Raw genomic sequence first — 106,240 nt, 5'->3', positions numbered from 1 at the left:
ACAACCTTGTCTCCTGAGTATCCTGCTCTGCAGGCAGATTTTGTACTGCTGAGCCACTGGGGAAGTCCTAGTTGCCAGAGGAGTCTGGGTCAATTATTAACCTCATTTTACAGGTATTTAAACTGAAGATTTATTGTAACCCAGTTCTGGGACCAGAACAAAGACTTAAATCGACCAATATGGAACAGAAGTGCATGCACACACAGCATGCTGGACAAACGTGTGTGCTTCGTTGCTCCATGCAGTTGAGTTTAGTTGTTCATTTGTGTCTGACTCTTTGTGACCCCATGGACTGCAGCACGCCAGGCTTCCCTGCCCAACATCAACTCCCAGAGCTTGCTCAAACTCATATCCATCGAACTGGTAATGCCATCCAACCATCTCATCCTCTGTTGCCCCCTTCTCCTTCAGCCTTCAATCCTTCCCAGCATCAAGGTCTTTTCAAGTGAATTAGTTCTTTGCATCAGGTGGCCAAAATATTGGAGTTTCAGCTTTAGCATCAGCCCTTCCAATGAATATTCAGGACTGATTTCCTTTAGGATTGACTGGTTGGATCTCCTTGCAGTCCAAGAAACTCTTAAGAGTCTTCTCCAACTCCACAGTTCAAAAGCATCAATTCTTTGGTGCTCAGCTTTCTTTATAGTCCAACTCTTACATCCATACATGACTACTGGAAAAATCATAGCTTAACTAGATGGATATAGTTGGCAAAATAATGTCTCTGCTTTTGAATATGCTATCTAGGTTGGTCATTAACTTTTCTTCTGAGGAGCAAGTGTCTTAATTTCATGGCTGCAATCACCATCTGTAGTGATTTTGGAGCCCCCCAAAATAAAGTCTGTCACTGTTTCCATTGTTTTCCCATCTATTTGCCAAGAAGTGATGGAACCGGATGCTATGATCTTAGTTTTCTGAATGTTGAGTTTTAAGCCACCCTTTTCACTCTCCTCTTTCACTTTCATCAAGAGGCTCTTTAGTTCTTCTTCGCTTTCTGCCATAAGGGTGGTATCATCAGTGTATCTGAGGTTATTGATATTTCTCCTGGCAATCTTGATTCCAGCTTGTGCTTTATCCAGCTTGGCATTTCTCACAATGTGCTCTGCATAGAAGTTAAACAAGCAGGGTGACAATATACAGCCTTGGTGTACTTGTTTCCGAATTTGGAACCCGTCTGTTGTTCCATGTCCGGTTCTAACTGTTGCTTCTTGACCTGTATACAGGTTTCTCAGGAGATAGGTCAGGTGGTCTGGAATTCCCATCTATTTAATAATTTTCCATAGTTTGATGTGATCCACACAGTCAAAGGTTTGGCATAGTCAATAGAGCAGAAGTAGATGTATTTCTGGAACTCTCTTGCTTTTTTGATAATCCATCAAATGTTGGCAACTTGATCTCTGGTTCCTCTGCTTTTTCTAAATCCAGCTTGAACATCTGCAAGTTCATGCTTCACATACTGTTGAAGCCTGACTTGGAGAATTTTGAGCATTACTCTGCTAGAGTGTGAGATGAGTGCAATTGTGCAGTAGTTTGAACATTCTTTGGCATTGCCTTTCTTTGGGAATGGAATGAAAACTGACCTTTTCCAGTCCTGTGGCCTCTGCGGAGTTTTCCAAATTTGCTGGCATAATGAGTGCAACACTTTCATAGCATCATCTTTTAGGATTTGAAATAGCTCAACAGGAATTCCATCACCTCCACTAGCTTTGTTTGTAATGATGCTTCCTACGGCCCACTTGACTTCACATTCCAGGATATCTGGCTCTAGGTGAGTGATCACACCATCGTGGTTATCTGGGTCATGAAGATCCTTTTTGTATAGATCTTCCACATATTCTTGTCACCTTTTCTTAATATCTTCAGCTTCTTTTAGGTCCATACCATTTCTATCCTTTATTGTGCTCATCTTTGCACGAAATATTCCCTTGGTATCTCTAATTTTCTTGAAGACATTTCTAGTCTTTCCCATTCTATTGTTTTCCTCTATTTCTTTGCATTGATTAGTGAAGAAGGCTTTCTTATCTCTCCTTGCTATTCTTTGAAACTCTGCGTTCAGATGGGTATATCTTTCTTTTTCTCCTTTGCCTTTAGCTTCTCTTCTTTTCTAAGCTATTTATAAGGTCTCCTCAGACAATCATTTTGCATTTTTTTCCCCCTTGGGAATGGTCTTGATCACTGCCTCCTGTACAATGTCATGAATCTCTTTCCAAGTTCTTTGGTACTCTGTCTATCAGATCTAATCCCTTGAATCTATTTCTCACTTCTACTGTATAATCATAAGGGTTTTGATTTAAGTCATACCTGAATAGTCTAGTGGTTTCCCCTACTTTCTTCAATTTAAGTCTGAATTTGGCAATAAGGAGTTCATGATCTGAGCCACAGTCAGCTCCCAGTCTTGTTTTTGCTGCCTGTATAGAGCTTCTCCATCTTCGGCTGCAAAGAATATAATCAATCTGATTTCAGTATTGACCATCTGGTGATGTCCATGCGTAGAGTCCTCTCTTGTGTTGTTGGAAGAGGGTGTTTGCTATCACCAGCGCATTCTCTTGGCAAAACTATGTTAGCCTTTGCCCTACTTTAGTTTGTATTCCAAGGCCAAATTTGCCTATTACTCTAGGTATCTTTTGACTTTCTACTTTTGCATTCCAGTCCCCTATGATGAAAAGGACATTTTTTTTGGGTGTTAGTTCTAGAAGGTCTTGTAGGTCTTCATAGAGCCATTCAACTTCAGCTTATTTGGCATTAGTGGTTGGGCCATAGACTTGGATTACTGTGATATTGAATGGTTTGCCTTGAAAATGAACAGAGATCATTCTATCATTTTTGAGATTGTATCCAAGTACTGCATTTTTGACTCTTGTTGACTATGATGGTTACTCCATTTCATCTAAGGGATTCTTGCCCACAGAGGTAGATATAACGGTCATCTGAATAAAATTCGCTCATTCCAGTACATTTTAGTTCACTGATTTCTAAAATGTTGATGTTCACTCTTGCCATCTCCTGTTTAACCACTTCCAATTTACCCTGATATATTGACCTGCCTCTTGAGAAACCTATATGCAGGTCAGGAAGCAAGAGTTAGAACAGGACATGGAACAACAGACTGGTTACAAATAGGAAAAGGAGTACGTCAAGGCTGCATATTGTCACCCTGCTTATTTAACTTCTATGCAGAGTACATCATGAGAAACACTGGGCTGCAAGAAGCACAAGTTGAATCAAGATTGCTGGGAGAAATATCAATCACCTCAGATATGCAGATGACACCACCCTTATGGCAGAAAGCGAAGAGGAACTAAAGAGCCTCTTGATGAAAGTGAAAGAGGAGAGTGAAAAAGTTGGCTTAAAACTCAACATTCAGAAAACTAAGATCATGACATCTGGTCCCATCACTTCATGGAAAATAGATGGGGAAACAGTGGAAACAGTGACAGACTTTATTTTGGGGGGCTCCAAAATCGCTGCAGATGGTGACTGCAGCCATGAAATTAAAAGACGCTTACTCCTTGGAAGGAAAGTTAATGACCAACCTAGACAGCATATTAAAAAGCAGAGACATTACTTTGCCAACAAAGGTCTGTCTAGTCAGGGCTATGGTTTTTCCAGTAGTCATGTATGGATGTGAGAGTTGGACTGTGCAGAAAGCTGAGCACCGAAGAATTGATGCTTTTGAACTGTGGTGTTGGAGAAGACTCTTGAGAGTCCCTTGGACTGCAAGGAGATCCAACCAGTCCATTCTAAAAGAGATCAGCCCTGGGTGTTCTTTGGAAGGAATGATGCTAAAGCTGAAACTCCAGTATTTTGGCCACCTCATGCGAAGAGATGACTCATTGGAAAAGACTCTGATGCTGGGAGGATTGGGGGCAGGAGGAGAAGGGGACGACAGAGGATGAGATGGCTGAATGGCATCACTGACTCGATGGACGTGAGTTTGGGTGAACTCTGGGAGTTGGTGATGGATGGGGGGCCTGGATGGTGCAGTTCATGGGGTCGCAAAGAGTCGGACATGACTGAGTGACTCAACTGAACTGAACTGAACTGATGGACCAATTACCTAACTTTCCAGATTCCTATGCAATATTGTTCTTTATAACATTGTACTTTATTTCCATCGCCAGGCACATGTACACCTGGGTGTTATTTTCGCTTTGGCTCCATCTCTTCATTCTTTCTGGAGTTATTTCTCTGTTCTTCTCCATTAGCAAATTGGGCACCAATCAGTTGTTCAGTCATGTCCAACTGAATGCCTAAGCATACACTTTTGTACAGGATACTAATCCTTGAAGCTAGTTCTTGAAGCTTTGGGCTGAATCTTGGTCATTCTATTTGAATAAAATCTGCATAATCCATTTAAACTAATGATCCATTTTGTCTTGCCCTCACCCAAGGCTGTTTTTGGGGCAGTACTCAGGGAGGCAGTTAAGGATGGAGACAGGTAGGGAGAGAAATGAGCTGACTCTTTGCATGGGTACAAGCAGCACCAGATCCCTTGAGCAGGGACTTCCCCTCTATTCCCTGCCTGTGTGCCAGGCTTCTGAAAGCTGCTCTTCAGTCCAGAGCACAGGTCTGCTTTTGCCCATGTTTTTTCCGCTGAGGTCTCAACTGAGACTTAACTTCCGCTCAGAATGGAGTGTAGAATGGAAGTCTCCTTATGGTAGGGGGAGCACCAGGCAGGAGCAGAGCTGACTTCCTGCCCACCACCTACTAGTCGTGTGAGTTTTGGGGAAGAAATGGGAGCTCAGTGTCCTAGTCCGTCCTGCTGGCAGGGTGGGTGAGCATTAAGTACACATTAGCTGGATCAACATGATCAGCACTGCCTCCCACGAGCCTTCTCAGTGGGCTGTCTGCTTCTTGTACCTCTCTCAGCCAGTCCAACCTCCTCACTGTGACTAGCTTGATCTTTCTAAATTAGGAATCTAATCCTGTCATCTCCCATGCTCAAGAACTACCAACAACTTCTTCCTGTCTAAAGAATAAAGTCTCTGTCAAGTGCCAAGACCTTCCATCAGGCCCTAGTCTCTTCTCCTGCTCTCACATCTATCGTTCCACTCCAGTTTGGTTGCCAGGTACCCCAGTGGTCAGTGCTAACCTCAGACATGCCAGCTTTTCATATAGGATCCCCAGATGTCTACCATCATATGTCTACATCTTCCTATAATCTGAGCCCCTGCCCCATAGCAAATATTGCTTTAAACAAGACTGTCTCCATTGATCCACCAGTCCGTTGATCTCCAGTTGATCCTACCCATCCACCCCTAATTTTATAAACTAGGTGATGCACCCTTGAGTGGAGCAGGCCTTTGAAGTCAGGTGCAAATGCTGCCTGAAATGTTAGAATTTGCTTGTCTTTGAGCCACACAGTTTATATAAAAAGGAATTTGGGGTCACTTATGCTTTAGTGCTTAGCCCATGAATTGCTGTTAGACCACTCTTCCTAACAGCAGTGACCACTCTGAGCCCCCTAGAGGAGTTCCTCTGGTCTTCTCTCTGAGCACACTCTGAGCATTCACCACCATGTCTAATACGCCTGCTGGAACAGGCAAATCCTCAACCCCTATGCAACCCGGGACCCAGCTCTCTTGGTGGGCCCACAGGACTGCCCCAGCATCATCCACCTCTGACTGTGCCACACCTCACCTGGAGCCACGGAAACCGAAGCACTATTGTCTTTATCTTGTTTCAACTATGAAATCTACCACAGGAGCAAAAGAGTGTTTAAAATATGAATGTTCAGTATCTTCCAGAAATCAATCACAGGAGGTAAGGAAACAACATTACCAGGAACTTTGAAGCTACTCATGGGCCCCTCTTTAGTAGCACACTCTTGTAGCCAGACTTTGGTTAGTCATTCCTTCTTTTTTGTTAGTTTTACCAACTGTGTATATGTTTCTAAATAAGATATTGTTTAGTTTAGCCATTTTTGAACTTTAAATAAATAGAAACATACGTGTGGTACCTTCTGTGGCCCACTGAGTATGCTCCCCAGAGCTGGAGCCCAGTCTTCTTCACTGCTGTGCAGCAGTCCCTCACATGACTATACCACAACTTATACACACTGCTGTCAATTGGCATTTTGGGTTGCTTCCGGCTTTTGACCAGTGTGGACAATACTGGTATGAACAATACTGGTATGAACAGTCTTGAGCATGACTTGTGATGAGTGTGCATAGGGTGTGTCCAGGACTTAATCGGACCTGAGGCATGTTGAGCATGGCTTTTGATGAGTGTGTATAGGTTGTGTCCAGGACTTGACAGCACCTGAGGCATGTTGAGTATGACTTCTGATGAGTGTGTGTAGTGTGTGTCCAGGACTTTAGAGGACATGAGGCATGTTGAGCATGACTATTGCTGAGTGTGTATAGAGTGTGTCCAGGACTTGATAGGACCTGAGGCATGCATAAGTTCATTTTTACTGGGTGCTGGTGAATGTTTTTTCAAAGTGATTATACACATTTTTCCTCCTATTGAAAAGTTTACATTGCCTTCCATCCTTTCTACCAATCCAAGAGGTGCAAATAGGTATCTCACTATGGTTTAAATTTGCATTTTCATGACTAGTCATTACTTTACCATATTTTCCTGTATCTTAAGCTATTTGTATTCATTCTTTTGTGAGTAGAGTGAGTGTCTCTTGCCCATTTTTCTGTTGGGTTGTTTGTCTCTTTCTTATTAATTGTATGAGTTCTTTACATATTTTGAACACTGATCCTTAAATCTTTACAAGTTCGACTATATTTTCTCCCAGTTTGAGGCTGGCTTTTCATTCTTCTTGTGTGTGCTGGTTGCTCAGTTGTCCAGCTCTTTTGACCCCACTGACTGGATGAAGCTAGTTTCTTCTGTTCTCGGATTTCTCCAGGCAAGAATACTGGAGTGGGTTGCCATTCCCTTCTCCAGGATATCTTCATGACCCAGGGGCCGAACCCAGGTCTCCTGCATTGCACTCAGATTTTTTAGCATCCGAGCCACCATGCAAGCTCCATATCTTGGTCCCCCATCTTGGTAGACGGGACAGTAAATCCTTCTGTTTTCTGTTTCAGGAATGTCGTGGCTATTCTTAACTCATTCTATGTACATGTTAGAATCATTTTGCCAAATTTCATTAAAAATTCTGTTTAGGTTTTAATATGAACTACATTAAACTTATAGGTTAATTTAGGGAGAATTGGTATTTTTATTGTTTCCTATTCTAAAGACATGGTATATCCCTTTATTTAGTTTTATCTTCTAAAAGTAGCTCAATAAAATTTTGTAATTTTTTTCATAAAGATCTTATACATTTCTTATGATACTTATTCCTAGGTTTTTAATTTTTGGTAAATTTTATCCTTTTTAAAAATTAAAGTTTTTCATTAATTGTTGCTAGTGTATAATAATGTCAGTGATGTTTGGATATAGATGTTATGCTCAGAAACTTTTCCAATCTTCTTGTTAATTTCAGTGGTTATTCTACAGAAAGTTCTATGTAGACAATCATATCGTCTCCATGAATGTGTTGTATATTACGAACCTTATGACCTTTGTTTAATTTTCTTGTTGTCTGCACCTCCAGTATGGTGGTAAATAAAAACAGTGACAGTGGGCATCTTTATTTTGTTTCTGGCCGGATAGATGTTTGCAACAGTCAATCTTAAGTATGCTATTTATTGTAGGGTTCTTGTAGATCCCTTTTATAAGACAAAGGGAGTTTCTTTCTATTCCTAATTTGCCGAGAGTTTTCATAAGAAGGACTGTGATGCAAAATAAATGAGTCACCAGCATGAAATGTACAGTGTCAATAACAATGTTGTATCTTTGTATGGTGACATATAACTAGACTTATTATATGATCATTTTGAAATATATGGAAATATCAGATCACTATGTCACTTAATGGGAACTAAATTAGTGTTGAAGGTCAATTATACTTCAAAAACACCCAAGCAAACTCACAGAAAAAGAGTTCAGATTTGTGGTGTGGTTTTCAGGGGCAGGGCCTTGATAAGATGGTGGAGTAGAAGGACGTGCGCTCATCTTCTCCTGTAAGAACTCCAAAGTTACAACACACTGCTGAACAACCATCGACAGGAGAATGTTGGATCCACCAAAAAAGATACTCCACATCCAAGGGCAAAGGACAAGCCCCAGCAAGATGGTAGGAGGGGCAAAATCGAGTTTTGAATCAAACCCTGAACCCATCAGAGACTCTCAGAGGGCTCAAACAAAACCTTGTGCTCACCAGGACGCCACAGAGACTGAGCCAGACCTGCCTTTGAGTGTTTCAGAGTCTCCTGCAGAGGTACAGGTCAGCAGTGGCCTGCCACATGGGCAGGGGCTCTGGGTGCAGCAGACCTGGATCACACAGCATGTGGCACAAGCTCTCTTCAAGGAGGTCACCATTCCCCACCATAGAGCTGCCAAGAACACGACCCACAAACTGCAGAACAATTATACCAAATAAATTCTCGCACTGTTAAAAAAGTTCTAGGACCCACAACTGATTTCCCAACCTGGAGATCTGGCAAAGGGACTGAAAATTCCCAGGGAATTTGACATTGGAGGCTGGTGGGATTTGATTACAGAACTTAAACAGGACTGGGGAAACAGGCTTTTGGAGGGCACAAACAAAACCTTGTGCACACCAGGACCCAGGAGACAGGAGCAGTGAGCTCACAAGAGACTGAGCCAGACTTGCCTGTGAGTGTCCAGGAGTCTCCAGCAGAGACATGGGTCAGCAGTGGCCTGCTGCAGGGTCGGGGGCACTGAGTGCAGCAGTGCCTGCATGGGACCTTTGAAAGAGATCACCATTCTCTTCATTACCTCTGCCATGGTTTGGTCTCAGGTCAAACAACATGGAGGGGACACAGCCCCGCCCATCAACAGAAAGTTGAATTAAAAATTTACTGAGCATGGCCCTGCCCATCAGAACAAGTCCCAGTTTCCCCCACAGTCAGTCTATCCCATCAGGAAGCTTCCATAAGCCTTTTATTCTGATCGGAAGCCAGACAGAATGAAAACCACAATCACAGAAAACTAATCAAACTGATCACATGGACCACAGCCTTGTCTAACTCAAAGAAACTATGAGCCATGCTGTGTAGGGTCACCCAAGACAGATGGGTCATGGTGGAGAGTTCTGACAACACATGGTCCACTGAAGAAGGGAATGGCAAACCACTTCATTATTCTCACCTTGAGGACCCCACAAAAAGGCAAAAAGATAGGACACAGAAAGATGAACTCCCCAGGTCGGTAGGTGCCCAATATGCTACTGGAGAAGAGTGGAGACATAACTCCAGAAAGAATGAAGAGACGGAACCAAAGCAAAAATAACTGTGAATGTGACTGGGGATGGAAGTAAAGTCCAATGCTGTGAAGAACAATATTGTATAGGAACCTGGAGTGTTAGGTCTACGAATCAAGGCAAACTGGAAGTGGCCAAACAAGAGACGGCAGGAGTGACACCAACATTTTAGGAACCAGTGACCTAACATCGACTGGAACGGGCAAACTTAATGCAGATGACCATCATATCTACTACTGTGGGCAAGAATCCCTTAGAAGAAATGCAGTAGCCCTCATAGTCAACAAAAAAGGCCTGAAAAATGCAGTACTTGGATGCAGTCTCAAAAATGATAGAATGATCTCTATTCATTTTCAAGGCAATATCACAATAATCCAAGTCTATGCCCCAACAACTAATGCCAAAGAAGCTGAAGTTGAACGGTTCTATGAAGACTTACAAGACCTTCTAGAACTAACACCCAAAAAAGATATCCTTTTCATTATAGGGGACTGGAATGCAACAGTAGGTCAAGAGATACCTGGAGTAACAGGCAAATTTGGCCTTGGTGTACAAAATGAAGCAGGGCAAAGGCTAACAGAGTTTTGCCAAGAAACCCCACTGGTCAGAGCAAATACCCACTTCCAATAACACAAGAGATGACTCTACATATGGACATCACCAGATGGTCAATACTGAAACCAGACTGATTATATTCTTTGCAGCTGAAGATGGAGAAGCTCTATACAGGCAACAAAAATAAGACCAGGAGCTGACTATGGCTCAGATCATGAACTCCTTATTGTAAAATTCAGACTTAAATTGAAGAAAGTAGGGAAAACCACTAGACCACTGAGTTATGACCTAAATCAAATCCCTTATGATTATACAGTGGAAGTGAGTAATAGATTCAAGGGATTAGATATGATAGGCAGAGTGCCTGAAGAACTATGGACAGAGGTTCATGACTTTATAGAGGAGGCAATGATCAAGACCATCCCCAAGGAAAAAAATGCAAAAAGGCAAAATGTTTGTCTGAGTAGGCCTTGAAATATCTGAGAAAAGAAGAGAAGCTAAAGGCAAAGGAGAAAAGGAAAGATATACCCATTTGAATGCAGAGTTCCAGAGAATAGCAAGGAGAGATAAGAAAGCCTTCCTAAGTGATCAGTTCAAGGAAATGGAGGAAAACAATAAAATGGGGAAGACTAGCGATCTCTTCAAGAAAATTAGAGATAACAAGGGAATATTTCATGAAAAGATGGGCACAATAAAGGACAGAAATGGTATGGACCTAACAGAAGCTGAAGATATTAAGAAAAGGTGACAAGAATATATGGAAGATCTATACAAAAAAGATCTTCACAACCCAGATAATCACGATGGTGTGATCACTCACCTAGAGCCAGACATCCTGAAATGCAAAGTCAAGTGGGCCTTAGGAAGCATCACTACAAACAAAGCCAGTGGAGGTGATGGAATTCCAGTTGAGCTATTTCAAATCCTAAAAGATGATGCTGTGAAAGTGCTGCACTCAATATGCTAGCAAATTTGGAAACTCAGCAGTGGCCACAGGACTGGAAAAGGTCAGTTTTCATTCCAATCCCAAAGAAAGGCAATGCCAAAGAATGTTCAAACTACTGCACAACTGCACTCATTTCACACTCTAGCACAGTAATGTTCAAAATCCTCCAAGCCAGGCTTCAGCAATATATGATCTGTGAACTTCCAGATGTTCAAGCTGGATTTAGAAAAAGCAGAGGAACCAGAGATCAAATTGCCAACATCTGTTGCATCATCAAAAAAGCAGGAGAGTTCCAGAAAAACATCTACTTCTGCTTTATTGACTACAACAAAGCTGACTGTGTGGATCACAACGAACTGTGGAAAATTCTTAGAGTGATGGGAATCCCACACCATCTTACCTATTTCCTGACAAATCTGTATGACGGTCAAGAAGCAACAGTTAGAATCGGACATGGAACAACACACTGGTTCCAAATAGGGAAAAGAGTACATCAAGGCTGTATATTGTCACCCTGTTTATTTAACTTATATGCAGTGTATCATGGGAAATGTTTGGCTGGATGAAGTGGGAGCTGGAATCAAAATTGCCGGGAGAAATGTCAGTAACCTCAGATATGCTGATGATACCACTCTTGTGGCAGAAAGTGAAGAACTAAAAAGCCTCTTGATGAAAATGAAAAAGGAGTGTGAAAAAGTTGGCATAAAATTCAACATTCAGAAAACTAAGATTATAGCATCTGGTCCCATCACTTCATGGCAAATAGATGGGGAAATAATGTAGACAGTGACAGACTGTTTTGGGGGGGCTCCTAAATCACTGCAGATGGTGACTGCAGCCATGAAATTAAAAAACGCTTGCTCCTTAGAGGAAAAGTTAATGACCAACCTAGACAGCATAATACAAAAGCAGAGACATCAGTTGGCTGACAAAGTTCTGTCTGGTCAAAGCTATGGATTTTCTAGTGGTCATGTATGGCTGTGAGAGCTGGACCATAAAGAAGGCTGAGTGCTGAAGAACGGATGCTTTTGAACTGTGGTGTTGGAGAAGACTCTTGAGAGTCCTTTGCACTTCAAGGAGATCAAACCAGTCGCTCTTAAAGGAAATCAACCCTGAATATTCATTGAAAGACGGATGCTGAAGCTGAAACCCCATACTTTGGCCACCTGATGCAAAGAACGAATTCACTGGAAAAGACCTTGATGCTGGGAATGACTGAAGGCAGGAGGAGAAGGGGATGACAGAGGATGAGTTGGTTGGATGGCATCACCGACTCGATGGACATGAGTTTGAACAAGCTCCGGGAATTGGTGATAGACGGTGAAGTCTGGTGTGCTGCAGTCCATGGGGTCGCAAGGAGTCAGACATGACTGAGCGGCTGAACTGAACTGAGTGAGGCAGGGATGGGGGAAGAGGGAATTAGATGAAGACAGTCTAAAAATATAAACTTCCAGTTATAAGATAAATAAGTACTGGGGATGTAATGTACAACATGATAAATACAAATAACACTGCTGAATGTTACATATGAAAGTTTAGAGAATAAATCCTGAGTTTATCACAAGGAAAATATTTTTTGTGTTTCTTTAGCTTTGCACCTATATGAGATGATATTCACTAAATTTTTGTGATAATTGTTCCATGGTGTCGATCAAATCATTATGTTGTACACTTGTATACAATGCTGTATATCAATTATATCTCAAAGCTGTAAGAAAAAAATCTAAGGAATAAAGCTGAGACATTGTAATGTTCTAGAAAATAAGTAGAAGGGCTGTGAATTTTATCATATGGTTTTCATTTATAACACTTTTTGCTTTTATTCTCATAACATAGTAAATTACAGTCCTCAGTTTTCTCTCTTAAGCTCATCTTGCATTCCTAGGGCAAGTCTGAGTCTTGATAGCTTACAGTTTTTGTATATTACTGGATATGGTTAATATTGTGTCTCGTGTTTTTGCACTTATTTATTAATGAATAAGATGGGCCTGTATGTTTTCTTTCTTACATTCTAGGATGTCCTTGCCATTTCTTGCTGTCTTCTAGGCTTAAACTGAATTTTGCTAAACTTATAAAATGAGTTGGAGAGGTTCTATCTTTCCATTCTCTGAGTTTCATTGAAGGACTCATCTATTTCTTGAGTGTTTGTGCCATACTTTCACAGAGGATGATTTGTAACTGCTAATTAAATGTCTCTTTGTGGTTACAGGACTGTTGAATTTTCTAGTTTTCCTTTAGTAGATTGATGGCTGAAACTCTATTATTCTCTGGGCCAAAGTTCTTCCCTTCCTCCTCAGTGAATCTAAGAGTTGTATCTGGTGGCACTAGAGCCTGCTTTTATTTACTCAGAGTACAGTATCCTGTGCTTCTGGTACAGCCTTCATTTGAGATAAAGTTGGGGAGGTTACTGGTTCTCTCTTCTTCCCATCTGCCCCTCCCAAGTGGCCCTGGAGAGGATTGGGTCAGGTTGCACACCCATAATCTCAGAAGTCAGTGGGGTGGACTCAGATTGTTGAAGGTCCCATGGACAGTTACAAGTCTCCTGGAAAGGCAGCCCATCTAGACACACCATCCTTACCTCCTCCCACTAAAGAGTTCTCAGATACCCCCAGGGATCTCCAGGGGGTTCAGGCTCAAAGAACTAGCCTCCCCTATGCCTCTCTGCTTCCTTCCTTTGCCCTGACCCCAACTCCTACCCAGAAGGCAAAAGCCTCTGGATGCCACTCTCCCTCCAGTGTAAGACCTGGGAAACACTTGCAACCCTTGACCCTAGGGCCCGCTATTGATGAGTTTGGGGAAAACTGGAAGGGATTGTGGCTAAGGGATGAGCACCATGAGAGCTACAAATGGAGAGGTATGGAAAGGCATTTTAGATAGAGCTGCTTCTAAGAGGCTAGCGGAGGCCATATCAGGAGTTGGGGGCTGCTAAAGGACCCCTGGACACCCCTGCCGTGTCATGCTGCCCGGGCAGCTAGTCATACAGTACTTTTGCTAAGCATCTTCACCGGATGCCACCACACAGGTCAGTGTGGAGTCCCTTCCAACAAGCACTCCTGGAGTTCATTCCACCTTTCTCTGCTGTTAAGAAAACCCATTTCCTCATGTTTAGATCTTGGTGCAAAGTGAAAATAGCCAGTCATATATTAATTAAGCCAATAATTAACTCAGTCATTCAGACAAAAAAGTGTTTTTTAAATACATCTCAAGTAGAAAAGCATAGCTTCTGAAAGCTGACTGTTCAGATTCCCTTGGGCCTTGCCTCATTTTATTTAGCACTGGGAGTAGGGAGAAGAAAACACACAGACTTTCCTGGCACTCCCCTCTCCTCCTTGGCCCCCACCATACAGCATGTGAAATCTTGGGCGTTTAGGATGGCCCCACCATCATCCACTTCAGAGTCTCTTTGCTATTTCCAGCTGTTGCCTGAGCCAATAGCAAACTGACAGCTCAAAGCAGCCAGGACCCCAGGCTTAGCTGAGGATGTCCTCCCAGTCCTCCCATCCTCTCAGCCCCTTCATTTCCTGGAGACCATGCTCCAAGAAAGGACACCGAAGGGGCAACCTCAGAAGGAGAGGCACCTGGATGAAAAGGGCAGAGGGACTCAGTGTCCATAACTTCCATCATCACTGTGACTTGCCCTTGGCTTTCCTCTGAGACAAAACAGCTGTGGTACTGGGGAGCCAGACCAGTCTAAACCAGCCCAGACCACAGGCCTTGGGTCTTGTTTTCCTTAAGGTCCTTCCTAGCATTAAATATGAGAGCCTGGAGCTATAGTAATAATTCACGAAGCTTATTTGGACCTCTGTAGGTCTGGAAAACTTCACCCTATTGATTTTTAAAGTAAGCCCTCAATTAACACTCTTGGCTTCTCTGTGTCCATGTGTAAGTCTTGGGCTCCCTTCCAGTGTACAACCCAAGGCTCCTTCACTCACCCTTGCCCCCCTGAAAGGCAGACTTCAAATATGAGGAGCTCAGACTGTGTAACACGAGCCAGGGCAGGATTTGAAGCCAGACATCTGGAACCCCTAAAGTCAGAGTACGGAGAGATTGTCACCCCGTCTTGTTCCTACCACTGTCACCCAGACTGAAAAGTGACTTGATAAGGCAGAACGTATACTAGGCTTTACCTCGGCCTCCCTGTGCGGCCTTGGGCAAGTCACTTCTGATCCTGAGTCATTAGTGTCCTGCTGTACAGCGGGTGGTGAGACTTACTGGCCACAACCAGCCACCACCAACCACCAAACACCTCTTCCCAGGAAACAGCATGGGGAGGCCAGAACCTCCTTTTGGCTTAAACATTTCCCCCTCACTCTGTTCTCCCAACTGAACGGCCACTTTTAATATAAGTCTTGAGCTGAATGTTGGGAACATGCCCTGTGAATTTCTCCTACACACACACACACACACACACACACGCATAGGAAATTTGTGCTTCCTTGGCCAAGCAAAGGAGCTGCAACACTAGAATGGGGATTTTCCATTGCCCTTCATGCTAGAATCTGTCTTAACATATTTCTCAGGGTCTCCATCTCCGCTAGCAGACTTCAACCAGGCCTTCCCTGCCCTTGCCTCTGCCCTGTTCCACATCTGCAGGGGCAGCCTCAGAGCCAAAGCCAGCCAACAGCTGAGCATAATGTTCTGGCTGTGCTCCAGAGCATCCTTGGAGTGATTCAGAGGTCACTGGCCTCTGGGGGACATCCAGACCTCCACTCCCCAGTGGTGGAGCGATCTCTCAGCACACCAGTCCTCAAATGCCTTGAAACAATCTCTCTCCAATCCTTTAATCCAGGAGGTTGGACCATTTTCTATTAAGAGACAGTGACCTCAGTGGAAAAAACAAAACATCCGTGGGTCATATAATCACATAAAATTGCTTAAGTTAGGTGTGGATGCTGCTGCTGCTCCTTTTTAGCTTAAAGAGATGTATAAGCATTAAACACACCTAATTTTAAAAGGTAAACAAAGCTATACTAAATAATCAATGTTTTTAAATACGTCTTTAATCTAAAGTTTGGTTAGTTGAAACGATACGACTTGAAATAATGTGAAGGAAAGCACAAATAAGAAATTTGTGATGGAAGAAAAGAAAGAAAAATAAAGGGTAAGAAAAAAGGTGAAGCAGTGAGAAAAGTCAGGGAGGAAGAGGGAGATGGAATTAGGAGAGAGCAGGGAAGACTTGTTAGGACAACTGCTAATAATGCCTCACCTTCTGAGCTTCATGTTCCCGGTCATCCCTAACCTTATTAAGCTTGTTTCTAAATTACTACCCGGATTATAATTTACCATTCGTAAAGAGTCAACATGGTAGATGCTTATTTCTATCATATCATTTAATTTCATAAAAATTCTAAAAATGAGATCTTTTACAAATGAAGAAATTAAGACCCAGAAAATTTGTCCAAGTTCACACACTACTAATAATTAGAATCAGGACTCAAATTCATCCTTTGTTTTAAAACTCTATATACTATGCATCTTTTATGGGCTATCTCACTATCAGCTCCCTATTGAACACTTGTTTCCCATGACACAGTTACTCTCCCCTCCCTCTAGTCCTCACAGCCTTTAAACTCGCTCCATCTCTCTTCCCGCATTCCCCAATCTCAGAGCTTTGTGTTCCCCTCTTCACGGACTGCTCTCTTTGCCTTTCTGTGGCCACTCATGCTCATCCTTCAGGTCTTTCCTTAAGACCCACTTCTTCAGAGAGCCCTGGCACTCATTTTCCAGTTACACTATCACATCATTCTGACTTATTCTTTATCATGGCACTTACCACTAACTGATGTTTTCCTTGCTTATCATCTGTTTCCCTGGGTGAGAATAAAATCTCTACCTGAGTAAGAACTTAGCAGTCTTATTACTCTATCTCCAGCATCTAACATTATTTCTGGCACATGGAAGATACTTAATAATTGTTTGTTGAATGAATGGATGGGTGAATGAATGAATGAACGAATGGATGTTATCCCTTTATATACTGCTTTTAGCAGAGAGATGAATTTTTCCCAGAGAACCAATAAAATTAAGTCCTAGGCTGCATTTCCCACATCATTTCAAGTTTCCCCCTACAACTTTAATCAAAACTCACCCATTCCACAAACTTTACAGGATCTCTGCTAAGACTGTGGATGGAGATAAATGAGATTTGGGCCCCAGACACAAGGCTTGATCTCCTGGAGTTTATAGAACTAGAAGGGGCAACATGCATGCCTGAAGCATTATACTCCAAGATTAAAATGCCAGAAAGAATGAAAGAGGAACAAAGTAAACATGTTCAAAGGGAAGAGAAATTTTCTTTGGTTGGGTGCTGGGTGAGGGCTTTAACAGAGGTGCCAGCACTGAGACTGAGCCTTGGATGTGGGTTCAGATCCTCCTCAATCTCAGAGGCAGAGCATTACCCAGGCAAGGACTGAGTGCCAGGATCCCCAGGGCACAGCCAGACTGACTGGACATGGCACACGCAAAGGAGGCACACACAAGACAATGATGGAAGTAGAGGTTGGGGCCAGATTGTGCAAGGTCGTGGACTGGACCTAGCCAGGGGGGAGTGAGCCACAGTGCGCCTTGACCTAGAAGCAAAGCGAGCAAGTGCAGCCAGTTTCCCTTCCCCCATCAGTGGATGGGTGGGGGGAGGGTGGGCAGAGGAGGGTCTTCACTTGCAGTCATGCGGGGGCTGAACTGGCTTCTCTCTGAGAAGTTCAGTGAGACACATTTCTCTTCTTCAAGCAGTGTGAAAAACAAGCTGGTCGACATACACGATTTCTCAACAGTAAGAAATTAAGCAACAGTTTTTGAGACAACATCCTGCCTTGAGAGAGGGCAAGGTGCCAGAATAATTTTGCTCTGTAGTCAATCCTGTTTTTGAAAGCAGTTTTCTTTGTAAGGGTGCTAGTCTGTCTGGGAAGGGGCGGAGACCTGGGGCTGGAGACAGGGATGGAAACTAAGAGTGATCTGTATGGAGTTGGCATGGACAGTGGGTATTCTGGTGGAAGAAGACTAGGGTGTGAAGGGCGGGGGAGAGGTGAAGTTGAAGGTGAAGTTGAAGTTCAAGGAGACTCGGGGAGTCTCACGGGAGATCCACCAGATCAGGAATAATTCCAAGCCTCTGCATCCTTTCTCTTCACCTTCCAGAGGCTCATGGCCCCTCCCATAGACTCAGCCATACTCCCAGTTTCAGAGACCAGCAGACATTTTCAGCTCCTTCTCCTGGGTCCATCTCTACAACTGCTTTACCACATTGTGCTGTAATTACAGGTTCATACACATGCTCACACACACTGTGAGCTCCTGAGGGCAGGGGCCGTGTCCTCCTCCTCTGGTGTCTCTAGCATCTGTGCAGCCAAGCCTGTAGGCTGGACAAAGTGTTTGGCTGAATGAAGTGGCTCCAGCTGCACCTTCTGGGTGCTACTATCTCTGCCTGATCTCTAACCATCACGGGGCTTGGACAAGGGCTGGCTGCCCTTCCATCCCTGGAAGATCTCATCCATTCTCATGGCTTTAAATAGCATGTTTATGCTAATGACACCCATACTTCTATCTCTGTAGTCCAAGGCTCCCCTCTGAGCTCCAGACATATATATCCATAAGCCTTCATGTTATTTCCACCCAGAGGAAGTGTAAACAGCTCATCTTTACCATGTCTGAAACAGAACTCTTTACTCTAAAACCTATCCTCACCCCAAATATTCCTCACTTTAGAAAATTACCACAATCCTCTCCAAGTTGCTAGAAGTCCAAGGTGGTTCCTGATTCCTTCTTTTCCATCATCCATTTACATCCAACTCATCAGTAAGTTTGTTAATTCTCCTCCAATAAATGTCTAGAATTTGCCCACTTACCTCCATTTCCATCTCTACCAGCCTGGTGCAGGCCTTGATGTCTCTTGCTTCGACTCTTTAATAGCTATTTATGTTCTTACTTCTTTCCACTCTATATCTATTCTTTACAGAGCAACAAGAGTGGCTTTTAAAAACACAAATCCTACCACATACCTCTTTGCTTAAACATTCAGTGTCATCTGATTGCACACAGAGTAAACTCCCCCCATGGGTTACAAGGTCCCCCTGACCCAGAGCTTCCTCTCTCTCTCCACTGGGCTTCCTGCCTCTGTGCCCCTTGGCTCAGTCTGCCATAGCCACAGTGACTGTCTCTTTCTCTTACTTAAAAAATAAAATATCAAAGCTGTTTCTCACTCCTGGGACTTCACATATGGTATTATCTACCTAGCTCACTTTCCCATTTCTTGGCATGGCTAACTTCCTATCCCTCAGATTTAAGCTTAAGCTCACCTCTCCAGAGAGACCTCCCTGGCCATGCAGGGTAAAGTAAGTCCCTCCATGCACTCATCACTCCTACCCACACTGCTTAGCCCAGGACTTGGCACCTAATAGGGCTCAGCAATTACTTCCTGAAAGGATGGTAGGTGCAGCCCTGGGTCCCATATCCTGTGAGTTCTTTTCTTCCTCCTTCCATACCACCAGGGATTCAGCACTCTCCCCCACATTTTTACAGTTTCTCAAACCTGCCCACACAAGCACCATATTGTAGGATTTCTTTCTCCTCCAAAATTAGCTGCAAAATTGGACAAAGACTCCTTTGCTATCTGCTTCCTGGCCGTCACCTTCAGTTTCAGGTTTAAAAGCTAGTCACTGCAGGGAAACAGTGGGGAGAATGGAAAATCACCAACAGGGAGAAGTGGCTGAGTCCAGAGCCCGATGCAGTTCCCGGAGACGTGGTCGTGCTCTATAGTTAGCTCCTGACTGCCTCTCTTGGCAAGACCCCACCAGTTATCTAGGACAGCCCTGATTTCCACCGATCTGTTCTAGTGTTTGACTATGTACCATGAGCCTTCTTACCATGCGGTCATTCTAACCTTTTCCTGCTCTTCTCCCAAGACAGCAGGCTTTCTTAAACCACCCCCACTCTCAGTAGTTGAAAGGCCACAGTCTGGTCCAAACCCTTGTTCTGCCACATTAAAATCTGCATGACTTTGGGGAAATTACTTATCCTCTTCATGTCTCAGTTTGCTCATTTGCGAAATAAGGATAAGAACAATACCTCCATTCCAGGAACTGCCAAAGCCGTGACTGGCATAATAAGTGTCAAGTATTTGGAACCCATAAAAGTGCCCCCATTTCCCTCAGAATGGATAAATGGTATGACAGAATCCTAGGCTCTAGTGAACACTTTAGTGCTTTGACCAGTCTACACATGATATGGCATTGGATGACTGTTACATTCCTGCAGGCTGGGTTGTGAGCCAGGTCACGTCTATAGGTCAGGAGTTCGGTCTCCCTGAGGAGAGGAAGAAAGTGTGGGGACTTTTTCTTCTAGGGACTCAGGTTTGCACTTTAGTGGGGAAAGGGCAAATCTTTATTGGAAATCAGAGCTCCTAAGACTGGTCTTAGGCAGACAATAAAGGATCTCCAGTCTTTTGGGCATGGTTCTCTTAACCCCAGCTCAGGAACAGGGGTGCATCCCTGAAAAGTGGTTGTGAGATGGCACCCTTCCTACAGCATCAGCAGGAGACCATAGCTGGAAGGTCTGCTTCCTGTGGAATCCATCGCTTAGTGCTCACTTCCCTTTGACACCCCGGAGCCGCCCCTAACGTCTTAGTTGAATCCAGTGGCTCAGACCCAACTCTGCAGAGGGAAGGCGTGCCACCTCCTGGGCTAGAGTATTCATTGAGGGACAACCAGTGTCCCAAGGCCACTTTGCTGATAGCCTCTCAAGGTGGGATCACGTAGTCCAGTTGCCCTTCTGGAATTCCTCCAGCGCCAACTCAGGCAGTCCTGCTTGAAGTTTGCTTTTATTAAGGGAGCTGCAATGGCCCCTTCAACATTCCAGGGGCATTCATTTCACACTGCGCAGGTTTTACCTCCCAAGGCTTTGCAGGAGAACCCTCACTTTCAGGCATGGCCTCATAGTCCCTGAGCTCAGGTCTGCTTTATGCTGTGCCTGTTGGAACAAAACTGAAGTCTGGGCTCTAGGGCAGGCTTTGTCACAGCGGAGGAATGACCTGGGAATTCACCTATTCTATTTCCTTGTTGCTAGTTGGAGAAAACAACCTCTGTGTTAGTTTCCTACTGCTTCTGTAACAAATTACCACAAACTTTAGTAGCATATTTATTCTCTTACAGTTCTAGAGGTAAATTCTGTGGTGCTAGAATCAAGGCATCAGCAGGACTGTACTCCTTCTAGAGGCTTTGGGGTAGAATCCATTTTCTTGCCTTTTTACTGTCAACAAGCCACGGCATTCCTGGGTCTGTGGCCCCTTCCTCCATCTTCAGAGCTGATCACTCCAACCTCTGCTTCCATCATCACATCCCCTTTTCTGTGTTTGAAGGATTATTATGATTACATCAGGCCCACCCAGATAATCCAGAGTAATCTCCCCATTGCACAATTCTTGATTTAGACACATCTTCAAAGCTCTTTTTGTGTGTAAGGTGCTGTATTCCCAGGTTCAAGAATCAGGACGTGGGTATCTTTGGGGAACCCATATTCTGTTTACTGCAATGTCTTAGTGTATAAGCTATTCTTTTCAAACTTCATCTATTTCCCAGGCTCCAAAAGAGATTTTGTTATCTTAGTCCAAAGTGCCTGGCTTAAGATTCTAAGAATGGAGGATCTATCTGATGCTGGGAGGTATTGGGGGCAGGAGGAGAAGGGGACGACAGAGGATGAGATGGCTGGATGGCATCACTGACTCGATGGACGTGAATCTGAGTGAACTCCGGGAGTTGGTGATGGACAGGGAGGCCTGGCGTGCTGCAATTCATGGGGTCGCAAAGAGTTGGACATGACTGAGTGACTGATCTCTGATAGATGTTTCTAGTTGCCTGTTTTAGTGTTGAAAGCCCTTAAAGGAACCATCTCCTGGCTATGGTATAAGAGATCCATGTAGCTCTGCATTCACTCTCTCACACAAATGGATTGAATATTGTACTTGGATGAAAAAGGCTCTACAATCCTACCCCATCTTTTGATTAACCAGAACCATGTAATCTTATTATTGCAGATGATAGTCTATTAATCATAATTACAAATTAGTTTTCCTTGTGTCTACTAAAGGCCCCTGCTATAAGCTGAAAAATCAGAAATTCAGTCTTCTGAAAGAAATAACTAACAAAGGAACGTCAATAAAACAAAACAAAACCCTGAATCTGGTTGGTACTCTTGACTTGAACCCCATAGGACATACACTCACAGGTACAGTTCAGTTCAGTTCAGTCATTCAGTCGTGTCCGACTCTTTGTGACCCCATGAATCGCGGCACGCCAGGCCTCCCTGTCCATCACCAACTCCCAGAGTTCACTCAAACTCACGTCCATTGAGTCAGTGATGCCATCCAGCCATCTCATCCTCTGTTGTCCCCTTCCCCTCCTGCCCCCAATCCCTCCCAGCATCAGCGTCTTTTCCAATGAGTCAACTCTTCGCATGAGGTGGCCAAAGTACTGGAGTTTCAGCTTTAGCATCAGTCCTTCCAAAGAACACCAGGGCTGATCTCCTTTAGAACAGACTGGTTGGATCTCCTTGCAGTCCAAGGGACTCTCAAGAGTCTTCTCCAACACCACAGTTCAAAAGCATCAATTCTTCGGTGCTCAGCTTTCTTCACAGTCCAACTCTCACATCCATACATGACCACTGGAAAAGCCATAGCCTTGACTAAACGGACCTTTGTTGGCAAAGTAATGTCTCTGCTTTTCAATATGCTGTCTAGGTTGGTCATAACTCTCCTTCCAAGGAGTAAGCATTTTTAATTTCATAGCTGCAATCACCATCTGCAGTGATTTTGGAGCCCAGAAAAATAAAGTCTGACACTGAAACAGTGTCACTTCTATGAAATGATGGGACCAGATGCCATGATCTTCGTTTTCTGAATGTTGAGCTTTAAGCCAACTTTTTCACTCTCCTCTTTCACTTTCATCAAGAGGCTTTTTAGTTCCTCTTCACTTTCTGCCATAAGGGTGGTGTCATCTGCATATCTGAGGTTATTGATATTTTTCCGGGCAATCTTGATTCCAGCTTGTGCTTCTTCCAGCCCAGCGTTTCTCACGATGTACTCTGCATATAAGTTAAATAAGTAGGGTGACAATACACACCTTTTTATACACACCAAATAGGAAAAGGACGTACTCCTTTTCTTATTTGGAACCAGTCTGTTGTTCCATGTCCAGTTCTAACTGTTGCTTCCTGACCTATGTATAGGTTTCTCAAGAAGCAGGTCAGGTGGTCTGGTATTCCCATCTCTTTCAGAATTTTCCACAGTTTATTGTGATCCACACAGTCAAAGGCTTTGGCATAGTCAATAAAGCAGAAATAGATGTTTTTCTGGAATTCTCTTGCTTTTTCCATGATCCAGCAGATGTTGGCAATTTGATCTCTGGTTCCTCTGCCTTTTCTAAAACCAGCTTGAACATCCGGAAGTTTACGGTTCACGTATTGCTGAGGCCTGGCTTGGAGAATTTTAAGCATTACTTTACTAGCCTGTGAGATGAGTGCAATTGTACGGTCGTTTGAGCATTCTTTGGCATTGCCTTTCTTTGGGATTGGAATGAAAACTGACCTTTTCCAGTCCTGTGGCCAATGCTGGGTTTTCCAAATTTGCTGGCATATTGAGTGCAGCACTTTCACAGCATCATCTTTCGGGATTTGAAATAGCTCAACTGGAATTCCATCACCTCCACTAGCTTTGTTCGTAGTGATGCTTTCTAAGGCCCACTTGACTTCACATTCCAGGATGTCTGGCTCTAGATCAGTGATCACGCTATCGTGATTATCTGGGTCATGAAGATCTTTTTTGTACAGTTCTTCTGTGTATTCTTGCCACCTCTTGTTAATATCTTCTGCTTCTGTTAGGTCCATACCATTTCTGTCCTTTTTCGAGCCCATCTTTGCATGAAATGTTCCCTTGGTATCTCTAATTTTCTTGAAGAGATCTCCAGTCTTTCCCATTCTGTTGTTTTCCTCTATTTCTTTGCATTGATCTCCCTAAATAAATGGACATCCTTACCATAGGCCTATCAGGCTGAGCCAAGTCACCAAGTCAGACTTTCTAGAGTGACTTTGGTCTAGATTTGAATAAGGGTCAGCAAATTATGGCCCTCAGGAGAAATCCAACTAGCTGTTTGTTTTTGTAAATAACGCTTTTTTGGAACATAGTCACGCTCATTGAGGGGTTTTCCTGGTAGGTCACTGTTAAAAAAAAATCCCCCTACCATGCAGGAGTTACAAGAGATGCAGGTTCCATCCATGGGTAGAGAAGATCCCTTGGAGAAGGAGATGGCAACCAACATCATTATTCTTACCTGGAAAAATCCCATGGACAGAGCAGCTTGGCAGGCTACACTCCATGGGGTTGCAAAAGAGTCAGATAGGACTTAGTGACTGAACAACAACATGCTCGTTGAGTCACTGTTATCTATGGCTCACTTCCCACAACAGCAGAATTCAGTGGTTACATACAAGGTATGCAACTCACCTAAAAGTATAAAACTTTGTAGAAATAGACTGCTGCTGTGGCTAAGTCACTCAGCAGCAACCAACTCTTTGCAATCCTATGGACTGTAGCCCATCAGGGGTCCATGGGATTCTCCAGGCAAGAAAACAGGAGTGGGTTGCCACTTCCTTCTCCAGAAATAGACTACCTAACCCCAGATCAATAAAATTAAAATGAATTACCTACAGTTAAATAGACTAAATGGACTGATCTCATATTATTAACATTTATATTAATTGGCATAAGGGTAAAACCCTTCTTTTTAATCTATTTATTACCCTCAACTTAGAATATACTTAACTTTTAAATAATATACTTTATTTAACCCTATGTAATCCATAATATTAACATTCCAACATATAATCAATGCAAAAAATATTACAGATAGCCTATATTTTAAATTCTTTGTCTTCAGTTTTATTTTAAATCTAGTGTTTATTTTTATACTTTAGAGCCTACCGAATCACATTTTGAATGTCATTTTGTCCCAACTGAACTTTCAGATTTCAAAAGGAAAAAAAATAATACCTGACTTATCTTAAAATGGATTATAAGCTGATATATCATTAGCACAATTTAAAAAGAACAATGTTGTAAATTATAATGATCTGTATTGATGGGGCTTGTCTACAGAACAATGATAACACAGGTTAAATAGTATGGAAAGTGCCTTTACTGATTTCCTATACTTTTCATGGCCAAATTCCGTATTTTATAAGTTTGAGGCAATGTAACCAAACTGATATAGCTTATTTACCTTTACAGATCATGTAGATTATTTATATAGGCTCAGTAAGAATCTATCCATTTTTCCTACCAGAATATAATTGAATATTGACTATGCCAAAAATTCCACTTAATTAGGTGTGATAAGCCCTTTTTAAAGGAACAAAGATTATATTTTACATGTAAGGATGACATGAAGTCTTCTCAGGAAAAGTTTTCTGGGACAGCTTTATGGTTTGTGAAATTCAAAAATTTCATTTACTGGCAGACATATTAACAAATATGGGAATTTAAGAGAAAAAAATACTAATAAGGATGGTAAAATTTCTCTGACACATAAAAGTAATTCCCAGCCTAGGAGTTTCACAAGCCTCCAGACAGAAGTTCATTATATGGATATAAATCAAAAACAACAGGCTATCCTGACTGGTTTCAGACTCCAAAATAGTAAATTCTGACTATTTCTCATAAATATGGACTTTGGACAAAAGCTATTTTCTCCTTGATTTTTACCATGCTAACAAGTGAAGATAAACTGAATATGATGGACACTTAAGAAAGCTGCTGATTTCTACTATGAACATAGTAGCCTTAGTCATCTTTTTTCACTTTTTAAATACTTGTTGCAATTTGTATTCAACAAAGCTTTCTTTCTTAAGTTACTTTTGCAATTGTTTACTTGTCCAGATGTTTCTGTGTCTGAGTCTTTGATAGCATTTACTATGTGCTGGCACTAATACCATGCTGGAGCCGAGGATTTGGAAATGAATTTGAGGAAGAGACCTGCCTGTGAATAAAGAACTTCCCCTCAAATACTTGGTAGGATGTTAACATCACCTTCATTTGTTCTGACGCTCCATGCAAAAGGAAAGGATCCTCAAAACAGTTATGCCTGAGAGGCTATCCCTGGGATCCAGAAAGTTGTCCTCTGACATGGTTCTGTCTGCCCACAGCCTCCTGATCCAGCCTTATCTGTGCCTCCCTTGCCCTACTTTGCTCTTCAAAGTGAAAGAAAGAAAGCGAAAGGCGTTCAGTAGTGTCCTACTCTTTGTGACCCCATGGACTGTAGCCTGCCAGGCTTCTCTGTCCCTGGAATTCTCTGAGCAAAAATACTGGAGTTGTTATGTTAGCCACTCCCTTCTCCATGGGGTGTTTCTGTCCCAGGGATCAAACCCAGTTCTGCATTGCAGGCAGATTTTTTACTGTCTGGGCCACCAAGGTGCCTCCCTTACCCTACTTCGTGCTTCAACCTCTTAAATCCATGCAGATCCTGGAACATGGCAGCCTCTTCCCATCACGGGCTTTTTCTGTTTCTCCTGCCTCATATGTTTTTGCCAGGTTAGCACCTGTTCTTCCCCTTCCAACTGAAACATCATTTCCCAAGGAAGACTTCCCTGACCACCCACAGCATTTGTAAACTCTCCTAACCCTCAGAAGTACTTTGTTGAACTTTTCACAGTTGTAATAAATAACTGATTTATATGAGCCGCTGTTTAATGTCCATCTTCTTTGCAGACCACGTGCTTCATGAGGACAGGCGCTGACTCTCTGATTTCACTGTTTTCTGCCTCCACCGCCTCCCACAGTACAGGGCAACTGTAAGTGCTCAATTAGCATTGGTTGCACGAGTAAATGAAGGATAAGAGCAGACGATTAGAATGACTGGATCAGGGAAAAATTGTCAGGGTGCTTTCTTTGGGTTTTCATTGTACCTCCCGAGTTGGTTATTCACAAGGTGACATAACTATTGAAAAGATGAAATTTCTAGCACCTTCGGTTCCAAACTCAAAGCAGAAGAGTTTGAAGTTTTGTACCATCCTGAGATCATTTTTTAATTTATTCAGTCACTTAATAAATACTTCCCTAAGCATCTACTATGTGGCAGGCACTAGGGATGAACACAAACGTGAGTAGAACAGGACCGCGTCTTTGCCTTTACTGAGTTTATAGACTAGTGAGGGAGGCAGACATCAATGACATCCGCACTCACACACAAGATGTAAGATTATAACAGAGTCATGCGCTAGGAGGAGAGGTACAAAGTACTCTGACAGCCCCAGTAGGGATCTTCCCTCACAGGGGAATCTGCCTTTTCTGAAGGTGCTTGCTGAGCTGCAGTCTGAAGGATGCGTAAGTGTGTTAAGTTGAGAATATGCAGATTATGACCTGCAGACCGAGGAGGCATGAGCCATGCACACAGGGTGGGCAGGAGGCTCCTTCACTATCAGCTACGACTTTGGGGAAATGAAAACCCTGGGGCTGTTTTGATTGAAGGTACGGTTTCAATACACAAAGAAAGTGAAGTGACAGGATTACTTACAGACTCCAGAAACAGAGGAGGGAGGCGTGCAAGGAGCTGGGGCCAGTGCAAGGAGCAGTGCTCTGTCCTAGGTCACAAGCCGGCAGGAGACAGAGAGCAAGCACCTTTTACTTACAAGGTGGTTGAGGAGCACCACTTACTTTTCGAGGGCTCAACTTTAAAATTTTATTTTAAAAGGTGCCCAGGGAAATGCAAAGCAGGACCTTGTGGCTGGAATCCTAAACTCAGGTTCTTATCTAAATTGCCAGATTCTGGGTGTGAGTAGAGTTGTCATACTGTAAAATGCTTAGGCAGCAACTCAAATAGCTGCCTCATCACAAGAAATGATGCAAACATGGAGTTCATGCTGCTTGTTGTGACATGAAAAGTCCTTTGTCTCTGCCCTAAGGTTCTGTGTCTTCTGCCGGAATCCATAAGACTGGCTGTCTATCTCATTAGCTTGCAAGTAGTAGAAAATCTCAGGCCCTTCATCGTTACTGACATGCAAGTAGACGGCATATGCAAAAGCTGTGTGGTGGATGAGAGCAGAGCAAATATAAGAAAGTTCAAGAAGGAGGGCATTGGGACTTCCCTGGTGGTCCAGCAATGAAAATTCTGTGCTTCCATTGGTTTCCAACCCTGGTCAGGGAACTAAGAGCCCACATGCCACGTGGCGCGGACATAAAGTAAAAAAAGAAAGATGGAATGAATGGATGGGTTACAGGGGCTGAAGCGGGCAGGACATGAGATGAGGTTGGGAGGTGCTCTGGGACCCTCGGCCAGTCATGCTGGGGCAGCCCCAGGCAATGTCTTGGCCTCTTCTGGCCACATTCATGCACGACATGTGGAACCGATGAACTGGGTTTAGGGGAGCACAGGATAAAGCTTGGGCCAATCTAAGCCTATGAAATAATTTTTAACAAAGGAGGAGAGTGAAAGTAGGTGTTTTCTTAACATCCTGCACCCTGTTATGAAAATTTTTACATACCTACCACTGTAATATTTCTATTAGACTTAGAAGAAGTCTATTTCCCAGTGCCCCAAACAAAGAAAGGTTATTATGAACTATCATTTCTGTCAATTATCTAGGGTACAAAAGAAGGCTATTCACCTTAAGAGGGTGAAGCAATGACCCTTTAGTGTTCATGAGTATGACTCTGGACAAACTGCTCTCTGATCGTTTCTTTCAGTGAAGAGTTGTTTCAGTTCTACAGGGAGAGGAAGGAAGAGAAGTGCACAGAGAGATAGACCTCACCAAGAGAGGGCTGTGAAACCAGTGTGGCTAACATCAGATTAGTACCGAATGTTAGTGTCAAAGTAAAGGTATCTATTGAGAAGCCCTCTGACCTCTTCCAGCAACTGGAGTTCTGAATTTTTCACTCCCTGCCTATTAATTCATTTGTAGCCTACAAAGAATGGAGTTGTCTAGGATCTTTGGATCAAAGTGTATCCACAAATAAGACAAATCATGCAGAGCCTTGTTAAGAAGTTTTGTTCTTATCTGAAGAGTGACCAAAAAAAAAAAAAAAAAATCACCGAGGGATCTAGAAAGGGGTGGTATCATTACACTTGGGTTTCAAAAGAGAGGAGCTGAGGGAATGGGGGTTATTGATCTTCTGAGATTATCTGCTCCTGGGGGAAACTGAGTAGTCTGCATTTTTACTTCTTGGTACTTCAGCGAAGCCTCAGACTTGCCAAATTCTTTCTCATTCATTGTAACTGGCATTTCAAAAGGAGGGAAAGCAGCAGCAGGTCTCAGAGTGCCACTCAGCACTTCCTACTCCTCTCTAGCTTTTCTTGTTAAACAATCAGCATGTCAGTCGCTGAAAGGCTCTCTGGCCCTCACCTTGACCTTCAGGCTGCTATGGGAAGCAGGCTTGGAGAGGAGGAGAGGAGGTCAGGCAGGGTGATGCCGGGGTCAGGGAGAGAAGAAATAACAGCCTTGTTTGGAGGTGCTGCGGGTTGCAGAATTCAATTGTGCCCAGTTTCAGCCTGGCCAAAGGCCTGGACAGAGGGCTGGAGAGGCAAAGGTAGGGGTTGCCAGAAAAGCAGGGGAACTGCTGACTTTTGGAGAAAAGTGAGTGGGAGGCTGAGTCACTGGGCCCAGGAACCCCCAGATCATCCCTCTAATGGCTGTTCTACTGGCAGATGCCTCAGGAAGACTTGGCCCAAGTTTTCAAGACTCTCCAGGGTTTCCCAATCCGCCTCTCGTGGCCCACAGTGCTCCTCCCCCGCCACTTCACAGTCTGCCAGTTCCTTCACTGACACACAGCTCGGTTTCCAGTAAAGGGAGGATTGCGGTGCAGGGGAGTGGAGAAGGGTACGTATAAGAGGAAGCTGGAGGCCCAGGAAGCGTCCTGCTCAGGCAGCTGGGGAGCAGGAACCTGAAGGCACAGGAAGAGGCCGCGCCATGCCCTCCTCTGCTGCAGCCAGGATGGGGCTGAGGGCGGCTCAGACAGGTCTCTGGGTTGGCCGCAGAGCTACTGCTTGCAGAGACTGGCCTCCTACCTGCTGTGGGGAGAGGCAGTGGGTGGGAGAAGGGGTGGTGCAGAGCCAGGGGGGAGAGAGGAGGTGCCTGGTGTGAGGAGGCCCTGGATTCCATGGTGGTGGCGGGGCAGGTGCAGGGAGCAGGAGGGAGGACCAGAGGTGCTTGCAGGGGGTCTCATCCTGGATTTCCCTTCAGGTTTTGTGGTCCTGGTGCTGCTCCAGAGCTGTAAGTAACCTTCTTTTAACTCATGGAAGGTGGGGGTGTGGTGAGGGCTATATGGAAGGGAACTTGGCACTTTTCCCCAGTTTCTTCTGTGATGCAAATGGCTCAGAAACATTAGCATTTGTTAAACCAAGGTGATGAGTATATAGATGTTTATTATACTACTCTCTACTTTTCTGTATATTTAATATTTTTCAAAATTAAAAACTTTCAAAGGCTCAGGTTCAATGAAGGCTTCAACCAATAGCCTAGTGGGAACCACTAATAGGAGCCCAGGAACAGTGTGCATGAGTGATGCCCACTCCAATCAAGAGGGCAGAAGAGGCCTGCTCTGCAGCAGCAGAAATTAGAAAAAGAAGAGAGCGGGAACTTTCCAGTCCACTGGGTTATTGTGTCTCAGCTAGGGGGATGGACTGAGGGGCCGGAGACTGCCATTCTGGGTGGGTTACGAGTCAGGGGTACCTTCCCCATGAAGGCAGAGAAGAGACAGGCCAGAGCCTCTCAGATCAAGGACTCCTGAAAGGCAAAGGTCTTCTAACACTGGCTGTTTGGAGCTAGGCCACTCCTTTCCTTCAAGGCCTCCAGGGAACCTTACTTACTTGTACCAAGTCCCATCTCATCTTTATTCATTAAAGCCTCCTCACTCCATGCAGTGTTCTGTTCTTAGTCTGCAGTATATTTATATACTTTGATCTTTCCTAAGCATTTTCAAAATAGGTTTTATTTTCACCAGACAGAGAACTCCCTTGAGCCAGCTGCTTTCACTGAGAATTTTAACTATGCTCACAATTCTACCCATCCATCCCACCCCTCCCCAAAACCCCACTGGTGCTCAGCTCAGGGCCCCAGCCAGAGGGTCCCTGGCTCAACCTTGGCCCAGGGCTCACCCTAGCCTTCTCCTCAGGTGCTGCATACAAGCTGATCTGCTACTACACCAGCTGGTCCCAGTACCGGGAGGGTGATGGGAGCTGCTTCCCAGACGCCATCGACCCCTTCCTGTGCACCCATGTCATCTACAGCTTTGCCAACATAAGCAACAATGAGATCGACACCTGGGAGTGGAATGACGTGACGCTCTATGACACACTGAACACACTCAAGAACAGGTTGGGCCACTGACTAGCCAGGGCAGGAGAAAGATGGAGGTCAGGAGGGCTGGTTTCAGGGTAGAGTGCGCCTGCTCAAGGGGATGGGCAAGGTCTCCGGGACTCACTTCTGGGTAGAGAATTGGAGGGCCTTGGCTCAAATGGGAGGAAGTGATGAGGGCAGAGGTCAGGGTATAGAAGAAGCCTGCAGAAAAAGGCATAGATGAACTCCCCTGGGAGAAGGAACTCTCTCTGTCCCCTGTGGGTGCCTCTCCACAGAGAAAATGTTCATGGTTCTATTTTGCCATATCGTGGCTTCCCACTGGAGGGAACAAAAATGGGCAACACATCTCAGAATACATGCCACAAATACTTAGAAAACCTTAGAATAGTGAATTTCAAGGTTGGAAGGGCCTTGGAGGCCTGATTCAGCCTCTACCCAAAGCTAGAAGCCTACTACAGCTTCCTAAACATGGGGCCACCCCATATCATGGCAACTTCACTCAACCCCAGCCTTCCTGCCTCTCTGTGCCCCACAGGAACCCCAACCTGAAGACCCTCCTATCTGTTGGAGGATGGAACTTCGGTTCTCAAAGGTAGGATGCATCCCCCAGAGGATGATGGGATAAGAGGAAGCATAGGTTTCTCTACACCCATGGGATGAAGGTCACAGGGACCCCAGAATGGTCAGGCACAGGGACGTGAATGGTTGTCAGGAGTTTGCATCACGTGCAATCATGAAACCAGAGACCAGAAAGGGGAAGGAACTTGCCAAGAGACACACAGCAAGATGGCAGTCAATGTTCTGATTGCTTGCCAATGCTCTTTTTACTACTTCTCAGACATGAAAACAAAGAAATTTGAGGGGATACTGTCCTAAGGGTTGGAAGGAGCAAGATGGAATGAATGGGAATTTGGGAGTGGAGACCCTGGGAGGACTTCCTGGAGTGGGTAGAGTTGGAGCAGCTTTAAAAAGAGTTAAAGTAATGGCTATAACAGCTCTCATTTATTGAGTGGTTGCTATGTGTCAGGCATCCTGTCCAACCACTATCACATGTAATCCTCATAATAGCACTGTGAGATATTACATTTATGCCTGTTTTACAGATGAGGAAACTAAGGCTCAGGTTATAATCTGCTCAAAATGGCTTGGCTACTAGGTGATAGAGCCAGGGATATCTGATTATAATGCACATGTTCTTTCTATTAATAAGATGATTAGAAGTGGGTCCTGTCCAAACCATGCCCTCCTATAGCTGTGTGAGTTCAGGCTCCCAGCTGCACATGCCCCAGAGACCACTCCAAGGGGCCAAGGCACCCAGCATTTTGGTGCTGAGCACTCTACTGTGGTGATTTTGGTTCTAGATTTTCCAAGATAGCTTCCAAGACCCAGAGTCGCAGGACTTTCATCAAGTCGGTGCCACCATTTCTGCGGACCCATGGCTTTGATGGACTGGACCTAGCATGGCTCTACCCCGGGTGGAGAGACAAGCGGCATCTCACCACTCTGGTCAAGGTGCTGGTCGGGTCGGGGAAAGGGGCAGGGAGGTGGGGAGCACCAAGGAGTAAGGAGGGCAGAAGCTATCTTTGGGCATGTTCTCCCGAGGCAGGCAAAAGGAGACTAAAGCCTCCTTGCTGCAGAGTCCTGAGATCTGGACCAAAGGTAAGACAAACAGGCCTGTGTCCTGAGGTCTGACACAGCAGGGAAGACATCCGCTGAAAACAGGGGAGGTGGGCTGGGGTTCTAAGAGGCAGCGTTCACTAACCAGGGCGCCTACTCCTCACTGCCACTTAGTCGAGCATCATTGTCCTCTATTCATTCTCAAACTGACACTGCGCACTCCCGAGCATGCACTAAATCAGGGATACTCAACTCCATCTGGGGGCAGCCCAAGCATCTCTAGTTACCCTAGGGGCAGAGCAATCAAACAAACTGTTCACAGTATCAGTAACATTTGCTGGATCATAGAGAAAGCAAGGGAATTCCAGAAAAACATCTACTTCTTTTTCATTGACTACAATAAAGCCTTCCACTGTGTGAATCATAACAAACTGTGGAAAACTCTTAAATAGATGGGAATACCAGACCATCTTACCTGTCTCTTGAGAAACTATGTGGGTCAATAAGCAACAGTTAGAATCTCAACAACTGACTGGTACAAAATCGAGAAAGGAGTATGACAAGGCTGTATATTGTCACCCTGTTTATTTCACTTATATGCAGAACACATCATGCAAAATGCTGGGCTGGCTGAATTACAAACTGGAATCAAGATTTCTGGGAGAAATATCAACAACCTCAGATACGCAGATGATACCACTCTAATGGCAGTAAGCAAAGAGGAACCAAAGAGCCTCTCGATGATGGTGAAAGAGGAGAGTGAAAAAGCTGGCTTAAAACTCAATATTAAAAAGAAGAAGATCATGGCATCCAGTCCCATCACTTCATGGCAAACAAAAGGGGAAAGGTGGAAGCAGTGACAGATTTCCTCTTCCTGAGCTCTAAAATCACTGTGGATGGTGACTGCAGCCGTGAGATTAGAAGATGGTTGCTTCTTGGAAGGAAAGCTATGACAAACCTAGACAGTGTATTAAAAAGCAAAGACATCACATTGCCGACAACGGTCCATATAATTAAGGCTATGGTCTTTCCAGTAGTCATGTATGAATGTGAGAGTTGGACCAGAAAGAGGGCAGAGCACTGAAGAATTGATGGTTCAAACTGTTGTGTTGGAGAAGACTCTTGAGAGTCCCTTGCACTGCAAGGATATCAAATCAGTCAATTCTAAAGGAAATTGATCCTAAATATTCATTAGAAGTACTGACACTGAAGCTGAAGCTCCAATACTTTGGCCACCTGATGTAAAGAGCCGACTCAATGGAAAAGACCCTATGCTGGGAAAGACTGAAGGCAGAGGAGAAGGGGGTGACAGAGGATGAGATAGATGGATGGCATCATTGATTCAATGGACATGAACTTGGGCAAACTCCAAGAGATGGTGAGGGACGGACAAGCCTGGTGTGCGACAGTCCATGGGGTCGCAAACAGTCAGACACAGCCTGGTGACTAAACAGCGTAGAACAACAGACTGAACAACAATCAATATGAATCACTTTAACTTTGTGTTCTCATTTACTACCTTAAACAAAGCAGAGACCGACAGGCAAATGTCTTCCAGCTCTATCTGTGGACTAAGCGGGATCACTCTTTATTCTCATGGTCCCTGCAGGACAAAGAAAAATGGAATATTGATGAGTACACACGGGGTGTAGGGATGAGATCGGCCCGAACTGTTTTTAGGAAAAGGATGGGTGAGCCTGCAGATGGGACCACTTTATCATTCCCACTAAGCTCCGGTCTGGTTGGAGATTACAGCAGACAGGGAAGGCCAATGACATCCTCAAAGATCTTTCTCCACAAGGCTTGCTGTCACTCACCTGCCTCTCTCCCAACCAGGAAATGAAGGCTGAGTTTGTAAGGGAAGTCCAAGCAGGCACAGAGCAGCTCCTGCTCAGCGCAGCAGTGCCTGCAGGGAAGATTGCTATTGACAGAGGCTATGACATCGCCCAGATATCCCGGTGAGTCTCCTGATCTACTCTGCCTTAGCAATCTGTGTACAATCAGAATACTGGGCTTTTGGTCCCAATTTCTCCAGAGATGAGTGACTTTGAGCAAGTCACATCACTTCTCTGTGCCTCAGTCTTCCTATCTGTCAAAAGGGATATAATAATCCCTATCTTTCCTTTTCACTTGGGATATTGTGCTGACCAGTTGAGAAAATTGCTATGAATGTACGTTTGTGGGAAAAGAAGTAGAGAGAGTTATACAAATGAGCCAGTCACTAGTCTCTGGAAGGGCAAAGCAGCAGTTAAAAATACCTTTCATTTCTAGCCTGCTGGAGAGTCCTCAAGGGACTCTGTCTTGCAGAGACTCCCCTTTCTTGTTCACCTGTCCCTTCTCCTTGCCTTGCCTCCTTATGCATGTGGCGATGAGCAGTCTCCAGCCAAGCAGCTTGATTTCTTGGTGGAACAAGACATGGATCTTAGGAAACCCAAGAGTAAGAGACAAAGACTCTTCACTCTGACTAGAATCTTCTTTAGGGTCTCAGGCACATGTAGATTCATTGTTTTAATTGCTTTAATTGATCAGTTCAGTCACTCAGTCGTGTCTGACTTTTTGCAACCCCATTGACTGCAGCATGCCAGGCTTCCCTGTCCATTACCAAACTCAGGTCCATCAAGTTGCTAATGCCATACAACTATCTTATCTTCTGTTATCCCCTTTTCCTCCTGCCTTCAATTATTCCCAGTATCAGGGTCTTTTCAAATGAGTTAATTCTTCCCATCAGGTGGCCAAAGTATTGGAGCTTCAGCTTCAGTGGCAGCAACTGTCCTTCCAATGAATATTCAGCACTGATTTCCTTTAGGATGGACTGATTGGAACTCCTTGCAGTCCAAGGGACTCTCAGTTCAAAGGCATCAACGCTTCAGCACTCAGCTTTCCTTATAGTCCAACTCTCACATCCATACATGACTACTGGAAAAAAACATAGCTTTGACTAGATGGACCTTTGTTGGCAAAGTAACGTCTCTGCTTTTTAATATGCTGTCTAGGATTGATGATAGCTTTTCTTTCAAGGAGCAAGCATCTTTTAATTTCATGACTGCAGTCACCATCTGCAGTGATTTTGTAGCCCCAAATATAAAGTCTCTCACTGTTTCCATTGTTTCCCCATCTATTTGCCATGAAGTGATGGGACCGGATGCCATGATCTTAGTTTTTTGAATTTTGAGTTTTAAACCAGCTTTTTCACTCTCCTCTTTCATTTTCATCAAGAAGCTCTTTATTTCTTCTTCCCTGGTGGTGTCATCTGCATATCTGAGGTTGTTGATATTTCTTCCAGCAGTCTTGATTCCAGCTTGTGCCTCATCCAACCCAGCATTTCACATGATGTACTCTGGATATAAGTTAAATAAGCAGGGTGACAATATAGAACCTGACATACTCCTTTCCCTATTTGGAAACAGTCTGTTGTTCCATGTCCAGTTCTATTGCTTCTTGACCTGCATATAGATTTCTCAGGAATCAGGTAAGTTGGGCTGGTATTCCCACCTCTTTAAGAATTTTCCACAGTTTGCTGTGATCCACACAGTCAAAGGCTTTGGCATACTCAATAAAGCAGAAGTAGATGTGTTTCTGGAACTCTCTTGCTTTTTCGATGATCCAACAGATATTGGAATTTGATCTCTGGTTCCTCTGCCTTGTCTAAATCCAGCTTGAATATCTGAAAGTTCACAGTTCATGTACTGTTGAAGCCTGGCTTGGAGAATTTTGAGCATTACTTTACTAGCGTGTGGAATGAATGCAGTTGTGTGGTAGTTTGAACATTCTTTGGCATTGCCTTTCTTTGGGACTGGAGTGAAAACTGACCTTTTCCAATCCTGTGGCCACTGTTGAGTTTTCCAAATTTGCTGGCATATTGAGTGCAGCACTTTCACAGCATCATCTTTTAGGATTTGAAATAGCTCAACTGGAATTCTATCACCTCCACTAGCTTTGTTCATAGTGATGTTTCCTAAGGCCCACTTGACTTTACACTCCAGGATGTCTGGCTCTAGGTGAGTGATCACACCATTGTGGTTATCTGGGTCATGGAGATCTTTTTGTGTACATCTTCTGTGTATTCCTGCCGCCTCTTCTTAATATCTTCAGCTTCTATTAGGTCCATACCATTTCTGTCCTTTATTGTGCCTATCTTTGCATGAAATATTCCCTTGGTATCTCTAATTTTCCTCAAGAGATCTTTAGTCCTTCCCATTCTATTGTTTTTCTCTATTTCTTTGCCTTGATCACTGAGGGTGGTCAAGTGATCATTGATCACTTAGAGGGTGGGAATGAGGTGGCTCTCAATCATTTGTCCCAAACACCTAAAGCTCATATTCATGCAATCCACCTGGAGACCCCTAATCTGTGTGTGTAGAAAGCTTACTCCATATTACAAGGAATCATAGTTTCAGGCCATCCTTTGGTCCTGCTCTTTCCCCACAAGGCTAGTTACTGATGATATTAATCTGCTTTCTCGAAGATGAATGTGGTTGGAGAGCAGGGATTGAGATGTGCTGGAGGGCAGCTCCCAGTTGTGTCCTGGGTGCAGACAGGAAGAGCCCTGTTCTTGCTTTGAATGCTCCTTTGGGACCCTGAGCAGGAGCCTAGGTCCAGCAGCCTAGTCTGGTCACTGGGTTCTACCAGATTTTGGATTAATGACTGCCTGTTCTTCTTGCTCACATCCTGTTGGGGTGGTGTGCTTTTAAACTTTTCTCCTTGCCCTGCATCCACTCTTCTATAGACACCTGGACTTCATCAGCCTTTTGACCTATGACTTTCACGGAGCCTGGCGCCAGACAGTCGGACATCACAGCCCCCTGTTTCGAGGCCAGGAAGATGCAAGTTCTGACAGATTCAGTAACGCTGTGAGTGTCCCAAAGGAGGGAAGGCTGAGAGGGGGCCACAAATGCCTGCCGCCTGCCAGAGCTCACACACCAACCTCTCCACTGCTTAGTAATCCTGTAAGGGAGGGGTTAGGGGCCCACTTCACAGATGAGGAATCCGAGGCGCAAAGTTCATGCATCCTCCGTGGCTCTGGGAACTGAGGAGGTGATATGTACATACAGAATCAAGATATCTCCTGACGGGCCTATAGGGTGAAGGCACAGGGCAGGTGGGAGAGGGCAAAAGAGGGCTGGGGGCTGAGAAGCCAAGAGTCTGGTCTAGCCCTGCCATTTGCTTGCTGTGAAATGTGAGCCAGTCACCTGATTTCTGCAACTATGAAACAGCATCTTCTCCTATACCTAAGAGGATTTCTTTGAGATGGAAACTGTACAGTGTTTTTTAGACTGACATTATAAGTTCCCGGAAGGAAGGGAATTCCAGGTGCATCTAGATCTGGAACTCCCTTCAAGGCAGCAATGGGAATTGCACGACCTTTTCCCTCCTAGACTACCTGCTCAAACTGTCCTGCCCTTCCCACACCCAGGACTACGCTGTGAGCTACATGCTGAGGCTGGGGGCTCCAGCCAATAAGCTGGTGATGGGTATCCCCACTTTTGGGAGGAGCTACACTCTGGCCTCTTCCAAGACAGATGTGGGAGCCCCCATCTCAGGGCCAGGAATTCCAGGCCAGTTCACCAAGGAGAAAGGGATCCTTGCCTATTATGAGGTATGAGCTAGGAAGAAGGTAAGATTTCCCACAGCATCGGCAGCCCTGGGGAAGGTGACCCTCCAAATCATCCTCATTTTACTCCTTTGAAAATTAAAAAAATTAAAAAAAATTCCAGCAGACTTAGCACTCTAGAGAAGAGGGAGGAGGAGGGCAGGCACATCACGTCTTCATCCCCTCTGGCCACCAAGTTGGGGCCTTCCTTTCAGCCCAGGAAAAAGCAACGGCCAAGAGGTAGGTTTTGTTTTGTTTTGACCCAACTTCTGCTGCTCTGAGTTGCCTTGGCCAGTCCTCAGTGTCAGTGGAGAGCAGCCACAGAACCCCAGGATATTTGCATCTATTTTAAGTAAAGTTGCGTGAAATCTGCAGGTTCTAGGGGCAGGTGCAACCTGCAGGATGAAGCAAGGGGCTGCAATAGATTTGGGGGGTAACATCCCCCCAGTGACCGGCAACATCTCAGCACAGCTCTCCAGTCACCCCTGCCCTGTTCTCTGCTCAGATCTGTGACTTCCTCCACGGAGCCATCACCCACAGATTCCGTGACCAGCAGGTCCCCTATGCCACCAAGGGCAACCAGTGGGTGGCGTATGATGACCAGGAGAGTGTCAAAAACAAGGTATATTCACAAGGCCACACCCCCCAGATGAAAAGCGAGAGGGATGCCCCCTGCACCGAGGGTGGGACTTGGCTACAGGGGTGTTTTGGGTCCCAGTGTCATCTAGATAGCATGCCCCCATGTGCACCCTGGCACGGGAACCCAGCCACGCCCGCCTTGGGTCTCCCCACCAGGCACGGTACCTGAAGAACAGGCAGCTGGCTGGCGCCATGGTGTGGGCCCTGGACTTGGATGACTTCCGGGGCACCTTCTGTGGGCAGAACCTGGCCTTTCCTCTCACAAGTGCCATCAAAGATGTGCTTGCTGAGGTGTAGCCTTCTGCCCTTGGGCTCACAGTGGGGCAGAGACGCCTCTCACACTTGGCTCTGACTGACCAGAAGCCTGATCTCCTGCCCTGCTGGGGCCCCGCTGAGCCTCAGCCTCCCTTCCTTGGGCCCATGTGAGGGCCACGGCTCCGCAGTCTGAGCTCAGCTCTGGTTGAGGGGCAGGCCGGGGTGGGGCTGTGGGGCCAGCACAGCGCACAGTGCAGGGTCAGCACGTACCTGCTGACGAACAAGAATGCTCAGCAGCGCCAAGCCCGACACCGGGAGATTTCTTCCCCTTGCTTACTCTGGGGCCTGATGCCTAAGGACGCCATTTTGGCAAGCTCTGCTGCCACACAGCCTTATAAGAAGCAGCAACCACACTAATTACACTGTCTGCAAGGCCTGGCTTGAAACCTTTTCCCGGGAACATAACTGTATCTCCATCCCACTTCCCCTTGCTGGTTCTGGATCTGCTCAATAAAGCACCAGGGTTCACCCGTTGTTGGCGCTTGCTTCAGTATCTGTGGCCCCACTGGGCTCACCTCCCACCTCTCTTCTGGAATCCTTTCTCTCAGACTTGGGAGCCCTGAGGTGCAGAAAGTGAGACCACCCTGTCCTCTGCTGCCTCCAGGGCATCCCCCAAAGCGGCAAGCATCACCAGATTCATCGGTTGTGGGCTTAACCCAAGAGTGCTGGAGGCCTTCTAGATCTTAAATTCATTGTCATCCAGACTTCTCTATATGGTTCTTTGTTGAAAGAAGCCTTTTCTGTTTCCAGGGGCTAGCAGGCACTAGGAAGGAAACCCTTTAATCCCAGCCCTTCATCTCTTCTCACCCTGGGGAGGGGTAGGAGCCAATATAGGGCCAGGTTAGAGAGAGCCCTGACCCTGGACTCAGAGGTAGGAGACACCAGTGTTACCTCACACACTGTCCCACAATCACTGGTCTAGAGTCTCTGCAGATCTTGAGAGCTGGCCTTCCAAGCTCCCCTCACACTCTCAGTGAGCAGTTGCTCATCACCTTAGAAGAGCCCTTTTCATTGCTGGACTGAAATTGGTCAGATGTCATAGGGCTGTAGCCTAGCCCTCTGTCTCTCTCCTCTCAGGACACACTTAGCCCTCAGCCCATGCAGAAATCAAGGCTCCTTGGCCCAGCCTGGGACACGAGGTGGGGGCCAGATGAGACAGTGTGGGTCAGATAGGATGAGCTCAGATCAGCCAGGCTTCCAGTCTTCATGAAGTAGAGATGCTCTTAACAGTTTCTGCACACTCCAAGAGCCTTGGACAAGCTTTGTATCCCGAGTTCATCTGCATGCTCCAAAATCAAAGAGAATTTATTCATGGATTCCCGGCTGTTTGAATTATCTGTGACTTGGCCCAGTGGTTTGTGGCACTACTTTGAGGTGTGGGGAAAGGAAATACCTATCGGCCTCCCTGAAATCTGAACTAGCTGGAGCAGGGCAGAAGCAACTAATCCCAAGGTCACTGCCAAGCTAAAGGCAAAGAGTGAGAACTTGGCCAGAGCTTCAGGGTTGCCTGGCATTTCACTGCAGGCCAGTGGGCCCAGCATTCCCAATCTGTGCCTACAGCCCTCCCACCACACTGGGGTCTTTGAAATGCCAGGAGCTGTGAATCCTCCAGTGCAGCTACCCCCCTCCCCATCTCCCCCGGCCACCCTTCCCCCATCCTGGGACAGGCTCTGCAGGGCTGACTCAGGGTCCTACAGAGTTAGTCACATTCACTTATAGCTGCAGAGTCAGAGCCCAGGGATGGGGATCGGGTCTCCGGACCTAAATCCCGCCCGGCAGGACTCTGACTCACCCAGCAGAGGGCTCGGGCACCCAAGCAGGGCAGGATGAAGAGGCTCCTGAGGCCCTCCACTGCCTTTCCCAACAAGGACAGCCACCATGGGACGTGGCCACCACACTCCTGTGCTCTCAGCGCTGGGGAAGGGGCAGAGTGTGAATGCGACTGATGGCTTGAAATAAATTACACGGGCATTGATTTTAAAACGGTAGGATATATCATACATGCTGAAGAGTGCACAAAATGTATTTTCTTTTTTTTAATTTAAAGAATTACTATATAGTGAAAGGCTGTATAACTACTACTCAGGACAGGAAACAAGACCTCATTTGTGCCTCTGAAACTCCATATCTCTGTCCCTCCACCCAGAGGCAAGCACTATCCTAATCTTCCTTGCCTTCTTTTGTGGTCTTATCACCTAAAGATGCCCCCTGAAGAAGAGAGCTGGTGCTGCCCGTGTTTGAATTGAGTATGAATGAGGTCGCATCACTCTCTGTGCCCAGCTTCTTTCGCTCCCTGTTATGTCTGTTAGATCAACCGAGTAGCTGAAGTTTGCTCATTTTATTCCACTTTTGGTTTATAGGTGCACATATACGCCACTTATTTATGCATTCCTCTGTTGAGGCAGAGCTGTGCTCTCCAACTTTAATGTTATACACAATGCTGCTGTGAATGTTTACATGCATGTTTCTAGGACTGTAACTGCTCGGTCACACACTTTCAGTTTGACTAGATACCATCTCACTTTTTTCAAAGAGATTGCTCCCATCTACACTCCCGCCAGCAACAAATCTTAATGTTTTATTGGATGAATGACTCAGTGACTAGAAATCTGGCCATACCTGCCTCATTTCCCCCGTGGCACACAAATGTCCATGCCATGTTCTGCTTCGAGGACTCTAGAAGTCTCTGAGTGCTGTCCTCCTCCAAGATCGCTTCCAGATCTGTCTTACGACTTGATTTCACCCCAAGGGCTAGGGGACTGTCATAGTGTCCTCTGTAACAGACAAGGAAACTGAGGTCCAGAGCAGGAATTTGAGAGGCTGGGTAACCTGGGGCCTTGGACTCCCTTCCTGGGGTCCCATTGTTAGAAGACTTCCTGCAATCCAGCCCACTTTGGGCATCTCAGCTCCCTCCCTCTCTAGGCCCTCAGCCTCATACAGCCCAAGTGAAAATTCCCAGGGAATGTGAGGGCTAGGGGAGTGCAGGAGCCCAGGAACACAGTTGGGAGTGCTCTAAGAGAAGGCTGTTGCAGGCTGTGTGCACCCAAGCCGAGAAGCCCTGAGCACAAGTGGCCCCACAGAGGCCAAACACACAGAGACTGATCTGGGTTCATTATCCAGATGGAAGCTCTGGTTCCCAATGCCCTGACCCCTGGCACAGCCTCCTGGCAATGTCCCATCTCACTGATCTGTGCCCTCCTCCCATCTGGGCACAAGAACCCTGTCTCTAAGATTCAATCGGGATGATGGACGAGGTTGTGTGCTCCTCAAGGGACCCTTGCAGTTCCTCCCCCAGAGCTATTCCTGGCCTATGCGCCTCCCTCTCCCTTCAGTCCCCCTGCCTGACCTGACCCCACAGCTGGGAACATTTGCTTGGGGGTGGGGCAGCCCCCTGACTATATAAGACTGAACCTAGGTAGTCCCAGGCACCCTGGAAGCACAGCTCCTCCAGTGCTAATCCCTGCACACTCCAGCTTGACCCTCCAGCGGGCACTGCAATGACAGAAAAAGCCACCTCGGAGGCCCCTGCCTGTGGTCTGGAGGAGACCACCTCTGAGTCTGCACATGTGCCCCTTACAGAGCTCTTTGGAGACACGGCAGCTCCGCAGGCTCCTGGGGGGGAGCAGGCTCCCGGGGGACAGCAGGCTTCTGACCCACAGGAGTCTGCCCGTCAGCCTCCTGACCCCGCAGCCTCTGCAGCCCCCGCAGGCCCTGCAGCCACTGACCCTGCACTTCCACGTGAAGGTGATGAGAGCTGGGGTGGGCGGAGGGGGGAGGCAGTCATGGCAGGGAGCGGTGGGGGGCGAGGTCTCGGCTGCAAACCCCTTCACCGCCCCCTGCTTCTCCCTCAGATGTCCCCAGTGCCCCGCTGCTGCTGGCTGTGGAGGATGTGAGTGACAGCTCGGTGACTGTGAGCTGGGAGCCTCCAGAGAGGCTGGGGAGGCTGGGGCTTCAGGGCTATGTGCTGGAACTCCGTCGAGAGGGAGGTGAGCTCCGGGTTAAGCCCTCATATACGGAGGGGAGGTGGGCCTGGGGGGCAGTAGGGACAAGACCCCAGACTCTGCAGTTGAGTCAGAACAGAGGGAGACGCAGAGGGGGAGTGGAGGCAGTCTGCTTAAGCCTCATGGACAGCGTCTTGCTCACCTACACATCTCTGAAAGCAGGAGGGCATCCAAGGGGCCTCAGCAGGTGCCTTGTCCTCCAGCTTCAGGAAGCCTCTGAGTAACAAGGGTAAAATGGTCGGTGACACTGCGGTTCTCCTCTGTAAGAATTAAGGAGGTCCTGAGTCTCAGAGGACCCTGCTTGTAAAGAAGTTGAGGGAGAGGGCTAAGTTAGAACAAGAGACAGTGAGGAGAAGGAGCGGGGCTGTGGCCAAACTCCTGATGCCGCCATCTTGTCCGCTGCCGTCTTGTCCACCTCCGCGGCAGGCAAGTTCAGTCTGGCTCCTGCCTTTGCCTCCGCCTTGCTGTGTGACTTGGTGAACGTGTCCAAGCCTCTCTGGGCTTCAGAAAACCCGTTTCTGGCCACCACTCAAAGGTTCTGATACAAGGTGTCTTTGATGCCATTTGATACATGAGAAGTCAAGGAGGGACAGCGGAAGGAAAATAAGGCTCGGAAAGGGAGGCCAGCTTCCCCAGACCGTCAGTGAGCAGGGAAGCCCCACTGAGAAAGGGTGCTGGCGGCCATGGGGCCAGGCAGGACCTTGTACTGTCTTCATTCCTCTCAGCCTTGGACTGGGTGCCTGTGAATGCCCGGCCCATGATGGTGACCCAGCAGACCTTGCGGAACCTGGCTGTAGGTGACAAGTTCTTCGTGCGCGTGGCTGCAGTGAGCTCTGCAGGGGCTGGCCCACCGGCGGTGCTGGAGCGGCTCATCCACATCCAGGAGACCATCGGTAAAGCCCATCCCTGCTCCCCAGTCCTTCCCAGGCGCCTTAGCTAAAGGATGGAGAAAAGGAGGCCAATGGATAGAGTCGCTTCCCCACACTCACGTGCACAAGCCACCTGCTGGCGCCATCTTGCCTTAAGAAAGTTCCAGGTTCCTCAGCAGCAAGGAGTCTCTGGAGGTCAAAGAGGTCAATTTTCTGGGTGGTCCGGCTTGCAAGCATTGGAGGAAGGACTTCCCGACCCCCAGAAACGAAAGTTCACGCTGCCCCGGTCACCTGCTCAGAGTCCCAACACTTAAGAGTCATTTCATTCTTCCTATCTAATCGTAATCCCTTCAGCGGCCATAGAAGCTCATTTTCTGCTCATTTCATATGACCTGGGTTCCAGATTCTCCCAAAGGTTTTGGAATAGAGAAAAATCTTTGTTTGCCTCTTACTGTACCAAGTCCCTAGTGGAAAGAAGACGAACACCCTGCAAAAGACCTGTGAAAGTTTCTCCATCCCCAGAGGCCAGTGCTGAACTGGAAACCTGGGAGGCCAGCTGCTGTCTCCTTGCTAAGATTTCTATTTGTAGGGTGCATTAGCCTCAAGCCTACCCTTGCTCCCCTCCCAAGGCTGGTCGGGTTTCAGTCTGTTAATGGCAGTGAGTCATTTGGTCTGATCCAAGGTCTCTGGGGACAGCCCAGAGCCCCAGAGTGACAAGAGACATGGGCCAGCAGGTGGCCCGAGGCCTGCTCCACCTTCCTGCTTGTCCTGCCCTCCTCTCTCCCAGAGGCAGAGGGGCACCCCGCAGCTCTGGACAAGGCCACCAGAAAGAGGGGGCTTCATGGCCACAGAAGGGAGTCAAGTTTGGATTCAAGGAAATACTTTTCAGCTTTAAGGCCTGAGAGATGTGGGAACCACAGGGCTAGGCAATATAGAATTATAGATTGTCATGGCTGGTCCATCCAAGCCAAGACACCCCAGGACTCCCTTGAGGTCACCCAAACTATTAGTGGCAGTTCCAGAACTGACTCCCACAGAGGACCATTCCTGTCCCACCAGGTGGCAAGCAATCTTTTCTGGTGAATTTCAAAACCAGAGGACATGTCCATCCTTTGAGTCTGGGTGAGACATGGTCCCACCTGGCAGCTCAGTGTGATTCTAGCCTGGAAGTGGCGGGGAGACCTCCTGGTTGGGAAGGGGGCGTTGGCAGGCATGCTGGACCCTCCCTGATGGCACAAGGAGTTTGGACTCTGAGAGCTTGTTGGAGCCAGGACCTTCGACTTCAAGGCCTAACGTTGGAGGAGTCGGCTAGACTCGGCACCCACTACTCCATTAAAATTCCTCTGGCAGGAAAGAAGGGGATTTCCTGGAGAGAAGCGGGCAGGAGGAGGTCGTGAATAAACAGGGAGCAGCCAGGCCCTTCTTAGGGGCAGGGCAGGGTGGGGACCCTGTCTAGAGTCCTCAGCTGCTCAGCTGTCCCTCTTCAGCCACCTGGAGCTGCCAAGCATTCCTGGCCCCCTGCAGCTGCCTCTGGAACATTCCACCCCTGGTGCTCCCAGGGCCAAGTGCCTGCGCAGCTAGTCCTCAGAGACACTGTGTTCCTTCTCACTGTCCCCTGCCTCTCCGCCCTGCACGCCACTAACCACCTGCTGCCACCTGTTTGTCACTGAGGGGCCTCAGCCACCCCCACCCCCACCCCGCCTAGGCAGAGAGTTGCGAGGGTGTTGCAGCTCCCCGTGGAATGCCCAACAGCTTCAGTGGTTGCACCTGATGAGGTGATGGTCAGGAATGTGGTTCTCCACTGGAGCACGGGTCGGAAGTAAGGTGTCAGGAAGGACCTCCCAACCGCAGACTGAAAGGTAGTGGGAGGGAAAAGAGAAGGAAGCGGGTATGCCTGCTCTGGCTCCCTTTAGCAAGGGAAAGACCCCAGTTCTCTCACCTGGACTGGGGACAGAACAGTGTGCAAATGGGTCTCACGGGGCGTCTCTGAAGGCCTGGGCTGGTGCGAGGCAGAAGGGCAGAGGCATTAGGAAGGAGACAGTTGGCCATCCTTCTTGGGAATGCAGGCGACAGGTGCACATGCACTGCCCACCAGGGGGAGCCCGGGAGCCAGCAGGGCCCATCTGGAGTCCAGGAATGCCAGGGCTGCAGGGCAAATCCCAGCCTGGCAGGGTTGGAGCACCAAGGGAGTGCCTAGGATGCCTACCAGTTCACACCGTGGAGGTCCTGCCCTCCTGGAACCTCCTGTCTCTCAACTCCCCAAGGGCCTCAGGGGATTCTGGCTCCTGAATCTGGGGAGTGAGCTTTGCCCTGCCCACAAGGAGGCAGTCTCAGAGCATCCCAGGAGCCCTGCGGGGCGCAGCCTCACTGTTTGTCACGTCCCCTGCTGCAGAAGCCTCTCAGCAGCCCCCCTGCTGTGCTAAGCCTAGACTCTGGTTCTAATGCAGAGGCCCCCAAGATCCGTGTTCCCCGCCACCTTCGTCAGACCTACATTCGCCAGGTGGGAGAGTCGATTAACCTGCAAATCCCCTTCCAGGTGGGTATGCCTCCCTCCCAGGGTAAGAGCATGGGTGGAAATACAGGGCCCCGCCTGAGGTGTATCGGAGGAGCCCAGAAAATGTCAGGGTTCCCTTGGAGGTCTGCTGAGACCCACCCATCAAGATGCGCGTGACTCAGTCGATTCTCCAGCTGGCGAATAGGACAGGTGGCCCCGGGGCCGGCTGGACAACCGGATGATGAGGGTCTAGGAAGCACCTGTGGCTCTAGCCGCTGCTGCCCTTCCTAGGCAAGGCTGGTGCGGTCAGCTCCCTTGAGCACAGCTCCAGAGAACCCTGGAGCGGTGGTGGGGGCCTGCCACCTTCTGCTCCCATTCAGAGTTTCTCCCTCCCAGGGGAATCCCAAGCCTCAGGCTTTGTGGACCCACAACGGTCATGCCCTGGACAGCCAGCGGGTGAGCGTGCGCACTGGGGACCAGGACTCCATCCTCTTCATCCGCTCCGCCCAGCGCTCTGACTCAGGCTGCTATGAGCTCACTGTGCAGCTGAAAGACCTGGAGGCCAAGGCAGCCATCAACATCCTGGTGATTGGTATGGGACCGGGGGAGGCAAGGGCTGAGGTTCCCCTGCCCCAGGACTGATGGTCAGGGGGGTCAGGCCAAGAGAGAGCGATAGCAGCCCGATCGTGTTGAGGGAGGGGTTGCTGCGAGCCCAGCCCTCCTCCTTACTCTGTGGTCCTGCAGAGAAACCTGGACCCCCCAGGAGTATCAGATTGCTGGATGTCTGGAACTGCAACGCTACCCTCGAGTGGACACCGCCCCAGGACACAGGCAACACAGAGCTCCTGGGCTACACGGTGCAGAAGGCAGACAAAAAGACAGGGGTGAGGCCTGTTCGAGCAGGGTGTTAGGGAGGAGGGTCTGACTAGAGGTGGGTCTGGGGGAGAGGAAGTGGCCGAGGTGGTGGGGAAGGCCTGTCCACAGAGAGTACAGGAACTGAGGCCTTCTGGTCTGCCCACTGCCATCCTGACTCGCTGTGTGGGTTTTGGCAAATCTCTTTAAACTCTGGACTTCAGTTTCCTTCTGAAGACTGCAAGGACTGTTCTCTGGGGCCCTTCAAGCTCTAAAGCAGTGCTTCTGAAAATGTAATGTACATGTGAATTACCTAGGAATTTTGCTAAAATGCAGGTCTTAATTCAGTGGGTCTGAGGTGGGGACTGAGATCCTACACGTCTCTGAAGGTCCCAGGTGATTCTTTGCAGGTCATCTGGCCACACTTGGACCAGTAAGGTTCTAGAATTCTCTGAGGTCCCCAGAGAGGTCGCCTTCTCCCAGGAGTTGCTTCTCCGCACTCCAAGCCCCTCAGAGGAGAAGGCCCCAGGGGGCGCAGGGAGGGCGAGGGCATGGGGAGTGAGGACAGCTGGGCCGGGCTCTTGCAGCAATGGTTCACAGTGCTCGAGCGCTGCCACCCCACCAGCTGCACTGTCTCCGACCTCATCGTGGGCAACTCCTACTCCTTCCGAGTTTTCTCAGAAAACCTGTGTGGACTCAGCGCCTCAGCAGCTGTCACCAAGGAGCTCGCCCACATCGTAAAGACAGGTAGGTCTGGGTCCAAGACCAGAAAGCAAGCCAGGCATTGCCATGCCCGTCTCTTCCATCCCTTGGAGTGTCGGCACCCCTCCCTGGGTGCATCTCACGGGAGTCCACTTGCCAGAACTTTGGCTGCTTCTCCACACCCAGGCCACCGCTATGCAGACACACACATTCACAGAGTGACTGTAAAAGATGGATGTGGTTGACTGATCGTAACAAACACATCAGAGTAAACCACGCAAATGAGCAGCACCCCTTGGGAGACTGCACTTATGCTAAAGATGCCATGTGGTTGCCAACATCATAGCAGTCACTGGGTCTCATGTACAGCGTCCCAAGAGAACCACTCTGAAGGACAGTGTGTGTGGTTAGGTAGACTGGCGAGTTTGCTAAAAGCAAACTCCCAACCCTAATATAGCACCACGTAGATGGACAACAGAGATATGGTTATTTACTGTTTCTACATAGACACATTGTCCTCTTGTGTCAAATGTGAAATTCCCGGTCCTTTCTCCCTGTCACCTGTGTCACCTGGACGTTGGGCCTAAGGGCCCCACACAGTCCGTGTGGGCCACAGAAAGCACACTCTTTTAAACACCAGCCTAAGTTGCACAGAATTAGGAAAAAGGTTTTGTTTAAAAATAGAAAGCCAGTAAAGTCTCCAAAGACAAAGAGAAATAACATGTGGACTTGCTGGGTTTTAGTCCCCACCCTCAGTCAGCCACCCCCCTCCCTGCCTCCCTGTGACTCGCCCAGCCATGGTTTTGGCTTTCCTCTGCCTCTCTGAGATACTCTGTCTTTGCTCCTGCATGTTGGCTGTGCCTGGCTTCCCAAAGATCTCAGGAGCCTGGGGTCCTGCCATGGGGCTCCAGAGGTGGAGGCAGGGGTGAAGTGGGCTGTCGCCTGCCCTCAGCCTTCCTCCAGACCACTGGCTCTCTGCTCAAAGAGCCACGACCAGCACGTGGCCTTCCACCTCTTAAGCCACAAACTCACTGTGTGAGATTGGCAAGTCCCTCATCCATGAAGGGTCTTAGTTTTCCATCTGTTAGCTGGGGTGATAAACGTACCCTTCCAAAGGAATGCTGTGTAGATTAAATGGGATACCTAGGTGTAAACTATAGTGATTATTTCAGGAAAACAGATGAGGTCAGTCTTAAGAGGTCTCGTCCTGTAACCTCAAACTCATCCCCTCTTTCTCCTCTGAAACCAGATATTGTTGCCAAACCTAAAAGCTTTGTTGAGCGAGACTTCTCAGAAGCCCCCTCGTTCACTCAGCCCCTGGCTGACCACACCTCCACCCCCGGCTACAGCACACAGCTCTCCTGCAGTGTCCGAGCTTCACCCAAGGTGAGGTGAAGAATCTTTCCAGACAACTCTGCCTAAGCCTGAGGGTGGCCTTCGGGGGCTTCATCCTGGCCCACACCCTTCCCAGCTCTCTCTGACCTTGCCCCCCCAGCCCAAGATCATCTGGATGAAAAACAAGATGGACATCCAGGGTGATCCCAAATACCGAGCTCTCTCTGAGCAGGGTGTCTGCACCCTAGAGATCCGGAAACCCAGCCCCTTCGATTCCGGAGTTTACACCTGCAAGGCCATCAATGTGCTGGGGGAGGCGTCTGTGGACTGCCGGCTGGAGGTGAAAGGTGAGGCCTGAGAGAGGCTGCTTTTTAGGAATCTTCTGATGCATGGGAGACCAGGAGAAGCCATCTTTTCTCCTGCTGGACTAGATGAGGCTGAGCGCTGAAAATCAAGGCAAGATGAGGATAGTAAAGATAGAAGTCAGGCTCTCAGGAGGACTTTCCAAATGTGGGAAAAGGAGGGCTGGAGTCTGCCTCTCAGACACACGGCTCACTGGGTGAGGGCTTGAGACTCACTACCTCCCACCCTGCACTTGGGTCCCCAGCAGACACCCGCCCCCTCCCTGAGCTCTAACCTTCAGGTCTCTCCCAGCCTCAGCCACACACTGAGGAGCCTCTGGTGGAAGCTGTGAAGAGGAGAAAGGTAACTGCATGCACCCCCTCTCCTGCCTCTGGGGGTGGAGGCCTGGAGCAGGGGTGGGCTTAAGAAGGGAGGGTGGCAGTCAGCTCTGAGTATAAATCTGCAGTCACAGGCAAGATACCTGCACAGTCCTGGTGGTGCTCTGGAGACCCAGCACAGTAGGGTGATGCTGGCAAGGCCTGGAAGGCTTGGGCATCCAGGGGACGGGCACAGGACAGAGTCTAGTCCCGACTCTGAATGACCTTAGGCTGGGGCATCCCCGTGGGATAATTTCCTCAGCCAGAAAAGTAGCAGAAACAACCATGCCCTGACTGCCCTTCCCAGGTGGATCTGAGGTTCTGGACGGGTGAGGGTATATCCTAGAGCTGCGGGAGGCAGAGCTGGAGCCCGGGCTGCGGGTCTAGGGCCTGAGGGGAGGGGGGCCCGGAAGGGAGGCCTTCTCCCCCTTATCATCTCTTCAGCAGGCGCACGTCTCCCACCTCTGCCTACCAGCGGGGCTCGTGAAACGTTCTTTGCCAGGTGCCACAGGCCTGAGGGGTCAGGGCTTCCAGGCCCAGAATCAAGCGCCTCAGAGGCCCGAGGTATTCACCCCACAGCGACAGTTGATGGCTTTGCTCCTTGGTACCTGCCTCGCCTCTGTCCCTCCGCTGGGAGTGGGCCTAGCAGGCCTCTGGACAGGCTTCTAGACACCAGGAGCCCTGGAAGTTGCAAAGATCGGAGCTCTCCTGCAAAGAGTCGTATGCTGGGCGGGAAGCACTTGAATAAAGGTGTTTGGTGTTATGCTGCAGCGCCTCTGTGACAGTGAGAGTCAGCGTGACGGGCGCTGTGTCCCCAGGAGGGTGGGCTGAATGTGTCCCCATGATGGAGTCTCCACCTCTGACACTGTGAGGAAGGTCCAGTGGGAGGGGACCCGTGATCTCATGGGGGTTTTCCAGATATGAGATCTTTTAGGATCTTGTTTCACATTCAGTTTGCTGACCTTAGAGGATAACTACAGGAACAGACACACCCTTCTCTGGAACCCTCCTTGCTCCAAATGCCTCCATGCCCTCCCGATTCCCTTCATTTCTCCCCAGACACCACCACTGATTTCTATCTGTTGAGGTTGCCTGTTGCCCTCAGTGGTGGAGTGCATTCTCCATGAGGGTTGACGGTCTTTTATTAGTCAAGTGACCTCCCTGGGAGCCAGGGGACATTCCACCTGAGAGAGGGAAGGGCCTGGAATCAGCCCTGGAGTTGCTGTTCACACTTAGAACCTGGGCCCTCACTCCTCTGTATGAGGAGCTTTGGTTTGGGCCAGGAGTAGGCCCTTGCCGAAGGGTCTAGTCTAAAGGCCTAGACTCTGCAACAGAGCCTCAAAGCCCGTGAATATAGTACTAAGTGCCTGGGGTGCTTAGGGTACTTAAAATCTGGTAAGACCTTCCTGTCCACACACTCCAGAGGGGCATCTCCTCCGGCCTGAGCAGCCTGTCACACTCATCCCACAGTGCCCATGGCAGCCCACTTTCCCTTGTTCGTCTCCTCCCCAGGCAGGCAGCATGTTCCCAAGAGTTGACAGGTCTGGAGTTCCCCAGAAGCAGCAAAGAGGGGTGTCACCTAGGAGGGTGCCCAGCACAGAGGACTGGAGGAGCTGGTAGAGCTGGTGGCCCAGATGACAAGCCGCAACGCTTCATTCTCTTACTTGGGATGCTCAGGGCAAGAGTCAGGGCTCAATGCTTCTGCCTCGTGGCTGTCTGAGGCCGACACCTGCCATTCCACACTAGTTCCAGGGAGCATGGAGCTCCCACTCAGGGACCAAGGGCTAGTGGAGAATGAAGCAAACACTGGAAATGATTTCTGGACCCGTTCTTTCTGCCTCTCACAAGTATAACCTTGGAATCCCGGGGGCGAGGAGAGCAGGCACCCTGGCAAGCATCATGGTCAGGAACACAGGGTTGTGGGAGGTGGGGACTAAAGGCTCCTTGATTCCTGCCTGTCAGTGGCTCTGGCCACCTTCTTCTGCAGAACAGGAGAGAAAACAAGGCCAGGACATCCACTTTCTCTCCTTCTCTCTGTCTTGGCAGGGAGCTTCTCTCCTTAAGCTGGGTCCCAGGGCTGCAATCCCAGCACCTGTCAGACAAGCCGCTGTCCTGCCTGCTGTGGGAGCTGAGCTTGCTCTTCTGGCCTACGTGGTCCCACGGCAGTCTCAGGGTCTCAGGCCCACTCAGGCCGTGGCACTGGGCTGCCTTGGGTTGATCAGGCAGATGGGGAGGCCCAAGCCACTTTCCTCTTTCCCTCAGGTTACCTGGTTCTCTCCCCATAGACTGACCTCCCAAACCTCCCCCAGGACCGTGAGGGGCGGGTCACAGCCACAGCCCACAGCAGGGAGAGACCAGGGAGACGAGTGGGATAGCAGGGAGGGGAGCCCTGGGCTGAGACACCCCAGATGCGGGCAAGGGGGGGTGGCGGGTGGAGTCTAGTCATCGGGTCTCTCTGCTGGGGCATCCTCATCAACGGGGGGCGCAGGCTGGCAGCGGAAGTGGTCATTCCAGATCTTAAGGAAGGTCACTCGAAACTTCTGGATGCGGAAGGCGTAGACGATGGGGTTCATGGCCGAGTTGCCGTGTGAGAGGAAGATGGCGATGTATATGAGGATCCTGGGCATGTGGCAGGAAGGGCAGAAGAGGGTGATACAGTTGAGGATGTGCAAGGGCAGCCAGCTGAGGGCGAAGAGGAAGAGGATGAGGGCCAGCGACTTGGCGATCTTCAGCTCCTTCCCATAGTACTTCTGCGGGTCTCCGGAGGAGGCCGACACCTTCTTGCTGAGCTGCTTGCGGATCAGATAGAAGACCTCCATGTAGATGAGGACCATGAGCAGCAGCGGGGGCAGCACCCACACGAAGAAGTTGAAGTAGACCATGTACTCCATGCTGATGACCTTCTCGAACTGGCATTCAATCACAGGCTCGCCCACGCTGCCATTGGCCAGCCAGTCCCGCTCCACCGCGCTCAGGTTGTTCCAGCCGAACATGGGCGTCAGGCCCACCACGAAGGAGAGAATCCAGCAGCCAGTGATGGCCACCACAGCCCTTCGAGGAGTCACCACTGTCTTGTACCTGAGGGAGAGGAGGGCAGAGTGTGAGGCCCCCTTCTCGGTTCACCCAGCCCCGGGGGTCTCTAAGAGAAGCTCCTTGCTCAGCCAGGGCCCAGTAAGTGGGGAGGTGCATGTCTTTGGCTAGAGGGCAAAGTCTTTGGGATCTAAAATTTAGGCCAGAACTTGCAATGCACTGGCTCATGTCGCCTGCTGAGGGTGGGAAAAATCTAGAAGGAAATAACAGATGAACTCCTTTAGGAGTTTTACTAAAATTACCAAAGTAAAAATTGTTCATATGCACTTGGAACACCCCCACTGGTGACCTTATCATGGCTTCATGACAGTCCCCACATGGTAGAAAAACACCACCAGAATGAGGGCCCATTTGACAGCTGAGAAGACTGATGTTCAAGGTAATCAGGTGTTCTTCCTGAGGCCACACGGAGGGTGCAGGCTATCCTGTGCTTCCTAGCTTACCACACAACAAAATGATTAACAAACCACCCCTCCCCTTGGGCCAGCTGACTCACTATCATAAAAAGCTCTCCCACACCCGCCTCCCATGGCTCCGTCCCATCTCCCCAGCTCCATCCTAACCTCCCCTCCTTTTACAGTCATTGTACAATGCTTATCTCCTGAAGGGTTTATCTCAAGAACCAGCTCTCCTCCCCCAAACTAATTGGGAATTATTCTCAAGAAAGAGAACTGACGGTTCCTGAGGACTGCATGCAGGGGACCTCAGTTTAGGCCTGCATGCCTGGGCAAGGTCATCCATTTTCTGAGTGCTTTCTGAGTGCCAGGTGTTGGTCCCTGTGCTGGGACCAAGATAAAGAACCCCTTCCTCTACACAGCTCACATTTTGAGTGAAGAAACAGAAAACATAAAAGAAAGAAAGAAAGAATACAGCTACAGGTTGTGATATGTCCTTTGAAGAAAATGAACAGGACCATATTAAGGGACAGAGCCCCCAACCCTCTTCAGGCCATAACCTACACAGATATGAAACCATTAGGAGGGCCCTGAGAATGGACGCGGCTGACCGTGGGCCATGCCTCTCTCTCTGCCACTGTCCCCACGGTGGAGGAGATGCAGTCTAGAGGGGCTCCCCGCTTCCCTTTAAACCAATTCAGCCAGTAGCCAGCATGTCCTTGGCCCACGCACTGGCCTTGGGATGAGTGCCAAAGGCTGGGGCCTGCCTGGCTCTGGGCCAGCAGCTTGCCCAGTTGTTATTTTCCGATGCAGTTTCTGAGATGGATGGAGTGGCCTCATGAGCATGTAAACAGCTACTGAGGCCCACGGGTGTGAAGGCGGAGGCCTCCTTCTAGCTCCATTTTCTTCTGTCCTCTGCCTGGGGAATCTGCAGCTTTGTCCTCCACAGCAATATTTACTTTACTGGAGTGGAAAGGGGGATGATTTGGGGGATGTGAGAAGCTGGACCCACTCCCACCCCGCCTAAAAAATGAGCACTAGAAGGGACCCTGGGAACCTCGTTTCCAATCTCATCATCCCAGTGGGGAAACTGAGGCCCTTAGAACACTCCAACACCACAGCGTGGTTCCCCTCCCCTACTCTGTAATCTTGTGTCCCCAGAGCTCTGAGGAGTCTTGAAAGCTGCCCAGATTGCTTGTGCCTATCTGAAGTTATGGTTTTTCCTGTGGTCATGTATGGATGTGAGAAATAACTTGGACTAGAAAGAAACCTGAGCATCGAAGAATGATGCTTTTGAACTGTGGTGTTGGAGAAGACTCTTGAGAGTCCCTTGGACTGCAAAGAGATCCAACCAGTCCATCCTAAAGGAGATCAGTCCTGGGTGTTCATTGGAAGGACTGATGTTGAAGCTGAAACTCCAATGCTTTGTGGCCACCTGATGGGAAGAAGTGACCCATTTGAAAAGACCCTGATGCTGGGAAAGATTGAAGGTGGGAAGGGAAGGGGATGACAGAGGATGAGATAGCTGGATGGCATCACAGACTCAATGAACATGAGTTTGAGCAAGTTCTGGGAGTTGGTGATGGACAGGAGGGTCACAAAGAGTCGGACACGACTGAGTGACTGAACTGAATCCTTGCATTCTTGCTGTAACTAAAGCCTATTTCTGCCTCTTGAATCCCCAGCAGAATAGCAAGCCTGGTGCATACTTTGGAGCCACAGATCCATATCTGAGTCCCAGGTCTGCAACCTACTTGGTCAATTCTTCCTCTGTAAGATGAGAGTATGGGACCTACTTCGGATGAGTTAATATATGTGAAATGCTCTGTAAGCACCCCACCAACATTCCTGTGCCTGAGCTCCTACCCCTCCAAAGCTCCTGAAAACACACACACCTGGGAAACCCTGCTATCTTTAGATGTTCAGCAAACGTAGCCCAACGTGTCTGCAATCATCTGGCTCAGGATTTGTTTCTGATGAGCTCCAATTGCTTTCCCATGTGTCCCATGGTGAAAGAAGTTCTGGCAGAGTCTATGGGCTGTGACTAAAGGACTGAAGATCATTCTACAAAAGAGAAAGGCACTCTGTCACAGCTGTCACAAGCAGGGGGCAGGGCCCTGGGGTGAGCCTCAGCAGGGCCAAATGGGGCTGCAGCTGCAGAAGGAAGGGTGGAGGCAGGCGTCCCCTGTCACAGTTTATCACCTCTGTGTTCACATCACGTGTGCCACTTATAAGGTGCTTTCACATTCATGTCTCAGGTCATCCGCACAACCACCCTGCAGGCTGACTATGGGTTGTTTAGTTGTGGATGATAAGCAGATTCGGAATATCCCTTTCTGACAAGCTTTAAAATGCCTGTCCACAGGTGGTACTACCCGGAGAAGGAAGGGTAGACACGGTGAGCTCTGGTATTGCCATCCAGCCTGAGGACTGGAGGCGGGGGTGCCTAGCCCAGGACTCACATCTGGGCAATGATGACCCACCAAGAGAGGACCTGAACTCTGACAGTGTCCCAGATGGGAGACAAGGAGGAGGCAGCTTCTGTCTAAAGAGGTGCCCCCCTTTTCTCCTTCCCGCACCTTTCTCAACTGCCTGGAGCCCTGGGGTTAAAGCTTTCCTGGGGCTCCTCCAGGACCAGGTCCCAGCAGACCCTGCAGCCTACGGTATCAGTTCTCATCTGTTTTTCTTGCTATTTTTTCCATAGTGGGAAAGGATTAGACTCAGAACCTTGGTGGGGTAGGGGCAGGCATTCACAGGAAGGGCTATCTCCCGGGGCTGGGAGAAAAACTCACTTCTCCTTACATGTGGGAAAGAGCAGCAGAGGCTGCAAGTTCTGGGGTGCACATAGAGTGGGACATGTTCAATAGGACAAGCGCTTGTCCCCCTCAAGTCATGGTCTAAGGCCTCATCACCCCTGGGGCTGTGCTGAGAGCTAGTCAGAGAGATGACTGCCTCAGACAAAGGGGAAGCAATAGCGTCGAGGCACTGAAACACCATGTGGGGCCCCACCGCAGGCAAGCAGGGTGGGCAGCCCTTCGAAGACATCACTGAAGGAACCAGGGAGAGCCCTGCCCACCCCTGTAGCCTAGTGAGGGCAAGACACAGGGCAGGGCAGTCAGAGCTGTGGTCTGGGGCAGCCCCCTGGGCTGGGCAGGTCACATGAAACATTTCAAGGTTTTGTTCTTGTGCAGGGAAAGCCGTTGTAAGCAAAGCAAGAATATAATCCAATTTCGGTTTTTAAAAGATACCTCGCGTTGCGGTGTGGAGTGTGCTTTGTGCAGCGGGGAAAGCAAGAACACCACAGGGAGCCTATTTCAGCTGTCCAGGCAAGAGGCAGGGATTCCCTATTCCATGGTGGCTCAGTGGTAAAGAACTCACCTGCCAATGTAGGATACATGAGAGACGTGGTTTGATGAAAAGATCCCTTGGAGGGCATGGAACCCACTGCAGTGTTCTTGCATGGAGAATCCCACTGACAGAGGAGCCTGGTGGGCTCCAGTCCATGGGGTCACAAAGAGTCGGACATGACTGAAGTGACTTACACGCATGAAGGCGAGAGGCGAGGTGGTGACCTCGGGTAGGTGACGGTGGGGGTGGGGAGGAGCTCCCGGCTGTCAGAGGTGTTGGGAGCACAGCCCACAGGACCTGCTGCTGAGTTTGGATGTCCAAGTGAGAGAGAGCACCATCAGGCTGAGACTCAGTTTCTGATCCCTACCACTGAGGGAACAGTGGTACCCCGCCTTGAGCCTGACCCCTCTCTCACCAGGGGCCCTTCTCCTCTCCCAACCCCTCAACGTGAATAAATACACGTAAAAATGGACACATGAATCCATATATCCATTTATTCAATCTTTATGATTTATGCAGTGGCAACCACATTTTATTCAGCAACAAATAAAAACGACTTATTTGACCATTCATGATTGATTGAGGACAAGGGCCTCTTCTGAGCAGTATGAGTGAGTGCCACCAGGCCACCAGCCAGGCTCCAACACACACAGCAGTCCTGCTCCCAACACACATTGAGACCAGCAGAGGCTTCCCCAGCTGGAACCAGTCTCCCCAGAGTCTCCCAGAGCATTTCCATCTCAAGCTAAATTCCAGCAGGAGCTATGAGCATGCCTGAGCTCTGCATTGGCCCTTTGCATTATGAATAAGCCCTCTTCATGGGTTGGAGACCCGACTGCAGAGAGGCCTGGCCTCTGCCTGCCTACAGCGTCATAGGACGGCTCTTCAGGGACACCATTGTGGACTAATTTTTAGGCAGACTCTGATACCATGAACAATAAGCTCCTTAGAACAGGAAAAGCTTAGAATGCCACCAGGTGATAAAGAGACCCGGGGACCTAGGCAGGAAAGATGCACTGGACAAAGAAGAGAGAAGGGAGGAAAACAGATCCTCAAAAAGTCTTTGGTGGACAAAGAACTGGCCAACAGAGCAAGGCGCTCAGAGAAGCTGCTCCAGCCCTGCACAGACTAGACAGGTGTGCTGTCCTCAGGCTGGGCACCCTACCCGCCCCACACCCCCGGCCCTGCCCTGTTCTGAGTCACAGGGGATGGGGGCTAACTCCTGAAGCCTGCATCTCCCAAGGGCCTGGGTCACTCGGTTCATCGAAGGCATTGGACTGCTGGAAGGAGGAGACGGAAGGATGTTTCCACCCACCTCTCTGTCACAGGAGGGTCTCAGGCAGAGGTTAAATCTCTTCCTTGGCTCCACCTCTGGCTATCAGGCCCACTGTGGTTCCAGCTTCCACTAACCGCCCACAGCCCCTGGGTTCTGGGACCACCTCCTTTTTTGTCCTTCAGCCTAGGGGTAGCTTCTTTGTTGCTAATGTCTGAGTTACCTCACTATCCCCTCTTTGACTTTTCAGATGCTTCATGGCCTATGTTACCAGTTCCTAATGAAGGCATTAAAAGCCCTCGGTTGTAAACACCTAATACTTTCTGTGTTCCAGGTTAGATCCCAATGGTTCAGGAGTAAAGCTGGAGCAGGAACAATTGAGTATAGTTATCACAAAGAACTCCCTGCTAGAGAGACGAAAGACCTGGCCAGACTTTTAATAAATATGTGTTAACTCAAAAGAAGAGAGATAATCCAAAGAATGAGTGTGGAAAAGGCTACACATGGTTCTGTTTGGAGGCAGGGGTGACGAAGTGTCCTGTGAACTGCTGAGACCAGGGCAGGGTCCGCAGGCCATCGTCACCTGCTTCTCACCAAGGCCTTAGGCATGCAGACTGAGTAGGGGACTGGAAGGGGCCCACACCTTTCTGCAACATGCAGTTTGGATAGTCTGAGGCTGAATCCTCCATCTTCCCTTCCCTTTCTTGCCGTGTGAGAAGGAGTCATATTCCACAGCTCGGGTTACCTCCTTCCTTGCCTCCCTTCTTATCATAGATCTTAGCTACTTATAAATGGAAACTTGGATCTCAAGATCAGGGACGTAAGACTTTCAGACTATTAAACTGCTTCCTGCAGAGAAATTCTCCCTTTCAAAGGAAACAGGAAACCATATACAATGAAAAGCACACTCCAGGGACAAAATATTTAATAGTAACATTCCCCCGGGAGTCTGGATCAGAAGCCCCAGGGAAGGACCAGGATGTCTGGGTCCTAATTATCCTGCCTTGAATATTGTTTGCTTTAGGCCCTGTGGCATTACCCACCACCTCTAAATATCAGTGTCACCAATCCCCAAAAAGAGGATCCATCTGAAACCCTCAGGGCTACTTTGCAGAGCTACAGACAGTAGGGGAAGACACTAAACTCCTTGAAAGAACAGAGCTGGATAAATTAATTATGCTAGTAGGGTAATGGACCTTGGAAATAACTCCTGGTCATGTTCTGAGGACAAACAATTCAACAGACCGGTAGGAAAAACAATTATATCTATGTATGTGACCCAGTTGGAGAAGGAAATGGCAACCCACTCCAGTGTTCTTGCCTGGAGAATCCCAGGGATGGTGGAGCCTGGTAGGCTGCCGTCTGTGGGGTCACACAGAGTTGGACACGACTGACGCGACTTAGCAGCAGCAGCAGCAGCATGTGACCCAGTAACGTCCTCTATTCTGAAACAACTTCCTCCACCCTCTCTGCTTCAGATTCAGAGCTTCCTTGAATCTGGGAATGAGTGGAAGACACATGCTATTCTCTGCCCCAAGGGAACTCCCCTTCTGACAGGGGAGGTATAGCTCCTAAATCTCTGATGGAAGAGCAGTCCAGGCTAAATAAAACATACAAGGCCAATAAAAGTTCCTGGCCTCAGCCCCAGACTCAAAAGCAGTCCAGATAACTGACATCACAAGCTCCTCTAGAGGCCTAGGAGCCTGTGACAAAGCCCCTCTCCTCTCTGGCTGTGTCCTCTCATCCTCACGAAGAGGGGTTGGGATTTGTTCAGAGCATCTGATGCGGAGGACCCTGCAGGGGTAGGGTGATTCAGGGAAGGCATGCTCTCAAAGTATGAAGGTGAAAGTGTTAGTCACTAAGTCGTATCCTACTCTTTGCGATCTCAGGAACTGTAGCCCGCCAGGCTCCTCTCCATGGGATTCTCCAGGCAAGAATACCGGAGTGGGTTGCCATTCTCTTCTCCAGGGGAATCTTTCTGACCCAGGGATTGAACCTGGGTCTCCTGCAGTGCAGGAAGATTCTCTACTGTCTGAGCCCCCAGGGAACCTTGCCTACATCCCCAACCCTTTCCTGCAGTCCAGGGCATATCAGAACATCCCTACACAAGCAGCAGGAGACCCGGGACTGTGCTCTGACACAGTCCCCTGGGTGACTTTGAGATGCTGTCACTTCCTCCCCAGCCCAGTACTCTGACTCCTGAGACCAGTGAAGCCCCACATCCCAGGAACAGGGTGGTCTTCAGGGAGGAGAGTGTCTTACCTGAACTTCAAACTCAGGAAAACAGGACCCAGACCTCAGCATTCCTGGCCATTTCCTGCTCTCAGATTTGATTGTCTCCAGTTCTTGGGGGTAAGTCCAGGATGGTGAAAACATCAAGGCCAGATAGCCCCACCTGCTGTGGGAGACTTTCTGACTCATTCGGTGGCATGGGAAAAAAAAATCCTGTCTGCATATACATTTGATGACCTATGAGTGGTTGGCACGGTGAGGCCTTCCTGGTTTGACCACGGTGGTAAAGGGTGTCAAATTCTTTTCCAACAGAGTGGAAAGACCTGATGTTATAGGAAAATGGAGCTGAGTTCTGGTCCAGGCTTTGCAGGAGGGAATGAGCTTGGGTGAAACTCTTTTCCAATGAATGAAGAATGCTATGGAGTCAGATCTGAGTTTAAGCTTTGGCACTACCAGTTAACAGTCTGTGGCCTTGGCCAAGTAACAATTCCTTGAGCCTTGCTTTGTCCTCAGCACACTGGCACAAGAGGACCTACTTGGCAAGCTCACTGTGACCACAAGGCCCCTCTGTGAATAGTAGCAACTGGTGCCTCCTCTTACCACCGCCCCTCTCCCAAGGACACCCCTGGCTCTACCAGAAAACACAGTCAGCTCCTGAAGAGAAACAAATCAGGTTGCAGCAACTCAGAGAAACAAAAAGTTACTTGTTTCACTTCAGCTCCCCTCCTGAATTCAGCCTTGGTACAGAACTAGTCTGTGTCCCCTGATCTGACTAGTGTCTGAGTCTTTGGGTGGGGAATGGACGGGCATGGGGAACTTGCTGAGCCCAGCACTACACCCCACACAAGGCCCTGGAGAAACCTTAATTCCTGGCTAAGTCCAGTAAAGCTCTCGCAAGTAAGCGGCCAGTGCAGAGAGTGGAGACGGGGGGACAGTCTTGGGGGGCTCCGGCGCTGTCTCCCACCCTCCTCTGCTCATCTTCTAGTCTGTCTGGAACTGTAGAGTACTCAATATCTGCCCGAAGGCCTGTTTCCCTCGAGGGGCCATGACCCATCCTGGGTAGAGAGACAGTGAGCAGAGTCAAGAGCAGCCCGAAGGGGGTAGCCCACTGAGACCAGAGAGCAGACCAGAGCGTGGAGTCACAGGGGTGCCCCCCAGGCCTCCCCTGGCCTGGGGGTGGTGGTGCTTGCCCTGCAGAGGCTGCTGCTCTCAGAGGACTTGGGTCCTTACTCTGCTTTAGCCGCCTGGGCCTCATTGGTGTTGTTTAGTCATTAAGTCATGTCCAGCTCTTTTGTGACCCCATGGACTGTAGCCCACCAGGATCCTCTGTTCATGGGATTTCCTGGGCAAAAATACTGGAGTGGGTGGCTATTTCCTTCTCCAGAGGATCTTGCCAACCGAGGGATTGAACCCAAGTCTCCTGCAGTGCAGGCGATTCTTTACCAGTGAACCACCAAGAAAGCCACTTTGGCTTTCAGGGTCCCCTAAGTCACAGCATCAGCCCTCTAGGAAAGATGCAACAGATGTGGGAGGAGGACAGGAGAACAGGGAGACCCTCCTCTGTGGAAATCTTTCCAAAGAGAGGTCCCATCTCACCCACAGGCCTTTATTCCATAGCTTGTACTTTTACACCAGAAAGTCCTACCCAGGATCTAACTTCAGTCCCTCCTGCTGTATCCCAACCCAAGGAAGTACTGCTCTTGGGACCTGGAAGAAGCTGCAGTCATATTTTCCCAGGTCCTGTCCTTGCTCCCGCCTCACGTTCAGGTTGGTGGAAATTTGGAGCCCCAATTACAGCAGTAAGAACTCCAGCACTCAGCAGCTTCCCATCGTCCCTCCTTTGTGCCTCTTCACGCTTCCTTTGTCTTGAGCCCCACCACAGGCCTACTCACTGATCCCCGCAGTGTGCAGGACATTCACACGAAGCTGCAGGCCAGGCCCAGTCCCGGAGCCAGCGCAGCCACTCGGGCAGCAGCACACAGCAAAGTTCAGCAACGGCTGCCAGCCCTGAGCCCTGTCCCACCCTGCCTTTCCGACTTTTTGGACTGGAGGCTTTTCTCCTCTTTTCTGTAGCACCTCCAGAGATGGGCTGGGGAGAAGGAGGGTCCTGATGCAGTGAGAGACGGGGAAGCACCCAGCATTGCCCAGGTGCCCTTCCCAGGCCTTCTCGCAGTCGGCTCACCTGGATCAAGGTGGAGGCTGATACCGTCCTCTTCGCCATGCGGGGCATCACTAAAACTATGCTTTCCTCCCTGAGCATATAACTGCAAGTTCCCCAGTGACGGGAGTCAGGTCTGGTTCAATGTTGTATTCCTGGCACCGGCCATGGTACTGGTACACAGTAGGCACCCAATAATATTTTTAGAAAGGAAAATAGATTCACATAAAATGCTCAATGAAAACCAGAGACGTCAGAAAAACAGAAGGCGGGAGAGAAACAACAAACTCAGTGAATAGAAAACAGGCACTAACATGGTAGATATGTTATCATGGTAGATATGATATCATTGGCCATTTTAAATGGGAATAAAGCAGGAAGGAGAGGAAGAGGAAGCTGCTCTGAGGCTTTCTGCTTCTTGCCACAACATCCCTTCTGGAAGGAGAAGAACAGAACATGCACCCAGCCCACCAGCTGAGGAACCTCCCATAGACTCCTTGAGATTTCCAGTCCTAAGTTTCTGCCCCAGTTACCCAGCCCACTTTCCATTCTAAGTCACCCAGCGTAATACATTAAGCTACTTAATTAGGCGATTCTAGCCTATTTAGAGTCTAACTACACTTCCTCCTGCTGCAAGGCTAGCCTTTCTCCTTACAGCTGCTCCTGGGTGGAAGCAGGGGACAGTCTGTTCTCAGCAAGCTGGCCTACCTCCCCGTGACTTGCATCAGGATAACGGAGCAGTATGGAGCCACTGGCAGCATCCCAGAGCAGGGACCTGGTGAGGCAGCTTCTCGGAGCCTTGATCAATGACCTCATTTTCAGTCACTTCTGCCACTTCTGCAAAGCCTAATAAATCACTCACATCTGCCACAACCCTGGATGAGGGAATCTCACATTATGATGTATGTGGGAGAGGAGGAAGCTTATTAAAAATCAAAGCCTTTTTTCCTGTCTACCATTCACAAAAACTTCCAAGTGCTGGGCTCAGAGCCGCAAAAAGTAAAGGCAGATTGTGGGCAATAATGGACCCTGGGGACTCAACCAAGCAAGAATTAGGTGGGAGAGGCATACCAGGCACGTGGCGGGGACCCCACAGTGGCTTCCTCTCCCAGCTGATGTTGATATCAACAGTCTGGGCCATTTGAAAGTTCCAACTCAAGTGCCCCACCAAGGGACCTGACCACCCACTACTGCCCCTCTCCTGGGGAAGCCGCTACCAGTATCTGCAACAGAGTCACACTAGTTGGCCAGGGAAGCAAGAAGCTCAAGATAACAAAGCACTGGCAGGCATGTGACAGGCATCAGAGGGCCGGGGTTCGAGTCAGACTCAAACCTGCTGTGTTAGCAGATTGCATCACCTCTCAGAATCTTAGCAAGGCAGATATCAAACGGAGCTGATATCTCCGGAGCTGCCTCACCCACCTTCCAGTGTTTCCACAGTAACTACTTGGCACTGAGCCTTCCGTGCAGTCTCTCCTTTCCCCTTTTCAAAATCCTCCTGGGAAGAAGGCAGCATCTCCACAGATTAGACTGGGTACTCTCTCAAAGTCATACAGCTGGTGGTCAGAACTGGGATTGTATCTCAGGCCAGCTCCCTCCAAGACCAGGGTTTGGTGTCTCACACAGTCATATCCCCATGAGGCAGGGCAGACCCTGAGAGCAGGGACTGTAGCCTTACGTCCCCAGTGTCCCTCACCGTCCAAGCTTCTCAGACTTCAGTGTGTGTCGAAGGAGCAAGGCCCAGTGGTATTCAGCCGAATGGTTGGCACAAAAAGTTACCCTTCCCACTGTTGTTTGTGCAAAAGCCTGTCTGAGGAGCCCAGGAAAAAGAAAGGCATATGTCTTGGATCCTGTAGGAAATAGGAACTCAAATCCATGCCAAGTCCCCTGCAAACCACCAGTGTGACTTGCTTCTCTTTATGGAGAGCCACCTCCACCATATGGAGGGAGCAAAGGCAGGGAGCCAGAACGGGAGAAAGAAGGGCAAGAGGCTTCCACCTCAGCGAAATGACAGTGGGGCGGAGCACCTCCAACCAAGGATCCTCCCTGTTGCACACATTATCTTGTCTGACCAAAAGGATAGCTTTTGTTGTTGACATTTCACAGGTAGGGAAACTGAGGCCTAAGAGGGTTCAGCCATGCAAGGCTGGTATAAACATCATTTTGACAAATAAAGACTTAACCAGGTTCCTCTGACTGTGGCCCAGTGCTCTTTACAGGGTTCCTGCTACCAGCGGGTGGCAGAGGAAGTTTCCCAGAATCTCTCACAACACTAAGCCCTAGGACCAAGCTCAGCGTCTGCTGGGCTGCCTCTTTAGCCCATCTCCTCCATCTCACTTCCACAGACCTCACTGGACTATTTCTACTGCCACGAGGCTAGCAACACTTCCTGATTTAGCTTCCTTGCACTTGTGATTGAAGTAGCTGTGCAGATGAGCACACGCAGGCTCTGGAACCTGAGAGAAAGCAGACAGGGCCTAAAGGAAACCAGACGGTGGGTCATGCCAGGCCTGTGCCCACTGCTAGCAGCCCCTGTCCTGGAAGTCTCAGCCCTCTCAGCCAGTTTCTCTTATCTGAAAAATCTTGTGTGTTCCAGCTCCGTCTCAGCCTAGAAGCTCTCTGAGGACAGGGACTGCGGTTCCCCTGGAAATCCCTGAGCACAGTGGCCGGGTAAGTGGGTGTATCACAAATAGCATTCACTTTGGTGTCTGGCAGGCAGGTGTTCAAGCTCCACTTTTGCTAATTACTAGTTGGATAACAATTTTCAAGTTCCTTTACCTCCTTGGTTCTCTATTTCTTTATTTGTAGAAATGATGTTTATACCAGCCTTGCACAGCTAAATAAAATTGAATATGCTGCCAAAGAAGTCACTCAATGCTGCTCCTGACATTGAGGAGACACTTAGCACGCAGCTGCCTCCCCTTCCCTCAAGATCACACGCCTCCTTCCTCGGGACCCTTTGTCAGACAGCCTCGGGGCTCATGGAAGAGCTTCAGGCAGAGGGAGGAGCCCTGGGCACTGTACCCGGAACAGTGACGGAGCACCACCTCACACTCAGCGCACCTCCCAGCCTGCCGCAGCCACCTCCCCAAGGTAAAGACGGGACGCTTGTGAAGGAGCCCTCAAGAAACAGTGGTGCAGGTGTGTGTTAACTGTCCACCCCGTTTGCAACAGAGACAGAAAGACAGACAGACAGACAGACACACACACACACACACACGCTGCTATCCATCTATTCTCCTCCCTTCCATGAAACAGCAGGAAAGGGGAAGATCAAGCCCTGTGGTACCAGAGAAAGATGGTGGGTTTATATTATTTTCACGTGTAATCCTCTCAGCTGTTCAGTGAGGTAGATATCCTTATGTTCATTTTTCACATGTAGGAACTGAGGCTCAGAGAGTTCTGCCAAGATCCCAGAACAAGTGAGCCGCAGAGTCAGGACGAGGAAACCAGCCCTGCCAGCCTGACTCCTGAGACACATAGTTCTGCGCCCCTCAGCTTGCCTCCCTTCTTCAGACTCAGCACACGAGCTGCCCCCTGGGTCCCTGCAGCCACTCTGAGAGGTCAGTAGGGGCTGCGATTCCCCGCTCCTGGTGGGAATGTGGGGCTAGAGAAGTGGGGCGGCTTGTTCAGGTGGTGCAGTGTGATGGGTGCAGTCTGATGGTGCAGTGTGATGATAGGTGCAGTCTGATGGGTGCAGCCTGATGGTGGGTGCAGTCTGTGGGTGCAGTCTGATGGGTGCAGCCTGATGGTGGGTGCAGTCTGTGGGTGCAGTCTGATGGGTGCAGCCTGATGGTGGGTGCAGTCTGATGGGTGCAGTCTGATGGTGCAGTCTGATGGTGGGTGCAGTCTGATGGGTGCAGTCTGATGGTGCAGTCTGTGGGTGCAGTCTGATGGTGCAGTGTGATGATAGGTGCAGTCTGATGGGTGCAGTCTGATGGTGCAGTGTGATGATAGGTGCAGTCTGATGGGTGCAGTCTGATGGTGCAGTGTGATGATAGGTGCAGTCTGATGGTGCAGTGTGATGATAGGTGCAGTCTGATGATGGGTGCAGTCTGATGGTGCAGTCTGATGATGGGTGCAGTCTGATGGTGCAGTCTGTGGGTGCAGTCTGATGGGTGCAGCCTGATGGTGGGTGCAGTCTGATGGGTGCAGTCTGATGGTACAGTCTGAGGGTGGATGCAGTCTGATGGGTGCAGTCTGATGGTGCAGTCTGTGGGTACAGTCTGATGGGTGCAGTCTGATGGTGGGTGCAGACTGATGGGTGCAGTCTGATGGTGCAGTCTGATGGTGGGTGCAGTCTGATGGTGTAGTCTGATGGTGGGTGCAGACTGATGGGTGCAGTCTGATGGTGCAGTCTGATGGTGGGTGCAGTCTGATGGTGGGTGCAGTCTGATGGTGCAGTCTGATGGGTGCAGTCTGATGGTGCAGTCTGATGGTGGGTGCAGTCTGATGGTGGGTGCAGTCTGATGGTGCAGTCTGATGGGTGAAGTCTGATGGGTGCAGTCTGATGGTGGGTGCAGTCTGATGGTGGGTGCAGTCTGATGGTACAGTCTGATGGTGCAGTCTGATGGGTGCAGTCTGATGGTGGGTGCAGTCTGATGGTGGGTGCAGTCTGATGGTACAGTCTGATGTTGGGTGCAGTCTGATGATGGGTGCAGTCTGATGATGGGTGCAGTCTGATGGGAACAGTCTGATGGTGCAGTCTGTGGGTGCAGTCCGAGTTCCAGCCTCAGGGCTGCTGGCTCCCAGCCTCTCTCTGCCCTGGGAAAATGAAGGAATCAAGTCTCCTTGGTTGGGGAGGGGTTCCCTTGTCCTTGATTCTCCTCCCAAGTGTTTCCCTTTTTTTCTTTAAATCAACAGTAGACTGAGCTCAGACTCAGGCCATGTTCTGACCGGAAGACAGGGGCCCAAAGAGTGTCCCCTTCTTGCCTTTGTGGACGTCAGCAGTGGGAGGTGACAACCACTCCTGTCCAGACCCTTGAGGCCCTAGAGCTGCTCAACACTGAGGACTTCAAGCTCAATGCTAGCCTGCACGTCCAGTGGCTGAGTTCCCCCCACCAGCCCCAAGGTGCCTGCTGACCTTGTGTGGTCAGGGAGTTGTTGGTGTGGAGCCGCCAGTCCACTGTGCTGGAGGTGGATGGCCCTCTCCCAGCAGCCAGAAGCTGTGTCAGCTCTGGTGAGGGGGAGACAACACGGCATAACACCCAAGAGGGAAGAGGTGCTCTTTCTAAATGTCGGCTCCAGAGACACGCGAGGCCCCAGCCAGGCACGCGGCAGCACCCGCCTCCTGCCTTATCGCCTCCCAGCGGCAGCTGTGTTGGCCTCACGTGTTCCTGTCCCCTCGCACAGCCATTGCCCTGCTGCCAGCATTAGCTCCTCTGGCCCTTCTGTGCGCCTGGCTGCCCAACTCGTGGGTCTTCCTCTGCGCTGCAACCAGAGGACAGGTGGGGCTGGAGCACTGGGGGTCCTGCCTCCCCCCAGACACACCCAGAGCCAGCTGACCCCTGAGCAAGGAGCCTTGTCCTCTTCTGTTCTGAGAGCACTGCCTTACAGACAGCTCTCTGCAGTATGGTTAGCAATTGCACCCATTCTATACATGTGGGAACCGAAACCCAAAGAGGTAAGTGGTTTATCCAAAACCACCCAGCACTAACGGTGGAGTCAAGGCTCAAAGACAAGTCTTTTCATTCATCTGTTCAGTTGCTCATTCAACAACCCCAGTTACACTTTGCTGCTCTGTGACTAATATCAAGCTGTTTAACCTCTCTGAGCCTTAGCTTCCCCAGAAAATGAGGAAAAGAGGAACATATTATAACTATTACTATAAAATACTATTAGCTCCTCTTCATAAAATTGTGTAAGGATTTAAACAAGAGAATCCACACAAAGCATTTAGCACAGGGCCTAGCAAATATTAGGTGTTCAAGAGTCACTTGCTACTATTACCATTCATTTATTGATCAGGTATTGGATACCAAAAATGGGCAGAAACTATGCTGGACACTGTGAAGGAGAGATGAATAGGCCTGGGCCCCACCCTCAAGTTGCTCACTGGCCAATTAAGGAGGTTACCTCAGCACAATCTGACAAGGGCTGTGTAACAGGGGAGCATTAGCAAATTAGCTGCTGCTAAGTTACTTCAGTCATGTCCGACTCTGTGCGACCCCATAGACAGCAGCCTACTAGGCTCCCCCATCCCTGGGATTCTCAAGGCAAGAACACTGGAGTGGGTTGCCATTTCCTTCTCCAATGCATGAAAGTGAAGAGTGAAAGTGAAGTCTCTCAGTCGTGTCCGACTCTTAGCAACCCCATGAACTGCAGCCTACCAGGCTCCTCCGTCCATGGAATTTTCCAGGCAAAAGTACTGGAGTGGGGTGCCATTGTCCTCTCCCAGCAGGGGAGCATGGAGAGTTGTAAACATGACAAAAGAAGGAAAGCTTCCGAGAGGAGGTGTCATCTGAGTTGACTATTAAGGAACAAGCAAGAATTAGAAAAGAGAAGGGAATAGTTTTCTGAGGGGTGTGTGTATTTGTTTAAGACATGTTCTTATATTTTAAATATCCTTTTATATTTCTCCTCAACTCCAAGGCTTGGACAGATTAAGCTGTAACTGGCTAGGAGGCAAAGAAAGTTTTGAGCATAGGTAAAAAGAGGGATGGGGCTGAGTGTCCTAGGCGGGGGAGTAACCTTGGCCCTGTGTGCTTGTGTGTGAACCAGGCTGCTCAGGCCTCCTGGTGCATGCAACTGGTAAACTGCCAGTCTCACCCATCAGCCTATGGGGCTGTGCCCTTGGGGGCAGGACTTGTGTTGTCAGAAAACATTTCTTGACTTGAACACATTGTATTTCCACATCAGAAAGGTGGGGGTGAGGCATGAGGATTGGGTGGGGGCACAAACAGAAAAGAGATTAGCTTGCTGGGCCTCTCCCCTAGGCCTTGAATGAAGGACTGGAATGAGAATTGAATGAAAGGGCTGCAAATCCAGAATAGAATTTCTTGGCCTTAAAAAATAAAAAGCTATAGCTCCCTAAACACACACACACACACACACACACACACACACACACACCACTAAGAGCCTAAAACCACCGGGGCCTCCTGTCATGACTAATGGTGATGACGGCAGGGGTGTCATGCCGTCACACCCCTCGCTGGTGTGCTGGCTGCGCCCAGACTGTCAGCCCCTTGGCCTGAGTGGTGACTGTGTCTCTCTCGGGCCCTGCTGGACCATCCACATCGAGGCAGCAACCCACAACATGGGGTGCAGGGTTGTGTTTCCTCCACAGAGGATAGGGAACCACATCAGGTGCATCTGCTGAGCACAGTGGGCCTCTAACACACTGAATGTTTTCCTCCCCAGAGAGGATTTATGGATCTGCCGGCCCCCAGGGGAGCCCTTACGGAAGCTCCCTCAGAGGCCAGCCCTCCAGAAAGGGAAGGATGAGGCTTTGGGAAGGTAAACGGAGCTCAGGAGGGACTCTTCACACCCTTTCCTTATAGAAACAGGAGCATGGAGACCAACGCGAGCTGAGCTGGGGATCAGGAGGCCAGAATACTCCCCCTAACTTGCCAGATAAGCTTGATGAGACCCTGTACTCCTCTGATCTCCTGGGGATGTTTTAATAAAATAACACTTCACTCTCCAATACCTGCATTTGCACTCTGCAGGTGAATATAAAATATCCAACTGACTTCTCAATCTAGCTACTCAGTCTGCCCCACTAACGCTTCCTTCCCCCACCAAACACTGATCCAGCCACCTACTAAGTGCCAGTCAGGCATGTGTTGTTCAGTCCTGAAATACAGTCAGTGAGGCAGGTGAAGAGAACCAGGTCCTTCTCTCACAGAGCAGGCAACGCGTCTCAGCAAGAGCTTCCTCCCTGTGGGGCCACAGTGGCCGCAGAAGAGCAAGTGGTAAGTGAAACCAAGTTTGGGTTATTTGACGATAGTAATAGCCACCATTAATCAGAAAGGCTGAGTAGTTAACCTTAATTAACCTTAAAGTTAAGTAACCTTAATCAGAAAGGTTAAGTAGCTACTCCAAGATGACTAGTTCTAAGCACCTGAACTATCTGTCTGGGGATACTGCTCTTGCCCCTCATTCTGCTCGTGTACCTCCATAAAGCAGAACCAGAGAGATGTTTCTCTGAAAAGGTGATCATTAAAAATATCTGGGATAGAAGCTGTGGTGTATATATATACAATGGAAAATCACTGAGCTATAAAAAGGAATGCATTTGAGTCCATTCTGAGGTAGATGAACCTAGAGTCTATTATACAGAGTGAAGTCAGAAAGAGGAAAGCAAGTATCATATATTAATGTGCACATATGGAGTCTAGAAGGACGGCACTGATGAATCTACTTGCAGGGAAGCAGTGGAGATGCAGACATAGAGAACAGACTTACGGGCACGTGGGGGGCAGGGGAGGAGAGTGGCGGGCATGTGGGGGGCAGGCGGGAGAGTGGGATGAGTGGAGAGAGAAACATGGAAACATACACACTGCCACACATAAAATAGCCAATGGGAATTTGCTATCTGACTCAAAGAACTCAACCCGGAGGCTCTGGTACAACCTAGAGGGGTGGGATGGGGCGGGAGATCCAAGAGGGAGGGGATATACGTATACTTATGGCTGGTTCATGTTGATATATGGCAGAAACCAACACAATATTGTAAAGCAATCATCCTCCAATTAAAAATAGATAAAATTAAAACAATACAATAGTATAAAGCAATTATCCTTCAATTAAAAATAAATAAAAATTTTAAATATCTGGGGTAAAATAAGTCATGGGAATGTAATATACAACATAGGAAATATCATCAATAATAGGGTAATAATTTTGTATGGTAAAAAATCAACTAGACTTATCCTGGTGATTGTTTTATAATGTATACAAATATCAAATACTATGTTGTACACCTGAAACTAATATAATATTGTAAATCAATTATACTTCAATAAAAAATGAAATATATCTGGGCTAAGAGGCTCTTTTCCAAGAAACGTTTCCCTCTGGTACCCCCAAGAGAATCATGGCCTGATATGTTCCCATTCCAACTGGGTAGGTATGTATCAGAGCACTTGGTTCCACTGGGCTAGAAAAACAGGACTAGGAAGTAACTCTTGCCCTCCTGTAGTCCTTGTCCCTGCTTTCCCAGGGGTGGGAAGCAGAGAACCGGAAGCCTATGGACTCTAAGAACAAGTGCATGGTGCCCTCAGGGCTGGCACCAACCCCACAAACTGTAATGCAAAGCTTTCTCTGCTACGCAAGGCTAAAGGAGATTGTTTCTGCATAGAAGAGTTAACAGTGCTCCACCAAGCAGTCCATGGTGACAGAGACCCTGTCCCTGTGTGGCCTATGCCAGCCTGGGGCTTTCCCCAGCCCTCCTGCTCTGCCCACTAGGGCTAGTCTAGAGCTGATAACTGCCTCCTTACTGGTTGACCATCTTCTTTACTGTGTTAGCTAAAACCAGGCCCCCAGTGCCCAATATAGCAGCTGTGAGAGGACCCTGCTGTGGAGTGGGAGAGGAACAACCATTGTACAGAGGATTAACACAGTCCACACTGCCAGGCCTGGAGAAGAAAATGGCAACCCACTCCAGTATTCTTGCCTGGAGAATCCCACGGACAGAGGAGCCTGGCGGGCTACAGTCCCTGGGGTCGCAAAGAGTTGGACATGACTGAGTGACTGGGCAGCAGCAGCACAGTGCCAGGTCACTGGCGGGTTCCAGCGATGAGGGTGGGAAATGAGGCCGTGGACACAGAGTATCTGCGGAGAGCGCCCGGCTGACTGAGGATGGGCAGAGACTCGAGGTGGCCTTCGCTATCACAGAAGCCACTGTGCCTCATTCTAAATGAAGCCTGGCAAGAAGGACAAACCCCCAACTCTGCCACCTCCTTCTGGAAGCTTTAGGGAGTCCAAAGTCGCATGTCCTTATTTCTGGGGTTTCAGCCTAAGACAGCCAGTCTCCCCCTGAGAATTGAGGTGGGAACAATACACGCAGCAGCTGGAGGCACCCGGGAAGCTTGCTCGATGTTTGAGGGACTCCTTAAAGAAGGCGGTTTGAGGCCAAAAGGCTGTTTGTTGGACCACATGAAAAGGAGAGAAGCTGGTGAATCAGCAAGAGAGAGACCAGCACCAGACCTGCCATTGCATCAATTCCACTTGAATACCTACTAGGATCTGAGTTGCCCCCTCTCCAATTCCTCCCTTCCTCACCATTCCCTGTCTCCAGAAATGGCACCACCGTCCACCCCGTGGCTTCAGCCTTCATCTGGGGGAGTCACACTTGATCCCTCTCCTACTTTGCACATCCAGTTCTTTACCAGCTGGTTCTAATGCTAACATGCCTGCAGTCTCTGCAGCTCTCTCCATCGCCACTGCCTCCTTGGCTACCTGCCTGCCCCAACCCCCGCCTGAGCCATGGTCTCTTACTGTCTCCTCTTATCAGCTCTAAACCATTCTCCACACACCAGGCAGAGTGATCTTACAGTACTGTGGTAAAGATACTCATTTTTTTCAAATGTTAAACCATACCTGAATACTTGGGATAAAACCTGTTTGGTTGTGATATATTACCCTTTTTATGTATCACTGGATTTGATTTGCTTCTCTTTTGTTAAGGACTTGACATTTTAAAAATGTAATCTGGACTATGTCATTCCCTGCTTCAAGCACTCAAAGGCTTCACTGTGTACCTAGAATCCAAACCAAACTCTTGACCATGAACCACCCGGGCCTACAAGTTCCTGCCTTAGTGCTTGGACCCCGAGTGAGCTGGACTGACAGAAAGTCTGCAGAAGCCAAAGTCAAGTGCCAGCTACAGTGGATTCCAGGATGGCTTCCTTCCTCAAATTCTTTTCAAGTTGCAATTGTAGCTACCTGCTTGTGTTTGCTTTTTAAATTTTTTATTGGCGTATAATTTCTTTACAATGTTGTATTAGTTTCTGCTGTACAACAAAGTGAATCAGCTGTGCAGGTGCAAGTTGCTCAGTCATGTCCAACTCTTTGTGACCCCATGGACTATACAGTCCATGGAATCCTCCAGGCCAGAATACTGGGGTGGGTAGACTTTCCCTTCTCCAGGGGATCTTCCCAACCCCAGGATCGAACCCAGGTCTCCCACATTGCAGGCGGATTCTTTACTAGCTGAGCCACAAGGGAAGCCCAAGAATATTGGAGTGGGTAGCCTATCCCTTCTCCAGAGTATGTTCCCAACCCAGGAATTGAACCAGGGTCTCCTGCATTGCAGGTGTATTCTTCACCAACTGAGCTACCAGGAACGCTGAATCAGCTATATCAGCTACATGTATACATATATCCCCCCTTGAATCTTGCTCCCACCCCATCCCGCTAGTTTGTCACAGAGCACCGAGCTGAGCTTCCTGTGTCATACAGTAGCTTCCCACTAGCTATCTATTTTATACATGGTAGTGTATATATGTCAATGCTACTCCTCAATTCGTCCCACCTTCTCCTTCCCCCACTCATACCCCATGTCCACAAGTCTGTTCTATACATCTGTGTCTCTATTCCTGCCCTGCAAATAGGTTCATCTGTACCATTTTTCTAGATTCCATACATATATGCATTAATACTATCTGGGTCTTGGTTCACTCCCACTAGTCTCTAAATTCCACAGGGGCAGGGATCAGGGCTGACATCTTGGCCATTGTAAGATACGCAATGCCTGGCAAGGAATCTGACACTTCTGATTAAGTGAAAGAATGAATTGTTCACCTGCGCTATGCCTGTGCCCATGCAGCTGAACACTCCTATTGATCACCATGAACTTCAGGTGGGCCCTTAACGCTGCCTCCAATTGTACTAGATTTGCTGAATCTAGTCATTTTCCCATTTCCTAAAGAATTATTTCACACTTTCTACTCTCTCCATCACCTCCTCCCTCTCAGCTGATGACCTTGCTTCCCACTGCTAAGAAAGCCGAAACACTCAGAAAAGAACTTCACCTACCAGTGCCCACACCCTGCCTTCCTGCCAGTTAGATGACCCCCATGCTCCTCTAAAGCCAACCCCTCAGAGTTTGCCCAGGTCCCAGCTCTGTTCGTCTGAACAACAACATCAATCCAGAAATTCTCTTCTTTATCTTATTGTTAGTTTTGCACTCTCTACTAAATTGTCTCAGTAAGTACACAGACATACCAATGTCCCTCCTCAGCAAAAACAGAGCAAAATGCCTAGCTCCCATTTCCCCAGGCAACTCCTGCCTCCTGCCTTTGCGCTCTGCAACAAAATTCCTCAAAGGAGTAATCTGTGCCAGCTGCCTTCGATTCCGTTCATCTTCTCTCCTGAGTCCTCTTCAATTAGACATTTTTCTCCCACCGTCTATTAACATTGCTTCTGCTAATGGTAATTCTCAGTCTTCGCCTCCCTTGCCACACTGGCAGCATGTGGCAGCCAGCCTCTTGGTCCCCCTTCACCTGCTGTTTCTAGCTGGCCTTTGGGACACCACGCTAGGGACTCAGGGTTTCTTCCAATATCTGTGGCTCTCCTTTAGTCTCGGTTGCTGGTGTCTCATCTCCCCAACCTCTTAATGCTCAGTCCTTGGTCCTTTCCTCTTCTTTTTTAAATTAAAAAAATATACTTATACAATTTTGAAAGGTTGCTTTCTATTTACAGTTATTACAAAATCTTGGCTCTATTCCCCATGCTGTGCAATACACCCTTAAGCCTGTGTTACACCAATAGTCTGTACATCCCACTCACCCACCCCTGTGTTGCCTTCACCCCGCCTGCTCCCCACACTAGAAACCACCAGTTTGTTCTCTGTATCTATGAGTCTGCTTCTTTTTTGTTATGTTCACTAGTTTCTTATATTTTTTAGATTCCATGTATAAGTGATATACAGTATTTGACTTTCTCTGTCTGATTTATTTCACTTAGCATAATGCCTTCCAAATCCATCTATGTTGCTGCAAATGGCAAACTTTTGTTTCTCTTTTATGTTTCAGTAGTATCCCATTGGGTTTCCCTGGTGGCTTAGACAAAAGAATCTGCCTGTAATGCAGGAGACCCAGGTTCGATCCCTGAGTCAGGAAGTTACCCTGGAGAAGGAAAGGGCAACCCACTCCTGTATTCTTCCCTGGAGAATTCCATGGACAGAGGAGCCTGTCGGGCTACAGTCCATAGGGTCACAAAGAGTCAGACACAACAGTGACTAACACTTTCATTTTCAGTATTCCATTGCATACACACACACACACACACACACATCTTTATCCATATCTGTTAATGGACACAGGTTATTTCCATATCTTGGCAATTGTAAATAATGCTTCTATGAATATTGGGATGCATGTATCTTTCTGAATTAGTGTTTTTGTTTTTTTCAGATAAATACTCAGTACTAGAATTACTGGTTCAAATGGTAGTTCTATTTTTAGTTTTTTAAGAAACCTTCATACTGTTTTCCACAGTGGTTTCACCAATTTGCCTTCCTACCAAAATGTAGGAGGATTCTCTTTTCTTCACATCCTTTCCAACATGTGAAAATCCAACATCAACAATGGCTTTTTTGATGAAATCCATTCTTAAAGGCAAACGATTCAACATCACAGTAATCCAAGTCTATGCCTCAACCACTAATGCCAAAGAAGATGAAGTTGAATGGTTCTATGAAGACCTACAAGACCTTCTAGAACTAACACCAAAAAAGATATCCTTCTCATTGTAGGGGACTAAAATGTAAAATTAGGAAGTCCAGAGATATCTGGAGTAACAGGAAAGTTTGGCCTTGGAGTACAAAATGAAGCAGGGCAAAGCTAACAGAGTTTTGCCAAGAGAACGCACTAATCATAGCAAACATGCTCTTCCAACAACGAAAGAGGTGACTCTACATATGGACATCACCAGATAGTCAATACCAAAATCGGATTGATTATAGTCTTTGCAGCCAGAGATGGAGAAGCTCTATATAGTCAGCACAAATAAGACTTGGAGCTGACTGGCTCAGATTATCCACTCCTTATTGGAAAATTCAGGTTTAAAATGAAGAAAGTAGTGAAAACCACTAAACCATTCAGGTATGACCTAAATCAAATCCCTTATGATTATACAGTGGAGGTGACAAATAGATTGAAGGGATTAGAAGTGGTAGACAGAGAGCCTGAAGAACTATGGACGGAGGTTTGTACCACTGTACAAGAGGTGGTGACCAAAACCATCCCCAAGAAAAAGAAATGCAGGAAGGCGAAATGGTTGTCTGAGGAGGCCTTACAAATAGTTGAGAAAAGAAGAGAAGAAAAAGGCAAAGGAGAAAAGGAAAGATATACCCATTTGAATGCAGAGTTCCAGAGAATAGCAAGGAGAGATAAGAAAGACTTCTTCATTGATCAAGGCAAAGAAATAGAGGAAAACAATAGAGTGGGAAAGACAAGAGATTTCTTCAAGAAAATTAGAGATACCAAGGGAATATTTCATGCAAAGATAGGCTCAATAAAGGACAGAAATGATATAGACCTAACAGAAGCAGAAGATATTAAGAAGAGGTGGCAAGAATAAACAGAACAAAACAAAAAAGATCTTCATGACCCAGATAACCATGATGGTGCAATCACTCACCTAGAGCCAGACATCCTGGAGTATGAAGTCAAGGGGGGCTTAGGAGCATTACTATGAACAAAGCTAGTGGAGGTGATGGAATTCCAGTTTAGCTACTTCAAATCCTAAAAGGTGATGCTGTGAAAGTGCTGCACTCAATATTCCAGCAAATTTGGAAAACTCAGCAGTGGCCATAGGACTGGAAAAGGTCAGTTTTCATTCCAATCCCAAAGAAAGACAATGGCAAAGAATGCTCAAATTACTGTACAACTGCGCTCATTTCACATGGTAGAAAACTCAAAATCCTTCAAGCTAGGCTTCAACAGTACATGAATAGAGAACTTCCAGATGTACAAGCTGGATTTAGAAAAGGCAGAGGAAACAAAGATAAAACTGCCAACATCCACTGGATCATAGAAAAAGCAAGGGAATTCTATAAAAATATTTACTTCTCCTTCATTGACTACACTAAAGCCTTTGACTGTGTGGATCACAGTAAACTGCATATAATTCTTAAAGAGATTGGGAATACCAGACCACTTTACCTGTTTCCTGAAAAACCTGTATGCAGGGCAAGAAGCAACAGTTAGAACTGGACTTGGAACAATGTACTGGTTCAAAATTGGGAAAGGAGTACAACAAGCTGTATATTGTCACCCTGTTTATTTAACTAATATGCAGAGTACATCATGTGAAATATCAGGCTGGATGAATCACAAGCTGGAATCAAGACTGCTGGGAGAAATATTAAGAACCTCAGATATGCAGATGATACCACTCTGATGGCAGAAGGTGAAGAGGAACTAAAGAGCCTCTTGATGAAAGTGAAAGAGGAGAGTGAAAAAGTTGGCTTAAAACTCAACATTCAAAAAACAAAGATCATGGCCTCCAGTCCCATCACTTTATGGAAAATAGATGAGGAAAAAGTGAAAACAGTAACTCATTTTATTTTCTTAGGCTCCAAATCACTGTGGAAGGTGACTTAAGCCATAAAATTAAAAGACACTTGCTCCTTGGAAGTAAAGCTATGACAAACCTAGGCAGCATATTAAAAAGCAGAGACATCACTTTGCTGACAAAGGTCTGTCTAGTCAAAGCTATGGTTTTTCCAGTAGTCATGTATGGATGTGAGAGCTGTACCATAAAGAAGGCTGAGCATCAAGAGTTGATGCTTTTAAACTGCTGTGCTGGAGAAGACTCTTGACAGTCTCTTGGACAACAGGAGATTAAAACCAGTCAACCCTGAATATTCATTGGAAGGACTAATGCTGAAGCTGAAACTCCAATACTTTGGCTATCTGTTGTGAAGAGTAGACTCACTGGAAAAGACCCTGCTGCTGGGAGAGCCTGAAGGCAGGAGGAGAATGAGCAACAGATGATGGGATGGTTGGATGGCATCACTGACTCAGTGGACATGAATTTAAGCAAATTCCAGGCAACAGTGGAGGACAAAGAAACCTGGCATGCTGCAGTCCATGGGTCGCAAAGAGTCAGACTTGACTTAGCAGCTGAACAACAACCACATCATTCTGACAGGTGTGAGTTGCTGTGTCATTGTGGTTTTGATTTGCATTTCCCTGATAATTAGTGATGTTGAGCATTTTTTATGTGCCTTCTGGGCATCTGCATTTCCTCTCTGGAAAAATGTGTATTCAGTTCTTCTGCCAACTTTTTAAGCTTTTTTTTGTTTTTAACGTTGAGTCGTGTAAGCTGTTTATATATGTGTGGAATATTAATCCCATATTGTTTCATACTGTTTATAAATATTTTCTCCCCTTCAGTAGGTTGCTTTTTCATTTTGTCTATGGTTTCCCTTGCTGTGCAAAAGACTTTAAGTTTAATTAGGTCCCATTTGTTGTTTTTGTTTTTATTTCCAATACTCTAGGAGATGGATCCAAAAAAAATATTGCTGAGATTTATGTCAAAGAGTGTTCTACCTATGTTTTTCCTCTAGCAGTTTCATAGTATCCAGTCTTACATTTAGGTTTTTAATCCATTTTGACTTTATTTTTGTATGCAATATTAGAGAATGTTGTAGTTTCATTCTTTAACATGTAACTATCCAGAAGGCAATGGTACCCCACTCCAGTACTCTTGCCTGGAAAGTCCCATGGATGGAGAAGCCTGGTAGGCTGCAGTCCATGGAGTCGCTGAGGGTCGGACACGACTGAGCGACTTCACTTTCACTTTTCACTTTCATGCACTGGAGAAGGAAATGGCAACCCACTCCAGTGTTCTTGCCTGGAGAATCCCAGGGACGGGGGAGCCTGGTGGGCTGCCGTCTATGGGGTCGCACAGAGTCGGACACGACTGAAGCGACTTAGCAGCAGCAGTTTTCCCAGCACCACTTGTGAAAAGATCATCTTTTCTCCATTGTGTACTCTTGCCTACTGTGTCGCAGATTAACTGACCATACGTGCATGGGTTTATTTCTCGGATCTCTGTCCTGTTCCATTGATCCGTGTGTGTGTGTGTGTGTCTGTGTGACTACGATACTGTTTTGATTACGTAAGACAAGGAATGTGATTCCTCCAGCTCCGTTCTTCTTTCTCAAGATTGTGTCAAGATTATATTCTGTGTCTTTTGTCTTTCCATACAAATGTGAAAAGTGACATTGGTATTTTGACAGCGATTGCACTGAATTTGTAGATTGCCTTGGGTAGTATAGTCATTTAAACAATATCAATTCTTCTAATCCAAGAACATGGTGTATCTTTCCATCTGTTTGCATCATCTTCAGTTTCTTTCATTGATGTCTTACAGTTTTCAGACTACAGATCTTTTGTCTTTTAGGTAGGTTTATCCCCAGGTATTGTATTCTTTTGGGTGCAATGGTAAATGAGATTGTTTTCTTAATTTCTCTTTCTGATATTTCATTGTTAGTATATAGAAATGCAGCCGATTTCTGTATATTAATTTAGTATCTTACAACTTTACCAAGTTCATTGATGAACTCTGGTAGTTTTCTGATGGTGTCTTTAGAATTTTCTATGTATAGTATCATATCATCTGCATCCTCTTCTTTATTTCCACTTTCTCTCTTGGTGATCTCATCTAGCCTTATGGATTTAAACACTATCTACATGCCAATGGCTCTCACATTCACATCCCCAGCCCAGACTTCTCTCCTGAACTCCATCCTCATATATCCATCCAGCTGCCTGCTCAACATTTCACTGAGGTATTTAATAGATACAGACAATTCAACATGTCTAAATCTGAACTCCTTTTACTGCTCCCACAACTTGTATCACCTATAGCCTTTTCCACCTTGGATAATGCACATTCCATACTTCCAGTTGCTTAGAACTAAAATCTTGGTCATTCTCAACTCTTCTTTCTCTCATACTCCACATTCAAGCCATAAACATATTTTTCTTTCTTCCAAATATATCCAGAATTAAACAGATCATGGCATATTCATTCAATGGAATTCTAATAACAATGAGAAAAAAAATAAACAAGTAAAACCTACTATTTCATTCAATAGTACAGATAAATCTCAGACACAATTTTAAGCTTCAGAAGCCAGACAGAAAGGAGGGTATACTACTCCATTCCCTTTATAAAAGTTCAAAAACAGGCAACATCAATCTATGGGGATAAAAGAATAGTGATTATCTTTTGGAAAGTACCTTAAGGGTGCTGAAATTGTTCCAAATATTGATCTGGGTGGTAGTTACATAGATATATCCATATGTGAAAAAGTTTATTTAGCTGTACATGTAAGACTATGTACTTTATTGTGTGAATACTTTATCCCAATAAAAAGGGTGTGCTTAGTCCCTCAGTCATGTCTGACTCTGCGACTGTATGGACTGCAGCCCACCAGGCTCCTCTGTCCATGGGATTCTCTAGACAAGAGTACTGTAGTGGATTGTCATGCCCTCCTCCAGGAGATCTTCCCAACCCAGGAATTGAACCCAGGTCTCCCTCATTGCAGGCAGATTCTTTACCATCTCAGCCAACCAGGGAAGGATACAGTAAAAACAATACAAAATGTTAAAAATTGAAAGTGTACACCCAGAATTAATCACTTCTTACCATCTCCTCTGCTTGCTATTTTATCATTCTTATTCAAGTCACTTCCCTCTTCTCTTGCCTGAATTTCTGCTTTCCACTCTATTTCCACACATCAGTCAGAGTGAGCATTGAAAACCTAAGTCAGTAATATCATATCACTTCCTTGTTCTAAACCTGTAATAGCTTCCCATTTCCCTCAGAGTAAAAGCCAATGTCCTTTCAGTGGCTTCCAAGCCAGCAGTTTATAAACTTTTCAGCCTTATCTTCAACCAGTCTCTCCTTTTATCTCAGCTGCACAGACTTTCTTGCTACCACTTTGGGTACATTTCTTCCCCAGAAACTTTGCTCTAATTATTTCCTCAGCGTGGATTATTCTCCCAATATCTGCATGGCAGAGTTCCTCATCCCCAAGTTTGTGCTCAAACAGCATCTTCTCAAGAAAGTCTCAATTATCACTCCATTAATAATTGCAAAACCAACACCACCACCACCACCCCCAGCCCGCCAGCCCCTATCCTGGCATTTCCAATTTCATTTGCCCTGCTCTTTTTTCTGTTTTAATTGGAGGAAAATTGCTTTACAGTGTTGTGTTGGTTTCTGCCATACAACAATGTGAATCAGCCATAATTCTATACACATCCCCTCCCTCTTAAGCCTCCCTCCCTCACTCCATCCCACCCCTCTAGGTTGTAACAGAGTGCCAGGCTGGGCTCCCTATGTTTTACCTTCTAACACTCTACATATTAGGTTTTATGTTTTTTATTTAGCATCTGTCTACCAACCCAACTAGCCTGCAAGCTCCATGAAAATCTTTGTTCTATTAATGAATGTATTTCAAGTGTCCATAAAAATGCCTGGCACATAGGATGCCTCCTATGAATGAATGAACAGATATCTCTAAATTAGGGCCCTGTGTGGAGACAAATTCAGTTCAGTTCAGTTGCTCCGTTGCGTCCAACTCTTTGCCACCCCATGAATCACAGCACGCCAGGCCCCCCTGTCCATCACCAACTCCCAGAGTTCACTCAGACTCACGTCCATTGAATCAGTGATGCCATCCAGCCATCTCATCCTCTGTCGTCCCCTTCTCCTCCTGGCCCCAATCCGTCCCAGCATCAGAGTCTTTTCCAATGAGTCAACTCTTTGCATGAGGTGGCCAAAGTACTGGAGTTTCAGCTTTAGCATCAGTCCTTCCAAAGAAATCCCAGGACTGATCTCCTTCAGAATGGACTGGTTGGATCTCCTTGCAGTCCAAGGGACTCTCAAGAGTCTTCTCCAACACTACAGTTCAAAAGCATCAGTTCTTCAGTGCTCAGCTTTCTTCACAGTCCAACTCTCACAACCATACAGGACCACTGGAAAAACCATAGCCTTGACTAGATGGACCTTTGTTGGCAAAGTAATGTCTCTGCTTTTTAATATGCTGTCTAGGTTGGTCATAACTTTTCTTCCAAGGAGTAAGCGTCTTTTAATTTCATGGCTGCAATCACCATCTGCAGTGATTTTGGAGTCCCCCAAAATAAAGTCTGACACTGTTTCCCCATCTATTTCCCATGAAGTGATGGGACCAGATGCCACGATCTTCATTATCTGAATGTTGAGCTTTAAGCCAATGTTTTCACTCTCCTCTTTCACTTTCAGCAAGAGGCTTTTTAGTTCCTCTTCACTTTCTGCCATGAGGGTGGTGTCATCTGCATATCTGAGGTTATTGATATTTCTCCTGGCAATCTTGATTCCAGCTTGTGCTTCTTCCAGCCCAGGGTTTCTCATGATGTACTCTGCATAGAAGTTAAATAAGCAGGGTGACAATATATAGCCTTGACGTACTCCTTTTCCTAGTTGGAACCAGTCTGATGTTCCATGTCCAGTTCTAACTGTTGCTTCCTGACCTGCATATAGGTTTCTCAAAAGGCAGGTCAGGGGGTCTGGTATTCCCATCTCTTTCAGAATTTTCCACAGTTTATTGTGATCCACACAGTCAAGGGCTTTGGCATAGTCAATAAAGCAGAAATAGATATTTTTCTGGAACTCTCTTGCTTTTTTGATGATCCAGCAGATGTTGGCAATCTGATCTCTGGTTCCTCTGCCTTTTCTAAAACCAGCTTGAACATCTGGAGGTTCACGGTTCACATATTGCTGAAGCCTGGCTTGGAGAATTTTGAGCATTACTTTACTAGCATGTGAGATGAGTGCAATTGTGTGGTAGTTTGAGCGTTCTTTGGCATTGCCTTTCTTTGGGATTGGAATGAAAACTGACCTTTTCCAGTCCTGTGGCCACTGCTGAGTTTTCCAAATTTGCTGGCATATTGAGTGCAGCACTTTCATAGCATCATCTTTCAGGATTTGAAATAGTTCAACTGGAATTCCATCACCTCCACTGGCTTTGTTTGTAGTGATGCTTTCTGAGGCCCACTTGACTTCACATTCCAGGATATCTGGCTCTAGGTGAGTGATCACACCATCAGGATTATCTGGGTCGTGAAGATCCTTTTTGTACAGTTTTTCTGTATATTCTTGCCACCTCTTCTTAATATCTTCTTCTTCTGTTAGGTCCATACCATTTCTGTCCTTTATTGAGCCCATCTTCACATGAAATGTTCCCTTGGTGTCTCTAATTTTCTTGAAGACATCTCTAGTCTTTCCCATTCTGTTTTTTCCTCTATTTCTTTGCATTGATCACTGAGGAAGGCTTTCTTATCTCTTCTTGCTATTCTTTGGAACTCTGCATTCAGATGCTTATATCTTTCCTTTTTTCCTTTGCTTTTCGCTTCTCTTCTTTTCACAGCTATTTGTAAGGCCTCCTCAGACAGCCATTTTGCTTTTTTGCATTTCTTTTCCATGGGGATGGTCTTGATCCCTGTCTACTGTACAATGTCATGAACCTCTGACCATAGTGGAGACAAATTAGGGTTAACAAATCAGTTACCCTCCTCTCCTGAAGAACAGAGTTCTGAAAGCAGGTGGTAGGAAGATAGTCCCAAAGGCCCTCTCTACCATGACCAGGGCTACAGAGAGTGGATGTGGAGTCAGGCCCAGACAACCAGCCCAAGCACTGCAAAGGGTCAGGGGCTGGATTCCAGCTCTCCAGCTACCCCTACTCCCACCATAGACAGGTTGGGATTTTCTACTTGGCCACCTTGGCATATAGGAATCCACAACTTCAGCAGCATCTAAGCACCCCCAGACAGAGATAGAGACCAATCCAACCCACCCATCTCTGTATCCCCAGGCCCCACAAAGTACCCAATAAATGGTCAGTACAAAAAAGTATGTTTATGAAATAGACAAATAGATATAACCAGCTCCCTAACTGAACAGCTCCCTGCGATCCTGCTAAAGAAAAAAAATTCCAAGGTGAGAACATTGCAAGATAAGATGTCTGATCTCCTTTTTTGGGGAAGGGGTCAGGGAAGTCCATTGCCAGCTTCCCCACTCTGTCTGCCCACCCCCAAGCCAGTATTTCCAAGGAGATACGAATACCAAGGCCCACCTACCTGTCTTTCCTCTGTATCCCACCCCACCTTCAGCTGCTAGCCTTTTCTTTCTTCTGCAGCAGCTGATAGCCTCCTCTGGGCTTGAGTTAAGAGACTGAGGCTAAAGAGGTGATTCATGCAGTTCAAGGAGTCAGGTACCCTTCTTCCTCTCTGTCCTGTGCCCACCCTGCCAAATGAGGCCAACCAGGAAGTACCATACTCCAAGCCCCTCTCCTCTAGGGGGTGCTCTCCTGACCAAGACACAAAGAAACAGGATGCCCAGGCCTCCTGTGGACTGGCCTTGGGGCCCAGTCATTCCTGCTCTACCTAGCCCAGAAGGGCAAGTGAGCAGAGAAATGCCACATGCAGCTATGGAGATTTGCAGTTTTCATGAAACTGGGCAGGAGGAGCAGGGAGAGTAGGAGGACAAGGAGTTGGGGAATATTTAAATTGTAAAATCTCTTACAGGTAGAAGCTGTGCCATTTACTAGGAGGCACAATCCAGAGTTCTAGGCTTGGCCCTGATCCTACAAACAATGTGAACTGTGGATATCACTGCAGTGTCATTTGTAAAAATTTAAAAATCAGTAATAATCTAAAAAGTCAAAATTATAAGAATGAATCAACAAAATGTGATAATCATTTATTTAAAAATGTTTACAGCATGGCTATTCTGTGCCAGGCATGGGATAGACATCAGTATGTGAGCAGATGTATTCCTGCCCTTTCGGTGCTTACTAAATCCAGAAAGAACTACCTGGGCCAGGAGAGATGGGAAGGAGAAATATATCCAACCTAAGTAAATAACAGAGGAAATGAAACTGGGTTAGCTGAGGAGGGGGTCAGAGAAGGCCTCTCTATGAAGGTGCTGCTTTAGCTAAAACCTAAAAGATGAGTAAAAAGCCAATTCAATATTATATCATTATACAAATCCTTAGAAAATATTTTTATTGATGGGGAAATGCTTATAACATTAAGTGAATAAAATAGGATATAAAAATCATTGATGTACTCAACTACATAAAAACATAATTATCTATCTATCCATCTATCATCTATGTGGGAAAATTTTCTGGAACACCAGAAAGTTAACAGTAGTCATGTGCAGGTGGCAGAATTACTGGTAATTTTGGAGACCTGAGTGGCTCAGATGGTAAAGAATCTGTCCACAATGTGGGAGACCCAGGTTTGATCCTTGGGTTAAGAAGATCCCCTGGAGGAGGGAATGGTTACCCACTCCAGTATCCTTGCCCAGAGGACTCCATGGACAGAGGAGCCTGGTGGGCTACAGTCACAAAGAGTCAGACATGACTGAGCTACTAACATTTTATCATCTTTATTCTTTTCTATATTTCTCAAAAATTTTACAATAAATATGGATTGCTTTTATGCTTGGAAATAAATATAAAATGTCAGGGCACAGCCTCTAAAACTCTACCCCATGATCTCTGGGTAGAGGGGTTATCCAGACGGTTTCTTGGCTGTTCCCTTGCTTCCAAGCAGCATTTCCACAAGGGTATCTTGCTCCTAAAGCACTTGGAGGCTTCCTAGATGCCATTCCAATGCCAGCTAGCGGGAGCTTTCACCACTGAATCTAATCCAGAGTGCTTAGCACGATCTTTAACATAACCCATCTGAAGGCTATCCCTAGTCCAAGCAAAGACACTACTTTTTTAATCACAAAGCTGACATCTCTCCATCACTTTTCCCTTCTAGACCCCTCGTGAATTTGCTGGCAAGCTGTAGAGGCTGAATTTCTCTGTTCTAGTCCTTGAGGATGATTGCCTTTTACATCAGAGGCTGGGGAACAACAGTCAGAATGAGGAGGAGAAAACAGCCTGTGGCTGAGTGACCTTGAAAACGCTGGAACTCTGTGCTTCTGTTTCCTCTTCTCCACATGTGAGGGAGTTGGGCTTCAGGGTTGCTGTCACTCCTCTTCTGTCTCAGACACTCTAAGCCAAGGACTAACCCATCCTTAGACAGAGGAGCTAGAGGTGACCTATGTCTACTGAAAGCAGATGGCACCACGGAAGAGCAATTATTCTGGGACCCTGAGGCCACAGATGAGCGCCTGCTGGTTCAAGAACAGGAGGCACTTAACCTGTCCAGAAAAGCCCAGGGTAGCTGGAGAGTTGGGGTTGCCTAAATTGATGCCTAAGAGCAAACATACCTTAATCTATCAAATTTCTTTCCCTGTCAGAGCTCTGGTCCAGTAATCTGGCCTCCCCCACACTCTGCTGTACTTCCCTGGTCAGCAGCCCAGTTGGGCAGGCCTCCAGCTGTGGACAGAGGCAGGGCTGCCAGAGGCTCAAATGCCCACTGGAGAAAAGGTGAGGAGGGAGAGAGAGCCGTCAAGCATGGGCTGGAGCAGAGTGTAGAGTCCATGGTAAAAATAAGAGGAGCAAAATCACCCCCACTGACAGCCTGGAGGCAACTCCTCCTTAAATCCTATAGCTTCTAGAGGCTGATTCAAAATACACATGGGCTCACTAGTTAAGGGCTTCCCAGGTCGTGCTAGTGGTAAAGAATTGGCCTGCTAATGAAGGAGATATAACAGACAAAATGTGGATCACTGGGTCAGGAAGATCCCCTAGAGGAGGAAATGGCAACCCATTCCAGTATTCTTGCCTGGAGAATCCCATGGACAGAGGAGCCTGGTGGGTTACAGTCCATAGGGTCACAAAGAGTTGGACACAACTGAAGCAATTTAGCATGCATGCATGCATGCACTAGGCCTGGATTCAAATCCTCTCTCTGCTCCTGATAAGATATTTGAGCAAATTACTGAAATGTTCTGAGCTTTAGACTTTAGTTTATCTATAGAAGTATCTAGAATGGGGATAATAATCTCTACCAGCAAGAAACTATGAGCATTATGCTTTATCTCATTTAATAATAATAAAAAAAATATGACTACTTCACAGGGGGCCGGTGGTAAAGAATCTGCCTGCCAATGCAGGAGATGCGGGTTCAATCCTTGGGTTGGGAAGATCCCTTGGAGGGGAAAATGGCAACCTGCTTCAGTATTCTTGCCTGAAAAATTCCATGGACAGAGGAGCCAGGCAGGCTGCAGTTCATGGGGCAGCAAAGAGTTGGACATGACTGAGTGGTTGAGTGCACGCACACACGCGCACGCACACACACACACACACACACACACAAATATAGTACTATGTGTAGCTCATCACCACTAGGAGCTAAAAAACACAACACAATTTTCCTAGGATTTCAACAGAGTATTGGCAGGAGTCATGATGAGAAATAACCATAGAAAGTCAGAGGTGAAAGGAACCTCAGAGACCTCAAATCCAGAATGCAGGTAGCAAGGGGCGGGGTGGCAAAGAGGAGGCTCAGAGAGATCAAATAGCTTATTAAAGGTTGCACAGCTAGTTTGTAACACAGCAAGGTTCAAACTCATGTATTTCTTACTCCCAAATGCCCATTACCCCTTCCCCCCACACCAACCCAGATGACAGACAGATCGTGCTCAGATCCCCTTTCCACAGACAGGGCTTTGGTGGTTGGGGAGTGGCACTCCTCACCATAACAAGCCCCTGGTGTAGGTATCAAGATGACACAGTGCCACCAAGAAAATCCAGGGGTTCCCTAGAAGCAGGAAATGAGAGGGATAGGGTGTCCATTGCCAAACATGTGGAGGTACTACACAAATAACCCGTAAAATACATGTAAATAACCACAGGTTATTGATGAACCAACAATTTAAACTTTTTAAAATTGTTGTTACTTCCAAATGGAAAGAAATAAAAGTTGTGGTTGACCGGTCCAATCATGCCTTGCTTAGTAAGGGGTCCAGCTAATTCCTGTCACTGAATGCCCCATACATACTTCACCAATGTTTAGGCAATGCTACTCCCTGGCTCCCAGGGTCCCATCCGCCTCGGACTGGCTTGTCAGGGCAAGCAATCAGGTACGTGGGGGCCTCTGGCTGAGAGGTATTCTCCCAGCCCGGTAGCCTGCTGACTCCAGCTGCCCAGAGTGGAGCCGTGCATGCTGTTCCTCCTGCAGGAGGGACCCGGGCAGTGACCAGCAAGGACCTGGAGGAGTCTGTCACTTCAGCCCAGCCTCTGGGATCCCAGCTTTGGAAGCCAGGCCTGGCAGCCTTTTTCTCGCAGGCACTATTGATACGTGGCTCTGAAGCAGCTGCCTGAGCTGGTATGGGCAGCTGTGGTCCTGATCCTGAGGTGGGAAGCCAGGAAGACAGGCCACAGCAGGATGGTTAGAGGTCAGACCCCTGGGAGGCCTGCCTGAGGCTTCACCGTGTGACTCTGAACACTCATCCAATTCAATTGACTTTCATTGAGTAGACATTTGCTATGTGCCAGACACTATGCTAGGCATTTTAGAGAATCTGTTAAGAATTAACAAAATGTGGTCACTGCTAGGTTGCTGCCCTTGAGGCATGACAATCTAGCAAGGGAGAAGAAACATGTATAAATATAGTTTCGTAGTAGTTTGACACCTCCCGGGGAATGTGGTGTGTTGTGTGTGTGCACATGTGTGTGTGCACATGTGTGTATGGGCATATGTGTTATTATATAAGAGCTGAGCGTGTGGGGCGTGGGAGTACAGGGCTTGCCTATTCAGACCCATATGTTAATAATGATAATAAAGCAACAAAATAAACCTACCACTTAAGGACTGCATATAATGCTAATTGTATAATACAGTACTAAGTGCTTTATATGTAGGAATTTATTATATTCTTCCAAGCACCCTAGAAGGAAGGTACTATTATTAATGTCTCCTTTTATTGACATGGAAATTAAAAATGAAGGAGGTGAATAAGTGACTTTCTTAAAGTCATAAAGCTAGGAATTCATAGCAAGGATTTGAACCCAGGCCTGCAGTCTTAGCCTCTACGCCAAAGCCTCTGCTTTGGCTCTCCAATGATAGCCCCTAAAGACCACCACCTCCCCCGCCGCCATCCGCCGCCCCAAGGCTGAAGCAAGGAGTGGCAGAAGCTGCCTTCTGCAGGAATGAGCCTGCAGTTCCTGCCAGCACAGCCATCCCCACCCCCACAGGACAAGTTGGGCACATTCTGTGAGTCTGTGATCACTGTTACATCACGGCCAGGCCTTTGTCTCACCTTGGCACCCACTCAGTAGACCACATTTCTTAAGCAGCTTTCCTATATTCACACATCTGCATGACTTTCCGATTGTGGCAACACTTTGTTGTAATGGCCAGGCTCAGAGGCCCAGACCACTCTAATGGACTGAAACCAGGTTCGTCAGCACAGGCCAGCCGTGACCTGGGGCTGATAACAGCATGAAGGCCCCTCAGCTCACAGGCTTTGTGGGCCGCCTTCCCCTCTTGCTTGAGCAGCAGTCTTCACCTTTCCTAGAAAACTCGGGTGTTGTGAGGGGGGTAAGCAAGGCAGAGAGCACGGCATGGAGGGGCAGGACACGGGGGGTCAGGAAGGAAGGGAGGCTGTGGGATTAAGGCTGCGTTCCCAGCCAGCCCCAGGAGAGCCTCTGGATCTGTTTCCCCTTGACCAGGTTCCACTTCACCTCCCTCACAGAATCATGTTGAAAAGAGGTGGAAAAAATGGCGCATTAAAGAAGCTTTGAAAAATTAAATGTACAAACAGGACAAATGTGGGTGCCTAGGCTTGCTTGGGAAAATTATCAAGTGAGGCCAGGGGCCCCATGTCCCAGGTATGGAAGCTACTCCAGGGATGGCTGGTGACAAAGATGGCTAGAACTTCACAGTAGAGAGGGAATCTACCAGTGAGAAGATTTAAGGAGGAGGCAAGCACGCCTCACAAGAATGTCCCAGCAAGGCAGCACTGGCAGTGTGCCCAGGCATTTGCTGGCACTTGGTGGCCCAGGCACTGCCTGGTGATGAGCCTATGGCCTGGCAGGCCCAGGGAAGGAACCCCAGTGTGGGCTTGACACCTGCGTGAGAGGACGGCCATTATTGGGCCACCCACTCTAGTGCTGCCTGGACACAGCGTAAGGACCTCTGCTGTGACTGGAGAAACACCCGTTTCACAACAGAACGGGATCATTAAGAGCCTGTCTCCTCCTCCCTGCAACAGAGATTCCGTAAGTGGGAGTTGGGCAGAGGTAAACAGACTGCTTAGGTTCGACAGGATAGCCCTGGAGCTTGGAGCTGGCTAGCGCAGGGGTATCTGGAGAACAGGAGAGCTATGGAGTATCTTTAGGAAGCTTTCCCAGGTCTGGCTAGAGAAGCAGCATCCCTGTCTGCAGTGTGTCACCCTCAGCCCACCCGAGCAACCTGCTCTGCTCTTTCTACTTGCCTCAAACAGGTGGAGTTCAGCTCCACCACCTAGCCCCTCCCCACCACCGCCTCCGCGGGCCGGACAGGCAGCCTCAGGTGCCCTGGCCGGATCAGGAGAGCAGCAGCAGCTTCAGCTCTGGGGGCCCAAGCACTACTAGGTTCACATTCTTCCAACCACCCAGCCCCTTCCTGCTTCAACTTCAGTTCAGCTTGGCGCTGCAGAGTGAGAGCTGGGGCATAACGGCCCAAGGAAAGTCCGGCTCACGTGGGGTTTTATGTTCTACCTTTTATCCTCTTCACATGGCCCTCGAGCCTCCCGGTATGGGGTACCTGCAGCTGCTCTAAACTCACCTGAGTGGGATCTTGACACGGAGGTAGCGGTCAACAGCAATTGCCAGCAGGGCCAGGATGGAGCTCTGAGTGAGGATGAGGACAGGGCAGGCGACCTTGAGGCAGGTGTGGAAGTAGGTCCGCGGCCCAATGTTGATGAGGATGGCGAGCGGGATGACCAGAGCGCCCACCGCCACATCAGCCACTGCCAGTGACACGATGAAGCAGAAGGTGGCATCCCGCAAGGCCTGATTCACCTTCACCGCCCAGATCACCAGCACGTTCCCAGGCACAGAGACCAGGGCGATGAGCACCTCGATGCCAATATATGCGGCCTGGAAGGCCGAGATGGAGGGCGGCATGGTGGGCACAGGCTGGGCACATCAGCAGACAGGCGCCAAGGGGCAGGAGGCAAGCACCTGTGGTCACGGAAGCCTAGGGTGGGAAGGCCTGCCTGGGGGGAGGGGAGCCAGGCAGCTCTGGAACTCCAGCTGCCCTTTGGAGATGTGCCCCACTTGGCACATCTAGTGCCTACCCAAGCCGATGGGATACGCTAACCCTTTCTCTGCCTAATCTCTGTCCCCTCTCCTTGTCAACCCCAGAGAATCCATTCAACAACTTAAAATAGCAGCACTCACTCCTCCACTGGCTTTTTTTTATCAGGTGTGAGGCAGTTCCCAGCACACACACAACCCACAGGGCTCCCGGTGCCTGACTCTACCTACCCATGCTCATAGAACAGGATGCAGGGAGCTCACCATCCTGTCTGCTGGGGGCCAGCGAGTCCCAGAGGCGGTGCTCAAAGTTCTGGGCACCTGGTGCCTCCTGAGGCTAGAGGCTGCGCCAGACTGGGCTGGGCTCTGGGCTCCGCGCAGCGGTTCACCATCCTCCAGGCTCCCAGCCCTGCCTTTCAAGCAATCACATGGTGCAGCAGAGGCTCAGACTGGACGCTTTTAAAGAGGTAGCGCCCCAGTTTCGCACCTGGGACTGGTCTGGCAGACGCGGGTGTGGAGGACTGAGCCCAGCAGCGGCCAGGGTGCGGGGATCCCCGTCTCCCACTTTGCCGGGCATGCATGCCATAGCCCACGCCCCCCCCCCCCCCCAACCTGAGACACGGCTGGCTCCTGCTTCCTAGCTGTCCCCAATCCCGGTCCGGCTCTGCCAGGGACCCTCGTAAACATTCGGTCCCGGGGTGGGGGGGATTCTAGGAGTCCCTGTCAGCCCTTTCCTTCATCCCCACTGGGGATGACCGGCAGGCGAACGAGGTACAGACTTACCAAAGCTGGCAGAGCTCCGAGCCACCTGAACGGCTCCGTCCAAGCGCCCTCCTACCTCCACGCCGTGCGCAGTCGCTCGCTCCAGGGATGCTTGAAGAATCCAGAGGGAGAGTAAACTGGCTGAGACTCAACTCTGGCGCCCGGCGCCTCCGTCGCCCGGCGCGGGAGCGAGGCTGCCGGGCTCCGCACAGCCGGAGCGGCGGGGGCGGCCCCGGCCCCTCCCTCCTGGGCCTCTGTCTCCTCCCTCATCCCCTCCTCTAAACAAAGGCCGTGATTCCGAGTGAGAGAAGACCTTTCCGTAGGGTCTGATGTGCGAATCCAGGTCACAGCAGGGCATGGCACCTGCGAGTCTCTAGGACGCCCCTTCTCCATTTGCCTCAACAGTCAGTTGGAAGCCCTGGCACACTCTCCTACCCCTCAGAGCTGAAACCCTCCTTTCCCATGAAACCAGCCCCTGCATTTTCTTAGGCGCTAATGTTCTTCCAGTTGACTCATTGGAAAAGACTCTGATGCTGGGAGGGATTGGGGGCAGGAGGAGAAGGGGACGACAGAGGATGAGATGGCTGGATGGCATCACCGACTCGATGGACCTGGGTTTGGGTGAACTCCGAGAGGTGGTGATGGACAGGGAGGCCTGGCCTGCTGCGATTCATGGGGTCGCAAAGAGTTGGACAGGACTGAGTGACTGAACTGACTGAATGTTCTTCCAGCACACGTTGCTTTGAAGGCTCTATCCTGAGTCAACACGTTCGCTTTACCTCTATCTTTCAGAACACCTTTTCATCTATTAGCAATTCCCATTTTTCAGATGAGGGCACCGAGATGCAGACAAGTGACCTGGCTTCACAAGGTCATTTCCATCAGTGCCACCTCCTCTTGTGCCTCGTTTCTTTTCTCTATCTCCCTCTTCATAGCACAGTACGTAAACCATGGGTATCCAGTCCAATGTCCACGTGTTATTGATAAAGAAGCCGGCCAGTGGAAGGAAGAGACTTTTGTAAGTTACCATAGCGAGTCCTAATAGAACTGGAGCAAGAAGCCAGGCTGCTGACTCCCCGCACAGTGCTCTCTCCACTCTCCTCCATCCGGACCCCTCTCTTGGCAATCTCCTGCCACAGTTTCAGTTTAGGTGGGCCACTGGTACTGCCTCAGGACCACCCCAAGGAAGATGCTCACTCAGACCGGGTGCCTTACAAAGATCCTGACCTGAGAAGTCCTTGCTCATGGATATTGGAAAAGAGCTCTGAAAGGGCAAAGAGTCAAGTGGGGGGAGCCCAATGCCACCTGGCCACACCCAAGTCCCTGAGGTCACTGCACTCTTCTTGGGTTTCAGGATGTCAAGAGAGGGGTTCTGTTGCGAGGTGGGTGCCTACTAAAACTGCCGTTTGCCATCTGCCTCTACGAGGGTTAGGTCACTAGCCACTGCAGTCACTGACTTTCAACACAGGAGTTCGGGGCAGAGATCAAGAATAAGGCACTCTAATGAGTTTTATATTGTAATACTTGATTCATGGCTAAGTGTTAAAATGAAGCTACGTGATCTCTGGTTGTATCTGTCTATATGTCTGTTAATATCATCTAACTTTGGATGATATTAGCTCTACTTAATTGGCTTAAAGAAAAGAGCTTATATAAATTTCTCAGAATAAAAAATTTGCCAGAATGAATTTTGTACTCACATGAACTGGGAAATTTTTAGTATTAAATTAATACCTGGTATTAAAGTTTTGAGCCACCAGGGAAGCCCAAGAATACTGGAGTGGATAGCCTACCCCTTCTCCAGGGAACCTTCCAGACCCAGGAATCCAACCAGGGTCTCCTGCATTGTAGGCAGATTTTTTTACCAGCTGAGTTGCTATCAAGTCGCTTCAGTCGTGTCCGACTCTGTGCGACCCCATGGACTGCAGCCTACCAGGCTTCTCCATCCCTGGGATTCTCCAGGCAAGAACACTGGAGTGGGTTGCCATTCCCTTCTCCAATGCATGCAAGTGGAAAGTGAAAGTGAAGTTGCTTGGTCGTGTCCAACTCTTAGCGACCCCATGGACTGCAGCCTACCAGGCTCCTCCATCCATGGGATTTTCCAGGCAACAGTACTGGAGTGGGGTGCCATTGCCTTCTCCCACCAGCTGAGTTACCTAGTATTAAATTAATACCATCTAAAATCACTGCAGATGATGGCTTCAGCCATGAAATTAAAAGATGCTTGCTCCTTGGAAGAAAAGCTGTGACCAACCTAGGCAGAATATTAAAAAGCAGAGACATGACTTTGCTGACAAAGGTCTGTCTAGTCAAAGCTATGGTTTTCCCAGTAGTCATGTACGGATGTGAGAGCTGGACAATAAAAAAGGCTGAGCACCAAAGAATTGATGCTTTTGAACTGAGGTATTGGAGAAGACTTTTGAGAGTCCCTTGGACAGCAAAGAGATTAAACCAGTCCATCCTAAAGGAGATCAGTCCTGATTATTCACTGGAAGGACTGATGCTGAAGCTGAAGCCCCAATACCTTGGCCACCTGATGTGAAGAGCCAACTCATTGGAAAAGACCCTGATGCTGCGAATGAAGGCAGGAGGAGAAGGAGATGACAGAGGATGAGATGGTTGGATGGCATCACTGACTCAATGGACGTGAACTTGGGGGAAATTCTGAGAGATGATGAGGGACAGGGAGGCCAGGCATGCTGCAGTCCACGAGGTTGCAAAGAGTTGGACACGACTGAGTGAATGAACAACAATAAAGCTTGTTGATTAATTAATATGGACATGTCTTTAGAGACATCGATATTTTAGTGTAGTACTCATACTGTACCTAAGCTTAATAGAAGTCAAATAAGGTCTTAACATCTATTGCAAATTTGTCAGCAAGAGAAGTAACTTGGTATGATGAAATTTTTATAAGTAAAATATAAACAAGATAAGAGCTTCTGGGTGAACTCTTTAGGAGTAATTCTATTTTAGGAATATCTGTGCATGTGTATGTGTGTTCAGTCATGTCATGACTGTAGTCTGCTAGGCTCCTCTGTCTATGGAATTTTCCAGGCACAATACTGGAGGAGGTTGCCATTTCCTTATCTAAGGGATCCAGGGATTGAACCCACAGCTCTTGCATCTTCTGCACTGGCAGTCAGGTTCTTTAGCAGCTGAGCACCGGAAAAGCCCCCCAGGAATGTTTACTTAAAAATAATCTCTCCAGGTATTTGGTAACTTAAAATTTTAGAGTTGTGCTAAGTTAAATGATAGAAGTTTATCATTCTTAAATAAAATAAGATACTGAAACTTTAATTACTAAACATCGGCCTCCTTTCACAGAGAAACCAAAGGTATTCACTACTATTAATACATATATTTGGTGCCATACTGAGATAGTTGATATAAAAAAGTACATGTTTTTAGCAATTGTTATTGATATTTATGCTTTCCAGTCTATAGGATGTTAATGTAGTAGACAGTTCACAATTGCTTACTTTTTAGTTTTCACTAGAAATTAAGGTTTTTAAGAGTTGAGGATTCTAATTTAAATATCATTAAAGCTACTGGAAATAATAAAAGGTTCAGTATGCAGTAAGAAAGTAGGATGTATGTTTTCAATAAAAGAAGATATGAAGAATGGAATTGCATTTCATTAAGGAAAAGAAATTTTGTCCTAGAGCTGGTTGTTTCTGGATGGAGAAAATAAGGGATAAACTAATATGGATATAGAAAGTGATGGATAAGGAGCCTTGAGAAGAGATTTGTGCATGATTAAGATGGACTAAATTTTGAATCAATTTTAAAAGTAAACTGTGGAAATTTAAATTTGGCTTTTCTCTCTGTTAAGAGAACAAAGTTTTCTTAAAATGTTGATCTGCTTTGATAGCAGATTTTAAGTTCTTTATCTTTTAATTGATTTGCCTCTGTATTTGCCTCTGATATATTTTATTGTCACATTGGTTAAGTGAATAAGTATTTTTTCACAGTGACCTATGATCCTATTTGACCAAGAATTTTAAAACTTCTTTGATATTTTTTGACCAACTCCCCAAATAAAATTCTAATGAAGTTTAACATCTAGCTTACTTTGGGATGCTTTAAGGGGCCCTGAAACATCCCAAAGAAGGATATTTAATTAGGTTCATTTGGAATGTTAATTAATGGGAAGTAGTGTCAAATGGGTAATAAATCTTAGGTTATATTGTATGGGTAGTCCTTTTTTAATGAGGGAAACCTCATCTTTTAAAATTTTTATTTATTTTATTTTTGGCTGTGCTGTCTTTGGACTTTCTCTAGCTGTGAGCGAGGGTTGCTATCTAGTTGCGTTTCAAGGGCTTCTCGTTGCGGTGGCTCCTCTTGTCATGGAGCGTAGCCTCTGGAGGAATGGGCTCAGTGGATCTGGCACACGGGCCTAGTTGCCTCCAGCATGTGGAATCCTCCCGGACAAGGGATCAAACCCTTGTCCCCTGAATGAGCAGGCAGATTCTCAACTGGTGGACCACCAGGGAAGTACTGGGTTACTGTTTTAAATATAGATATTTTAAAAATTATATAGAATTTCTAAAAATATGGTATGTTCTGATAAACTATCATCAGTCATAATTCTAGTTATTATTTAAAACATTGTATGTAACCGAGTTACTTAGCAGTAACCGAGTTTCTTTGTCAATGGCATTGTATAATCAGGCACTTAACTGTACCTTCTTAAGTCTTTTTTGTATTCATAGATGGTCATTGTTTTACACTTATGCCTTTGCAAAAATGTTTCCTCTTGAAGAAGACTCATAGCAATAACTTTTAAAAATATGTATCTATCTATTTATTGACTGCATCAGGTCTTAGTGTGACATGTGGGATCTTAGTCCCCTGGATTAGAAGGTGGATTCTTAACCACTGACCATCAGGGAAGTCCCTAGCAAAAACTTTTTGACAAGTACCAGCAAAGCTAAATTTTTAAAAAGCCTATATGATCAAGTATATAAGTAATCAGGCCAAGTTTGTTGAAACCAGACTTATTTTGCAAACAAATTAGTCAATTTTGCAGTATTTGTTAGAAATGAGGGTAATTCTAGAGATAGAAAGATGGTGTTTCAGTCGATATTAAATTCTAGATTTGTTAATTGAGGTCTGTATTTACTGCCTAAGACTCACGTCACACACAGCTGTTTGCTATTATGCTATATTCTTGTAAAGCTTAATTGAATTATTAAAAGGACACTCTAGGTTTATTTCTGAAGGTTATCTCATTAATGTATCTTTGGATTAAGATCAGAGGCCCTGTGACCTGAAACTAGGGGAGTATGCACACTTGAAAAGATGTCATTTATTTATTTATTTATTTTTAAAATTTATTTTATTTTTAAACTTTACATAATTGTATTAGTTTTGCCAAATATCAAAATGAATCCGTCACAGGTATACATGTGTTCCCCATCCTGAACCCTCCTCCCTCCTCCCTCCCCATACCATCCCTCTGGGTCGTCCCAGTGCACTAGCCCCAAGCATCCAGTATCATGCATTGAACTTGGACTGGCATCTCATTTCATACATGATATTTCACATGTTTCAATGCCATTCTCCCAAATCTTCCCACCCTCTACCTCTCCCATAGAGTCCATAAGACTGTTCTATACATCAGTGTCTCTTTTGCTGTCTCATACACAGGGTTATTGTTACCATCTTTCTAAATTCCATATATATGCGTTATTATACTGTATTGGTGTTTTTCCTTCTGGCTTACTTCACTCTGTATAATAGGCTCCAGTTTCATCCACCTCATTAGAACTGATTCAAATGTTTTCTTTTTAATGGCTGAGTAATATTCCATTGTGTATATGTACCACAGCTTTCTTATCCATTCATCTGTTGATGGACATCTAGGTTGCTTCCATGTCCTGGCTATTATAAACAGTGCTGCGATGAACATTGGGGTACACGTGCCTCTTTCCCTTCTGGTTTCCTCAGTGTGTATGCCCAGCAGTGGGATTGCTGGATCATAAGGCAGTTCTATTTCCAGTTTTTTAAGGAATCTCCACACTGTTCTCCATAGTGGCTGTACTAGTTTGCATTCCCACCAACAGTGTAAGAGGGTTCCCTTTTCTCCACACCCTCTCCAGCATTTATTATTTGTAGACTTTTGGATCGCAGCCATTCTGACTGGTGTGAAATGGTACCTCATAGTGGTTTTGATTTGCATTTCTCTGATAATGAGTGATGTTGAGCATCTTTTCATGTGTTTGTTAGCCCTCTGTATGTCTTCTTTGGAGAAATGTCTATTTAGTTCTTTGGCCCATTTTTTGATTGGGTCATTTATTTTTCTGGAGTTGAGCTGTAGGAGTTGCTTGTATATTTTTGAGATTAGTTGTTTGTCAGTTGCTTCATTTGCTATTATTTTCTCCCATTCTGAAGGCTGTCTTTTCACCTTGATAATAGTTTCCTTTGATGTGCAGAAGCTTTTAAGGTTAATTAGTATGCAAGGATTCTTCAATATCCACAAATCAATCAATGTAATACACCACATTAACAAATTGAAAAATAAAAACCATATGATTATCTCAATAAATGCAGAGAAAGCCTTTGACAAAATTCAACACCCATTTATGATAAAAACTCTCCAGAAAGCAGGAATAGAAGGAACATACCTCAACATAATAAAAGCTATATATGACAAACCCACAGCAAACATTATCCTCAATGGTGAAAAATTGAAAGCATTTCCTCTAAAGTCAGGAACAAGACAAGGGTGCCCACTTTCACCATTACTATTCAACATAGTTTTGGAAGTTTTGGCCACAGCAATCAGAGCAGAAAAAGAAATAAAAGGAATCCAAATTGGAAAAGAAGAAGTAAAACTCTCACTATTTGCAGATGACATGATCCTCTACATAGAAAACCCTAAAGACTCCACTAGAAAATTACTAGAACTAATCAATGACTATAGTAAAGTTGCAGGATATAAAATCAACACACAGAAATCCCTTGCATTCCTATACACTAATAATGAGAAAACAGAAAGAGAAATTAAGGAAACAATCCCATTCACCATTTCAACGGAAAGAATAAAATACTTGGGAAAATATCTACCTAAAGAAACTAAAGACCTATATATAGAAAACTATAAAACACTGGTGAAAGAAATCAAAGAGGACACTAATAGATGGAGAAATATACCATGTTCATGGATTGGAAGAATCAATATAGTGAAAATGAGTATACTACCCAAAGCAATTTATAGATTCAATGCAATCCCTATCAAGCTACCAACAGTATTCTTCACAGAGCTAGAACAAATAATTTCACAATTTGTATGGAAATACAAAAAACCTCGAATAGCCAAAGCGATCTTGAGAAAGAAGAATGGAACTGGAGGAATCAACCTACCTGACTTCAGGCTCTACTACAAAGCCACAGTTATCAAGACAGTATGGTACTGGAACAAAGACAGAAATATAGATCAATGGAACAAAATAGAAAGCCCAGAGATAAATCCACGCACATATGGACACCTTATCTTTGACAATGGAGGCAAGAATATACAATGGATTAAAGACAATCTCTTTAACAAGTGGTGCTGGGAAATCTGGTCAACCACTTGTAAAAGAATGAAACTAGAACACTTTCTAACACCATACACAAAAATAAACTCAAAATGGATTAAAGATCTAAACGCAAGACCAGAAACTATAAAACTCCTAGAGGAGAACATAGGCAAAACACTCTCCGACATACATCACAGCAGGATCCTCTATGACCCACCTCCCAGAATATTGGAAATAAAAGCAAAAATAAACAAATGGGACCAAATTAACCTTAAAAGCTTCTGCACATCAAAGGAAAAGATGTCATTTAAAAGACTATCTCCAGTCTAGATGGAAGGACCCTTATCAGGTACTCTTAACTAGCTCATACACAGGAAACTGAAGAGAATTGACTCTAGGATTACTATTTCCTCTTAGCAAGTGCCCCTGCATTGGACTGGCCTATAGAGAGGACTTCTGACCTTAAAATTACTTTAAATCAATGTTCATACAGAGAAGAAACTACCAGATCAGGATAAGAGGAAGACAATAACTGAAGTAGACAGTGGACCCAAGATGCTGGACCAGGCCTGTATGCCAAAACTTTTGATAATTGCTCACACCTTTGCTTATGAACCAAATGTCTATCACAATCTTATGCAGAGTTAAAGTTCATCCAATTATTAGGCTTATGGTCAGTTACCTATAATTGGGTTGCATTTGTTGATTTCTCTACCCCAAGGCTCTAATCGGAAGGCCCTTAGGAAATCATTCTAAAAGAAATTGTAGTTCTGTTCAAGCCACTATTCATATTATTAGGTAGGTTCCTCTCACCTGGCCATTTAATAATACCTGCTCTGACTCTGACCATAAATAGGAATTTTCTTCTAAAGTTAAACTTGTCAGAGTAAAATTTTAGCCAAGGAATATAACCTCCCTCAGTTGTGGAATAGATTTATATGACTAACATCAAGATATAATCATTTAAGTTCAAGGTCCTCCTTAAGTTGGGAACAATCAAACCATACTAAGGATTAAAAGTGAAGAAGAACTAAAGAGCCTCTTGATGAAAGTGAAAGAAGAAAGTGAAAAAGTTGGCTTAAAGCTCAACAATCAGAAAATGAAGATCATGGCATCTGGTCCCATCACTTCATGGCAAATAGATGGGGAAACAGTGGCTGACTTTATTTTTCTGGGCTCCAGAATCACTGCAGATGGTGATTGCAGCCATGAAATTAAAAGACGCTTACTCCTTGGAAGGAAAGTTATGACTAACCTAGACAGCATATTAAAAAGCAGAGACATTACTTTGCCAACAAAGATTTGTCTAGTCAAGGCTATGGTTTTTCCAGTAGCCATGTATGGATGTGAGAGTTGGACTGTAAAGAAAGCTGAGCGCCAAAGAATTGATGCTTTTGAACTGTGGTGTTGGAGAAGACTCTTGAGAGTCCCTTGGACTGCAAGGAAATCCAACCAGCCCATCCTAAAGGAGATCAGTCCTGAGTGAATAATGATAATATATAATTTCTGTTAAAGATACGATTGGTACAGAATAGAATAAGTCAGATGACCTAGGGATATACTGGAAGTTCTTGGCATTATACTGGATATAATGGAAGTTCTTGGCATTTTTATTTTCCCTGATTTACAAAATTGTTGTTTCTTGCACTACCAGATGTATGGCTGAGCCTCTGATAAAATAATAAGTAGACGACTTGAAGCAGTTGACCACTTATGTAGTAATATATGAATGATTGTAATAGTGTAACTTTAATATGGAAAAAAAGCAATAGGGAATTGGTTCCTGGACCATAACAGATTAGTAAGACAAACTGTCCAGAGATTTTTGGCTACCATTAATAAGGTCTCAGTTCAGTTCTGTCGCTCAGTCATGTCCAATTCTTTGTGACCACATGGATTGCAGCATGCCAGGCCTCCCTGTTCATTAGCAACTCCTGGAGCTTGCTCAAATTCATGTCTATCCAGTCAGTGATGACATCCAACCATCTCATCCTCTGTCGTCCCCTTGTCCTCCCACCTTCAATCTTTCCTTTCAATCAGGGTCTTTTCCAATGAGTCAGTTCTTCACATCAGGTGACCAAAGTATTGGAGTTTCAGCTTCAGCATCAGTCCTTCCAGTGAATATTTAGGTCTGATTTCCTTTAGGATGGACTGGTTGGATCTCCTTGCATTCCAAGGGACTCTCAAGAGTCTTCTCCAACACCACAGTTCAAAAGCACCAATTCTTGGGCGCTCATCTTTCTCTATGGTCCAACTCTCAACATCTGTACATGACTACTGGAAAACCATAGCTTTGACTAGACAGACTTTGTTGGCAAAGTAATGTCTCTGCTTTTTAATATGCTATCTAGGTTGGTTATAACTTGTCTTCCAAAGAGTAAGCGTCTTTTAATCTCATGGCTGAAGTCACCAGCTGCAGTGATTTTGGAGCCCAAGAAAATAAAGTCTTTCATTGTTTCCACTGTTTCCCCATCTATTTGCCATAAAGTGATGGAACCAGATGCCATAATTTTACTTTTTTGAATGTTGAGTTTTAAGCCAGCTTTTTTCACTCTCCTCTTTCACTTTCATCAAGAGGATCTTTAGTTTTTCTTCATTTTCTGTCATAAGGGCTTCCCTCGTGGCTCAGATGGTAAAGCATCTGCCTGCAATGCGGGAGATCTGGGTTCAGTCCCTTGTTCTGGAAGATCCTCTGAAGAAGGAAATGGCAACCCACTCTAGTACTCTTGCCTGGAAAATCCCATGGATGGAGGAGCTTGGTAGACTGCAGTCCATGGGGTTGTAAATAGACAAAACTGAGCGGCTTCATTTTCACTTTCACTCTTTTCTGTTATAAGGGTGGTGTCATCTGTGTATCTGAGGTAATTGATATTTCTCCTGGTGATCTTGATTCCCGCTTGTGCTTCATCCAGCCTAGCATTTCATATGATGTACTCTGCATATGTTAAATAAGCAGGGTGACAATATACAGCCTTGATGTACTCCTTTTCTGAATGGAACAAGTCTGTTGTTCCATGTTGAGTCCTAACTGTTGCTTCTTGACCTGCATACAGATTTCTCAGGAAGCAGGTCAGGTGGTCTGGTATACCCATCTCTTTAAGAATTTTCCATAGTTTGTTGTGATCCACACACTTAAAGGTTTTCCTAGTCAATAAAGCAGAAATAGATGTTTTCCTGAAACTCTCTTCCTTTTTTGATGATCCAGTGGCTGTTGGCAACTTGATCTCTGGTTCCTCAGCCTTTTCTAAATCCAGCTTGAGCATCTGTAAGTTCACAGTTCATGTACTGTTGAAGCCCGGCTTGGAGAATTTTGAGCATTACTTTGTTAGCATGTGAGATGAGTACAATTGTGCAGTAGTTCGAACATTCTTTGGCACTGCCTTTCTTTGGGATTGGAATGAAAACTGACCTTTTTCAGTCCTGTGGCCACTGCTGAGTTTTCCAAATTTGCTGGCGTAATGAGTCAGCACTTTCACAGCATCATCTTTCAGGATTTGAAATAGCTCAACTGGAATTCCATCACCTCCACTAGTTTTGTTTGTAGTGAAGCTTCCTAAGGCCCACTTGACTTCACATTCCAGGATGTCTGGCTCTAGGTGAGTGATCACACCATCATAGTTATCTGGGTCATTAAGATCTTTTTTGTGTAGTTCTTCTGTGTATTCTTGCCACCTCTTCTTAATATCTTCTGCTTCCTTTAGGTCCATACCATTTTTGTCCTTTATTGTGCCCATCTTTGCATGAAATATTCCCTTGGTATCTCTAATTTTCATGAAGAGATTTCTAGTCTTTCCCATTCTATTGTTTTCATCTATTTTTTTGCACTGATCACTGAGGATGTCTTTCTTATCTCTCCATGCTATTCTTTGGAACTCTGCATTCAGATGGGTGTATCTTTCCTTGTTTGCCTTTAACTTCCCTTCTTTTCTCAGCTATTTGTAAGGCCTCCTCAGACGACCGTTTTTACCTTTTTGTATTTCTTTCTTTTGGGGATGGCCTTGATCAATTCTTCCTGTACAATGTTATGAACCTGTGTCCATAGTTCTTGAGGCACTCTATCAGATCTAATCCTTTGAATCTATTTGTCACTTCCACTGTATAATTGTAAGGGATTTAATTTAGGTCATACTGAAATGGTCTAGTGGTTTTCCCTACTTTCTTCAGTTTAAGTCTGAATTTTACAATTTGGAGTTCATGATCTGAGCCACAGTCAGCTCCTGGTTTTGTTTGTGCTGACTGTATAGAGCTTCTCCATCTTTGGCTGTAAAGAATATAATCAATCTGATTTCAATATTGACCGTCTGTTGATGTCCATGTGTAGAGTTGTCTCTTGTGTTGTTAGAAAAGAGTGTTAGCTAGGACCAGTAAGTCCTCTTGACAAAACTCTCTTAGCCTTTTCCCTACTTCAGTTTGGACCACAAGGCCAAACTTGCCTGTTATTCCAGGTATTTCTTGACTTCCTACTTTTACATTTTAGTCCCCCATGATGAAAAGGACATCTTTTGGGGGTGTTAGTTCTAGAAGGTCTTGTAGGTCTTTATAGAGCCATTCAACTCATCTTCTTTGGCATTAGTGATTGGGGCATAGGCTTGGATTACTGAGATATTGAATGGTTTTCCTTAGAAACAAACAGAGATCATTCTGTCATTTTTGAGATTGCACCCAAGTACTGCATTTTGGACTCTTTTGTTGACTATGAGGGTTACTCCATTTCTTCTAAGGGATTTTTGCCCACAGTAGTAAATATAATGGTCATTTGAATTAAAGTCACCCATTCCAGTCCATTTTAGTTCACTGATTCCTAAAATGTTGATGTTCATTCTTGCCATCTCCTGTTGACCACTTCCAATTTACCTTGATTCATGGGCCTAACATTCCAGGTTCCAATGTAATATTGTTCTTTACAGAATCATACTTTACTTCCATCACCCATCACATCTACACCTGGGTGTTGTTTTTGCTTTGGCTCCATCTCTTCATTCTTTCTGGAGTTATTTTTCCAGTCTTCTCCAGTAGCATATTGGGCACCCGTCAGTTGCTCAGTGATGTCCAACTGAACGACTAAGCATACACATTTTTCCAAGATACTAATCCTTGAAGCTAGTTCCTGAAGCTTAGTGGTGGATCTTGGTCATTCTATTTGAAGAAAATCTGCATAATCTACTTAACTTAATGGTCCATCTTGCTATGTTCTCACCCAAGGCTGTTTTTTGGGCAGGACTCAGAGATGCAGCCAAGGATGGAGATAGGTAGGGAGAGAGATGAGTTGACTCCTTGCATGGGTACAAGCATGCAAGCATGGCTACAAGTCATTAAGATCTTTTTCGTATAGTTCTTCTGTGTAGTCTTTCCACCTCTTCTTCATATCTTCTATTTCTGTTGAAAAGTGAAAGTGAAGTCGCTCAATTGTGTCTGACTCTTTGTGACCCCGTGGTCTGTAGCCTACCAGGCTCCTCTGTCCATGGGATTCTCCAAGCAAGAATACTGGAGTGGGTTGCCACTTCCTTCTCCAGGGGATATTCCAGAGCCAGGGATCAAACCCAGGTCTCCCGCATTGCAGGCAGACACTTTACCTTCTGAGCCACTAGGGAAGCCCTACTTCTGTTTGCTCCCTACAATTTCTGTCCTTTTTAGTCCAGTAATATCAAATTGAGTGACCTATCAATGAAGTCCTCACCTGACCTAGCACCATGGGACAAAATGGTCATGAAAAGCCTCCAAAAATCATGGCGGAATTTATAACCATGAGGGAGTACCTGCCAACTAAAAATTGTCACTTGCCATCTGCCTCTACAAAGATTAGCTCACTAGTCACTGTAGTCACTGACCTTCAACTCAGGAGTTCAGACAGAGATCAGGAATGAAGTACTCTGTGCTCTGGGAAAAACTGGCCAAACAGCCCTTCAGGTAGATATTTTCAGAAGAAGATTCTATGAGCCCAATTTCTTGCAACTTCTCATATCTAGAAAATCACTAAAATCATTAATGGAGGCATTTGCTTCTTATAACTAACAGCAACCCTCTACCAAAATGGGTGCTTGTTTGTATATATCCCCCTTCACCAA

At 46.9% G+C, this 106,240-nt stretch overlaps 3 protein-coding genes and 1 long non-coding RNA gene across 11 annotated transcripts; 2 read left to right on the top strand and 2 right to left on the bottom strand.

Annotated features, from left to right (window-relative positions):
- Positions 1–29,632: 29,632 nt before the first annotated feature.
- Positions 29,633–39,741, top strand: CHI3L1 (chitinase 3 like 1). Its single transcript, XM_027564163.1, has 10 exons — positions 29,633–29,766; positions 29,991–30,020; positions 30,922–31,123; positions 31,642–31,698; positions 32,468–32,618; positions 34,560–34,681; positions 37,450–37,573; positions 38,137–38,319; positions 38,819–38,935; positions 39,109–39,741. The coding sequence occupies exons 1-10, from the start codon at positions 29,718–29,720 to the stop codon at positions 39,247–39,249; spliced, it is 1,176 nt and encodes a 391-aa protein (XP_027419964.1). The 5' UTR covers positions 29,633–29,717; the 3' UTR covers positions 39,250–39,741.
- A 1,547-nt stretch (positions 39,742–41,288) lies between these two features.
- Positions 41,289–44,020, bottom strand: LOC113906272. Its single transcript, XR_003514827.1, has 2 exons — positions 43,411–44,020; positions 41,289–42,041 (listed from the first exon to the last, which is right to left on the bottom strand). It is a non-coding gene; the product is annotated as an uncharacterized LOC113906272 (long non-coding RNA).
- On the top strand, positions 41,818–51,009 carry MYBPH (myosin binding protein H). Of its 3 annotated transcripts, none has more exons than XM_027564162.1 (11): positions 41,818–43,011; positions 43,119–43,253; positions 43,994–44,161; positions 46,585–46,673; positions 47,028–47,223; positions 47,376–47,515; positions 48,071–48,230; positions 49,435–49,571; positions 49,681–49,867; positions 50,175–50,225; positions 50,742–51,009. In XM_027564162.1, the coding sequence occupies exons 1-10, from the start codon at positions 42,765–42,767 to the stop codon at positions 50,189–50,191; spliced, it is 1,476 nt and encodes a 491-aa protein (XP_027419963.1). In that variant the 5' UTR covers positions 41,818–42,764; the 3' UTR covers positions 50,192–50,225; positions 50,742–51,009. The 3 variants fall into 3 exon arrangements, with proteins under 3 accessions (XP_027419963.1, XP_027419962.1, XP_027419961.1); XM_027564161.1 differs by having other exon boundaries at positions 50,687–51,009; XM_027564160.1 differs by having other exon boundaries at positions 50,684–51,009.
- A 312-nt stretch (positions 51,010–51,321) lies between these two features.
- Positions 51,322–92,868, bottom strand: ADORA1 (adenosine A1 receptor). 6 transcript variants are annotated; one of them, XM_027564166.1, is made up of 3 exons: positions 92,671–92,868; positions 91,415–91,847; positions 51,322–53,317 (listed from the first exon to the last, which is right to left on the bottom strand). In XM_027564166.1, exons 2-3 carry the CDS (start codon positions 91,753–91,755, stop codon positions 52,678–52,680), a joined length of 981 nt encoding a protein of 326 aa, XP_027419967.1. In that variant the 5' UTR covers positions 91,756–91,847; positions 92,671–92,868; the 3' UTR covers positions 51,322–52,677. The 6 variants fall into 6 exon arrangements, with proteins under 6 accessions (XP_027419967.1, XP_027419968.1, XP_027419969.1 ...); XM_027564167.1 differs by having other exon boundaries at positions 91,415–91,812; XM_027564168.1 differs by lacking the exon at positions 92,671–92,868 and adding an exon at positions 92,119–92,411 and having other exon boundaries at positions 91,415–91,812.
- Between the last annotated feature and the right edge of the window lie 13,372 nt (positions 92,869–106,240).

The sequence above is a fragment of the Bos indicus x Bos taurus genome, chromosome 16 (assembly GCF_003369695.1).
Source record: "Bos indicus x Bos taurus breed Angus x Brahman F1 hybrid chromosome 16, Bos_hybrid_MaternalHap_v2.0, whole genome shotgun sequence".
NCBI classification, from domain to species: domain Eukaryota; kingdom Metazoa; phylum Chordata; class Mammalia; order Artiodactyla; family Bovidae; genus Bos; species Bos indicus x Bos taurus.
The sequence above is the reverse complement of the archived record's forward strand: the minus strand, read 5'-3'. Positions and strand labels throughout refer to the sequence as shown.

Excerpts from the sequence above, each read along its gene's own strand:
- CHI3L1 (XM_027564163.1), top strand. The coding sequence starts at position 29,718 with ATGCCCTCCTCTGCTGCAGCCAGGATGGGGCTGAGGGCGGCTCAGACA. Across the intron at positions 29,767-29,990 it reads GCTGAGGGCGGCTCAGACAG|GTTTTGTGGTCCTGGTGCTG; the intron begins GTCTCTGGGTTG and ends ATTTCCCTTCAG. Across the intron at positions 31,124-31,641 it reads CTGAACACACTCAAGAACAG|GAACCCCAACCTGAAGACCC; the intron begins GTTGGGCCACTG and ends TGTGCCCCACAG.
- MYBPH (XM_027564162.1), top strand. The coding sequence starts at position 42,765 with ATGACAGAAAAAGCCACCTCGGAGGCCCCTGCCTGTGGTCTGGAGGAG. Across the intron at positions 43,254-43,993 it reads GGAACTCCGTCGAGAGGGAG|CCTTGGACTGGGTGCCTGTG; the intron begins GTGAGCTCCGGG and ends CATTCCTCTCAG. Across the intron at positions 44,162-46,584 it reads CCACATCCAGGAGACCATCG|AGGCCCCCAAGATCCGTGTT; the intron begins GTAAAGCCCATC and ends GTTCTAATGCAG.
- ADORA1 (XM_027564166.1), bottom strand. The coding sequence starts at position 91,755 with ATGCCGCCCTCCATCTCGGCCTTCCAGGCCGCATATATTGGCATCGAG. Across the intron at positions 53,318-91,414 it reads CGTGTCAAGATCCCACTCAG|GTACAAGACAGTGGTGACTC; the intron begins GTGAGTTTAGAG and ends CCTCTCCCTCAG.